The sequence below is a fragment of the Myotis daubentonii genome, chromosome 18 (assembly GCF_963259705.1).
Source record: "Myotis daubentonii chromosome 18, mMyoDau2.1, whole genome shotgun sequence".
Classification (NCBI taxonomy): Eukaryota; Metazoa; Chordata; class Mammalia; order Chiroptera; family Vespertilionidae; genus Myotis; species Myotis daubentonii.
The window spans coordinates 7,003,110-7,139,505 of NC_081857.1; the positions used below are offsets into that span (position 1 = coordinate 7,003,110).

General features: G+C 52.0%; 5 protein-coding genes across 11 annotated transcripts; all 5 read right to left on the reverse strand.

The window, feature by feature from the left end:
- Positions 1-229: 229 nt before the first annotated feature.
- Positions 230-9,875, reverse strand: VSIG8 (V-set and immunoglobulin domain containing 8). 2 transcript variants are annotated; one of them, XM_059675504.1, is made up of 7 exons: positions 8,903-9,871; positions 4,765-4,940; positions 3,934-4,135; positions 3,592-3,813; positions 2,496-2,621; positions 2,059-2,251; positions 234-1,245 (listed from the first exon to the last, which is right to left on the reverse strand). In XM_059675504.1, exons 1-7 carry the CDS (start codon positions 8,949-8,951, stop codon positions 978-980), a joined length of 1,236 nt encoding a protein of 411 aa, XP_059531487.1. In that variant the 5' UTR covers positions 8,952-9,871; the 3' UTR covers positions 234-977. The 2 variants fall into 2 exon arrangements, with proteins under 2 accessions (XP_059531488.1, XP_059531487.1); XM_059675505.1 differs by lacking the exon at positions 2,496-2,621 and having other exon boundaries at positions 230-1,245; positions 8,903-9,875.
- A 9,101-nt stretch (positions 9,876-18,976) lies between these two features.
- On the reverse strand, positions 18,977-41,278 carry CFAP45 (cilia and flagella associated protein 45). Its single transcript, XM_059675503.1, has 11 exons — positions 38,777-41,278; positions 36,728-36,864; positions 34,731-34,875; positions 34,217-34,387; positions 32,951-33,129; positions 30,763-30,892; positions 26,588-26,734; positions 24,129-24,242; positions 23,035-23,228; positions 20,226-20,450; positions 18,977-19,891 (listed from the first exon to the last, which is right to left on the reverse strand). The coding sequence occupies exons 1-11, from the start codon at positions 39,005-39,007 to the stop codon at positions 19,813-19,815; spliced, it is 1,752 nt and encodes a 583-aa protein (XP_059531486.1). The 5' UTR covers positions 39,008-41,278; the 3' UTR covers positions 18,977-19,812.
- Positions 41,279-58,962: 17,684 nt separating this feature from the next.
- TAGLN2 (transgelin 2) lies at positions 58,963-67,363 on the reverse strand. Its single transcript, XM_059674227.1, has 5 exons — positions 67,224-67,363; positions 61,448-61,655; positions 60,836-61,010; positions 59,988-60,090; positions 58,963-59,722 (listed from the first exon to the last, which is right to left on the reverse strand). Exons 2-5 carry the CDS (start codon positions 61,625-61,627, stop codon positions 59,581-59,583), a joined length of 600 nt encoding a protein of 199 aa, XP_059530210.1. The 5' UTR covers positions 61,628-61,655; positions 67,224-67,363; the 3' UTR covers positions 58,963-59,580.
- Positions 67,364-69,865: 2,502 nt separating this feature from the next.
- On the reverse strand, positions 69,866-88,764 carry IGSF9 (immunoglobulin superfamily member 9). 6 transcript variants are annotated; one of them, XM_059675265.1, is made up of 21 exons: positions 88,269-88,763; positions 85,779-86,094; positions 85,453-85,641; positions 80,497-80,649; positions 79,670-79,824; positions 79,376-79,493; positions 77,671-77,812; positions 77,425-77,570; positions 77,191-77,333; positions 75,316-75,456; positions 74,627-74,743; positions 74,270-74,420; positions 73,943-74,066; positions 73,592-73,767; positions 73,090-73,340; positions 72,809-72,893; positions 72,533-72,715; positions 72,008-72,050; positions 70,808-71,668; positions 70,494-70,621; positions 69,866-70,312 (listed from the first exon to the last, which is right to left on the reverse strand). In XM_059675265.1, exons 2-21 carry the CDS (start codon positions 85,858-85,860, stop codon positions 70,131-70,133), a joined length of 3,570 nt encoding a protein of 1,189 aa, XP_059531248.1. In that variant the 5' UTR covers positions 85,861-86,094; positions 88,269-88,763; the 3' UTR covers positions 69,866-70,130. The 6 variants fall into 6 exon arrangements, with proteins under 6 accessions (XP_059531248.1, XP_059531245.1, XP_059531249.1 ...); XM_059675262.1 differs by having other exon boundaries at positions 85,779-86,101; XM_059675266.1 differs by having other exon boundaries at positions 85,803-86,101; positions 88,269-88,762.
- A 5,227-nt stretch (positions 88,765-93,991) lies between these two features.
- SLAMF9 (SLAM family member 9) lies at positions 93,992-97,054 on the reverse strand. The gene is made up of 4 exons (XM_059673711.1): positions 96,798-97,054; positions 96,031-96,372; positions 95,039-95,311; positions 93,992-94,658 (listed from the first exon to the last, which is right to left on the reverse strand). Exons 1-4 carry the CDS (start codon positions 96,841-96,843, stop codon positions 94,345-94,347), a joined length of 975 nt encoding a protein of 324 aa, XP_059529694.1. The 5' UTR covers positions 96,844-97,054; the 3' UTR covers positions 93,992-94,344.
- Between the last annotated feature and the right edge of the window lie 39,342 nt (positions 97,055-136,396).

The following is a 136,396-nucleotide window of genomic DNA, read 5'->3' on the forward strand; positions in this document are numbered from 1 at the left end:
TATCAAAACCTGAATTATTACCTGTGTGGCCTTGATCTCTCTCAGAGGGTCAATGCCTAATCCCTCTGGGCTCAGTTTCCTCATCTGTGCAATGGGATAATGCACAACCTCGGGACTGAAGTAAGGATTCGATAAGACAAAACATCAGAAAACAACTGGCACTTATGAGTGCCCAGTAAATGTCAGTCCCCTTTCCCTTACGGGGTTTGGGGGGGTGGGGGGGTTAGGTTAGATGACCTCCAGGGTCTTTCTACCCAGAGTATGACTGGAACCCTTCCTAGTTGCTGGGAGGGAAGGCTACATCTGGGAGAGACGGGAAAGTCAGAATTGGCGCATGAGGGCAGGAGGAAGAATGATGCTGATAGAATGGTCTGGGAACATTCACAGAGGTCATCCCTGCAAGCTCCGCGTCCTCCCGCCCCGTCCTGACCTTCTAGAAAGAGAAAAGTGGGATTCTGGATTTCAATCCAGCCGCAGGGGTCTCAGTTCCCCATCTGCGCAGTGAGGAGGAAACGGTGCGGGGCGAAGCAGGACCACACACCGAAGCCAGCCTCCGCCAAGGCCCGGCCCAGCCCTCCGCGAACCACAGCCGCCCGTCGTCCTCGGGTCTTTATTGCGCTAACACTGCCGCTCAGAGCTCGGATCTCACACGGAACAATTCGGGCCAGAACCCACCCGCCCGGCCTGGGGACCTGGGCTTTGGCTGGGGACACCGACCTCTCCGGCACGCCCCCTCCTCCTCCCGGAGCCCCGGGGCCAGGGAAGTGAGAGCGTGGGGGAGCCTTTCCCCCCGCCCCGCCCCCCGCTTTGGGGAGCAGGCTCTGCCTCCCACTCATGTCCCGAGGAAAGTGCCTTCGGTCCGCAGCCTCCGGGCGGCCTGGGCAGGCGGGGTCCGCGCAGCCGGTGCGCGTCCCGAGCCGCGGGCGGGAAGCCGGGGGGCCCCCTCTTCGGCGGAGCGCAACGCAGCGGGCGGGCGCTCACACCACCAGGCCGTCCTTGCCCAGCCGCGACCCCCGGGCGCCGTCCTCGGACTCGGCGCAGGTGACCTTGACGTAGACCGGGGCGGGGCCCGCCTCGCAGGCGGCGGTGCGGGACGCCAGGGCCACGTCCTCGGGGCCGCCGCAGGGCGGGGACGCGCACTCGCGGCGCGGGGAGCAGCGGGCGGTCTGCGGCGGGTACCCCAGCAGGTGGGAGACGCGGCTGCCGCGCCCGCGGGCCTTGCACCCGGGCGCCACGGCGTCCTCTCTGTGGAGACAACAGGCGGGCGGTGAGCGGGCTCCGAAGCCACGCGGGCTGGCCTGGCGGGGCCCGGGCCGGCGCACCTGGGCCCCCGCGCCCCCTCCCGGCGCCTCCCGCGCCCCGTCCCGGCGCCTCCCGGCCCCTGGCTCGCTGGCCCTCCGCCTGCTCTCCCCGCTGCGGGTCCCAGCCGGTCCTCGCCTCCAGCAGGGCTTGTCCCCGGGTCGGGACAGCCCAGGGCAAGCGGCCCCTCTGGGCGTTCTCAGTCCCTTCCTGATGTTCCCCCCAACCACCGCCTGGAATAGGTGGGAACCGGGAACCGCGGAGACCCAGGAGATGCCGTTCTGGTCCTTTCTCCCTGACGCCCCCTGCCCTGCCCTCTCGCCCCCTCTTCTCACCTCCCGCCCACAACCTTCACCTTTCCCTCCGCCCCGTCAGGCACTGCAATCATGAGCACCGCAAGTCTTGTTCTATTTTTATTTCTAGTTTGTTTCAAATATAAGTTAGTAGCACTAGTCTTAAGAACTCTTTTTAAATACACACGACCAGAGTTCTCACCACTCAATAGAGGGCAAATGCGGAAAAACACAGGCCCTGCCCTCCAGGAGCTTACAGTCTAGGCCAGACAGAGGGGGCGCACGGAGGGCCCTGGGGGCGGGGGGCGGAGCTGAAGGCGGGCATGAGGCCAGTGGCTGGGCCTGCCGGGGTCCCAGCGCTCCATGCTCCATGGCAATGGCGGGCCAGGTGGAGTGGCGGGCGGGGTGAGGAAGGGCGGGGCGCCGTCCCGGTCCACAGCAGCATGCAGCATGCATCAGGTTTTACCTGATCTCATTAGACAGGTCTCCGCAGGCCCCTCCGCGGACCCTGCTGCCGTTGCCATAGCCGAAGGCCCCGCGGGACCCGCCAGCTCCCCCACAGCAGCAGCAGGTGAGCGCCCAGATGGCCAGCAGCAGGCACCCCAACAGGAGCAGAGAGCCCAGCACTGCGCCGACGATCACGCCTGCACGCCGGGAGTCTGTGGAGAGAAGGAGAGGCCTGTCAGGTTCTCCCAGGGCAGAGCTCCGTGGGAGAGGGGCTCAGGGCCCTGGGACACTCTGTGAGGAAGATGAGGGGGTGGGGGATGCCAGTTAACCACTTAGGTTTGCATATTTCTCCCAGGGCTTCCCACCTGCCCTAGGCAGAGACCTACACAGGATGCAATGGGCAAGCAGAGCCCGCTCAGGCTCCAGCCCAGGTTCCTCCAAGGCCAGGGCACCTACCTGAGACCTTCATCTCCACCACACACACACTGTAGCCCACGTGGTTGGCCACCGTGCACTGGTACAGCCCATTGTCCTCATAGGAGATGTCCTTCAACACCAGATCGCCGTTAAACACACCTGAAACTGAAGTTACCGCAGAGCTACAGTGAGGCGGAGGGGCCTGGTGTCTGAGAGCCTCGCCCCAGCCTGTGGGGTGGAAGGAGGGACAGTATGGGCACACACTCAGGTCCACTCCACACCCCAGGTGAGTTACCCTCCCCCTGCTGAAACAGAGAAGTTAGGAAGAACCCCTCCGCCCTGGCTGGTTTGGCTCAGTGGATGGAGCTTGCCGACAGAAGGGTCCAGGGTTGGATTCCACATGCCCAGGTTGTGGGCTTGATCCTCAGTAGGGGGCATGCAGGAGGCAGCCAATCAAAGATTCTCTTTATCATTACTGTTTCTATCCCTCTCTCCCTCTCTCTTCCTCTCTGAAATCAATAAAAATATATTTAAATTAAAAAAAGAACCCTTCCACTAGCAACAGGACCGAGACATCACTAATTCACTCTGTGGCCTTAGAGAAACATGCCCCTTCTCTGAGCCTCGGCCTCCTCCTTTGTGCGGGGAAGCTGGGGTTACAGCAGAGGAATTCTAAGGCTCCCTCCAGCTCTGATGGTCTTGGTTGGATTTGGGGTACTAGCCGGTTTCTCTGTGTGCCGGCAGCTTTGCACACTTCGCCCCATTTAATCCTCACAGGCCTCTGGAAGAAAGATGTTCTTACTCCCTTTTCAGACAGGATGAACCAAGGCACAGAGAGGTTAAGCCACTTGCCTGATTCTTGTAGTCAGCGGTCCAGCCAGCACTCAAGCCCAGCTCGGCTGTCTATCTCAGACTGTGCTCTTGCCAAATTAACCACGCCGCTTTGGACTGACCCTTCCCCACCCCTTTGCCTCCTCTTCTCTCAATAGCAACTTCTGAAACAGGCTCAGAGGAGGCGTCTCCCACAGGGGTTCTAGGTTGGACTTGGTGCCGCTGATGGCTCAGGGAGGCTCCAGCGGGTCCCAGCGTCCTGATCTTCCGCTCCTCCTGCCCACCTCTTCCCGGTCCCCCTCACCTTGATTGATGGAGCTGTGGAAGGACTCCTGATAGGACAGCTCAGACTGGAAACTGTGCTGCGAGTGATAGGATCCTGCCCGGTAGGGGTGGGTGTGCCCACTGATCTTGGCCCAGTTGTAGGAGAGAGGCGGGGTGCCCCCACTGGCAAAGCACTTCAGCACCACATCGTTGCCATAGGCCATGTGGCCCTCAGACCAGCACAGGGGCACGGCGGGCCGAGCTGCAGGAAAGCAGGCCGTTGTGAGACAGGTTCAGCCAAGAGGCACAGTTGGGCTGAGTGGCCATGCTGGCCTTGGCTCTGAAGTCCAGGGGAGGGGAGCCCGGAGGAGACCGGCCGTACCTTGGACGGTGACGATGACCTTCCGGGTAGCCATCGTGGTCTTCTTCACCCGGCACTCATAGGTGGCTGTGTCGGAGACCTGCAGGTTCATGAGGTTGATGGAGGCATCGTACTGGCTGGGGTCTGAGGCTGCAAAGCGGACCCTCTGCTGCAGGTGGGGGAGGTTGCCGTGGTTGATTCTCTTGTCCTGGTAACTAAGGAACTGAGAGGAAGAGAAGAAAACAGGGTGGTGAGACAGGCAGGGCCAAGGAGGGCCTGGTGGGCAAGTCACTCAGCTTTTCTGAGACTCACTTTTCTCAGCTGAAAAGTGGGAATGATGATGCCGGGTCCCCTGACCCCTTACAAAATGGGTGGGACCAAGTAAGAGCAAGTACTTTGGAACGCATAAGGGCGAGTTGGGAACTTCTTTTTTTGTTCTCACCTAAGGATATGTTTATTGATTTTAGAAAGAGAGGAAGGGAGAGAGAGAAACATTGATGTGAGAGAGAAATATTGATCCATTGCCTCCTGTACATGCCCCGACTGGGGATGGAACCCACAACCTAGGTATGTGCCCTGAGCAGAATCAAGTCCACAACCTTTTGGTATACAGGACGATGCACCAACCAACTGAGCCACCTGGCCAGGGCATGGGAACTTCTTGAAGGCAGGCACCACGCCTTTGGAGTGGTTGCAGAGCTCTCATCCCTGTTGCCCCATTCCACAAGAGGCCATGGGGGAAGTTCAAGGTCTTGGTTTGCTTATCTGGCCTCCTCTCCCCTCAGAGTGTTGGCTGCCCATCAGGTAGACCATGGAGTGTAGGGTAAGGGGAACCATGTGCCCAGAACTCACCACGTTCTCCCGATGTGAAGGTTCTGAATTGACCTGCATCCACTCGATGTCCAGCCCACTGGGGCCATAATCCTCAGGGTCCAGGATGTAGGGGCAGCCCAGTCTTACATTGTCACCTTCTGCCAGGTACAGGATCTCCTGGCCATCCCCGTTGATCCGCACAGCAGATAGCAGTGCTAGTAGAAGAGGAGAACGGGTCGGGTGAGGGGAACTGAACCAGAACTTGGGTGGTCGGCTTCAGCCTCTCCCTCCCCCATTTTATCAGCAGCAACCCAGGCTCAGTGGGGGTTCCACAGGAAGGAGGGGCTGCTCTGAATGTGTGTCTCTGTGTGTGCATGAAGCAGTATATGCAGGCCTGTGCACACGTGTGTATGCATCATATTCTATGATGTGTAGGACTGCATCTGAATCCTGTTTGTATATACAGTATATATAGCTGTTAGATATGCTTGTATGTATGCATGATTGTGTATGCATGTAAGAGTGTGTATACAAGTGTACATGTGTGCTTATGAGTATTTATAGCTGCTTATGTGTACTGTAAGGATACTCATGCCATGGCCAGGTAGGTTGTCTGCTTTTATATTTACACGAGTGACCAGTGCACAGATTCATGCACATTGAAAGGAAATTAATTAGAAGGTGGCTGGCAGGGCGGGACTGGGTGAGATGGGCTGGACACGCCCTGGAGCCAACCTCTCATGGTCCCTCCCCGGCCGGCTGCACTTGGGGGATACTGTGGCAGAGTGAGCGGGGTCCCTCTAGCAGGTGGGGTCCCTTGGCCTGCGAAGGGATCAGGCCGAAACTAGCTCTCTGACATCCCCTGAGGGGTCCCGGGTGCGAGAGGGCACCCTGCAGAGTTGCTGTCGTACAGGGTGTGGAACACAAACACAAGTGAGCAGTAACCAGATTCGGGGCCGACAGTGCCCCAGCAACAACATAACTCACGGCCGAAGGTGGAATCTCACAGCCCCATGAGGAATCGGGCTCTCTCCTCTCTGGTTTTAGGGTGTGTCACCCAAGAACCACCACTGCCAAGTCACTGCAGCTTGGCAGCTCCTGCATTAAGCATCTGCCCCCTGGTGGTCAGTGCGCATCATAACGACTGGTCAGACAGTTGGACACTTAGCATACTAGCCTTTTATATATATACATGAGTGTGTGTGTGTGTGTGTGTGTGTGTGTACAGTGTGCACATGGAGCACACAGAGCTGTAAAATGCTCTGATAGAGGAGCCTGGTCTGGTTAGAAGCTGCCTCCATCTGGGCCACATGAAGTGCTCCTACCTGGAGGCAGGAGGACTGGATAGTATCACCTCTTCCCAACCCAAGGAGAGGAAGACTGGAAATGTCCGTGAGTGTGTCTTGCGTGTGACGGTGCACGTCTGGGGCTGTGTGCCTGTGCATGACAGCAGGTGCCTGGTTGTGTCAGTGCTCTGAGTGATGGTGCGTGCATGACAGTGGGTGGCCATGACTGAGCTGAATTCGTGTGTGACAGTGAATAATGGTGTGTGCCTGGGATTGAGGCCACATGCATCTGTAGGACAGTGAGCCTGGTGTGATGACGTGTAGCAGCGTGGACTGTGTGTCCTGCCCTCTCATGATTGTGAGGCTCAGGTACAGCTGCCCCCATATGCTCACTCACTCGGGTTCCCTCCCACTGCTGCCAGCCTGCCCCACTGAATCCGCCTGGGTGGGAACCTGGGGTCTGGAAACCCAGCACTGAGCTCCTCCCCTTTTTATTTTGAAGCCCCAGGCAAGCGCTCGCCCCAACCAGCTGGACCCAGAGAGGAATAGAAGGGGGTGTGCCCGGGGCCCCAACCTCGGCAGGTAGGGTAAGTAGGCTCTGCCTCCCAATCTCCTGCGCCCCTTGCTCCCCAGGTCCCTGGGCCCAGCCTGGATCACCCCGCTTCATTCTTTGTTGAGAGGCAACAAGTCCTTTGGAGTCTCAGCCCCTAGCCTCAGCTACTCACTCTGCTCTGCCCTCCTCTGGCTCTCTCCTGAGACCCACCTCACAGCTAGAAAGCATCGCAGACACACAATTACACTGTCACAGCCAAACCCATAGACACACTCTGAAAGCCTTCTAAATGCAGGAACACACTTATGGGGTTCCACCTTCCTACACATGAATGCTATCAGATTCATACAGAGACACATCTGCACACCGACACAGGTCCAGATTAATCCAGAAGACACGCCCACTGCACATGGCATAGTCCACGTGTGCTCATTCAAGACCAAGCCTACCTGCAGAAGCTCACCCAGTTCTCAAGAGCCAGCACACACTCTTGCGACACCCAACAGCTCAGGCATCCCTGAACTTGCCCCTCAGAACCCTGGCTAGACCATCAGCCCCACTCTAACCCCGCTAGGCTCCAGGGGTACCCAGAGTGGCCAGGCTCCCGGCTGGGCCTCTAACGGGACCTGGTGATGCTTCCTCCAGCCCCAGAAGGAGAACGTCAGCTCATTTCTGAGATAAGGATCCAGATGCCATCTCCCAGGTCCTGGGGCGGCACCAGGCAAGCCAGGGATGAGCCAGAACTCCGCAGAGAGCAGAGCCGCCGCCCGCAGGGCTCCTGGAAGCTACCCACAAAGAGAGGACTCTTCCCTGCACCTGGGGGCCAGCCCACGGGAGGGTAAGTATTCAGGGAAGGGGCCTGGAAGGAGGGCCAAGCTGGAAGAGTGCCTGCGCCCCGCACTAGGCTCCGGCTCCGTGTCTTCCTTTGTCCCAGGCCAGGGAGCCTCACCCTAGCCGTTCAGTCTCCCTCAAAACTTCCTCAATCTCTTCCTAAGGGCTCCGACCTTTCTGCTCGCCTTTACTCTCCTGGGAAAGTTCTTCCTGGTGTCTCACCCTGGTTTCTCTTGCTGTGACACTGGAGGAGTAGGAGAGAAGAGAGAGGCAGGAGAGAGGAAAGAAAGCCAGAGAGGAAGAGAGCCCTGGGCAGGGAGATTCGGGGAGAGGGGAGGAAATCGAGGCGGGCTGCAAGGAAGAGGGCAGGGGTGGCTACTCGTCCCCAGGGGCTGCACACGTCACCTCAACAGTAGCGTTTATTCTCAACTTGAAATCCTTTGTGAATTTCCAAGCTGCTTCCAGAGCTCCTAACCCTCCCGCTGGAGGTGAGGAAGGAGAGGGGAGGGAGGGGAGGAAAGGAGGCCCCACAAGAGGATATCGGTGCATAAATACACGCAGCACACGCCCAGGACACGTGCCACCCACACGGAGATGCCCCAGGTCCCCACAGCACAGCCAGAGCCTCGCTCTCACCAAACGGAGGGAGTTGTAGACGCTCTGCCAGAAACTCATCACACACACACACACACACACACACACACACACACACACAGGCTGAAAATACTTCCCCCTTCATAAGCTCCTTCTCCCACACTCCCTCGCCCCCAGCCCAGACCCCGGGGTGGGTCTCCGAGCCATTTCCAGCAGCGCCCACACAGAGTGGTCCGTGCTGAGACTTGCCCCAAGCTGGGCAGGGACCCAGGACATCCAACCTGAGCCCCGTCCTCAACGGGAGCCCCAGTGGAGTTGCTGTCCCCACCCTCCTCCGGCCCCTCCTGGAGGGGAGCACTACCCTGGAACTCTCACAACACAAGGCCCGGAGTGGAGGCCTCCGGTCAGGGCTGGAGCTGGCAGTGCTGGGAGCAGCCACTCAGGCCACATTCGCTGAGGCTCTGCCCTCTGCAGGCAGCTCCCTGCCCTGGCTCTGGCCTGGGGCGGGGGCCCTCCTCCTGGATACACACACACACACACACACACACACACACACACACGGGTGAAAAGGCTCCTTCCCAGCTCCTCCTCAGCCCCCACCCAGCTTTGCTGCTCACCTGCCCATCCACCCCACTCCCAGTTTCCGGGGCCCCGTGCTCAGTCACAGCAGGTGCGTGCATGTGTGAGCCCCACCGTGAGGGGCCACCCGAGACCTCTGCCCCAAACTCCGGGCCTGCGGCTCTCCTGGGGAGAGGCCCCTGGGCAAGACCCAAACCTGGTGGCAGCAGGGCAAGGGTGGGCCACTTCCTGCCAGGGCATCCCAGAAACTGCCAGGCTCCTTCACAAGCCCTTCGGTGCCCCTTTCTCTGCCATCTAGCGTGCAGGCATCCCTGCCTGCTGCCCAGTCCCATACCTGGGCTCAGGCACATGAGCAGAAGGTGGAAGGCTCCTCGAACTCCCATGTCTTAAGGCTCCGTGTCTCCTCTGCCTGGGCTGCGTATCCCTGGGCCGGCGGCAGTGGGGCCGGTGGTAGTGCGTGTGTAGGGATGGGTGGAGGGAGGGGGGGGATGAGGGCCCAGACACTGCCCCGGGGTGGTAGGAAGGTGCACTGAGGGCCTGGCTGGGGAGCAGCCAGAGTTATTTCTATGAAGGGAGGGGGCCAGGTCCCCGCCTTGGGGAGGAGTCCCCAAAACCCTAATTATCGGGGTGACAGAGTGGCCTATCCAGGCATTACCCAGCCATCACCCAAGCTCTTCCCTATCCAGAGAGTGGGGCAGGGCTGCCAGTGGGACTTGTAATTAGGCACCTGTTAAACTTCCACTTCCTCCTGGCCCCGTCCTCAGTGGCAATAGTCACCCCCTTTTATGGCATCCGTGGAGCTCCCCTCACCACTCGGGTTTGTTACCTTCTTCCCCAGGGGACAATGGAAGAGGAAGGAGAAGCCAGGCTTGGGGAGGAGGGTGTCCGGGCTTGAAGGATTAGCACCGACCTCAGGGCACAGGGGTCTGACACACCTTCCAAATCCTGCCCCTTCCTATCCCTGATCCTCTGAAGGGGTCTGTGGGGAGGGGCACCAGGGTAGAGGACACTAGGGCTGGAGGGAAGGCCCAGGCAGGTGAAAGGGACCCAGGGATGTCCAGTCCACCTCCCACCTGAGGCCTCTAGCCCCTCCAAGAAAGTCAGCCCTACTGAGCTCAACGAGAGAGGGAAGAGGTGAGTTTGGGATCAGGGTCTTCCCCTGGCTGCCCCCTCTGTGCCCCCAAACAATACCTGAATGCCAGGTCATCCTCGAATGTAGGGGATCCCTAGGAGCTGGGGGTGTTATAGGGATCCAGCCCAAACTCCCACACAGAACTAAAGCCAGTTCGGTGAGGCCCGAGGGGAGAAGGGCCAGGGTGTGTGGAGGGAGCCCAGCAAGAGAACGGGTTAGTGGGGGGCGGGGGGGGGACGCTGGGGAGAACAGCACCAAGAGGGCCAGGGAAGGGGTGTGCCTGTGTGTATGCTCACCGGCATGTGCCACGTCTCTACTGAGGAGGGCTAAGCCCCGTGTGCACTTCTTTGGGGGACTGTTTGGTGTTCTTGCTTCTGTGCACAGGGAGGGAGACCAAGGACCCTCATAACCTGGCCTGCTCATCAGGCGACTGAGACAACAAGGTGGACAAGTTAGAGCTGGGTGGGAGGGTCCTGGTCGGCTGAGGAAGTGGAGGGGCAACCCTTGCTGGTTGGTCCAGGGGTCCCCCAGAACAGGCTTTGGGCCTCCCATGGGCATCAGGAGAGGTGGGTCAGGTCATGAGTGGCCCCATTCAACAGCCCACCCCCATCCCTGCCAGGGCACAAGAAGGAGGGGAGAAGAGTCATGGGGAGAGTGATGAGACAGGTGTACTGCCAGGGCCGACCCCTCCAGGAAAAATGAGACAGAACAATAAGGAAGCACAAGATCTCATATGTTGCTGTGCTCCAAACCCCTCCACCCACACCCCCAACAATAACAGGGTGCTCTGAGACCCACCAGATGTACACAATGAATATCCTCATTTCCTTATTTATTTTGAGGTTTATAGGATTGCCCTGCACACTCTGCAAAGCAGGGATCATTATCCCACTTTAAAAATGTGGAACAGAGGCCTGGAGACACATGAAGATTCAGCCCAGTTGATGCTGCTGGGGCCTGACCAGGTGGGGGACACCCAGGCATCACGATTCTCGATCCAGAGTGGTCCAAGAGGGGCTTGGTGGCCCCATGGGTTACTAGATTGACCCCTGGAGACAAAGCATGGAAGGTCAGTGATGGGGAGAGGGGAGAGCAGGTGGGGCCAGAAAGAGGGAGACTGAAAAGAAAGGAGTAAGGCTGTCATTCCATTAAACTCAAGTGCAGGTTTGGAGTTTAATTGGGTTCTGATTTCAGATAATGTTAGAGTTGGAATGAAGGTTGGATGAAGGTTGGGGTGAAGGTTGGGGTTAATTGGAATTATGAGGCTGAGGTCAGATTTGAGGTTGAGATGGTAATTAAGGTTGAGATTAGGGTTAGCATAACAGCCAGAGCGGAGGCTAGGGTTGATGGCTGGGATCCATGTTATGATACAGAACAGGGTTTTCGTTTCATTTACAGCTATGCTTGAAATGCAATCAAAGGGTGGGTGGAGACTGATGTAGAATTGGGATTACAGCTGGATTAGAATTGAGTTTTGAATTTGAATGAGAATAGACTGTGGTTAGGGTTAGAACATGGGTTAAAGTTATATGGGCAGGAAGATGCATTAGGTTTTATTTATAACACAGAAAGACCTCAGCCTCCACCTGCTAAAGCCAAGTTGGGCTAGAATTTTTATCCCTGTGCTCTGGGAGAATGCTGATGGCACGTGTTGATTGGGGACCAGAGATTTGGGGGAGAATTACAAATATACATGAGCCCATCTGATGGGTATGAAGCAACTTAATCCAATGATTTGTAACCTCTGAAGTCCTGCTCCGCAACCTCAGCTCACCACCTATAAAGCTCCCAGCAGTCATCTGGGGAGGGGATACAGGATGCCATTTTCAATGAGGGGGGCTCTCACGCCACATTGAACCAGCAGATGGGGTCTATCAGAAAAGTAGGTTTACTGGGGGGGGGGGGGTCCTGGTTTTGGAGTCTAAGGGACAGGAAGGAGTTGGGGAAGACTGAGGGCTGAGGTGCTCCTAGGAGAACAGGCACTTTTGAGGGTACCATGCAGGGGCCCCTCCAAGCCTCAAAGGGCAAGGCACATTTTTGCTCTCCTCTGACCCACTGAGGGCTAATTGCCACCTCCTTGCAATTTGGGGCCCATAAAAGAAGCTGCCAGCCTTCCTGCCTTGTGCCCTGAGCCCTGCTTGGCTGGGGGGGGGGGGGAGTGGTGAAGTGAGGGCACTGGGTATCAGTTTAATTTAGGTCTAGCCCCGTGGTTAGCAAACTGCGGCTCACGAGCCACATGCGGCTCTTTGGCCCCTTGAGTGCGGCTCTTCCTAAGCCTTAGGAGTACCCTAATTAAGTTAATAACAATGTACCTACCTATATCGTTTAAGTTTAAAAAATGTGGCTCTCAAAAGAAATTTCAATTGTTGTACTGTTGATATTTGGCTCTGTTGACTAATGAGTTTGCCGACCGCTGGTCTAGCCCATGGCCCCCTCCCTCTGGAACCATCCCACAGCCCAGGTTTGTCTCTGAGCTTCATCTTCAGTAGAGGAAGAGGGCCCGCTCCTGGGAGGACCCTACCCCAAGTCCTCTCTCTCCTTTTCCCCAACCTGTCTCCACCCAAACATCCTATTTCCCCACCACTTCCTTTTCAGGTCCCATAAAGGTCTGAACAGAATCTGGAGACTCCTGGGGGGTTCCCTGTGTGCCCCCAGGAGAGACAGTGATTACTAAGAAGCAGAGGAACACAGGTGGCACCCAATGACTCATCTAGGGTCCTGAGAGAAAGGCAGGAGGCAGAAGGCCAGGCTGTGACCTCGGGCCCAACACACAAATTTCCAAAAAGGGTCCCTTGCTTTTCCCTGAGAAATTTAGAGCTGTCCAGGGGAGAATGGCCCCTCTTTTTTGCATACCCCACGGTTTGGGTTGTATTTGCTTCTATTCTAAGACAGAAACAGAAACTCAAGGACAGAGACTTAGAAAGCAATGAACAGAGACAGAGAAGGAAAGAGGCCGGTACAGGACCCAGAGAAGCCAGAGACTGTTTCTGAAATGAGGCACGGCCTGACCGCAGAACAGCTGGGGGAAGGACAGGAGGAAGGCTTGGTCCACCTACTCTTCCTCCAAAGTGCCCTTCACAGCAACTTGGCACAAAACCCTGTAGGCCCCGCCCCCACCTGCCCAGACTGTCCCTCCAACTCCTCTCCCAGACCCCCTGAGCTCAGGCTCAAGTTCCCATCTCCTCTCCAGCCCTCCTCCCCTCCCTCTGCAATTTGACCCTTTTTTTTTTCTTTTCCACATATATTTTCATTGATTTCAGAGAGGAAGGGGGGGAGAGAGAGAGATAGAAACACCAATGATGAGAGAGAATCATTGATCAGCTGCCTCCTGCACGCCCTACGCTGAGTATTGAACCCACAACCCAGGCATGTACCTTTGACCAGAATCGAACCCAGGGCCCTTCAGTCCACTGGCCAACACTCTATCCACTGAACCAAACCAGGCAGGGTAATTTGACCCTTTCTAAAGTGCACACACACACACACACACACACACACACTCAGCAGGCTCCCTTGCACCTCTCCCGAGTCCTCATGTAGACCAGGCTCACCCCACAACCCCAAGGAGTGACAGCAGAGTCCTGGAATGGCCATGCAGAGAAGGCCGCTGAGGAAAGGTCTGGGGGCAGGAGTCAGGAGCGGTGCAGGATGGACAACATGCTAAGCCTCAGAGAGAGCAGACAAGGCACCTTGTGGACACAGTCACAGAGAAGCCAGGGAGCCGCTCCAGCTACTGCCCTTCCCCCCCCCCCCCCCCCCCCCCCCCCGCTCCCGGTGAAGGGCTGGGGCTGGAGAACTACCAGTTGAGGCCATGTTGGATGAGAAGAGTGGGGGCTTAGAGATGGTGTAGGTGGTGTGATGGGAGAATGTCAAGTTCAGTTGAAGACGGGTTAGAGCTAATTAGAAATAAAAGTCATGTGTGGGGTTCTGTTTCAGAATTTGGGTTAGGGTTAGGGTCTGAGGTCCAGATGAGGACCAATAGGCAAGAGTTTTGGACACATGTGACCTTGGGAGTCCCTGAGCCCCTACTCAGGCTTCCCAAGCCTCAGCAATTCCTGCTGGTCCACCCCAGAATGGGGGATGCCAGGAGGGAGCCTGCTGGATATACCCACGTCTCCCCCATCGAGTGATATCCTGGAGCTGGCCCAGACTCGTAAGAGCAAACAGTCTGAAATAAACTCTTTATTGCACTAAAAATAAAAATAAAACAGTGAATGGCACTGCAATGGGCCCCATTACTGAAAGGAGTGGCTGTCAGCACTGTGACAAAGGGTGGCTGATTAGGTGCTATGAGCTGAACTGTTATCAAGGGAATCGTGGAGGAAAGAAGAATTCGCTTGTGAGGAGTATGTGAATTCCTGATGACACACCTGAAGAAGAATTAAGAGACGCTAAAGATAAAAGATTTCCACCTCACCAGGATCAACCATATACTGCTGAACCTTTATCTGCTCAGCAAATGGGCTGGGCCTTGCCCTAGGCCCCGGGAGCAGCAATTAATGGAATGCAGCATCTGTCCTAGAGCATCCAGTCTGTTGAGGGAGACAGACAAGGGTGGGGGTGCCAACCCCTTGTCCCAACATGATAAGCTATGGTGACCACAGCGAGGCCCGGGCCTGGTGGGAAGGATGTCTGGTGCGTATCTGATGATGTGCGGGAGGACTGAGAGTGGAGAGAGGTGGCTGGAAGAGTACTTGGGTCCTTGGAAACTAAACTCGAACCCTACCAGAGACCACAGAGAAGAGAGTGTGTCAAGAGAGACAGCCCTTGATGGTTGTATTTGGACTGAGGAGGAAAGATCCTTGAGGACTGAATCCCTGGGGCCTTCTGCCCAGTCTACCAGAGACCTCACTGGGATCAGAGCCAGGTCTGAGAGAGAGAGAGAGAGAGAGAGAGAGAGAGAGAGAGAGAGAGAGAGACCTTGTTTGGATGGACTAATCCATATGCCCACTGGGACTCTGACCCCTGAATGTGTAGAAATAAAGTTTGCCTTTGATTCTCTAGTCTGGGTTCCCCCAATAGATATCCGCAGAGGGAAACTGTGCTTCCCTCAGTCCCCAGCAGCCCCAGGCCTGCCTTGCTTCCCCAGCAGGCGACAGAGCTAAGCTGGGTGTGTGCCTACTAAGCCTGTCCTGACCAGCCCTCCCTCCGCTCTCCATGTTTGTTTCCTGTTGCCTGGACACTGACTAGGAAAGGGGAAGGAGTGTGGGGAAGGTGGTGCCAGTGGGGGCAGGGCTCAGAGCACCACACATCGCCCAGGGCAGGAGAGCTACATGCCCAGCCAATGGATAAAGTGGAAGGTTCCTGGCTTTCCCTGTCTTCCTCCCTCTAACAACCCACTCACCCCCAGCCCCCGCAAAAAAAAAAAAAAAAAAGGATTCAGAAAAGCCATGTGTTTCCAGAACTTTGGACACAGGGTCAGGCTGTAGAGGAGCTGGGACAGGAGGTATCGGAAGGGGCATCATGTAAAAAAAATCCTGAACTTGTTTAGGGTGGTCCCGAAGCACTGGGGGTGCACAGGGAGACATACTGACTCAGTAGTAAGAACTTTCTGAGCACCGGAGCTGATCTGAGACGGTTTGGGTTGTTTTATGACTCTTAGGAAGTGCAAACAAGCTCTGACCGTTTGATTTAGAGATTACAAGGGCGATTCAAGCAGCAGTGGGTTCCTGAGGTCCTTTCCAGCCTTGAGATTCTATGTTCTGGTGCTCACACCCATTAGCCCAGGGACAGTTTTCCCCGGGCCTGTGGGAAAGCTCCTTAGCTCTGGGCAGTTCCTCCTCCCCCCACTCACTCCCACCCCCTTGACTTCTATTTCTAAGAGAAGGGGACTTCTAAAGAAGCCACCCAAAACCTCAACCTTATTCCTGTCCCAGCCAAGTCATCAAAGGGCATTGAGATAATGGTGACCCCTCTCCCAAGAGGACATGGAGAATGCAAGGAGGAATGCAGAGCCTGCACTGCCAGAACATCCCAGCTGGGAGAGTGGGAGCTAAGAAAGAGGAAAGGTCTAAGCCAGCAGTTCTCAACCTGTGGGTCGCGACCCCTTTGGGGTTGAACGACCCTTTCTTTTTTTTATATATATATAATTCTTTCGAATGACCCTTTCACAGGGGTCGCCTAAGACCATCGGAAAACACATATATAATTACATATTCTTTTTGTGATTAATCACTATGCTTTAATTATGTTCAATTTGTAACAATGAAATTGGGGGTCACCACAACATGAGGAACTGTATTAAAGGGTCGCGGCATTAGGAAGGTTGAGAACCACTGGTCTAAGCTATTGAAAGCCAGTCAAATCAAGAACAATTTAGCCTTTTCTGGGACTCGAGAGTTCTGTGATGTTGGGAATGACCTTCTTCCAGGTAACGTTGGTGTGATTTGCCAGTATAGATCTCAGAGTATGGAAGGGAGAGAGAATGGGGGGCAGGTCACCTTGACAGCAGCCTAGGCTAAGGGCGAGACCTCTGGTCTGGATGAACCCTCCCCTCCCCCAGGCTCCTGCTCTGGAGAAGGACCCATCGGGATGGATGTGAGTGAGGAACTCGATGGGCTCCACTCTCAGACTTCTTGTCTGAGACTCCAGCGTCTTCCCTCCACTGTCACCTAAATGGAGGCCACGCTTCCTCACCCCAAAAGCCCTGTCTGGCTTTGAACTCTCTGAGCCCCTTTCATCCTGGTCCAATCAAAGTGCTTTTACTGAGACCAATGAATGCCCGGGCCCAAGTCACAGATGTGGATGCTGAGGCTCTCAGAGGTGCTGGAGGACATCCCAGCCCCCTCCTGAGTCAGGGACAGCCTGGCTGGGCCACCAGGGCAGACTGCTGAGTCATGACCAACTGGAGCTGCTGCTTCGGCAGGTGCCAAGGCTCTGAGACAGCCTCCAAGTCACAGCAGAGCATGACACACGCAACAGGCACACGCGGGCAGGTGGGACATGCAGTCCAGCCAGGAGCTGGAGGACCTGTGATCAGGCGGTCATTGCATGAAGACCTGATTCCGTGCTGCATGGCGGGGCCCAGTCACTGGATTTTCCAGGCCATACCATCCCAGGCTGACATTGCAGGGACAGGAATTGTCAGGAGGGGAGGCAGAAGAAAGGGAGCAGAGAAGCCATCAGGGATCCATACAATAAAGTCAGTAGTGTAGACACTTTATTTTCCCTGCAAGCTTCTCACACCTTTATATCAACCAAGGGAACGCACCCAACAGCGCTTCCTACTCATCCGTAGATTTCCCCAGCACCGCTCTTCCCTTTTCAATTTCCCAGACACCCCTGAGCTGATTCAGTGGCTTGGAGGGGCACGCAGAGCTCATTTAGTCCCCTGAGAATTAGGACTAATTTCCAACCTCCAGCAATGAGACTGAGGCTAGTTGTTCCTGAGCTGGCAGGTCCACCGTCTTCAACAAATTCCAATTTTCTCTCTTCTTGGTCTCAGGGTCTCACCCCTCCACTCTGCGAGTTGGGCTCACACAGTCCCCTGTTGGCTCTGCCAACAGTACCACGCCTGACCCCACCAGCCCCCAGTTAACAGCAGGGATCTTTGCCCTGTAATTATTCTCACTGCCATTCGTGAGTGAGGGTAGTGGAGAGTTTATAAAAGATGCCCCGATGTGGCCAGCTGGCCTCAGATGCCAGCTGCTGGCCCAGCTGTCGGGAATGTCCTACTTTTAGGAACAAGGTTCTGATAAGTCGGGCCAGTCCTGAAGCCCAAGGAAGCCTGTGCAGAGCTTCTCAGGAATCCAGAGGGAAGAAACTGAACCTCTCTGCCACACCACGAGTCAATTCCAAGAATTCCTTGACGGGGAAAAACCCTGAGGGCTGGACTCTGAGCTTCTCTCCCAAACCAGTTCACCTGCTCCGAGGTGACTACACGCCTCCATCTGAAGCCAGACCTTGATTCATGTAACCCCTGCCGCGTCCAAGCCATGTTTGAGACAGGCTCACTATCAGCCCTTGGGATCTGCCAGGCCCTGCAGACCTGCATTTTCACCAGCAGCAGCAGTTCCGGTGAAATGCTAGCCTTGCTTTCAACCTATGAACTTGGCTCTTTTTCTTTTTTTCTCCATGGGCTCAGAAGTTAGCAGTGCGCATGCACCCTCTTTTCTCCTTGCCCTGGACTCCAAGGAGCCCCTCCCTCCCAGCCCTGAGATGGATGGCTTATGTGAGGAGCTGAGCAAACTCCAGGCACCCAAGGCCATGTCTGGCTTTCCTGTCCAGAGGGTCCCCTGAAATGGGTAGAAGCTCACTCCTTGGTCTCTGCGGGTACTAATCGGTGATGCTCAGAGAAAGCGGAGGCAAGTAAGCCAGACACGGGAGGGCCACAATCTGCAGTGGCACAGCCAGGTCCTCTCTCCCACCCGAGGCTGGGTACCACACTTTCCAAGGCCCCTGGGGAGGAAGATAGCAGCTTCCTTAGGGAGGGGGCATGCACTTAGGGGTGCTGAGCAGGGAAGGTGAAAGGCCTCTTCCCCAAGCAGCCGGTGGGGCTGCCCCCTTGCTGGACAAGGCGACAGTCTCCGGGCGCTGGGGGACGCTGCAGCCTCAGAGGAAGAGGAAGCACAGGAAGCAGCTTGCCAGCTCTCCCTGGGCCCCATGAAAAGAGGACTCTTGCCCGAGGCCCTTGTAACCTGGCATTGTAAACACAACTGCCTTCTGCCAGCCACTGTCTCCGCCTCCTCTAGTGCAGGCCCCACAGAGGGAGACAAGACTGGGCTCTGGGTTTGAGACATGAAACACAAGGGCAGAGGGGAGGGGCGCCATTCGGGATGGGAGCTGGGTGGAAGCACTTTCCCCCAGGCATGCACAAATGGGGCAAGGTGCCACGCCCAGAAGCTAGCACCTCAGCCCCGTGGGAGCCAGATAATCAGGGTCTTCCCCAAAAGCTGGGGCTATTCTAAAGGTACAAGAAATCTGCTGGGAGCAGCTGGGCGGGGGAGGGGGGGGAGGGGGGAGGGACACAAATCAAGAACAGACAGGAACAATGAGAAGTTTCTGTGAGGGTGGAGCTAGGTCTGCTGAGCTCACTGAGTGCCTGGACCATCCCTAGCACATCCTTGGGACTCGGGAAGTGTGGAATGAGTGAATGAATGGATAGAGCAGTGGTCGGCAAACCACATGCAGCTCTTTGGCCCCTTGAGTGTGGCTCTTCCACAAAACACCACGTGCGGGCGCGCACGTACAGTGCGATTGAAACTTCGTGGCCCATGCGCAGAAGTTACTAGCAGTGTACCTATCTATATAGTTTAAGTTTAAACAATTTGGCTCTCAAAAGAAATTTCAATCGTTGTCCTGTTGATATTTGGCCCTGTTGACTGATGAGTTTGCCGACCACTGGGATAGAGTATGAGCACAGGCAGCAGTGGCTTCAGGGAGCGCCACTCGTCAGAGTGACTGAGGTGGACTGAGGATTGCCCAGCCACTTAAGTGATGGGGCAGCTGTGTTTGGGTGAGGGGACTGGGCCACAGGGTGAGCAGGGACCCTGGGTGTGCCCTGCTGAGGGACGGCAGTGTCTGTTGAAAGGCTGTGGCGTGGCAGGGCAGGGCAGGGCTGAGACAGGTGGGTGAGTCCGGGTTCAGACACCACCCGCTTCACAGATGTGGTCTGAGTCATAGGCGTGAGCCCAGAAGAGCTCTGTTTCGAATGGCCGAGCGCTTCCTCCCCATCCACCCAGCCCGGCCAGCCCCTCCCTGAGCGCATCTCCAGCTCCTGGCCTCACCCCTGGAATGCCCGGGGCCGGGCCTGCACTGGAGGCAGAGGCTAGACTGCGCTGAAAGCTGACATGATGGCAGCATCCCAGAGGCTCACCAAAAGGCCAGGAGACGCCAGAACCGAGGGACCGCCGGGCTGAGCAGGACAGTGTGGAGAGCATCCCTGCATCTGGCCCCTGAGCATGGCCAGGCACACCTGGGTCTCCTGGAACCTATTTTGCTGCACGCGCAGTCCCCGGGAGCAGCCACATGCCCACAGAGGACACGGAGCTGCTGCTTAGAGTAGAATAGATTTAATCTGTAACTACTAAACGTCTAGGTTAGCGGCAGTCACGGACACCCAGGGCCTGGGCGGAACCTCCCCCTGGAGGCATCCAGAGTAGCTGGGGGCACCCTCAGCTCACAGAGGTGGCGGGCAGGATGTTGGCTTTGCGTTCAGCTTCGATGCAGTACTTCTCAGGGAGGCCGGTGGCCCTGCGGGGGACACGGGGAGGGTGTAAGGGGAGGGGCGCCAGAGAGCAGGCAGCGGGGAGCGGGTGCGCTTTGGGTGGGGTAACAGACCTGGGACCCTGCACACACCCCCAACCCCACTCCCAGGATTCATCCCCCAAACGTGTTCCTGTCAAAGCCCCAGCATCCTGCCCAGTAGGCCCCAGGGAGCCGGGAGGACCCGGGCCCCCATATTCTGCTGCAGCCCCGTGCAGACGGCTACACCCCTGGGCGCCTCTGTCGTGCCCTGCGGTCCCGGAATCCCAGCTGCCGGCCCTTCCGCCGCCCCCGGGCCCGGAAGAGGAGCGGGGAAGGGTACCTCAGCTCTTCGATCTTCTTCTTCTTGACGTCACGGATGCGCTCGCTGCGCCGCTGGGCCTCCTCCTGGAGGCGCCTGCCCTCCTCGAAGGTGGCGATGCGGTCCTGCACCAGCTTCTGCTGGTTCTCGCGCACCTGGCGCCGCAGCTCCTGGGCGTGCTGCATGCGCTCCGCCGCCCTCTTCTCCTCCACCAGCCTCTCCTTCTCAATCTGCTCCCTCTGAGCCCTGGTGGGGACATGGGGTGGGGCATGGGCTGGCGCTGGGCTGGGCTGCCCCCCATTAGGGGGCGCCTCCTGGGCCGGGGCCTCCAGGGGATGTGCTCCAGCCCTCTCCTGGGGTCACTCACACCCCAACAAAGGTACCAAAAGCACCACTTCACTTATTCACTTCCCTCTAGCCATCTCCTAGGAGCCGTGCTTTGGAAATAGGAAATGGTGGCTATGGCAGAGATGCTCCTAGCGCTTGAAGACACCCACCATGGTGGTCACCTGGCCCTGGAGACACTAGATCTAGATACCAACCTGGGACAACGGGTAAAATGGAAGTTTCCAAAGGGTTGGTCTAGCCTTAAAAACTGGCTACTAAAGCCCAGCCAGTGTGGCTGGAGCGTTGACCTATGAACTAGAAGGTCACAGTTCAATTCCCAGTCAGGGTCAGGGCACATGTCCAGGTTGCAGGCTCTACCCCCATGAGGGGGCGTGCAGGAGGCAACTGATCAATGATTCTCTCTCATCATTGATGTTTCTATCTCCCTTTCCCTTCCTCTCTGAAATCAATAAAAAATATATTTAAAAAAAAAAAACTGACTACTATGTATGCTTCAGAAGAACAACGCAAAGAACAAACAAATGGGTCAGTGACAGAAGCAGAACTTTCATTTCTTTCCATTAGTGCCCGCTAAAGGCAACACAGCTATCCAAGGGCACAGCGGCTGGGGAGGGCACACCGCTGAGAGGAGACTGGAGCCCAGGGGCAGAATCTCTGGGGCCAGTAAGGATGCTGCCTTCTTTACCAGGTACCCAGAGACTGTGGCACAACACTAAGGGCAGGGAGGCTGCAGAGCCGAAGAGATCGCAGCCAGTAGGGACAGGCTGGGGGACCACAGTCCAATAAACGACCAGGAGCCTGGCTCTGCCAAGGACGGAGATTCCTATGGACCTGCTCTGTCTCTGGCCAGGGCTCTGAGCCTGGTCCAGCAGCAACTGACAGGCTGTACCAAGAGCAAGAACCCAGCCCTGGCTGGTGTGGCTCAGTGGATAGAGCGTCGGCCTGTGGACTGAAGGGTCCCAAGTTCAATTCCAGTAAAAGTCACATGTCCACCAATGGACATAAGGCACTGGGGGGTAGGGGAGGCCAGGGGATTGTCAAGGGCCGGGGGAAAAAGGAGACGTGTAATACTCTTTGTAATACTTTAAGCAATAAATAATTTAAAAAATAAAAATAAAACCATACGACTAAGCAAAAAAAAAAAAAAACAAAGAGGCACATGCTCGGGTTGTGAGCTCAATCCCCAGTAGGGGGCGTACAGGAGGCAGCTGATCAATGATTCCCTCTCATCATTGATGTTTCTATCTCTCTATCCCTCTCCCTTCCTCTCTGAAATCAATAAAAACATATATTTAAAAACAAAAAAAAACAAAACAAAACAAAAAACAGGACCTAGAGCGTGAAGACCAAGAAAGTCGGGCTGTGCCACTCGCTCTCTACTCATCTGAGCATAATTTCAGTAATTGGTATCGTTACCGCCCCAATTAAAGTCTTGTTTGCTTTGTTTCCTTTGGAAATGTTCTGATCTTATCATCTCACGATCTCATAGAGCAAAAATGGAGTCATTCCCAGTTAGACCAGAAGGGTTAGAGCCGGAGAACCCCAGGGGCCAGGTCCAGGGGCAGATCTGCCTGATAGAAACCAGAGCAGCTAGGACCGCTGACCGCTTTGAGGCAGGGATCCTGAGAGATGTGACTGCTTAGCTTTCATTTGTGTGTCACAGTTATCGCTGGTCCATCAGAGAAAACAAAGAAAGGATAGAGAGCGGGGGAGGCGGGAGACATGGATAAGTACAGGTGAGGCCCGTCTCACCGCGTCTCTCCCATCCTTCCTCCGCGCATGGGCAGAAACAGTGTTTTATTCGTCCCTGACATTTCCCATAGCGCCCAGCACAGAGCCTTGAATGCATGTGCTTAGTACATATCTGTCAACTGAAGGGCAAAGACCTCCCTTCAAGCCCTGCTCCAACGACTCACAACCGTTAGTGTTTGAAGTTTTCTTCATCTCTCCTCACCTCCCTGCTGCAATTTCATCCCTAACTGGCAGGGGGACATGGAGGGGGGTGGGGATGGCAGAAGGGACAAGATTCATACCTTTCCTTACACCTTCAACACTCCCAGATAAATAATCCCAATAATCCCCAATTCCTTCAACACTTCCAGGTTTCCAATTCTCTAACCGTAAAATTCTTGGCTCGCCCGGCCGGCGTGGCTCAGTGGTTGAGCCTCGGCCTATGAACCAGGAGGTCACAGTTTGATTCCCAGTCTGGATTGAGGGCTCAACCCCTGGTAGGGGGTTTGCAGGAAGCAGCCAATCAATGATCCTCTCTCGTCATTGATGTTTCTCTCCCTCTCCTTTCCTTTTTGAAATCAATTTTAAAATATTTAAATAAAATAAAATTCTTGGCTCAAGTGTCTGAAATATTTCAATCATCCATCTGGTTAGAATGACCCCACCCACCCGGGCAAGGTGGATGTGTATCTGTCTGTGGGCATCCCTGCCACAGTGCAAGGAAAGAGAGCGAACTTTGCACCCCTCCTACCGAAGGATCCTGTCGAATTCATCCCGGTCCCGTTGCACCTGAACTGCCAGAGTGTGCTCCTTGAACGCCACCTGCTCCATCCGAGTTTTCCGCAGTTTGGCCTCGGTTTCCATCTTCTTCTGCGCATTTTCCTTTTCCTTTCTGCGCCACTCTCTGTCTGCAACCTCCTGGTTGCGCTTTGCCCGCAAGGTATCCTGGGAAAGGAGAGGGCGAGGATACCAGTGAGGGTGCAAAACAATCTCCCAGGGACCAGGTGCCTGGGGAAGGCACGCCTTCACAGACTCCGACACAGCCTGAGAAGTTTTTGAAATTGATCCATGATTCTCAGTGGATGAAACGGCAGCAGGGAGATGAAGACTGACACTAACACAGCTGCTTTGAGAAGCTGCGTGAATTTCTCTAGTAGCAAGGTTATTCTAGGGAAAGAATAAATGCAATCCTGTCATAGAACTTTCAGGGCAGCCGGCCGGTGTGGCTCAGTGGTTGAGCCTCAACCCATGGACTGGAAGGTCATGGTTTTGATTCCTGGTCAGGGCACATGCCCAGGTTGCAGGCTCCATCCTCAGTAGGGGGCATGCAGGAGGCAGCTGATCAATGATTCTCATCATTGATGTTTCCATCTCTCTCTCTCTCCCTCCCTCCCTCTCTCTGAAATCAGTAAAAATATATTTAAAAGTAAAAGAACTTTCAGGTCAGAAGGTACCCTGAGGGATCATCTTGTCCTTCCACCTCACTCATCCCAATGCTTTTCCTGGACCTCAGACACCTCCAGGTAGTCCTGCAACTGTTTCTAATTTTAAAAACTGCTAATAATGGAGATGTTACGGTTTCCTCTGGGAACACATTTCAATGATTAGTTAAGCTTGGAATTTCTTTATAAAGCAGTCAAAAACTTTCTCTTGGACCTTACGCCCACAATGCGTGCTCAGGCCTTGCTGCCTTAGACACTAGGAGCAGGCCGGCCCTTCTCTTTTAGATGACAGGGGTCTCAATAATTTCTTCTAAATCTCCACCCTCCAGGCCATCTGATAGGCCGCCACAGGAAGAGTTAAGGGAATGGAAGAGTTGGGAGCAAGTAGAAACTAAACAGGTACCTGTTCTGCCAGGTAATCCTGGACCTTTTCTTGCATGACCCTCATGCGGGCGATCTCCTTCTCTTTCTCCCTCCTGATTCTCTCCTGCTCAGCCTCAAACTCTGCTTCTCGAGCCTGCCAACAAGAAAGGCTTTGTAGGGTACCTCCCATTGCCCCAGCCTTGCAGAAAGAAACGGAGCCCCCGCACCAGTCTGTCCAGTATCTCCCCTATCGCCTGACTCCTCCCTGTACAGCGAAATGACTAGCAATGCAAGGACATGAAACCAATTAGCAAATTTGTAAAACACTTTCTCCTGTGTTAGCCCAGAGGGTCCTCGCATCTCATGAGATCGATATTGTAGATGGAGAAACTGATGTTCATAGAGATTAAGGGTCCTGCCCAAGACTGTATACGGCTAGTCAGCAACCAAACAGGCTTTGAATGCATGTTTCCCAAGCACAGCCTTCATGCTCCTTCCAACTTCACAGCTTCCAAGTTACAAGGCCACTGGGCCAAGTTTCTAAAAGTAACAACTGTGGCTCCCTGCCTGTCTTGTAAAGTTTAGGGGGTGGAGGTTATCTCATTAGTCCCTGGGCAAACGGCCAACATGCTTTGGGCAGTCCCACAGTGGTTAGCAGATACCTAAGGACTGAACCATCACAATTCGCTCCCTTTGCTACTCCTCTGAAAGAACAGATATATCCCCAAAAGCTTACTAAATCCAGTTTCCCAACCACCATTCCAGGGCAGTCATAGACTAATGGCTCAGGTTGGGTGGAAATGTGATCTTCCCATAAAGAACTTCCCTTAGCTCTCATTCTGTCTACCCAGACTTCTGTGCAGCACAATGAGTGCCTGCTTGCAAGCTGTGCACACTGGCCGTAGTATGCCAAGCTGGTCTCTCTGTTCCCCCTTTGCTCTAGATGGCAGGGCAGGGAACTCTAGAGGCTTTCATAGCCAATTAGCTCTAACAAGGCAGCACTGGCTGCAAGAACAGAGACCACTGAGGTCAGGAAAGGGCTTGTGATTCACTTGGACACTGACAGTGGGCTGTGCATATGCCCGGTGTCTGATCCCTTTGTCAGTCATCATCCTCTTGCAGCTCCCCCCGTCTATGTTCTCTCCATGTATGAAGGCCAGGCACGTTCCACTCCTGCCCAGAACTCGATGGTGATCTCTCATTGCTCCATGCTCCTAGCTCTGCTCAAGGCCCCAGGCATCCCCAACAACTGCTCTCAGCTCCCTGTCACTCATCACCTCATTTCTTATCATGGCCACCACAGATGCTCTGCTGCAGCCAACAGATCTGTTCACCAACTCCGACTCCACCTTCAAGGAAGTAGCCGCTGAGTTCTATTGGTCTAGGTGTGTTCAGCCTAGTCTCACACTGGACACACATTGAAGCATTCAGGACATTTTGAATTAATCAGTGACTAGGTTCATGAGGAGGTTGTAATGATTAAATGAGACAACCCTTGTGAAGTACTTGGCACAGAGCCTGAGCACAGACTGAGCTCTCAACAAATGGCAGTTGTGTGATCGCTATGATGCAGGAACCACCGATGCCCCTCACCGCGCATCCTCACTCTGTTCCCTGCATCCCACAAGAAAGCCAAAGCTAACAGGCCTCGTGAAGCTTCCTTTCTGTGCTTTTCATTTGGAGTATGTAGGTATATCACCTATGCCTTTTCAAATTCTAACCACCTCCGCCCCTTGTCCGTCATTCCAGCTCACTACTACAGAGAAGTGTGCTGTGCCCTCTGTCATCTGGAACCTCAAAACCAGAGACAGGACCAACACGCTTAGAGTTGAATACATTTTCTGCCACCTTGAGTCCTTCCCTTTCTTTTCACACAAATTCGTGTTCGCTCCATTAAAATGGTGCTTAACAGCTTCCTTTTGCCCACCATTCCTCACAGAGCCAATCATCCCACTACCCCATTTTGCCCTAGAATGAGCCTGCACATTCCTAACTTTCATCTCCCAGTAACCATTGCAGGGGTTGCCTTCTGTTCTATGGGTTCCACAGTGAGGGATGGGGAAGACTCTATTTTCTAGTCCAGCACCCAATACAGGATGCCCAATATAGGAGTTTTCACAAGAAATTTATGGAATGCTGACTCATGATTAATGGGAATATAAGTATCCAGATCATGAGGAATCCACCGGAAACTTTAATTTCACCAATAGTTTTAATTTTCTTTCCTGCCTGCACCTGACCCTCATCCCAACTTCTAATCAATGATAATAACACCCTAATTTAGGTGGTTTTTTTCCAGGCTATTCTCCATTAATGAACAAGTGTGCTGGACGGTATGAAGAGAAAAAGAAGCCAAGCCCTTGAACTTAGGACTTAACTTTTAGAAGAAGACAGGGCTGCCTTACATTCGAGTTCCCTCAGTTCTCAGGCCTGCCTCTCCCCATGACAGACCTTCCATTCCTGGCCACAAGTCCTAAGTGTCAGAAAACAGGCCCCTACCATCTTCTTCTTGGTGAACTCCATCACCATCTGGTCTGCCAGCTTCTCCTGAGCCTGCAGCTCTGCTTTCTGTCTCTGGCTCTCATCGTTGATGCGCTTAATCTCAGCTTGCAACTTCAGTTTCTCCTGGTGCCTTCGTTCCATGTCCTGCCAGCAAAAGGAAGAGAGCCTCAGAGTAGAAGGGACACAACCTAAAGATACTGGCATATAAGGATAAAGTGACACACATAGATGCAGAGACACAAATGCTTCCATAGCTATTCTTTGTTAAAGCTGATATATATATATCAGAGAGGAAGGGAGAGGTAGAAACATCAATGATGAGAGAGAATTATTGATTGGCTGCCTTCTGCATACTTGGGATCGAGCCTGCAACCCGGGCATGTGCCCATGTGCCCTTGACCAGAATCAAACCCAGGACCCTTCAGTCCACAGGCCGACGCTCTATTCACTGAGCCAAACTGGCTAGGGCAACGCTGTTCTTTCAAGGGTTGTCAATGACCTCTTCCAGGCAAATGGCCTCTTTACAGTCTTCATCCAACTTGACTTTGTGGCAGCCCCTCACACTGTTGATCTATTTATACTCTCAGGAAGTGGAGGATTTTAAAATTCTAATCAGTGTCTTGCACATGTCATGCCAAACCCCATCCTTATGGCTTTGCTCATGATGTGTTTCTCCTGTCTTCAATTTCCTTCTACTTAAACCCAAACTTTTGGTCATCATTAATAGTGACGAATTCAATAATAAGTATTGCCCTAATTGGAAACTTCCTATTCATTGAGCACGTAGCCTATTTCTAGCACTGAAACACATCCCAAACCCCTGAAAGTTAAGCCTTGTTATCTCTCTCGTGCAAATGAAGATGAGGCCCGGAGTTAAAGTAATTTGCCCAGAGCCAAATAGCTACTAAACTGCAGAGCCAGAATTTTGAAACCTGAGCTGTCTACGTTAAAGTTCCAACCTTCTCTGGAAATCTTGCTTGATTGCCCCAAGCTTCAATTCTCTCTTCCTTGCTTAATGTCTGCACACCTGCTGGGATTGAATAGCATACCCCTGGTAGGTCCCATGCATTTCCTGTGCGTTCATCTGTCACAGCTAGAGAACAGGAGCCATGTGTCACACTTCCTCTCTTTGTCAACAACATGTAGCCCAATTGAGAGAGAAACAGAAAATACTCAACAAACTATTGCTAAATGCGATAACTATTGATAAAGAAAAACAAAAACAACGTAGACACAGAAACACAGTGAGTGATAGAGATCAGAGAACCAGGTGACACTGAGGGACAAGATGCCCTCTGAGGAAGGAGCCTCTGCCTTTCCCAGCGCCAAGCCTTTGGGAGCTCCTGATCACCAGGCCACTTCTGAGCCCAGCACATCTTCAGGCCCCAGTGCGGAGGGTCACTGGAATTTTGTGCAGCTGCCTCCATACACCCTCTATCAGACTCCTTGCTTCAAACTCTTCTACCCACTGACTCACACTATGTCCCACACTGTTTCCAGCTCCCTCCGTTCCTTCAAAGGCGAAACCCCTCCCGGGTCTTCCAGCACCTCCACCACCCAGCTTCTACCCTGACTCATCCAAGCAACTCTACCAGCTCCCCACAGCCTGACTCACGGCCCAGTTCAGGGTTCCTCCTTCCAGGAAGCCTTCTGAGCCAGCTTAGCCCAGCACATCCACCTCTAACCAGGTCCATGTGGGGCCTGAGTCATGGCTACCCCCACTCTCACCGTACCCACCTCCTCGCACACTCCACGTTTCCCCTTTTGCCACCCTAACTCTTACACTCCTTTGTCCCCTCCTCCCTTTCCTCCTTTCCTCTCTACCTTCTCCTGCACCACCACCACCCACCCCCCCGCCCCAGTTTTAGGCCTCCAGTGTCATTGGTACCCCAGACATTATTTAATCCCATTGACTCTCAAAGCTAAAAAAGCTGCCGACCTCTGATTTAAGACATACAATCATATGTGTATTGATTTATTTCTTTGCCTATTTATTTACTTTTTAATTTGTTGTCTTTGTTGGTTCATTTCATTTCTAAGAAACCAAAGGACCTTCCCTGTTTCTCATCTTTGAAGCCATTCCAAAGCAACCCCAGGGGAACTCCCCTCACTCTTCTCCATCCTGTTGGCAAGGTGGGAAATCTACCCTTGTACCATCCCAAGATGCTACAGCAAGTCTAAGCTGGAGAGGCACAGGCTTCTGCTTAAAATTGCCTAACAATACTTCCTGCAGACCCAGTGAGTGCCTATTAGAAGGGCAGCAAGGCCCCACTGGCTTGGCTCAGTGGTTGAGTGTCCTATGAACCAGTATGTCATGGTTTGATTCCTGGTCAGGCCATATGCCCAGGTTGCAGGCTTGATCCCCAGGGTGGGACATGCAGGAGGCAGCTGATCAATGATCATTGATGTTTCTATTTCTCTCTCCCTCTCTCTTCCACTCTGAAATCAATAAAAATATAATTTTTTTAAAAAGAAGGACAGCAAAATGACAATGATACAATATCAGTGCAATGGTGTTGACTCAATGACACCAGGAACTTTCTCAGTGAGCCCACCATTCCCACTCACCACAATCTAATTGGACTTCCCAGCCTTCATTTCTCACCCCTTTCCCTACATTATTTACCCCTTGCCTCTCCTTCCTGCACCTATTCCTCTCTCTCTCCTGAGCCAGGAATGTGATCAGGTCTCTCTGTCTTCATGGGCCTGTTGACCCCCTTCTCAAGTAGTTCACAAGGCTACATGGCCCCTCATCATCCTGACCTATCCAGGTGATCTTTCTCCCACATTGCAGATGCTCTAAGAAGCCTTCATGATTATAAGGCCATTCGTAAGACCCTCCAGGGGCCTCTGTCACTCATCACCATCAAAGGCACCACCAAATGACAACTCAATCGTCCATGAATATGAGGGAGGAGGAACGAAATAAAAGCATATGTGTCCCACAAGGTAAGTAGAACCAGGAGGAAACAATCAGACAAATCAGAATGTGAGACATTCTTCAAGTCAATCAGCTTGAATGCCTCAAAATATTAGTGTTATAAAAATACGTGAATGAAGAAAGGGAGGAAGGAAGGAAGGAAGGAAGGAAGGAAGGAAGGAAGGAAGGAAGGAAGGAAGGAAGGAAGGAAGGAAGGGAAGTCTTCTAGATCAAAACACACTAGAGGGACTTAAGTGAGTGATTCTGGTTTGGAAAAAAAAGACAACGGAAATATATTTTTGGAACAGTTGGTGGAAATTGAATGTGAATTAAATATTAAATGATATAGGATTATTGGATTTGAATTTTTTGGTGGGGGAAGTGCTAATAGTACCGTTGACATGTAAGAGAATGCTTTATTCTTCAGAGATGCAGACTGAAGCATTTAGTAGTTAAGTGTCAAGCTATCTGCAACTTACTTTTAAATAGTTTAACAGTAACAGAATATGCATATACATCTAAAAGAGACAAGCAACTAAGGCATATTAGCAATCATTAAATCTGTGAAGTATTATGCGTGCAGTACAATTCTTTCCATTTGTGTGTATAAAATTTTTCAAAAGTGAAAAAATGAGGGGAAAAATAATAAATGCTCCAAATGCTTGCCATGTCCCTGCTGTGCTTCTGTATATTGCAGCAGACCAGATAAGGCAAATAAAAGAGTATTTTTTTAGTCTACTTAGTTTGGTCAGGTATGTCATCATTTCCTACGCAACAAGTAAGCCTACTAATTGTATTTAGGCTAACAGGGAAAAAGGTTTGGCTCATCAACACAATTAATGACACTGGGATGCTATGTTCTTTGAATGAGGTAACAGCAGGAAGCCTGGAACTAAGACACTGCTACATTCATCGACAAAGTGTATAATATCCCTAGGTAATTGAGGGGAGACCATAATGCATCCATCTGTTTATCTGTGTGAAGCAAGCAGCCATATATTTACTTTATGAGTCCACTCGCATGGACATGCCAGTCTTGGACCCCAGGTTCCTGGGAGGCAGGGACAGTCTCTATCCAAATCTTTGCTCATCCTCCGCATGGCGCCATGGCCAAATACATGTTCAATGTGGCAATAAAAAGTTGATGGTGATGTTGATGTTGTGAAATGAGCATGTGCCTGGAATCCCCAAATCTTGGAGGGCTCTGAGGCTGGTGCTGGCGGAACCTGGCACATCTGCCCAGCCCTATTACCCTGAGGTCCTCCTCTTGGAGCTGCTCCATGTATTCCAGCATCTGCTCCTTCTCCTGCTCCTGCTGCTCCGCAAACAGCGATCGCTCCTCCTGCTTCTTTTGCATCTGTTGCATAATGTGCCGTTTTCCTCTGGAGGAAACAGAGCCACAATGTCTTAGAAATCAAGGGTCTGTTCCTCTAGGCTCCAAACTTCACCCAAGTGACTCCCAGAATGAGAGGCATGGCAGGAAGAATTTGAGATGTGCTTGAGCCATCACTATGGCTCCTGAGCCCAGACCAAAGTCCTCCCCAGTGTCTCAAGGGGTCAGTCCTCTCTCTTCCGAGCTCCTGATTCTGGGGCTCATACTTCTTGGTATTCCCTTTCTTCATTTGTTTCAAAGAGTGCACCCCACATAATGAACCATCTCCCTCTCAGCGTGTAAAGAGCTTCTGAAATCCTACCACCTCTTAAGCCTTCCCAGAGTAATCACAGGGAGCTAGCTTTGCATGCTAGCTCCACAGAGCTTCAAGAGTTGAACATCGACATGGGTCATCTATCTGTCTATCCTATATAATAAAAGCGTAGTATGCAAATTGAAAAAAAAAAGTTGAACATCGACCTATGAACCAGGAGGTCATGGTTCGATTCCCAGTCAGGACACATGCCCGGGTTATGGGCTCAATCTCCAGTGTGGGGTGTGAAAGAGCCGATCAATGGTTCTCTCTCATCATTGATATTTCTATCTCTCTCTCTCTCCCTTCTTCTCTGAAATATATATATATATATATATATATATATATATATATATATATATATATATATATATATATATATATATATTTTAAAGCCTATGACTTCCCCTTCCTCCAGTTCCCCTGCTATCACCCTTGGTCTTGTCATCCCACCTTATTTCCTATGCCTAGTTTGCTAACTCTCTTTCTTATAACCTATCTTACATTTTGAGATTGTCAAATGCTAGTGAACAGGGTTGAGTCTGACAAACCAGATTCTACAATCAATGTGGCATGGCTCCCTATGTGTTATTGGGATGTCAATAGACTTGGAAGCACCCAGACCTTGTGCTATACAAGTAAAGACTGGGAGAATGAGAGATGACACTAATTAGAATAAGAATCCAGGAGAAAGAGTACAAAAGTCACTTCCAGGTAGAGCACTTGATGGCTTCATGACTCCAAATGAAATAAACAGGAGTAATGAGTAAGAGTTGCATGAAAGCAGGTTTAAACTCAGTACAAGGACCAGCTCAAATCATTAGAGCTGCCTAATGAGGCAGAGATATTTCCTTGATTGGAGTTATTTATGCAGAAGATGAAGAGCCATTTAGCCATTAAATAAACTTTTATTGGAAGCCTACTATAGTCTACCAGGTGCCTACTAGAAGTCTAGAGATGAATGGTGCAAGAGAACAGAATACAGATGGGGAAAGAGAACTGCCATTCAGTGTAGTACAAGCACTATTTATGGAAGTGATTTTTGTAGTATATGGTTGGTGTACTAAATCTAGGACACTATGATTTTATAATTTACCTGTCCTGGGTCTTATCCTTTTCTATAAAATGAAGAAAACTAAATTCATTTATTCAAACATGTGTAAAGAACCTACTACAGGCCAGACACTCTGCTAGGCCCAGGAGCTACAGAAATAAATGAGGCAGGGACCCTGTCCTCCATGAGCATGCAGTGTAGTGAGGGTCAGAGACAACAATGCAAGAAATGGTGTGCTAGATATCAACACAGTGTGATGGGACACAGAGGACAGAGCCACTGAGCCTCCTGGGGAGTGAGGGAGGTGTCTCAGGGGAGGTGACAGCAAACTACATACTAAGGGAAGAGACAGTGTTTTCCAGGGAAAAGTAAAGAGAAGGGTATTCAAAGCAGTGGGAGCAGCAAAAGTCATGAACTTGTGACAAGACCTGGCATGGTGGTGGACAGGGGAAACATAAGAGTAGATGGCAGGAAATGGTGGCCAATGAGGCTGGATGGGGGCCAGATGGTGAAGCACCGGTTATGATCTTGGAAACAAGCTTTAGGACGTTCTGTGGTTCCATAATCACTTTATAAAGGTTTTGAGATAATAATAGATGATGACAATGGCCGTTTCTCATCTCTTCCCTCTGTGGAAGTCTCCCTGGACCTAAAGATTCAAGAAAATGGCAGAAAGAAAGATGCCAAAACCACCTCTTTACCGGATTCTTTCCTCTCTCCTCTTCTTGGAAAGATCCTCCTGCCTTTGAAGGGATTTCTGCCGTTCCGTCTCCATCATCTGATCCAACCGCTTCTCCTCTGCATCCAGTTCTTTCTGAATCAGCCTTTTCTCCAGGATCTGGGCATCCCGGATGGCATGGCACTTGGCATTAAGGATGATCTGCGGAGTAGAAGTGAGATTGTGGTACTAGGTCTGGGGGTAAGGTTAGGGAGGGATGCACCATGGGGGTGTGGAAGTTGGAGGGAAGAGAAATGGGAGTGGAATGTTATCTATGTGCTAGAAATGCACATGGCTGCTCACAAGCCCAGAAAAGCAAGAGCATTCTTATATTTGACCTTCCCTTTAATATTATTCAAACATAATACCCACTGGGCTCCTGCTAAATGCTTCTTTCAGGAAACTGACTCTTAATGTTGGGGGCCATGGATCACACTTTTGTGAAAGCTATGGGGCCCCCAGGTAGACACACAAAATCTCCATGAAACTTCAGAGCTACATGGTCCCCCTTAGGGACCCATGAACCGCAGTTAAGACCCTTGCTCCACTCCTCGGGGAAACTAAAACACTCATGCAGAGTCCAAGTCACCAAATTGTTAAGCTGGAAGACCCCAACGTGATACAGAAGGGGATTTAAACCCAGGACCATCAATAAGAACCATAAAGTAAAAGCTTTGGAAAATAAAAGGAGGTATAGGTAGAGAGACAGGGTGTAGATGAAGGGGTTGAGGGGGTCAGCATTGTTCATTTGGTTGGGAAGAGTGAACCACATGCCAATGTGGAATTCAGATGAGCCTCTGGTCTTCATGCTCTCGGCTAAAGTGCCTCAAAAAGAACTCAATTGCCTGGACCACCCTCTGTGGCCAGCATTGCACTAGCAGGATAAAAATAAAAGCAAACTCCTCCCATGTACTCATCAATCCGCGGTATGCAAAGCCTGTCCCATATATGAGTTCATTTAATCCTTCCAATAGTTCTGCCCAGTAGTTTTACCACCCTCACTTTACAAAAGAAGCAAGCAAGATTCAGGAGGGGCAAGACACGTGCTGAAGGTCACACCACTAGCTCAAGGCGAAGCCAGAGCTCTCTTCGATCACAGCAACCATGTGACAGATACAGCTCTCCCCCGCACCTTCCTTCCCCAAACCCCCAGCAACCCCTCACCTCTCCCCCTCCTTGCCCCACCTCCAGCTGAAGCCAATGCTGTCCAGTGTGTGGATAAGAGGAGGGGAAAATGCAGAGCCCCGACCTTGCTCATGTCCCTGAGCTCCTCCTCCTGCTCTATCCGCAGCTTGTTGGCTCTCTGCAGAAGGTTCTGGGCCCTCTCCTTGGCCTCCTCCTCTAGGTCATAGAGCTTCTTGTTCTTCATCCAAATCATTCCCTTCTGTTTCATGACCTTCTTGCGTGTGGTGACTGCATCCTACAGAAGACCGTCTGCGTCAGTGCGGGATGGTTCCCTGTGCTGTGTCCTGGGCACTAGACTGGCTACCACGAGTGACCCAATATTATGCTCGCTCCACCCCACCACGCTATCAGAACCCAGAAGTTTCTCAGCCTGGTTTTATCCTCACCCCTCCCCATCCCCCCCCCTCCACCCCCGTTGCTCCCACAACTGATCTTCATTCGATAGCATATCTCCATCCATGCCTTGTTCCAGGGTCCCCTAACAAGAGCTCCCCATCTCAAGGGAAGCTGGCCCCTCCCCAGGACATCTCTCTTCTGCCCCCCCCATCCGTAGGGACCAGGGCTCGAGGGGTAGCTACCAAGGCGGCTTCCTTCTCCTTCTTGAAGGCCTGCGCCCTGCCCTCGAGTTCTTCTTTGGTCAGCACTTGGGATGCCCATTTAATCCGCTCAAACTCTTCGGGACTCATGATAAGGGACTCCCCGGAGGGATCCTCTGTGGGAATGCTGACACAAGGAATGAGCAAAGTTAGGGAGGGCGGTGAGGGCAGGCTCTGCTCCCTTCCTCCCTCATCACTGCCATCCCTCCCTCTGGCACACACATGGCCAGCAGGAGGAGAGACTGCCAATTGCACTGCGGATCCCCTGGCGAAAAACATCCCAGGAGACGGTGACGTAGCATCCTAGGCTATAGGGACATTTTAAGAACTTTTTCTAAAAGGCCCAGCTTATGTGCTGCCATCTCTGTGTAGCCATTCATGGCCTTCCCCCCAATGTACACATATGCAGACCGCCCTCCTCCCCACCAACAGACCACCTGCTGCTCCGAGCCCACCATGATCTGCCTTCACTGCCCTGTCGCAGCCGCGGGGCAGGGCCTGTTTCCTTGCTGGATTACAAACTCCGTCAAGGACACAGTCTGTGCCTTAACCACATGGGCAGCCTAGTCGCCAGCCCAGCGTTGGGAACAGAGTGAGAACTCAAAACAAAGCTGCTGAATTCAACTTTAAAAATAGATTATTCCTCAAGGATGACATAAAAAGGGCAAGGGGACGCCAGACAGGTTGAAATGAATCCCAGTGAGAAAGCTAAACACCCTGTCCATTCAGCCCAGAGAGAAGCTTTGAACCCTAAATATTAATTAAAATGTCTGATCAACACAGTTGGAGACAGGTCTATAGACCTCTCCTTTCCAGCCGCCCAACCATTCAACAAACCAATAGGTAATTATAATGATTACAAACAAATGACATACATTAAAGATGGGGGTGGGGGAGGGAGGGGGTGGGAATAAAGCCGCTTCTGGGTGAGGCCCTTTAACAGGCACCAGGCAAGGAGATGCGCGGCTGGGGCAGGAAGTGAAACCTCACCTAATAAAACTAATGTCGGGGGAGGTCCAGGAGGTGGAGCTAATGAGTGAGTGGATTCGGGGCTCAGCCAAGATCTCCTGGTTCATTGAGTGGCGGGCCCAACACAGTCCGGAACCCGAAATGACCAGGAATAACCTGAATCCGAGGCGGCATCTCCTGGGCTTTCAGCAGCCCTGACCGGGAACCGGCAACTTCATCTCCGATGTGTTTTCAGAACTAGACCCCTCCAGAAAAAGGCCATTTGTGGCGGGGTCAACGGGCTGCTGGCCACGTCTGGCCGTGTGATGCCAGGCTGACCAGACATTGCTCCTGGAACTGTGTCCCAGCCTGTGACACAGGCAGCATTTTCTAGAAATTCGAGCTTCTAGCCGATGGGGCCAGAGCAGAAAGAATGGTTTCAGAGAACCCCTGAGCAACACACTGGCACGTGTGGCATTGCTGAGTGAGACCTAAGCCCCGCAGGAGGGGCCAGGCCCGGGGGCAGCTCGGGCCGGGAAGCTGTGCTGACCTAATCCCAAAAGAACCCAAGAGCCTGTGGGAATTTCCTCTTTTGGCCTCAGAGCCTGGGAAGATGCCAAGGGCCTAATTAGGCATCTGGTCAGTTTCCCTTTGCTTCGGATTCCTGATGCGCCAAAAGGAAGTGATTCATCTGGACCATTCCCTCTACCAAGTGCCCTCATGGGGGCCCAGCGAGGACCCACTAAGCCTCTCCCCGCCACCAGCCCCTTAGTTCCACAGCAGGGAGAAGAGAGGGCAGAGAAAGAAGCTGGGAATCCAGGGTAAAGGGAATAACAGATACAAGAGGGGGGAAGCTAAGAGGTCAAGACGAAGAAGAAAAGAAGGAGAACCATGAAACACACAGGGGCAATGACCACGAATGAAGTGGAGACTTGACCATGAAACCAGGTGGGTTCCCCATTTCCCGACGCAGGTCCTCAGCCCCCGTGCAGCTGGGACGAGGGGGCAGGGCCTGGGCCCTGGATACTCACATGAGTTCTCGGATCAGGTCCCGGGTGATGTGCTGGATGGTCTTGGGCTTGTGCTCCAAGGCCAGAGCAGAGAAAGTTTTCTCAATGGCATGCTTATCTCGGAGCAGCACGATGGGGCTGTCGCTCTGGGCCGCGGGCTGTGGGTGCAGAAGGACAGCTTAGAAGCTAGTCACCTCACTTCCTGCTGGTCAGTCCTGAACTTCAAGTGTGGCCCTCCCCTCTCCTGGGGCTTCCACCCTATCCAGTGGCAGGGGAGGCTGGCTGGGGCCCCGGCTGCAGGCCCACGAGAGCAGCCAGGGCACCGAGGAAGTAGGTGGTGCTCTGCACTTGAACATGGCCAGATGTGCTCGGTGCTGACCGGCTCTTCTGAGAACAAGGCCTCTATAACTTGTGCAGATACTCCTGGACGGATAGGAAGTGGGGGTTGCTAGGGTGTGTCCATACCCAACCTAAAACCATCAGGAATAAAAACTCCAGATTCTCATCTTTCCATGGTTTATAAAAGAAGAAATAATCCTCTCACTGTGGACCCAAAGCAATACAATTTGTTACAGACTCATTCAATCTATGATATTCATATTTTTAAATCCTTTCTAATGACTAGTTTGCTTTGATCCCCAAAGAAAGCTATATGGGAGGGGGGGGGAGTTAGAAATGGCTAAATGGCCTGGTGGAGACCTGCCCTTAAATCTAACATGAGAAAGTCAGAGAGTTAGAATTCAGCACGAATACAAATTAGATGTGTATGATTTTTTTCAAAATTTTCTTGACGGTGAAGGAGTTAATAAGAAAATGAAATTGCTTATTTCAGGAAGTGTTTGAACACCGGAGAAACGGTCATTCATCATTAACGCTGTGACTGTGGCCCCGAGTGGAGGCAGGGGGACCCTCCGTGGAGGTCCTTCCTGGCCCGAGGACCTCACACGGCACAGAGGTCCCTCCCGACGGGTGCTGCCACCTGGTGCCCATCTCTGCTTCCGAGTGGGCATGTCAGTCATGCCACAGGCCCCTTCTGCCCCCTGCTGCTGGTAGAGAGACTTCCTGGACTCTCACCCAGCAAGAGGGCCCAAGAAGCAGTGCCAGGACAGGCGTATTTCTGGCTGCCCCTTCTGCTGGGCAGCAGCACTACTCAGCGAACTCAGCCATTTCCAAATCTGTCTTTGCTGTGACTGGAAGAGTCCCCATGCGCCCCAAACAAACAAACAAAAAACATGTAAATAAAATGGCATTCCTTGATTCTCTTCAGGGAAACTGCTACAGAATGGGGGTTCTCTAAATGCAGAAAGATGCCTGTCCTGATCCGTCTGAAAAGTCCCTTCACGGTGAAGCTGGTGAGAAGCAAGGATAGATGTCACCTCTCCTCTCCCCAGCCCTCCCGCTGCCAGAGGTAGTCACACCAGTATTCCGTCTTCTACCCCTCTTTTCTCTCTCTCTCACTGCCCTTCTCGCCGTGCCTCGTACTCTTTCTAGACTTGCCTCTCTTCCTTCTCGCCTACTGAGCTCCATGTGTACCAAATTATTCCAAGTAACATCCAGCTCTCCTTAGACTGAAGGAGTTGTCAACCTCTTAGCCAGGACAACATTTGCAAATAAAGACCTGCCTGTGTCCCAAAGCTGAGAAATTGTTTTCGTTGAGCACCTGCGAAAGGAGGAGGACTTTGTGTTTCGTTCTGATGCTGTTCTTGGATGGAGGGGGGAATGTGTCGCTCTGTGTCTTAGTCCAGTGGCCCTACCATGTTTTCCTCAAGGATGTTCACTGAGCAACTACCCAGCTTTCTGCAGCTGAGCGTCCCCTCCAGGATTACAACAGATTTTCAATGCTGTGCAGGCATGAGAACAGAATGGGTAGGGGAAGCCAGGTGTAATGTTTATGTGGGCCCCACTACCTGTCAGAGCTCCCCTGCTGGCTCTCAGAACCCCCCTCTGTCTTCATCTGAGAGGTACGAGGGAGAGGGATGACCTGCACGGTGCTAGCTTTGTCCTGAGTAACACGAGTCCAGGTTACCGCCTGCAGATGGCAGCTACCTGGAGGGGCTGGGTTAGGGTTACCTTGTTACCTCCGAAGAGGCTCTCGTCTACCTCGCAGCTCACAGCTTTGGTCCGATAACGAGACCGGTTCCTGGACCTGTTGGAAGTGGTGGAAGAGGAGCTCGTGACGCCAGTTGTGCTTAAAGGCTGCAGGGAGAGGTAAAAAGTTTCCGCCATCAGTACTGAGTACCATCTGGACCCTTGGCAAGGTAAGCGCTTCATCAGCCCATGCCAAGGTAGGTAGAGGTGCATGTGGAAAAGCCACAGGGGGAAAGTCCCTGGATAGACCCTGAAATGTTGGGGACACCCCCAAAGAAGAGAGGGTTCTCTGAGTAGAGACCAAGCTCAGTGAGAAGGGCATTTCTGCATTCTCTGAGCTGAAGGCCAAGTCGTCCTGCCGCATGGAAGAAAGAGGGGAGGAAAGGAGGGTGGCAGGAGGGTGACCTCGTTGTTGTCCCAGTTCCCATTTCCCACAGGGACACTCCCTGGTGAGGCCCCTTTGGCTTGTCTCCCCAGAAATGTATAGTGTCCGCTTCACCTCCAGTAGTCTCGGCATGAGCTCCAAGCTCCCCACTCTGCTACCTGAACTCTCCCAATCGCCACAATCTCCCAATGGGGACCAGAGGGCATCAAGGATCAAAAACCACCTTGCCCGCCACTTGGCACACGGTTGGTGCCTAATAAACTTCAGTCGATGAGTGATGCTACCCTCAGACAAAGCCATGCATAACGTCCACCACCTGGCGTTCACTCCCAGGACCCCTTCCATGTGTGTTCGTCCATGTTAACCACCCCGTGTCTTCCTATGTTTGGGACGCTCCCATCAACAAGGCGTGGGAGACAAGGCTCATCTCTGACTAGCAAAGCTGAAGACACCAGATATTTGCCCTCCGAGCCTGGGCAAAGCCCCTCTGATCACCAAAGCCTGACAAGGGTTAGGGAACTAGTGATGTAAAAGGAGAACAGGGAAAACATTTGTGGCAAAAGAGGAAGTTGCAGCCATACCCAGTGTCTGGGGCAATGCTGACGAGGACACCGGCAGCAGCACCCCGCAGCCAGAGCTGCCAGCGTCGGGGTACAACCCAGCATCAGGGTCCCCGCCAGACCAGCGCTGGGTTGTGATGTTGGCCTCTGTTCTGGCTGCAACTTCTCCTTTTATTCCCATTTTCCAAGCCTGGTTTCCCAGCCTTGGTGTAAAGTCCATGAGCTTCCCCAAATCCTTAAATTAGAGCTTTGGCTCTGCTGCTTCTAACCAGGAGCCCTGACTAATACCAACTCGTTCCCAGAGTTCATCCAGCTTCAGCTCAGGCCCCAGAAAAGTCTCTCCAAAAAGGTGGCTTCTGTGAGGACGGAGGGACCGCTCCAGGCTTAACCCAAACCTGATTCAAGTCTCACTTTGGAGGAGCCCACATCTCCCCCAGGTTTCTAAGCTGGGATGTCTCCGGGGAGGGGGCTACACACACTGTGTCTCCCAAGCCTGGGAATCAGCAGCTGTCAAGGGGGCAGGGTGGACAGGGAAACGGACTGTGCATTCCAGGGCTCCAAACCCTGGACGGTGTGTTTTGAAAGCTCTCTCTCACCCGCCATGACCAACCAGACACCCCAGCACTAGCCGCCCGTATCAGGTTTCCACACCATGTGGGCCATAACTCTCCAGCCGGCTCTGTTCCGTGCGAGCAGCACTGCTGTATGTCCTGCCCGGCACTGCCCGGCCCTGCTAGCAACAGGCTTTAGGAGGGACCGGCCCTGGGAAGACACAGTCAGCCCTCATAGAGCCGAGCAGAAAAGCTGGGTTTATTGAAAGGCAAATACCGCAGCCCGAAGAGGCTCATAACAGACTCGAGGTGAGTCGAGAGCAACTACTCCCCTTTCCAAGGAAAACAGAGTCAGGGGAAATGAACAGACACTGCAATAGGTGGGACTGAGGCTAAGCAATGGGAATAACTGGAAAAGGTAGAGGAGACTGGATCGTGAGGAATGGTGTGAGTTCTGTACATAATCAAGGAAGAGGATGTGGTCCTGACACACAGTAGGAGCTCAATATGCATTTAATGGAGAATGAATGAATGAATGAATGAATGAATGAATGAATGAAACCAAGCAAGATGGCCTCTCCAGGGCTGAGGCCAGATGGAGATGGAAGCCTTTCTGGAATAGGCCCGCCTGACTCCGGGTCACTCGGCCTCTCCACACTTCCCACATCGCCTATGGCCTGCACTGTGGAAAGGAAGGTCTGTGAAAAGGTTAGAGGTCAGATGGGAAGTATCATGATTGTTTTGTGTTGGTTTTCCTGTTGTTGGTTTTTTGTTTGTATTTTCAAGAATTCCTGCCCTGGACGGTTTGGCTCAGTGGTTACAGTGTTGACCTGCGAAATGAAGGTATGTGCCCTTGATCGATTCCCGATCGAGGGCACGTACCTCTGTTGCAGGTTCAATTCCCAGGCCTGGTCAGGGCGCAAGTGGCAGGCAACCAATTGATATGTCTCTGACACATTGATATTCCCTGTTTCTCTCTCTCTCTCTCTCTCTCCCCCCCCCCCCGCCCCCCACTCCTCAGCCCCTTCCACTCTCTCAAAAAATCAATGGGAAAAATATCCTCACTCCTGGGTAAGGATTTAAAAAAGAAAGAACTCCTGCAGGCTCTCCCTGTGCTCAGATGGGTCCTCGGGACTGATGCTCCATCGCCTCCTTCCTACACCCGTGGTACCCAGGTCATGAGGAAGTCACACAAGAGATCCTCCACTGCCTGAGCCTAGAAGTCAAAACAGAAGGAGGAAAACAAATGACCACGGAGAAGTAGCCGCTGAGCAGAGCCGAGGGAAGCGCTGAGCTCCAGGGCTGGGTGGCTGAGGAAACCTCACTTGGGAAATGCTGACGGTGAAGCCGCAAGCCGCACATTAGGGTCAGAATCACCAGTTTTGCCAAGAGTAGCAAGAAGGATTGGAGAGGTCACTGTGTAAAAATGCTAGAAAAAAAGGACCAAGCAGAAATGGAAAGTTAGACCCCTCTGGGCCAGACGCAGGGGCCAAAGGGTGCTTTCAGGTGGGGAAGGGCCGGTTTTATTTCTCTCATGACCAGTAAGCACCCCCACGAAGCTGAGCAGTGCCTGTCCAGGCCCTGGGGGAGGCAGGTCTTGAAGAAAAGGAAGAGAGACAGATAAAAACTGGTAGTAATAGCTGAGGAGGCAAGGGGGGTTGGGGAAGATGAGGCCTGGGGACAGATAAAGATGCCAGACCCGCTTTAAAATGTTCATCTTGGTGACTTAGCTCCCACCCAGCAGAACAAAAAGTGGGCCACTGCTGGGAACTCCGGGGGAGACTCTGATGCGTAATATTTGTCAGTCAACTGCATGGTGATTTTGACTTAGTCATTAGTATAGGATGATCTACACAACCTACTGTTTTAAAGAAAGCAAATTATAAAAAACATGCATGTAACCCTATAAAAATATTTGTATGAGGGTATGCACCCAGAATGTGCTACTTAAAGAATATTCGTGAAAAAGGTTTAATTTCAGGTGCACATTATCATCTTAAGATGTTTCTTGTATTGAATAATTTTCTGCAGTGAATAGATAACTCTTTTTATGATCAGGAAAAAAAACTATTTTTATTTAAAAACAGAAACACAGCAATGGGCCCGATGCCCCAACTCTGAACACAGGTGAATCTAGCCCTTTAAAAACTGTAGCATTGCCCTAACCAGTTTGGCTCAGTGGATAGAGTGTCGGCCTGCGGATTCAAGGGTCCCAGGTTTGATTCCGGTCAAGGGCATGTACCTTGGCTGCAGGCACATCCCCAGTAGGGGGTGTGCAGGAGGCAGCTGATCAATGTTTCTCTCTCATTGATGTTTCTCTCTCATCAATGTTTCTAACTATCCCTCTCCCTTCTTCTCTGTAAAATCAATAAAAATATATTGGGGGAAAAAATCTAAACTCTGGGAAACCATTTAGAAACATTTAAAAAAATAAAATAAAATAAAAATAAAAACTGCAGCATTTTATGTCCCCGGATGTTCCACTCAATTCCAGCAACGCAGAGCTGGGACGGGGCTGAAACAGGTCAGCGTGGAGTTTGCCCGACAGAACTGTAACGCCTGTCAGCAGAACAGAGATGAAGTCATGTTCTTTCCTGGCTGTCCCCTCCACCCAGGATCTGGTTCCTCTTTTGCATTAGGTTCGCTGCAGGCCAGCACATTCAGGCTTCAAGCTCTGGGCCCGATTCTACTTATTTTTTCTGTAGGTTTTGGTTACTGAGAGGAAGGGGATGCCCAGGCAGCAGGCACCTTGCCTTTTACTAAGCGAGTCACTCAGCTCATCTCTATCCTCAAATGGAGCCAGATTGGCCACCTGTGAGATGACATCTGAAGGTGACATCCTAGTCACTACTGAGGCCCGTCCCTCCTCCTACAGGATGTTGTTTTCCTTGGTTTTGTAAAAGTCTTGAAGATCTGCCCAGTAGTGAGCCTCCTCCACCATCGCTACCTTTCCCCATCGCCCCAAACACTCTCAAAACCAGTGGGAAGCACCACACACACACACACACACACACATTTACACACATACACACGCACCCTCGCTCACACACACCTGGCCTACCAGAAGAGCAGGGGTCCCTACCTTGGGCCATTGCTTCTCAAAGGTGCCTTTATGCCCAGTCCTGTCCAAGGGATTTCAGAAGGGCTCCGTCAGCAGGCCAAACCTCTGCCCTGAGTGGCCCTTGGGTGGGGAGTCCCTGATCTGGGTGCACAGAAGCCTGCAAGTCTAGCCCAGGCGCAACTTACTGATTAATTTGGCTTGGAAATACTATAAAATTTTTAAAACAGGAGAAAAAAAGAGCTAACATTCACTGTATGCCCTTATATGCCAGGCATGGTGCTAGGCTCTCACAGACAGACATGCACCCCACACCACTGTGCCTGGAAGGCACTGACAGCTGAGAGTGACAGGCATAAGGAAGCTAAGGGAACCCTGCAGGGAGGCCTCAGAAGTGGGAACCTTTGCTGAAGACGTGTTTATTTTATAACAAAGCTCTTCCGAAATCTCTACACCTGAGCCACTGAGCCCCAGAAAAGCAGCGTCACCTCTGGGCATGAGTATGTCCACCAGTTCACCCAAGGAGCCACCTTTCCCACCCGGTATGTCCCCAGAAATTCTAGGGTTATCTCCAATACCCCAAGGCTGCATGCAGCCCCTGTTCTCAGCCCTTCTTCCTTCTCCCTCGGGGACCTGCACACTCCTCACTGGAGCCCAGGCATCCCCTGCTAGGTCCTCCCAGGCCTGCTGCCCTGCTCAGCCCTCATGACCCTGGCAGTCCTTCTACCCTAGGAAACCCCGGGCTGGCCAGACCTGTCCCCATCGCTCTCCGGCGCCTTTCAGACCTGGTACCTTCCTCATGCGTTCATTCTTTTGCAGATGTTTGTTGAGTATATACTGAGGGACCCAAGCCCCAGTAACAGAAGAGAAAGCTGAGCATATTAGGTGACATATGTGTTGTCACTCTGCTAGTTCGTGGCAGAACAGGTCTATGGAACCTGTCATCCGGCCTCCTCACCAGTGGTTTTTCCCCATCACATCTCTCAGTCTCCAGCCCAGCGGAGGCGAAGACTGAGGCAGCCCTTTCTCCCCAACTCCCAGGCTCAGCAGCAGGACGCCTTATCGATCCTTATGGACCCCGCCCTCGGAGGAAGAAGTTACTCAGGAATTCCCTAGTTTCTTCTAGAGGTGTCTACCCCGCTCCAGGGCCTTCCTGATACCCCGACCGTGACCCAACTTCTGTGCTCCCCCAGTTCTCCGCTTCTCCGGCTCAGAAATCCAACCCAATTCCGCACACATGACGTGCGACCCGAGGTCTCCTCCACCACGGGGCCCTCACCATCTCAGCCGCGCCTCTGCCGCCTCCGCCGCCGCTGGCACTGCCAAGAAGGCGCCGGGTGTTGACGCGTTGCCATAGCAACCAAGAGCCCGCGTTCCTGGTCCAGGCCCCGCCCCTGCTCCCGGCTCCCGCGGGCGGGGGCGACGCGCTGGTGGCCCCAGAAACCCGAAGCCTCTCTCAGTCTAAGGACTCTAACCAGTCGGGCCGGCGCTGGAGCTGGAGCCTGGCTCTGAAAGGCTGGCCCGCCCTGGCGCGCGTCCCGCTCCTCGCTTTGGCCTTGGCTGAATTCTTGAGGCAGGACCCGAACCCTCAAGGGAATAGCATGGGCCCTCAGGGTCCAACTGCCAGCAGCCCCTCCAAGAGGCAGGCCCAGGGTCACGGTTTTCCCCAGACACCCCACTAAGTTTACCCTGGTTACCATGGTTGCCCCAGTGAGGTGCCAAGCCAAACCCTGATGAGAGTTTAGTCTGCAAGAAGCAAGCAGGATAAGAAGGAACCAATTTCCCAGCAGGAGAATCTGGGTAGGCCAAAGCCAGGAGGATGGTATGTCACTACAGAGCAGCTCCTTATAATGTGGGCTCGGCCCTGGCCGGTTTGGCTCAGTGGATAGAGCTTCTGCCGGTAGACTGAAGGGTCCCGGTTCAATTCTGGTCGAGAATTGCAGTCTCAGTTGCAGTCTTGACCCCCTGCCCGGGGCGCATGCAGGAGACAACCAATCCCTTCCACTCCCTCTAAAAATCAAATGGAAAAAATATATATATCCTCAGGTGAGGATTAACAACAACAAAATGTGGACCTCAGACCTCCAGCTCAGCACCACCTGGGAGAGCTTATTAATAAACTATCATCAGTGATGGCGAACCTTCTGAGCTCGGCGTGTCAGCATTTTGAAAAACCCTAACTTAACTCTGGTGCCGTGTCGCATATAGAAATGTTTTGATATTTGCAACCATAGTAAAACAAAGACTTATATTTTGATATTTATTTTATATATTTAAATGCCATTTAACAAAGAAAAATCAACCAAAAAAAAAATGAGTTCGCGTGTCACCTCTGACACGCGTGTCATGGGTTCGCCATCACTGGACTATCTGAATCGAAATCTGAGGAACGGGCTTTGGGGAGTCTGCCCTTTAACATTTCCCAGTTTGTATAGACTCTTCTGGAGTGGTTTTTGGGAGTTTTATGAGTTTACCAATTTGGATGAGCCCCTATGCCTCCCAACCTGCAGGGACAAAATGGAACTGACCCCCACAGCCTGCTGGCCACAACCCTCAGCAAAGTGTTCCTACCGGAGCCAGGACATTTTTCCCTCCCGTGCTGATTGGCTTGAACTCTTAGGCCAAAAAGGAGTGGTGACCGGGATTCTGTGAGCTGCTTCCTCACTCTGATGAGGAAGCAAACCTCACAGCTGACCTTTCTGAAGCGTACTTCAACTTGACTTTTCAAAGCCAATCACTGCATCCTTATCATTAGCTGCAGAGCCAGCGGCATTGAGGGCCCTTCACCAGCCCCAGGGGAATGGAGGAAGGGAGATGGGGTCACCTTCAGCTGCTTTTTTTTTTTAATTTTTTTTAATATATTTTATTGATTTTTTACAGAGAGGAAGGGAGAGAGATAGAGAGTTAGAAACATCGATGAGAGAGAAACATCGATCAGCTGCCTCCTGCACATCTCCTACTGGGGATATGCCCGCAACCCAGGTACATGCCCTTGACCGGAATCGAACCTGGGACCTTTCAGTCCGCAGACCGACGCTCTATCCACTGAGCCAAACCGGTTTTGGCTTCAGCTGCTTTTTAAAGGACTTACTCCAACAGGCTTTACATTCCTTCCCTAGACTTCTCAGCCTTATCTCGTTGGGGAACCTTCAAAGGGACAAGATAGAGGGGGTTGGAGAACAGCAAGTGTTGGAGGAGGGATCAGAGGGAGGGGGAGGCAAAAGTAGCTACTACACAGGGCAGAACCGAAAAGAGGGAGCACAGCCCTCAGGGCTTGGGGGTGAGGGAAGGGCTTTTCTGTTCCTGGCACCCTTCCCTTCCCAGCCTTGGCAGCATCACCCCCTCTTCTCTGCAGCCCAGAGAGGCAGGAAGAGGAAATAACCAGCCCACCGCGGACTGGATGCTTCCCTGAGTTTTCCACCCAGTCTTTTCACAGCCACATCTCTATGGGGTAGTTATTATCCCCACCGCCAAAAAGGTAAACTGAGGCCGAGGGAGATAGCTGTCTAAACTAAAAGCTGGTGTTCTTTTCTCAACCCAGGCTGCGTCTCTGAAGGAGAGGTGTTGAGGCAGGAAGGAGGGGATGACAAAGTGCAGTGTAAGGAAATCACCTACCAGGACTTTGTCTGAATTTATTTAAAGCTGTGCATGCTTAAGCTTAGGCCTCTCGTGTGCGTGCACCCCTTGCAAAGCTAATATGAGGGCTCTTAGCCATGTGTCTCCTTGGCCATGTATTTTTGTGAATTTGAAAAGGTAAGTTGGGGGGTGCATTTATTTTGGATTCAGTGAAACATGTTTGTGTGGTTCTCCATCATTCACATGTGTCGCTACATCACTGCCCGCTGTCCTGGGGTAGGAATGGCTGCCTGGGACACTCCTTCTCCTGCTGCACTTCACCTGATGTCAGGACACAAAAGTGCTGGCCACATTCTCCATGGGAACATGTGCTCCAGCGCTCAACACCAAAAGTACTTGCAGAGTGAAGGAAAAACAAGATTGAAATAAGCAAAACCAGAAGCCAGTTTGTAAAAAAAAAAAACACACACAAAAACTCTAGCCCTCCATTGTGCCAAATCAGAAGTGGGGATTCTGTTCTAATAATGCTGGGTCATAACCGAAGTTCTCTCTGGCCAGGAAGAAGACCTGTAAATATATAAGTATAAACATATTACACCTCTCAGCAGAGAAAACAATGTCTTTGAGGACCTAAACTTGTTGACTAGTTCTGTTTTTCCAAAAGCATTCCTTTCATAGGTAGAGTATTTTAAACACTTGAGTATTTTAAACACTTAGAATATTTTTAAAACTTGAATTTTTCTATATATAATGAGATGATCTTTCCACTTAAAAACTATCCCAGCTTTGTGTATTAGTTTTTGCTGCTGTAACAAATCACACACATGTAGTAGCTTAAAACAACACAGATTTATTATCTTACGGTTCTGGAGTTGGACACAGGTCTCACTGGGGTAAAGTGAGGTGTCAGTAGGTTTGCATTCCTTCCAGAGGCTCGAGAGTCAATCCTTTCACAGTCTAAAGCAGTGGTTCTCAGCCTTCCTAATGCCTCGACCCTTTCATACAGTTCCTCATGTTGTGGTGACCCCCAACCATAAAATTATTTTCGTTGCTACTTCATAACTGTAATTTTGCTACTGTTATGAATCATAATGTAAATATCTGATATGCAGGATGTATTTTCATTGTGACAAATTGAACATAATTAAAGCATAGTGATTAATCACAAAAACAATATGTAATTATATATGTGTTTTCCAATGGTCTTAGGCGACCCCTGTGAAAGGGTCGTTCAACCCCCCAAGGGGTCGCGACCCACAGGTTGAGAACCGCTGGTCTAAAGGCCTCGTATATCCTTGACTCATGATCCCCTTCCTCCATAATACTCCATCATATATACACACACTGAGTAGCAGATTATTATGACCACCTGACGTTTGTAGGCAAAGTAGCTATAATTTCGAGCTGAAGTGGCTAGAGGGCCAGATCATAATGAATAGGGAAGCAGGTTGTTTACCATGACAGTAGAAATGGTTTTTTTCTGAAGATATGGGTAAACAACGCGATTTGACAGCCTTTGAACATGGGACTTATGTAACACTGAGTGGACAGATTATTATGACCACCTGACGTTTTAGGCAAATTAGCCGTATACTGCATCATATGGGATACGGAAGCCGAAGGCCTGTTCGAACACCTTTGCTGTCTGCAGTTACCAAGATAAAACGTCTCCAATTCGCACAGGAACACAAGGATTGGACAGTCGAACATTGGAAAAAAGTCATGTGGTCCGATGAATCACATTTCCAGTTGCATCATGCAGATGGCAGAGTGAGAATTTGGCGGAAACAGCATGAAAGCATGAACCCCACATGCATGCGTACAACTTTCAAGCTGGTGGGGGCAGTGTTATGGTTTGGGGCATGTTTTCCTGGCATGATTTGGGCCCTTTAATTCGTGTGGAACAATGTCTGAATAGCACAACATACCTAAGTACCGTTGCTGATCAAGTTCATCCTATCATGTTGATGGCGTATCCCAATGGAGACGGCTTCTTCCAACAAGACAATGCGCCATGCCACGGTGCTTATATTGTGCAAGAGTGGTTTCAAGAACATGAGGGAGACTTTACCTTGCTTAGGTGGCCCCCAAAATCACCAGATCTCAATCCAATTGAGCATTTGTGGGACGAAGTTAAAAGAGCCATCGGGCAGCTGGTTCCACAACCATCAAATCTCACAGAACTGGACAGTGCTATTCATCAGGCATGGTGTCCGATTCCTCGCATCACCTTTCAACATCTCATGGAGTCAATGCCAAGAAGAATCGCCGCAGTATTGTAGGCAAAAGGTGGCCCAACGAAGTACTGATGGGGTGGTCATGATAATCTGGCCACTCAGTGTAAGTCCCCAGGATATAATGTACAGATGGTGACTCTAGTCAACAATACTGGGATGTCATCTGAAAATTGCCGAGAGTAACCATGTATGGTACCAGACGTTAACTAGACTTATTGTGGTGATTACTTTGCGATATACATAAAAATATCAAATAATTATGCTGTACACCTGAAACTAATATGATATTGTTCATTATAATCTCAATTTAAAAAACAATGGATTTATTCCTGGCTGCTGTGGCTCTATTGGTTGAGCATCACCCTGGGCACCTTTCACCAGTTAAATTTCCAGTCAGGGCACATACCCAGGTTGAGGGTTCGATCCCCAGTCAGGCACGTGCAGGAGGTAGCAATAGATGTTTCTCTCTCACATTGATGTGTTTTTTTCCTCTCTCCCTCTCCCTTCCTCTCTTTCTCTAAAATCAATTTTTAAAAATTATGGATTTAGTAAACAAGTAATAAAAAATAAACCATGAAATCAGTAGAAATTATTTTTAAATTGAGAAGCACATTGTAAAAAAAATTTTCAGATTCTATCAAAAGAGGCAAGAGGAATATACAAATTTTAAGTATAATAAACAAGCACGTGGATTGTTTGACAACCCAATTAACAAGGAGAAGAAAATAATATGAACACATAGGGAAAATATTAAATTTCTCCATTTGACATAAAAATTCGACATTGATGAATATTGCATAAAACTCATATTATTACACAAAAGTGAGGAAAATCTGGTTAATGAGTGTCACCAATTCAAAGAACATTTAAGACTAATTACTGAACAATGCCTTGAAATCCTACAACTCATATAAGAAAGAAATTTAGCACAGATGTTCCCAATTTGGCATCATAAAAACTGATATGATTTTACCAACCACAAACTATAAAATGCAACATTCAAATGCATCATCATAATAAAGGTATTGATCCATCCGCACCAGAGGAAAGACTGAATTATCATTCTGTTCTTTCTAAATAAAGTAATATTTTAAAGCCATTGTCACTTGAAGAGACAAAGAATAAACAGCCAAAAAAGGTAAGGGTGAACTATTGGAGAGCAAATTCATACAACTCTATCTCTTCTAGATATTATGTCTATCGTATTTTCCAGGTTTTTAAAATTTTATAATTCGTTGTGATTTAGTACTCTAAATAAATGTTTTCTCCTGTCATCAATTTAATATCAAGGATTTTGTATTGTTTTTCTTAAATGGGGCTTCCAAAATTGGATAAATAAGTAAAAAAGCAGCCTGTCCCTTCTCAGCAAATCTTGGTTCAAAATTGTGAGGATGGGAGGGTGCCCATTCCTCCCCTCACTGCCTCTCCCACCTTCTCCCCTGAGCCCTTCCCTTCTTCCTCTCATTTCTACCTGCTGGCATCTTTGGGGTCTTCCTTCTATACCAGTGGTTCTCAACCTTGGCTGCACATTAGAATCACCTGGGAATCTTTTTAAAATCCTGATTTCTGGGCCCCATCCTCCGGAAAGTCTGTTTCTTTGTTACTAATGTTGTGGCCTCAACCCATAACAAAGAAACAGAATTTCTGGAGGATGAGGCCCAGAAATCAGGATTTTAAAAAGATTCCCAGGTGATTCTAATGTGCAGCCAAGGTTGAGAACCACTGTTCTATACCATCCCCGATCTCTCACTTCACTCCCATCTGCTCGGGCTCACTGCCCCACAGGTGAGAGCAATGGAGGAGGTTTAAGAAGCTGAAGGTGCCTGAGGAATAACAGGTATCTAGATTATCAGCCCAATCCTAACCCCACCTCTGGCTGCGTGACTCTTCCTACTGGGTTGCCACTCCCAGAGACGCCTCAGAATGAACCATGGATTGCTGGTTAGGGGCCAGGAGCCTGGAGCCAGGAGCTCCGCGCCAGGAGAGGAGCTGGGAGCAGAGCCCAGCAGCCCTGGGTTGGCCGGGGTCCGGCGCTCCTCCTCACCCCACTGGGCCTGGGAGCCTTCCTGGGGGCTGGTCAGGCGGGCCCCACTCTGCTGGCCGCCTGACGTGCTCCACACTCTGGCTGAGGCGGGAGGGGTTGGAATTTTGACTCTTTGATGAATAAGCACATTTAGACGGGATGAGTCTGGGAGACAAGACCCAGAGGAGCCATTTGGTTAAAATGAAAAGGCTGGACTCACTTGAGCATGTCTCCTGTGTGAGAAGAAAGACTGACTCCTGACTCTCCTCTCCCTCCCTCCCTCCCCTATTCCCTCCCTCCCTCCCTCCTTCCATCCTTCCCTCCCTCCCTCTTTCCCTCCCTCCCTCCCTCCTTCCCTCCTTGAATGCATTTAGGAACCTGCCCTTCTGAACACAGGAATCAGAGATGCTGAGAGTGTAGTGGGATGCGGGTAGGAGGGCCACATATGTGGAATGAACAGAAATGATGGGGCTGCCACACCGCTGCGAAAGAGTTTGTGTTAAGTGTATGTGATTTTTTGTTGGTGATGATCTATTTTGCTCATGTTTTTTCGGAACTCCATGCTACACACATCCTGGGAATTCTTCAGGACAGGGGCCCAACTCCTTCCTCTGGGCCTGCCTCCTTTGCCCTGTGCAGCTTCTGCTCCTATTTTAGGGGTACCAATGGCCTGTGACGAGAATTCTGGGATGCCCGCTCAGTTCTCAGAAAAGCACCGATTCCCAGTGGTCGGCAAACTCATCAGTCAACAGAGCCAAATATCAACAGTACAACGATTGAAATTTCTTTTGACAGCCACATTTTTTAAACTGAAACTATATAGGTAGGTACATTGTTATTAACTTAATTAGGGTACTCGTAAGGCTTAGGAAGAGCCACACTCAAAGGGCCAAAGAGCCGCATGGGGCTCGCGAGCCGCAGTTTGCCGGCCACGGTTCTAGGCTGTTCATAGCCAGTGATTCCGTCTAGGACAGCCTACAAGCTCCCCCATGGGTGGCCTGCCTGGGCAACACAGTGAGGCAGGAAAGCAGGGGCTGATCCTGGAGCCAGACCAGCAGGGTTTGGGCCCTGGCTCCGCCGCGTACCGCTGAGAGACCTTGGGCAACCTGCCCGCCCACTTGGGCCTGTTTCCTTATCTGGGAGATGGGGTGAGAGCCCGAAAGAGAGGCTCTGTGAAGAGAAGACCGGGCTCAACAGTCAACTGACACGGTGCCTGCTGCTTTTCTTCCCTTTTCCTTCCTCCAGAGCAGAGGACATTGGGTGGGTGGTGGGCGTGGGGAAATGGCTTTGTCCTCAGTGCAGTCTAAACACAACAGGAATCAGACTGTAAATATTCAGTTGCAAGGGCGCGGGGAAGGTTACTTTTCTCCCCTCTTCTTCCTGGCACACTTGAACTCTCAAACACCACCTTCATGTCCTTCTAAACTAAAGGAGGGCTTACCACACAAACATTTACATGCATAAATTATTTCACTGGAAGTATTTGCTGCCGTCCCTCTTTCTTCAAACCCTCTCTCATCCTTACAGCCTGAGAGACCAGGCACGGGGCAGAAGCAGGGAGAGAGTATGAGGAACGAAGAAATTCAGGACCAAGGAGAAAGATTGTGGGCACCAGGGAGACAGGAGGGGTGTGGGGAAGGGCTATGGGGGTGGGAGCAGAAGTGGGGACTACTGGAGGATGCCTGCAGCTGGAGACCCTGGATCCAGAGTGAAGAGGAAGGAAGGAGGAGAGGACACCGGCCAGAAGAGCAATATCGCCTGATAGAGGTGCCCTCCACCCAACGAATGAGGAACTGAATCTCCAGAGAAGTGACAGAGAGAGCCCCATTGCTGGTCACGTACATCGCCACCCTCCACCCCTCCCCCAACCTGGCCACATTCCCACTGGATAGATATCCCCCGGGGCCAAGGAAAAAGACATTAAGGAATCTACGGCCTCCCCCTGCTCCCTTCAAAACCTCATCCCCACCCTCCGGCCCATCCCAGGTCCTCGGGCCAGCATTGCAGTGCCTGGACTCACCTCCACTTGGCTGACACCAGCTTCCCACCTACGCGCGAGAGCAGCATGGGCCCTGGACTGGGTGTCAGATGCTGAGATAAGGCCAAGGAGAGGAAAACCGCCAACGCCAGGAAGTTACACGTTCCCCTGGCAACCCAGCTACAGTCACCAAACAGTGCAAGGTCAGGGGTAGGACAACTCCCATTCAGGGCCTCAGGCCAGGGCCCTCCGTTTTCATGTTGGAGAAACTTCTCTCCAGTCTCCTAAGACAGTGCCTGGGAAATATGGGGGACAGGGTTTAAAATGCCATGTAAGGCACCACCCCCAGGCCTCCACTGAAGACTCTCAGCCTAGGACCACCGGAATCTGCATGTCTCACCAGCACCCCAGGCGACTCCAGTGCAGTCTGAGGACATCACTTAGAGAGCAGCATACATCTCATGAAGCTGGGACTCCTTGCGGCAGGGCTGGGGGAAGATACAGGACAGAAGGGGGCAGCCCCAGCACCCTGTGTCTACTGAGGTCTACAGCCAGCCTCATGCCCAGGGGTGCTTGACTTTGGGTCTTTTCAGTTTCCAGTTGAGTAACCAGGAGTCCAGACACCTGGGTCCCAGTATACACAGAACCAATTCCAAACCACAAACGTCGATGGAGCTCCTTCTGAGCCAAGCACTACTGTTTGAGCCATATGAAGAGACACAGGTATGCTTTCTTTTTTAAAAAATACTTTTATTGATCTCAGAAAGGGAGAAGGAGAGAGAAACATCAATGATGAGAGAGAATCATTGATTGGCTGCCTCCTGCACGCCCCCTATGTGCTCTGACCTGGAATCGAACGGTGACTTTCTGGTTCATAGGTCAAAGCTCAACCACTGAGCCACACTGGCCAGGCAAGGTATGCTTTCTACTCTCAAGAATCCTGGGACCTGCACATCACTTACAATCTCTAGGTTTCGGTTTCTTCCTTCTCTCCAAAGAGTATACAAATACTGACACCTCCCCAAGAGGTGATGAGGCCCCCTGGAATTATTCCTATGGACGTGCCCTGAAAGAAACACTCTCAGAATTTGTCCTGGTGGTTGTGGTGGCTTTTATTGCTGGAGGTAGAAGTTGGGTTGTCAGGGGGCTCCAAAAGGTCAGGGAGCCTTGAGGACAGAAACCCTAAATTGCAGGATCCAGGGGCTGGGCCTTGGGCTCCCTTCATTCGTTCCTTTCCGAAGCGGCCAGATCTTCAATTGCCTTAAAGGGGCGGCTCCTGCAAAACTGTGAACTTCCTGCACCTCTTCCCAGGCTTGACCTCTCCCTTCCTCACTGTGGCCCGGCCTCCACCCACAGAAAAACTACAGTTCATGCTGGCTGCAGACCAAACCCTTCCCCAAGGCCAGCCCCCTCACAGGGGAGCCCTCTGATAGGAAGAACAATTAGCTTGGACTTATTTTGTCGTAAGTTTAAATCCCAGGTCAGCCTCTACCTGGGTTCTACAAGTTACTTTTGCTCCCTTAGCCTCAGTTTTCTCGTCTGTAAAATGGGAGAGGATAATACCGGTGTGGCAAAAGTAGGTTTACAGTTATGCATACTCGAAACACAGTTTACTTATTAATTATTGCATTATTTTCCATATAGACAACTGTAAACCTACTCTTGCCCCCACTTTAGCCCCACTCTGTAATTTGTGGTGAACTCAAGCCCCTTCTCCTGGATTTCCCGTCCCAGCAACAGACAACACAATTTGCTTAGTTGCTGAAACCAGTAGCCTGTCTTTCTAGACCCTTCTCCCCCATCTTCATGCTCCACAGCCAAGCCGAGAGCACTACACAATTTTGAAATCCATCCCCTGGCCCTCCCCTTAACCCAGGCCACTCCCACTCCAGCCTGGCTGCTGCAGTAACCCCCTCGAGCCTGCATGCCTCATCGTCCTCCTCACCGCTAGACTGTTCTCTACCCTGCAGCCTGAGGAAACGTTCTAAATAGAGCACAGCTCTTATCTCTTCATCCCCCTTCATTTTAATCCTCCCGTGGCTCCCCATGCCCGAATGAAGTGTCCAAAATTATTCAGTTGACTTTGAGGTTCCTTGGATGATCCGGCCCTGCTCCCCTTTTCCATTACATTCCTCAGCACCTTACACCTGTAAACACAGACATTCTGCAGCCCAGTGCTGCCCAAGCTCACCCCCAGCCCGTGCACATGCGCACAGCAGCCTGGGGCACTCTCCTCACCACCACTGGCCTCTCCTTCATTTTGGCTTCTAATTGTCCTTAAATCCTCAGCTCAGACATCGGCCTCCTCCAGAAACCTTCCAGCCATCGCTCCTGTGTGAAGTTCTCAGTACCTGACTCTCGTCACACCACATATCACATTATATGACAACTGGCTCTTTGCTTTTCCAGCTCCTCCCAGGAGGCAGAGACTGTATGTGTCTTGTTTACTGCTCTCTCCCCCAGCACCCAGCCGAGGTCTTGCCCTGAATAGGTGCTCAAGAAATATTTTTTTGAAACAATGAAGGAAGAAATATAGCTAAAGCTCCTAGCACATTGACTAGCACAAAAGTGGTAATGCATAGCGTCAGCACGTCATGGTCCATTCCCACACTGAGCACATCTCTCCGATGGAAACACAATTCAAAGGTCAGGTCCTGCCAGCAGGGGGTGAAATGGTGTGACAGCCCTGGTGTGGAGATGTTTGTATGACCCTCCCTTCCCCCTGCCCAGTGATGTTGATTGATCTGTCCCTACCCAACCCCTGGCCCTCACCCGGACTCAGGCCTCTGTGCCCACCCCCACCGCAGGCAGGGAAGGAATGTCCCCTCGCCCTCTCCTGACACTTGGTCTCTAACCACAGCCAGTGACCGCTCCTGGTTCTGGAGGAGTCCCTCTAACCTGCAGCACCATTGCCCAGGGCAGGTTGGGAAAAGGACCCCTGAGAGGTGCCCTCAACTTGCCATCCCACCACCAGCAGCCTCCCCTCTGGAGATGGCCCAGGACTGGAAGGTGGGGGGGGGGGGGGGCTGGTCCTTAGAGCCCCATTTGCATTCCTCCAGAGATGCCTATCACTGGCCTTCTGGGTTATCAGAACTGCTATCTGCCTTTCATCCCCACAGGGCTGGGCAATTTGCGCAAAAAGATCATATAAGAATCTTCACACACCCCCTAAGGCCTGACAGAGTAGAACCCCAAAAACGGTTGAATGGATGAATACGTGAATTAAGAAATGGGTGTGTGCGAGCATTCCCAGGCAGAACTTTCCATTTTCCACCTTAAAAAGATGGGATTTGTCCTCTTATTAAAGCTCCTCCTCCTGACCCTTAAGAGATTCCAGAGGCTAGTAACCTTCAGAGTCAAGAGGATAATTTTTCTTTGTCTAATCTCCTTTCAATAGAGGTAACTTCAGTGCATTTTCTTTTCAGCGACCTCCCTCCGTAGCCACTGGGACTGAAATGTATTTCTTTGTGAGGAGACAATTACTAATTTACCCTTTAGCCTTCTCGGCAACAGATTTGATCCCCGGGCCTTTATTGTTCCCGCCCTGGGGCCCAGCCCTTTCCCTGTTCCACCGCTCCTCCGGCTGTTTGCCAAGCTCTCAAAGGCCTCCTGGGCTGTAGAGGTGGCTGTGGAGGTAGGAATGGGACATACTGTTCTCCCCGGAGCCACGTGCAAACACACAGATGCTTACACACCCACCCCAGGACACACACCTCCCTGCACCCACAATCCCCAGTCCTCGGTGAACACATGCTCACAGGCAGCTCCCATTCACCGCCCTAGACTCTTCTCCTCACCTGAGCCCTAGTCCCGGGGATTCTCACACCTGGACACAGGCTCACAGGTGCAGGAACAAACCGCACAGACCTGCCGTGAGCCAAACTGGGTGGAGCTGCCGAAGCCCTCCCTCGTCCTCCCCCTCCAACTCTCCTTTCGCTTGGCCACAAAGGGCCAGGCCCACTTTCTCTCCACCTCCACAGTGATTTTCCACTTCCAGGCTGAAGGCAAGGAGTCAATGAGCCAAAGTCGGCTCCTCTCTTCCTCCCGCCCTCCTCCCACCGACTCCAAATCCTCAATGCACCTTGCATGTGCCCAGAGCAACACCCCACTCTCCATCCCCTTCCCAGCCTCCCCTCCTCTGGCTGAAGGGAGCACTGGCTTCTGGGTTCTTACCTTTTGGAAATGAACATGGGGCAGCACTGGAAGCTGACAGACAGGAGGGCTGCTGGGACCCTATCCTGGCAGAGCAGTGTGTCACCAGCCCAGGGGACTCAGGCACAGAGCAGTGTGATACTCACTCATTCAACACCTTTTGTCACCCCCATCCCTCGAAGCCCCTCTTCTTGCTGAGCCTAGAACGGCACAGATTTGGCCAGGTTGACCGGGCTCAGATCCCTGTCCCCCCACTTTAGGTGTCCTTGGGCAAATGTCTTGCCCTAAGACCCAGTGTGCTCATCTGGAAACAAGGAGGAAATACAGTAACATCCACCTCCTATTGTCAGAATCCACTGGTAGAAGACTGGTTCTCTCTTGCCTCTGTACCATGCTGTGTCTCATGAACTTGTGAGGCAGGTGGCCAATAATTCAGCTATAACTGAGTCAGGGAAGGGTGCAAATAGGTTGCTTTTTTAGTATCAATATCCGTGAATCCACTGCTTTTTCTGTAATGACATCACTCTCCTTCAGTGGCATTTCACAAAACCTTCCCTGAATGGGGGAGATACAGGGGGTGGAGGGAGGGCCAACCCCTGGGAACCTGCGCCTATCTTATCTTTGCCGTGGCCCAAGGAGAAGATGTTTGCAGTCAGCAAGCAAATCCCATCTTCCTGCTGGTGTCAGATCAGGCTGGCACTGGGCTGGCCACTTCTGCACAGCCCTGGCAAGGGCTTGGCACATAGTAGGTGCTTCTTGGCAGAGGGAGCCACAGTGGGGGAGGGGAATGGTGGGAGAAAGGCACAATGCGGAGAGGGGGGGCTTCCCCTCCTAAGGAAACAGATCCGTGGAAGTAGAAAGGGGGGAAGAGACAATGCAGACCAGGCCCCTGAGCTGCCTGATTGGGGTGGCACCTGATGTGGGAGGCTGGCCCAGGGTCTCTCAACACAGGGTCTGACGGGAAGGCCATGGAGTAGAAACACCAGGGGTTAGAAACTCGGGGTGGAACATTCATGCCCGGGGGTGGGCTAGGAGCTCAGAACAGCCTGACCCCAAACCTTACCATCTTGGTCCACGGCTCCGAGTCTAGAAGGGAAGCTTGCTGCCAGTCTCGCCCAGCATGCAGCTCACAAGTTCATGGGATCAACAAGGCTTCCTCCTTCCAGCTACCACCACCAACTCCCAGCTCATTCCCCAGCTCACCAGCTCTTCACCATGGAAACCCTGCCTGGGGCCTCAAGCTAGTCTGGCCACCTGGCCCCAGGCCTACAAGAGTGGCCTCCCCCTTAGACTTGCCAGTACCCAGGACTGTACCAGCCACCAGCCCCACCCTCCTGCAGTGCCTGAGAAGTTGCTGGCTGGCAGGACTGCCCAATTCCTTGGGTAGGTCAAGGCCCCGCTCTGTGGACACTGCCCACATACCCTGCACGATGGCTCCCAGCCCAAGAGGAGATGAGAGGGCCTGTCCCTTCTCAACCCCAACCTCCCCACCTAAACCAAAAGGAAAAGATGGAGGATATCAAAGATGAGGGTGAGGACTGCAACCTTTCACTCAAAACCTCCCCATATTCTTCAGTCTTGCACTTCCCCCCACAGTCCCTCTCCCACAGTGGGCTCAGAGGCCCCAGACACAGCCAGCCAGAGTCCATCCAAAAAAAGGGAGATTCTTTATTCAAAATCAGCACTCAGATTCTTCAAGCCCCAGCCCAGAGGGGGCAGCCCTCCCTCCCCTCTCCCCTCACCCCACCCCTGAGCCAAAGCGAGGGGAATGGAAAATGAGAAGCCAAGAGGGCCTCTGCCAGGGCAGGCTGCCTCCAGTGTGTGGTGAGCCCAGTCCAGCTGCGGCAGGGTGGCAGCTGCCACCGACCCCTCCCTATAAATTAAGTCTCTGCAGCCACAGCTGTGGGGAGGCGTATTTGTGGAAGGAAGGCCCAAAGGCAGCGTTGCTGACCCCAGCCATGGAATGGATTGAGAGATCGGGGGGGAGAGGTATGAAGGAGGAGGAAGACGCCCTAAATTTTGGTCCCGGGGGAAAAGAGGAGGCCAGCTGGTCCAGTTTCTGTGTGTTTGGAGAAGGGAATGTATTAGTAAGCACAGGGGGAGAGGCCGCCATTGGGCACCCCCAGAGGAGATGCGCCAGGCCAGGCCCTCCCCCTGGCAGAGAGGAGCCTGAGGGCTCCAGGGGCTCTTGGGAATGTCACTGCTAAAATATATATTTATATATATTAACCATCCAAGGAGGGGCAGGAGCGGGGCGGGGAGCGTATCAGAGGATCTGGCGTGGCATCCCATAGCCGGTCATGCCCGCCTGGGAGGCCCCGCGGTTGGTGCCCATCTGTAACCCAATCACGTTCTTGCCCTCTTGCAGCTGGTTGTCTGAGAAGTTCCGGGGGTTCTCCTTGGACTTCCTGGGTGGAGAGGGAGGGCTGGTTAGGAGGAGGTTGAGGCTGCCCCCGTCATGTCCTCCCTGGCCAGAGCACAGGCTTTGCCAGCTCTGCCCTTGAGCCTTGAGCTCTCTGAAGCCACCTCCTCACTCTCCAGTGGGAGTCCCGGGCCGGAGGATGAAGTAAATGAAGGTGAAAGTACTTTGTACATGGCCAGCTGCTAGAATGGGACAGGGATGGGCAGGGTGACCACGCCTGCCCAGGCCTGGGCAGCCCCAGCCATACTCACTTAGGAAACCAGTTGGGATCCCCAGAGAAAAGGCCATCATCCCGGGCTACTGCCAGCCCGCCCAGGTTCATCAGCGTCCGCTGCACGCAGGCCATGTTCTTTCCTGGGAAGGAGAAGGGGGTGTTGGCCTTAGCAGAGCTGGGGTCCTGGATGCCAGGGTTCCACCTCCATCACTAAGTCAGCAGGCCCAGCTTCCAAATTCTTTTCCTCTTCACCGCACCTTTTCCCATCCCAGCCCCCAACACGGTCAGCTCCCCATAAGACGCACACACGTGCAAGGGCATACACGTGCAAGGACAGACACGTGTGAGCAGGCAGGGTGGCAGCTGCCACCGACCCCTCCCTATAAATTAAGTCTCTGCAGCCACAGCTGTGAGGAGGCATATTTGTGGAAGGAAGGCCCAAAGGCAGCATTGCTGACCCCAGCCGTGGAATGGATTGAGAGATCAGGGGAGGAGAGGTATGAAGGAGGAGGAAGACGCCCTAAATTTTGGTCCCGGGGGAAAAGAGGAGGCCAGCTGGTCCAGTTTCTGTGTGTTTGGAGAAGGGAATGTATTAGTAAGCACAGGGGGAGAGGCCGCCATTGGGCACCCCCATACATGTGTGAGCTCATACACATGCGAGGGCACACACGTGCGAGCACATACATGTGTGAGCTCATACACGTGCAAGCACACACATGCAAGTGCATACACGTGCTAGGGCACACACATGTGAGCTCACACACGCCTACTCCACCACACCCCTCTTTGTCCTCAGAGTGCCAGAAACCTGCCCCTTCCCCCTGGTCAAGATGGCCCAGCCCGGTCTCTGGTCCCCTGGGTGACAGCGCTGTGGCCCTGGCCCACCTTCCCAGAGGTCCACCGTCTGGAAGATGTCGGTGGTGTTGATGCCGTAGCGCTCGGCTGCTTGCAGGAACTGAGAGATCTGCTCCATCTGCTTGAAGGCCATGGTGGAGGCCTGGATCTTCTTCACTGGGGCCTGCCCCTCTGGGTACAGCCCGTTAATGAGCTCACACAGCACCTGGGGGAGGGCGGCAGGTGTGCAGAGGTGAGGTCACGCCCACTGAAGATCAGAACGCTCCACCCTCAGGCCAGAGACAGTCACCCACAGGTCTCTCTCCCTCTGAACACACCTGTCAGCCTCAGGCTCCTGCCAGGCCGGGCCTCTGAGGCCAGAGTGAAAACCTCGATGTTTTAATATCAACAGTTCTTTCCTTTGAGTACCTGGTGTCATCTAGGGCCTCCACGGCCAAGGCCCACTCACACACACACACACACACACACACACACACACACCCCTTCACTCAGTGGGAGGGAGGGAAGCGTGCACCCTCTCCAGGCTCAGGAAGAAGTCGGGTCGGGTAAGCCCTCCTTCTTCAGGTGAAACAATCGCAGTCCCCAGACCCGGCCCTGCTCTCCCCCTCCCAGCACCTCCGGTCCAAGGGGCCCAGCTCTCACCGTGCCATCCTTGAGCCAGTTCTGGAAGTTCTCCCGCCCGGGCTGGGGCCGGCCCACGTCCTTGCGGCACTGGGTGGTGATCCACTGGATCAGGATCTGCTCCAGGTCTGCATCGTACTGTTTCTCAATCTTCTGCTGCACCTCGCGGCTCAGGCCGTAGGCGGGTCCCCTGTTGGCCATTCTGAAGGGTGGTGGTGGCTGTGGGGAGCTGGGAAGGGGACACACCCAAGCCTTCGGTCAGCACTCTGCAGGCTGTGGGGGAGTGAGGGGGGCGGCTCTGCCTGCAAGGACACACATCATACCCTCATGGAGGCCCCCAGAGGTGAGAACAGCTGCCAAATGAGGGAACCCTCATCTTGAGCCCTGAACATGGGCTAGGACAGCACTGCTCAGAACCCTGGCCACACAGGACACCTTGGGTTCCCACCCCCGTGACGTGCAGTCTGTTTATCATTAAGGCTTCCACGAAGTTTCATTTAAATGGCTCCATTATTGCCCTGGCCGGCTTGGCTAAGTGGATAGGGCGTCAGCCTGCAGACTGAAGGGTCGCGGGTTTGATTCCGGTCAAGGGCACATGCCTGGGTTGCGAGCTCGATCCCCAGTAGGGGACATGCAGGAGGCAGCCAATCAATGATTCTCTCTCATTATTGATGTTTCTCTCTCTCTCCCTCTCCCTTCCTCTCTGAAATCAATAAAAATATATTTAAAAAAATAAAAATAAATGAATGGCTCCACTACTAAAATGAAATGTAAAGCCCACTGGGATAGATAAGGGATAAATAAGGTCAAGATAGGGAGGTTAGCCCCTGGTTTGGGGTGGTGACTTTTAACAAAGGCAAACTGGCCCTGACTGGTTTGGCTCAGTGGATAGAGCGTCGGCCTTAGGACTGAAGGGTCCCAGGTTCGATTCCTGGTCAAGGGCATGTACCTTGGTTGCGGGCACATCCCCAGTAGGGAGTGTGCAGGAGGCAGCTGAATCAATGTTTCTCTCTCATCGATGTTTCTAACTCTCTATCCCTCTCCTTCTCCCTTCCTCTCTGTAAAAAATCAATAAAAATATATTTAAAAAACAAAAAACAAAGGCAAACTGATCATTCTAACCCCAACCCTGCTTTTTCAGCCCTGGGAAGGAGAAGGATTTGGGGAAGGAGGAAGAATAGAGAGTGGCTTGGGAAGCCTGAGCACCCACTCTGTGCTAGAAACTGTAGCAGATAGAAGTCGCTTCTCCTGAAGTTGCCCACGGTACCACCGAGAGACACAGTGAACACATATGAAAGGGCAAGGGCTGTACACGACAAATACCAGACTATACAGTCAGACCCCATCTTGTAGGAATTCAGAAAAGTGTCTGGGCAGGAGCTTGGAGGGCTTCCTGGAAGAGGCAGGTCTGAGTACACCCTTCACAGATTCCAGGAGGCAAAAGGAACTCCCCACGAGAAGCCAGGCAATGAAAACAAATTTGAGCCCTGGCCCGTTGCTCAGTGGTTAGAGCAGCAGACCTCGGACCAAAGGATCTCAGGTTCGATTCCCAGCCAGGTCAAGGACACATACCTTGGTTGCAGGTTCCCCAGCCCCCATCAGGGTGTGGGCAAGAGGCAACCAATGGATGTGTCTCTCTCGCATTGACGTTTCTCTCTCCCCCTCCTCCCTCCCTTCCACTGTCTCTAGAAACTAATGAAAAAATTCTCCTCGGGTGAGGATTAAAAAAAAAATTCTACGAGGCAAAATAATGGTGCCCCCACAGATGTCTATGTCCTAACTGCCACAACCTGCGAACGTTGCCTCACATGGTAAAAATCGATTTTGCAGGTGTGACTGAGTTAAGAATCTTGAGATAAGGAGAGGGCCCTGCACCATCCAGGTGAGCTCCGTGCACTCGAAACAAGGGTCCTCATGAGCAAAAGAGGGCGGTAGCTGAGCCAGAGTGCGGACAGTGAGAAGGAAGCAGAGGTGGGACTGTGGCAAGGCCAGGAGCCAAACAATGCAGGTGACCTCGAAAGGGTGGAGAGGTAAAGCAATGGGCTCTCCCCTAGACCCCCCATGAGGAATGCGGCCCTGCCCACACCTGATGTCAGCCAGTGAGGCCTTGGGTGGGACCGTTAGAACTGTACCAGAGTAAATGGATGTTGCTTGAAGTCACGAAGTTTGTAGTAATTTGTTACATCAGGGAACGAGTACAGGAGCCTGGATGGTATTTTTAGAGAAAACAGGGAAAGTGGGAGGAATGGAGAGCTACGCAGGAACTTCGTCTGAGGTTGGGAAGAACTGGGTGGTTTCCTGATCCGTGGCCTGAGTTGGCAGCACCTTGCTCTGTGTGGGCAGTGTGTTCCCATCCACCTCCTCACTGCCCGGGCCCCACACCCAGGGGCCCGGCGGCAATGCCACCGATGCCAGGACCCCGTCCCCTCCCTGGGTGGGCAACTTGCTGAGTGAAACAGAGCTAGCTGTCTGGGTGCTCAGAAGAGGGGGTCCCCAGGACAGGCACCTGTGCTCCAGGAGAGGAGAAGGGCCACTCCTCCTGCCCACATCTGGCTCCAGGCCAGGGCAGATTTCAGGGATGAAGTCATCTGGCGCCCTCTCTCCCATGCACCCCACGTTGAACAATCCGTGAACAATCCGCCACCCCCTCAGTGGGCCTGAAGGCTCGGCCTCGGGACACGCCATCCGGCCGCAGGGGCCGCAGCTGCCCCAGCCCTCTCGCACCTCTCAGCCCCATGGGCCTGTCTCAGGCCAGTCCCCTCCCCCACTCCCACATGGCTGCTCCTTATCCAGCTGCACATTTCCGGCAGAGATCCTCCCCATAAATCAGTTATTTTTAAACCTCATTCAGAGCAACCCACCCCACCCCACTTCCCCCGGCCTGAACGCCGGGCCAGATGAATGTCAGTCTGGGCTTGACCCCACACAACCAGCCACACTCACGCACTCAGCCGGGGGAGGGCAGGCAGTCGAGTGGCCGAGGCCTGTAGAGAGGAGACTAGATTTCCCGCAGGCCAGACCCAACTGCTCAGCCACCACTCAGTGGAGACCTGTGACCCCTGTCACACAGGGGCACGGCTGGACGCCTGGAAGGAAGGGAGGGGGCTGGAGGCTACTGTCCTTTCCCAGCCCAATGTCCATCCAGACCTCTCTTCTGGGGGCAGCTTCACTATTACCACTTGGGTCACTCAAGGCTGTGTGTCTCCATGGGCCCACGTGGCCTCGAGCCCAGGGGTCACAGTGGCCCAGAGAGAAAAAGCACAGAAGAATGATCAACCCACACTCCAGAGTTAGGAGAAGAGAGCCGGCCCAGAGCCTGAGCCTTCCAGTGGCCCCCACAGGCAGACAGACAGCCTTGCAGACCCACTTCTGGACACGGGGTGGACTGAGGGCCCCTCCCCCACCCCGGCGCCTGGACACAGCTGGCAGGGTCACAGCCTCCAGCTGCCGTGTCCAGGCTCCACTCCGGGCCACTGCCCTAGAGCCCTGAGGTGCCAGTCACAGGGCAGAGCTCCAGGAAGGGGCAGACCCAGCCGGGCCAGCCCGTGACAGCTGGTTCTCCTTCCCACCCCACACCAGCAGGCGAGGGCTGATGGGCTGTGGCTGCTGGGGCAGGAGTGGCCCACCCTAGTGACACCCACAGGACCTACTGCTGCCCTCCCTCAAAGGAAGGGAAGGCAGTCAGTTGCCTGCTGGGCTGGGGAGAAGCTGTGGGGGAGATGACCAAGCGCCCAAGCACAGGACCCAATGGAAAGACAGCAGCTGAACGACTTGGGGGGGGGGGGTGGCTGTGAGAAACCTAAACTGGAGATCTGCTTATATCTGTGGGAACAGCCCTGCACCCCCACAGAGAAGGGCACGCTGGTTGGGAAAGGAGCAGAGGCCACAGGCCCTCAGCCCTGCCCAGACCCTGGGCTGGAAGCTTACCTCACCTCCCAGGCCATTGCCAAGGAAAAGGCGGATGCGGCGTGGGGGTGGGGAGACGCAGGGTTCCTGGAGGTTTCACTGGAGACAAAGGGACTCTCCATTCATTGTGCAGATAACCCCGGGGAACTTCCCAGCTCAGAACTGGGACAAAGAGGATTCTAAAGGGCAGAGTGGGAGTCCCAGTCCCCAAAGCCAAGTGCCACACGGGACAGGCAGAAGCAAGGACGGTGGGGAACCCAGGACTGGGGTAAGCCCCTCACCAAGAGCCGGCGAGCAGAAGCGAAAACAAGCCATACAAACAGGAAGCCGCAAGGCCGGCGGGAGGAGGGGTGAGGTGGGGATGTTGCCATAGCTTCTGTGTACCAAACAGGCACGGGTCAGGGTGGGGGCACTCAGCACGGGGGAGTGGTGACAGGCTCCGAGCGGGCAGAGGTGGGTCCTTGGGAAAGGGGCCGCCTCCCAGCAGTTCTGGGGAGCAGCAGGTGCAAGACGCGCCTGCAGGAGGCCGCGTGGAGGTGCAGAGCGCACCTGGAGGACAAGGAAGTTCTGCGTTTGGGGCAGAGAAGTAACTCAAGAAAATGGTTCCGGAGAAGCCGACGTGCCACCTGGGAAGAGAGCTGGACTCTGAGCTAAAGCCCCACACCTGACACTCCTGGGGGCAGGAGGGAGGGGAGAAGGGATCAGGGGCCAATCCCCGGGGCAGCCAGGCAGTGGGAATGAAGAGGGGCTGCAGTCTGACTACTTCTCGGTTCCGGAGCGCGAGGGCCCTGCCGGTCCCGCCCCACCGTGGGCTCCCCTGCAGTTTTAGGTCATCCGCGAGGGCCAGGGGGAGGAAGGGGAGGGGGCTGAGCCAGGCGGGGCCCTCCGTCTGGTGCCCTGGGGTCAGAGGGAGAACTAGGGAGCCCCCGAGTCCCCTCCTGCACGGCCTCCGCCGCGGCTCGCCCTCACCTCCCCCCGCTGCCTCCTGGAAGCCCCCCGATATCAAGTCCCCCCAGGACTCCCCCGGCCGGGGCGCCAGGGGCCTGCAGGGCGGGAAGGCTGCCGGCCGCTTCCGGCCCTCGGGTCCGGCCCCCTCCTGGCCACACCCTGGGCCGTAGCGACCGCGGTGAGTCACGCCGCCGGCGCTGGGGTGACGCAGCGGTCTGGGCAGCCCGCCGCCGCCTGCCCGCAGCCGCCGCCCGCTTTCTAAGCAGCGGGGTGAGGGCCTCGGCTCACGTTGGGGCGGGAAGCGGCCACCCCCTCCCGCCACCGCCTCGCGCTGGCCGGGCACCGGGCGGGCGCGGTCAGGGCTGCAACCCCCCAGTGCCTGCGCTAGGGGGCTCCCCCGAAGGAGATGCGGCTGCAATCCCGCCGGGACCCGGGGGGCAGAGGCCATCGTGGGGCCGCCGGAGCGCAAGCCCGTGACCCCGAGGCCCCAGGAGGCACAGACAGGCCGTCCCGGGGCGCAGAGAGCGGGCAGCGCCGCACGTGCCCGGGAACCAGGAAGTGCGGGGAAGTGCGGGGCGCCGAGCTGCCCAGGGACCCCGGGCGCGCCGTCGCTGGGCCGACTAGCCAACCCAGACGCCCCCCTTCCGCACCCGAGGGGACCCGAGCTGCAGCTGCGCGCGGGGTGCAGACCCCGAGCCCCTGCTCGGGGCCGATGCCCGTCTGTGCACCGCAACAGGCCTGACCTCATGGCCCAGCAATGCCGCCAGGGCTGGGGCAGACCCTGACGGCGCGGGGCGACGCGGCCATCGGACCTGGCCTCCCAGCCTCTGCTCGGTCCCCAACCTCAGTGCAGCTGGTCGCCGACGGAGTTTCTCGCTTCCCAGAGAGAGCCCCCCCCCCCCACCCCGGCCAGACACACACGCCATTAAAAAACCCTCCTTACCGTCGGGCGGGCAGGAGAGCGCGCACTGCGGACGGGGCTGCAGGGCGAATGGATCGTAGCGGCTGGGCTGGGGGTTTTCAGCGGCTCCCGCCTCGGACGGGGCGGACCGGGGGCGGGGCAAGGACTGGGAGGGTTTAAAGGCGCCGTAGCCGGAGCCTTGACCGAGGTTAGAAGGGAAGGGCTGTGGATGGGACCTTGGTTACAGGATCTGGGGGTCAGGGCCTCCTAGGGCAGCGGCAGTGGCCTTCACCCAGGACCACCTCTACCCCAACCCTAGAGCCAGGAGAGGCGTGCCCCAGTGGGGACTTTCAAGACTTCGGCCAGTTTATGTGGGGAAAATCCTCTTGGTTTGAAAAGGGTGGTTAGGTCCTGACCTAACCGGTTTGGCTCAGTGGACAGAGCGTCAGCCTGCGGACTGAAGGGTCCCCGGTTCGATCCCAGTCAAGGGCACATGTCCGGGTTGTGGGCTCGATTCCCTTGGGGGCATGCAGGAGGCTGCCGATCAGTGATTCTCTCTCATCATTGATGTTTCTACCTCTCTCTTCCTCTCTGAAATCAATAAAGAATAAAAAGGGTGGTTAGGGCCTGGCTGGCATGGCTCAGTGGTTGAGCATCAACCCATGAACCAGGAAGTCACGGTTGGATTCCCAATCAGGGCACATGCCCAGGTTGCAGGCTCGATCCCCAGTGTGGGATGTGCAGGAGGCAGCTGATCAATGATTCTCTCTCATCATTGATGTTTCTATCTCTCTAGCCCTCTCCCTTCTTCTCTGATATAAACACATAGGTATTAAAAAGGGTGGTTAGGTAAACAGAGGCACAGGAAAACGCACCTCCCCCCTAGCTGACTAGGGTGTGACAGGACTGGGGCTGGCAGGCCAGGACAGCACCCGCACCTACTTCAAGCCGAGGCAGGAAAACTCAATGAGGTCATTGCTTGTGGTGCCCAACACGTGTGATCAATCAGCGCTGGGACCCAGGGTTCAGACCTGACTGCTCCCCCTCCACCGCCTCCCCAGTGGAGGAGGCGATCAGTGCTCCTGGGAGTGGAGGAGAGCAGTTTGGGGGCTAAAGGCGTGCTCCCCCCTTTCAGGCAGAATCCCCGCTTATATCCGCGTGTGGTAGAAGCCAGTTTCACCTGGTTTTCAAGGACACCCACCATTGTCCTTCCACCTTTCTGTTCTCTCTTGCCCAGTCCTACTCAGTCCTACATTCCAGGGCCTTGGGCCATTCCCTAGAAGCCAGTCAACGTGCCTTCACTCAGGCCGTCCCCTCTGCCTGGGGTGCTTTTCGGCCCTTGACTCATCCTCACCTGCTCTCCCCGCCCCCCTGTTCATTTCAGCTCCCTGGTCTAATAGTACTACCTCCCCACCTAGAGAATGTACGGCTTGGAGAGCAGTGCCTACACGTCAGAGTGCTCGGCTGTTCGCTATCTTTGTTCCCACTCGGAAAGCTCCGAGGATCCCCCACCTGAAGCGTTGGTCCCAGCACAGGCTGTAAGCGTTCCCTGCTGACTCCTTCCTTTGTGCTACCACAATAACAAAGGCATTGCCTTCTCACGGAACTGATCGCATCATGCTGCAGCTATTTCTCCTGTCTGCCGACTGGAAAGAACCCCCAAGGGCAGGGCTCGACTTAGTGAACTCTGTATTTTCTCAGCATCTAGCTTGGTGGCTGGTCTTTGGTCCCTGACTGTTGGGGTCCAGCCCCAGCAGGTCCAGGGGTTCCCATAGGTGTGGACGGAGTCGGCGAAGAAGGACTGACACGGAGGCAGCGTTCAGTTGATCAGCATGGTTGGGTTCTTTCTTTATTGTTCTATTACATCTGTATTTATACCATTTGATCCTATAAGCATGCCTCTATAATCACATCATGGTATGTTTTGGGTAACTTTCTACAGTTCCTTGTTTATCTGACCTTTGCCAAAAATCCTGTCTCTATCTAGTTCTGTTGATTTTAATCTTGTCTAGGTTAATCTCTGTGTTCCATTACAAGGGCTATTCCAAGGTCACTGCTCTACTGATAGGCTACAAAGAAGTGACTGAAGGAGTTTATCCTACCCAGTAAAGGTTATGTCCTCCCAGCCTCGCTGCTTGCCTTCCCTGGGACTGCCCTGTGTCAGAGGGTCTCCAGGGGGATAGGCTTTGGTGCTTTCCCTGGTAGGCAGACCCCTGGGGATGTGGGCCCAACAAGTCCCAAATTTATTGCCAACAGTCTTAGTCCAAGTTCTTCATAAGTAGTACATGGTATTTCTGTAACACTAGGGGGATTTACTGATTTATTCACTTCCTTAGTCCTGTTAACCCCTAACCTGGGGAAACAACCTTTCTCAGGGGGGTGGTCCTGGTTAAAACACATAGCGCTAAGAGGGGGAGCAAACATATGTCATATACGCCAGGTCCCTTGAAACATAAACTATGCAGATGTTTCTTCCCTGCAGCGACTGTGTCAAGCAGCAAGGGTGGACCGGCTCTAGGCACCTGACTTCAGTAGGCGCTCAATACATGCTTTTTGAGTGTATGTTGAATGCTCCTCCATTCATTTAGGAAGAATGCCCGCCTTTCACGGGTTCGAGATCCCTCCCCCACCTCCCTCTCAGATTCAAAGTCAGACAACATAGAAACATTTTCCAGACTTTTATTCACCTGTATAAAACCTCACCCACACCACAAACACCGCGCGCGCGCGCACACACACACACACACACACACCCTCCAGCAGAACTAGGACCCCGCCCTAGTGCCCAGGCTCAGCACATCCATCCCACACCACGCCCACCCCAGCCCACCATCAGGGTCTGTGCCTGGGCCTCCAAGGGGCAGGGGCAGTTGCCCAGGCGGAGCTAGGTCTGGTTGGGGCCTCCTTCACAGGGTCCCTGTGCCTTCACGCTGCCTCACATGAGGGTGTTCACAGCAGAGTGGCCTGTTCAGGATGGGGGACCGGCTGTCGATAGGCGGGGAGCCAGGTCCTAGCGGCATCTCGGCGGCGGCGGAAGGCCAGGAATTCCTCCCGCAGGGCAGCGCAGCGGGCCTCGGGGCCAAAAGCCGGGGCGGCGCTCAGGGGGCAGCCCACCTCTGGAGTCTTGGCACCTGCCAGCGGAGGGCAGAACAAGGAGAGGAAAGAGTCTTGAGGTTCACTGGCACCATGAAGCTCCCCAGGGCTGGCAGGTCACATGACCCCAGGGGGAAACCCGGAACAGGTTGGGTCCTAAGGCTGTGGGTGGTGGGACAGCAAGGCCAGGAGAGCCTGCCTTTCTGGAGGCTCACACACCTAGCTCTGGCTCAGCGTCAGGTCCGGGTCGAGGGCCAGCCAAGCCCAGGTACAGGGTCTCCAGCAATTCCACGTCCCCAGGGAATTCTGAGTCCCATTCATAGTTCTCATCCACAGATGTGTCCCTCCTGTAAAAAGAGACAAAGGTGGGGGGTGGGTGGGTGGGGGATGGAGGGTGGCCAGAAAAGCCTGAACCTGAACTTCCCGAATTCAGGCCACAGTGGGAGCGGAGCAGAGAAGGCAGGAGGTGTCAGGATAGGGCTGGGGAGACGGTCCGAGATGACGGGGCAGGGATGGGCAGGGACTGCCCTCACCTCTTGCTGACTGTCACCACATGCTCCCTCCGGGGCCACCTCTCCGGGCCACTGGCCCAGCTGCTGGTGTCTCCTGGAGCCGGGCTGAGGTAGCTGCCTCCGGCGGAGGGGGCCGTGGAGGGGGGCCGCAAGAAAGAGGCGCTGCCCCGCCCGCTGCTCTGGCTGGTGAGGCTGCCCCGAGGGGCGGCAGGGAGAAGGCCCGACAGCAGCCGTTCCCTCAGTGTCCAGTCGGCCAGCGCTGTGTACGGGCCCTCCGGGGCAGCCCCAGCCCTGCCCACAGCCCCGGGAAGCACTGCCCGTGGGGAGGCGGGAGGGGAGTCCAGGGGCTGAAGGAGAGAGGAGGGCGGGCAGGGCCGGATGTCCCTGTAATCTGGGGGTGGGGCAGAAGCAGGCTCCTCCACAGGGGGCCAGTCACCGTCCACATTCATCTCCCTGAAGAAGGGCAGGCTCAGGTACTGGAGCAGGGGTCCGGTTCCTGGCAGGGGACTGGGCGGGGCGGCGGGAGAGGGCCCCACAGGGCTGATGTCTGTAATGCAGAGGGGCTGGGGCAGCCCTGTGGGGCTGCTGCTGCTGCAGTCATAGGACCTGGCCTGGTGCCGGGCTGGGGTCCGAGGTTCAGCCTGCTCAGGGCCTGACCTTTCTTGGGGGGTGCCCACGTTGGGTCCCAACACAAAGCGCCCATCTGGTCCCCGGCAAATGGGCTCCAGGGGCAAGGGCCCCTGGCTCGGTGGAGGGTCTGGAGGGGAGCTGGGGGTTCTAGCAGGCTCCCCGCAGAGTAGGCTCTGGCGCAGGCTGGGGGCTGGGGAACCCCGGAGCTTCAGCTTGGCCACGCTGTCAGGACTGCCCGAGCCTGGAGCAGAGCTGGGGAAGGACAGGTCAGAGCCTGTGGTAAGGGCCAGTCCCCGTCCCAGGAACCACGGTTGGGCCTGGAGGGGTTTGGTACACAGCAGAGCAGAGCTAGGAAAGCAAGTGAGCAAGGACCCACATGGAGGTGGAGGGAGGCTCAGGCAACCCTGGGCCACCCCCAGGCTGGGCTCTGCATCCCATCCTCACCTCCCTCCCATTTCTGCTCCGCCTCTCACAACTCCTACCCCGGGTACCGGAAAGGAGCAGAGGATAGGGGCACACTGGGGGGGGGGGGGGGGGCGGGGGGGAGGAGAAGGGGGGGGCAGAAGGAGGCCCAGAGGAGGAAGGACTTACACTGGAGATGACAACTGGGGTGGAGAGAAGAGAAGAGGTGGATCTGTAAGGGCAGGAGAACCAGAGGTGACACAGGCAAACCAGGGCTCTCCAGGGCCCAGGCACAGACCTCACCCCATCCGGCTGGGAACAGCGTAGGCCAGGCTGGGTGCAGGAAGGGTGCTGGGTGCGGGCTTTCCTCCAAGTAAGAGGCGCTGACTGAGGGGGGCTGGCCCGACCTTGGAGGGGGGTGCTGAGGGGGGCTGGCCCGACCTTGGAGGGGGGTGTTGAGGGGGGCTGTCCCTACCTTGGAGGGGAGTGCTGAGGGGGGGCTGGCCCTACCTTGGAGGGGGGTGCTGAGGGGGGCTGGCCCTACCTTGGAGGGGGGTGCTGAGGGGGGCTGGCCCTACCTTGGAGGGGGGTGCTGAGGGGGGCTGGCCCGACCTTGGAGAGGGGTGCTGAGGGGGGCTGGCCCTACCTTGGAGGGGGGTGCTGAGGGGGGCTGGCCCGACCTTGGAGGGGGTGCTGAGGGGGGGCTGGCCCTACCTTGGCGGAGGCGCTTGCAGTGGTGGCGGCGGCGGGCAGCCCTGTGGCGGCTGGTGAGGCAGGCAGCCAGGATGCTCACAAGGATGGCCACCCCCAGGAAGCAGAGCCCCCCCAGCACGCCAGCCAGCACGGGCTGTGGCAGGAGGCCTGGCAGCTGGGTGCGGGAAGGGTAGACCTCCAGGCCTGCGCAAGGAGCCATGAGGGAGGGCCAGTGTCCAGACTGAGTGGGCTCAGAGCCCCCGGGCCCCGGCCCCAGCCCTCCCTCCAGGTTCTCACCAGAGGTGGAGACGTTGGCCGAGTTGCTGGGACGGCTGACATAGCCACCGGCCAAGGCCACAAGGCGAAACTCGTAGAGAACATCCTGGGGTGGGGAGTTCAAGGAGGTCAGGGCCCGGCCGGACCTCCCACACCAGCCCCATTGGAGAAGACAGAGCCGTGGGAGGGGAGGGGGAGGTAGGAAGCCGGGAAGATGGTCCAATCTGGGTTTGGGGACTGGAGCTGGGGCCTGGAGAACCGCAGAACCCCCGCCCCCCTCCGTGCCTGCTTCCCACACTAACCTTGATGAGGCCAGGCACCAGCAGCTGCACTTCCGCGCCCGCCACGGCCCCGTCCAGCACCTCCCAGCTCTGGGAGCCTTGGCGGCCCTCCAGGATGTAGCCATCCAGCCTCTGAGGGACCATTTCCGGGGGATCCCAGCGTAGTAGTACCCCCCGGGGCGTCCTCACTGCCACCAGACCTCGGGGTGGGGACAGAGGACGCGGCATCTCTGTGACAGGACGTGTGGGGGCAGCTGGTGTGGTAGGAAGTCCTGAATGGGACAGATAGGCCGGGCAGAAATAGAATCTCCAGTGCTTCCCCGCTTCCCCGGCCTCCCACGGCCTCCCCAGCCATTCTCCCAGCGCCCCTAAGACAAGCCTGGATCATGCCCCACAAATTCCTCTGGTCCCCAAGCTGCCAGCACCTTCGCATCCTCCCCCCCAGGCCCCGCCCCCATATCCAGCTTCTCCTGCCAGCCCCTCCCTATCCTCATCCACTGCTTTGGGGTGAGAGGTCTCTCACCTTCAGGGACAGACAGGACAATCTCGCTGAAGGGCCCACTGCCCAGCTTGTTCTGAGCCAGGACACTGAACTGGTACTGGGTGTGCGGCTTCAGCCCTGGCACAAGGAGGTGAGCCGCCCCCACGGGCACCGCCAGGGACAGCCAGTCGTGGTGGGCTCGGTCGGAACGCTTGGCCCTAGAACATGAGGAAATGGGGCGCCTCATCAACCAGGGTCCCCTAGGATTCTCTGGAAGTCAAGCAGTGGAGTTGGGGCGGGGCTGGGGCAGATGGGGGGAGGTGGGGGAGGGGAAAGAAGAGGGCCAGAGAGAACCAGGGTGGGGAAGAGAGGAGTGGCCTGCAGGGCACTCACAATGGGGTGTACCAGACGCTGAATCTCTGCAGATAGCCACCATCGAAGCCAGGCTCCCAGGAGACATTGGCACCCTTGGGCAAGGGCACCACGGACACATTGGTGACAACGTGGGGGCTGGTGCCTGGGTAGAGGGGTGGGGGAAGGATTATGGTCGGGGCCCTGAAGGGATGTGAAGGACTAAGAGGAACCCAGAGCCTCTGCCCTCCACCCATCACCCAGGGGTTCCCCACCCACCATCCTATCTGAGCCTTCAAGACCGGTTGGTTCCCTGTCTCCTGCCCCACACGTTTTCTGGCAGCCCCAGCCGGCTATGCGGCCACTGACCCAGCACATAGACGTTGGTGGAGGTGGTCACGCGGGCGACAGCGTTGCTGGCGGTGCACTCCCAGCGCCCATGGGCCTCCTTGGTCAGCGGTCGCAGGATGAGGCTACTGTTGCTGTCCACCTGGGCCTGGCCCTGCAGCCCCCGGCCCACCTACAGAACCACTGGTCAGCCCTGAGGACACACGCAGCCACCCCTCACCACGGGCGCCCCTATCTCTGCGGGCGGCTCCAGCTTCCTCCCCACCCTGCGTCTGAGAGCCCTTCCCTTCCCACATCCTCCTTCCCACACGATGGCCAGGGGCAGGGAGAGCAGGGGTGCGCCGGGCAGAGGACAGGCACGCAGCTCCGGAGCCTTACCTTGGCCCAAGAGACGGTAGGAGGAGGGTCTCCTCGCGCAGAGCAGGGGATGAGCAGGTCCCGCCCTACTTCTTGGAAATACTCTTCTTTGGGCCGCTCTAGAAAAGCTGGGGGGGCCTGCAAGCCAGAGCTGGCATTGGGAAGGGCCTCTCTCACACGGTGTCCCCGTTCTGGGGCTCCACTGCACCTCAGGCTCATCTCTCACTCTCTCTCTAACTGTGTCTCTGTTCTCCTGGTGGGACAGGGAAGACTGGGGCGCTGGGAGGCCTCTCGGAGGTGTACAGGTCAAGGTCAGTTGGGGGGGGGGGCGTGGAACGAGTATCTGACTGTGGATGTCCTGTGTGACTGATGGCCCATCTCCCTCGCACCACCTCTGCAAAAAGACCCTGGGATGGCATCTGACCGCTGCTGTGGCCACACAAGAAAGCCCACCCCCAACACACACACACACACACACACACACACACACACACACACACCACACACACCTCTCTACCAGCCAGGAGTCCACACCACACACACACACACACACACACACCCCACACATACACCATACACACACACACACACACACACCACACACACACACACACACACACACACACACACACCTCTACCAGCCAGGTGTCCCACACAGGGGGCATCTCCAGCCACCTGCCCCACCGCTGCTGGCTAACCCTGGGCCTCACCTTGAGCAGCACTCGGGTCACCGGGGAGGGCCCTGCCGTGCCAAGGCTGTTGTAAGGGGTGCAGGCGTATTCTCCCAGAGCATCCTCATTCCCCAGGGCAATGACCAGCGAGCCTTCTGGGCCCTGGGACCAGCCGGGGAACTGGAGGGAAGAGGAGATGACAACGAGGAAAACAAAGTCAGCAGAGGCAAAACCGAGATGGAGAGAGGCCACACCAGCTCGACCTCCAGGCCTGACCTCTCCGCACCCCAGTCCTCTCTCTCCCTTTCCCAGAGTGGGGCCACCCCCACGGGCAGTGAAGGCCTGCACTGCACAACTCCAGGGAATACAGTGTGGGTGGCGCCCCCTGCAGGTGAGCTGTGTGGGCGCTCCCAGCTGCTGGGACCTCATCTATTTGTCTTCCCAGCGCTCCATGACTAAATTCAGCATCTTCCATCCCAAATCAGATCCTTTTCCTGGCTTCCCTATTTCTGTGAAAGGCCCCACTGTTCTTGCTAACCTCTAACTCCTCATTCTCCCTTACTCCCCCGTCTACATACTCACCAGGTCTGTCCTCCTGGGACGGCCTCTTGTCTAGACGTGAGGCCCATCCATCTTCATGTCGTCCTCTCTAACTCAAGCTGCACAGCTCCCACCTGGACCACTTCAACAACCCCTGAACCCCTCTCCCTGCCCACTCTCTCCCCCTCCATTCCATCCAACAAATGCAACTCCTGCTACCCCACCCTCGCCCAAGCAACTTCACTGCCTCCAACTACCTTTAGACTTTTTTCCCCCCAACATTCAACAAAAACGTATTGAGTACTATTATGGCTGTAACCCTGGGGACTCTAGGATTAAAAGATGCAGTACTAACCCACAAGGAATTTATAGTCTTTGCCGACAAACAAAAGATCCCAATCTGCTTGGAATGAGGTCATATTACCCTGCATCCAGAGTTCTTCCTTTTGGCACCAGCCTGCCTTCCCAGCCTCCTGTGCACACGCACATCCACATGGGCTCCCCCCACGCTGGGTGGCTCTTTGTGTCAGAGATGCACTCTGGTGTTTTTGGCCTTTGGGCCCTGGTTTCTGCATGGCATGTCTGTCCACCCTTCAAGGCCCACCACAAAAGTCCCAGCCGGTAGCTGATCTATCCTCGACCAGTGCCTAACAGGAAGGTACTTCCTCCATCCCTGGCCTTCCAGCACAGTGTCCCTGTGGCTGTCCCTCAGCTTCTAGGCTGTGCCTTCCTTAAGCACGGCCGTCTCTCTGCTCAGCTCCCCACGCAGCACCCTGCACAGTACCTGGCAGCACGTGTATGTTCTAGTCCAGTGATGGCGAACCTATGACACGCGTGTCAGAGGTGACACGCAAACTCATTTTTTTGGTTGATTTTTCTTTGTTAAATGGCATTTAAATATATAAAATAAATATCAAAAATATAAATCTTTGTTTTACTATGGTTGCAAATATCAAAAAATTTCTATATGTGACACAGCACCAGAGTTAAGTTAGGGTTTTTCAAAATGCTGACACGCTGAGCTCAAAAGGTTCACCATCACTGTCTAGTCCAGGGGTGGGCAAACTTTTTGACTCGAGGGCCACAATGGGTTCTTAAACTGGACCGGAGGGCCGGAACAAAAGCATGGATGGAGTGTTTGTGTGAACTAATATAAATTCAAAGTAAACATCATTACATAAAAGGGTACGGTCTTTTTTTTTTTTTTTTAGTTTTATTCATTTCAAACGGGCCGGATCTGGCCCGCGCCATAGTTTGCCCATGGCTGGTCTAGTCAGTGAATTAAATTAGACTGAACTAACTCCGCCCCAGCTGTCCTGACTGGAAAAACAAGCCGAGGCCTCCCTCCCCTGCCCCAAGCCTGTAAGCCTGTACCTTGTCCAGCTGCAGGGCCTGCCCATCCTTGGTCCAGCTGACGAAGAGCAGCGGGGGATTGGCACGAACTGGGCACCGGATCACCCCTGGCATGCCGATGGGCAGGGGTGTCTCAGGAGGCATCGCTGTCACCTGGGCTGGGTCTGGGGGGAAACAGTGGCAAATGATGCCGGGGGCGCTGGGCCTGGCCCAGGGGAGGGAGCAGGCTGTGAGGGGGGCAGGGGCCAGGCTTACAGAGCACAGTGAGGCGGGCTGAGGCTGAAGGCGGGGGCGGCAGGCCGTTGCTGGGCACACAGGTGTAGCGGCCCGCATCATCAGGCTGGGCAGCCTGCAGCCACAGGCTCCCATCCACCAGGATCCGCACGCGCGACTGCAGGCGGCTGCAATGGGGCATGTGTGGGGAGGAGTCTAGGCCCGGCTCAGCCAAGAGGCTCCCCAAAACCTGCGCCCCCGTCCCTGCCCCATCCCTCAGAGCCCCACCTAATGTGGAAGACGTTGACGCTGTCCTGGAACCAGCTGTAGGTGAGGTTAGCAGGGTACGCCTCGGCCCGGCAGGCCAAGGAGATATCCTGGGAGGCATTGACCGTGCTGTTCTTGGGGGGTGCTGCGATGACTGGGGGTCCTGTGGGGAGCACAGGGGAGGGAGGGGCCTCAGCCCACAGTCTTCCCAGACACCTGAGTTCACTTTTACTGCTCTTCCTGGAGCTGCCCTCTAGAACACTCCTTCACCCAGCTCCTCCTGCCTGAAACCGTGTGTGTGTGTGTGTGTGTGTGTGTGTGTGTGTGTGTGTGTGTTGGGGAGGGGGACCAGGTTTAACTCTCCACTCATTCACCCTCTAGACCAGTGATGGCGAACCTTTTGAGCTCGGCGTGTCAGCATTTTGAAAAACCCTAACTTAACTCTGGTGCCGTGTCGCATATAGAAATTTTTTGATATTTGCAACCATAGTAAAACAAAGATTTACATTTTTGATATTTATTTTATATATTTAAATGCCATTTAACAGAAAAATCAACCAAAAAAATGAGTTCGCGTGTCATAGGTTTGCCATCACTGCTCTAGACCCCTCGTCTGCCACACCATAAATCATCTCTGTGTCTCCTCCCCTAATCCAGGTACGGAGTACCTGACCCCCAGATGCCCCAGGGATCCTGGGCCCAGGCTCCTCACCTCTCCCCCTCTGATGGCCATCCATGCACCGAAAGGCCATTTATTTATTCTTTGGCCACAGAACACATCTACTCAAGACCCCAGAGCAGCTGCTGTCTCCTACCGTGTGCAGCTCACACGTCCTGACTCCGCCCTCCCGATCCCAGCCCTCCCCGCCTGGCCAGCCCTCTCTTCACACGTCAGCGCCTATGGACGCTCTGTTAGGTACGTGCGGGCAGCGCTGCGCCTCGTGCCAGGTCACTCCTGTCCCAGGCCGTTGCTTTCTGAACCCCCATCCCGGGTGCGCTTCCTGAGAGCCTGGCCAAGCCACAGAGCACCGTTGCTCTGCTCGATCCCCTCTCCGCTCCCAGGGGCTCTGCCAAGCACTGCTCACTGCCTTTCACCCTCAGAAGAGCCCGTGTGGTCGGAAGACGTGAAGAAACGAAGGCTCAGAGGCAGAGAGGCTGTGAGCGGCTTCCCAAGGTCAGCAGGGAAGGTGAGATTCAGTCAGGCTTCCCAACACCAAAGACTTCACCCTCAGCCATTCCCGACACGGCCTTTCAGGGGCTCGATGGAGGCAGGGTCCAGGCCTTCTGCTGCTCAGCTTTCATTCTAAAGGGGAAGATCCTGGCCAGGAATTCCTAGGTGCTGATCACTAATTAAATTCTTGTCACCGCCCTAGAATTTGTGGTGGTAGATACGAACCTCTTTATATAGATGGGGAGACCGGGGGCCACGGGGGCCACAGGGCTCATGAGCGAACACCAGCACCCGTGCCCTCGCCTCTACACTGCAGCACTTTGCACTAAACGTCTATTTGTCTGCTTACCGATCCTTTTAAAACCTAAGATGCCGATTTTAGAAGAACAGCCTGTGTTGGGAGCTCGCTCACTCTCCATGGGTCCCTGTCCTCATCCTCCGGCATAAGTCTCCTCCAAATTCCAGACGTGCACACACCCCCCCCCCACCACCACCACCACCACAATCAGGCCTCTCCATCCGTGTCCCAGCTCCGGCCCTCCCCACAGACGGCACCTAGCACAAGCAGCTGCGTGGCGTGGGTGGTGCTGCCCTCGGAATTGGAGGCCTGGCAGGTGTAGATCCCGGCGCTGCCTCGCTCCACCCGCCGGATCCACAGCGTCCCGTTCTGCACCTAGGGTAGGAGTGGAGGGGGAAGGCCCCCTCCCGCCGGCCTCAGACCCTGCATTTCCCAGGTTGGCCAGCAGAGGGAGGCAGCACCCCAGGCTCCTCTGGCTTTGGCCAGCTCTGTCCCAGGGCCCGTCCCCACACCCCCACCTGCCCCTCACACCAGCCAGCAACAGGATTCACCTGCATCGGGCCCTGGCCCTGGCTGAGGTCCTGTCCTCGGAGCTTCCAAGTCACATGAGGCTGGGGGCTACCATGGGCCACACAACGCAAGGTCAAGGGCTCCAGTTCCTTAACTTCCAGCACCTGAGGAGGTGTCTCCAGGAATTGAGGGGGTGCTGCAAAGAGAGAGGCATCAGGGGCTGCCAGAGGAGCTCCCGGCCTGCAGGCAGGGAGACAGATCCGGGCTGCTGCTCTTGGGGCTGAATGAGGATTGCACCAGCCCAGCCCGAAACTGGTTTGCAGAGTTGGCAATGGGGTCTGAGCACAGGCAGGGTGCTCACAGCCAGGTGCCCCCTAAAAGAGCACTGTTCTGGGCATCAGGAGGCCAGGGTTCTAGACTCCACTCTGCCCCTAATCAGTGGCATGACCCTGAGCCCCTGTCTACTCATCTATACAATGAAAATAATTATGACCTCCTTCCTTCTCAGGGATGAGAAAGAATTCATGTGGTATTGGGTTCAAAGCTATTTTTGAAAAATATGCTGTATATATATGTGATCTGTGTTTCACTCAGGGCCCAAGAGCCCCCACCCCCTTACCCATTACTCTCTCCTGGCCAGGGAGGCAGGAGCAGGGAAGAGAGGGGAAGAGAAAGTTCCTAACAGAGAGCCTAGACTGGATTTCGAAGACCGGAAAGTGCAGGAGTGGGCGTGGGAGGGACAGAATACAAACAATGAGAGCAAATAAGGGTGTCAGCAAGGGTGGGGCTGAGAATCTGCCACTCCTCCCCCTACACACCCTCCCCCTCACCAGCCAGGGGCCCCATCACCCTGCCCCCAGCTTCATACAATTGACTGTGAGGTGCACCCAGGAGCCGTTAGCGGAATCGTCTTCGGGGCTGTGCCTGTCCAGGAAGAGCACGCGACATTCGTACCAGCCCTGGTCTTCCACCCGGAGCCCCTCGATCTGGAGAGATGCCCCCTTCTGCAGGCGGACTCGCCCTGGAGGAGGAGCCCTGAATCAGGGTGCTGCAGGGACCCAAGGGAGCCCCAAACCCTAGTCACACTGGTCATTCTCAGAGGTCAACACTGGGCCCAGTCTCTCCCAGTTACCCTGATGGAGTGGGGTCTGGAGAGGCACAGAGGGTACTGAGGGCAGGTCCCTCATCAGCCCCTCTCCTTGCTCCTGCGTCAGCAGTGGGGACCGGTCTCGACAAAGGGAACCCAGAACTAAAGAGGCGGACAGCTTCCAGGACAGTTGGGGGAGCGGGTGGAAGACCCAGCACTGAGTATCCTTGGATTCTTCCAGGATCTGCCCCTCCCATGAGTCCTCCTCCAGCCACAGGACTCTGTCCCCGGAAGCTCAGCAGTGCCTGGGGCCTAAGCAGAGACCCAGACCTGCTCTCCCAAAGGCCCTAATCCCTCAGGGCTATTATCAGCGGCCTAAGCGCCTTTGGGTGGCCAGAGTCCAGCCCAGCCAGGCAGCAAGATCAGCAGCCTCCTCCCCCCACCCCCTCACCCCTCGGGGCACCCAGGCCCCAGCTGACTGACACAGAGCTCCCCAAGGCCACACAGCCCAGCACAGGCAGGCACTGCATCCCCACCTCACTCAGCGTCTACAACACCCCACCGGGGACGGAGGGTGGCCCCAAATCCCTCAGCAGCTCCCGACAGCCCTGCATCCCAGACAGCTGCCGGGCAGCGCAATGCAGAAAGAATGGCAGCTCTGCTATATACCCTAATCGAGGGGTCCTCAAACTACGGCCCGCGGGCCACATGCAAATACAAATATTGTATTTGTTCCCGTTTTGTTTTTTTACTTCAAAATAAGATATGTGCAGTGTGCATAGGAATTTGTTCATAGTTTTTTTTAAAACTATAGTCCAGCCCTCCAACGGTCTGAGGGACAGTGAACTGGCCCCCGGTTTAAAAAGTTTGAGGACCCCTGCCCTAACCTCTCTCAACTTCAGTGTCCCCATCTGTAAAAGGAGAGAGAACTCCGGGTGGAGGGGAGGGGAGAGACCATGTAGGGAAGGCAGGCAGCATGGCATCCGGCATCAGCCTGTGCTCACATAAAGGCTGGTGAGCAAATAAATGAGCTCAAGCTTTGAAATCAGCAACCTGCATTCAATCCGGGCCCCGGCCCACACCTCATAACACATCCTCTCCCTTCCCTTACCCTGTAACGGTGAACAGCACCACCGTGCACCAAGCCCCCCTCCCAGAAACCCAGCATCACCTATTCCTCTTGCCGTGACCGCTCCAGTAAATCTTTCATATTCTACCTACACCGCTGTTCTTTCTCTACCTCCTTCACCTTAGTTTAGTCCTGGGTATCTCTCACCTGCATGACCGACAGCCTATGAGAGGTCTCCCTCCTCCGGCTGAGCCCTCTGCATTCATCCGCTGCCCACCCCACCTGGACCTTCCATGTGGTTAAAAGACACAAGTCCCTTAGCATTATGCCCACTCCCACCAGACTGTGCCCCTTCCAAATTAGCCCTTCCTAATACTAGGAATCCTACAGCTGTCTGTGCACTCACCCACCCCATCTGCTCCCACTCTAACCTCTCTCCCCTAGAGAGGTGACCTTTCTGAACTATAGTCTGGCCCCGTGGTGCCCCCACTGCCATCTGGGAAGAGAATGACTAAGTGGAGGCCGGTGTTGTGATTGTGCGGGGGGGGGGGGGGGGGGGACTTCTTCCCCCCAGGAATGAAGTCCAGGGGTGTGGATTCTCTAGGAAGGGTGGGCCTCTTTAAAGGGCTTGGTGTTTACATCTCCACCTAGGAGATAAGCCAAGGACCTGCAGGTAAATATTTAACATAATCACACCTTCCCACCCACCATAACATTCCTCAGTAACCCTAATCTACCTGGCCCTGCACCCCACAGACCGCAGGCTGCCACCTCCTCTAACTGCCATGTGATAAACTTTTCATTGTGGTCTTCATCTCGACAAAGAAGGCAGAAGAGGAAGGGAAACTGAATGTTGAATACGGGCTGTGTGATAGGAGGCCCTGTCACCGTATTTCATCCTCCCCAAAATTCCATTACAGAGGAAGGAACTGATAGTTTCTTTCCCAAATCACATGACTAGTGAGTGCCAAAGCCAGGCCTTCTTTCTCAGCCGGTCATGCTTTCACCGCACACGGGTGTCCGGAGCATGCAATGCTCCAGGCACCAGCACGGAGCACTCCCAGTGCTCACTCCGGTGTTCGTAGCCAGTAACAGTTCCTCGTGTGCTGACCAGAACATCCGTGAAGACACTGCATGTCCCAACTTTCCCGTGCGATGTGGACCGCTAGACCCATTACAGAACAGGAAGATGGCCAGGGCGGGCAGTCCTGAGTCCACCTGAGTCCTCGGTCCACCTCCTGGAGGCCACCCCCCACCCATGGGGCCAGAGCCTGAAGGACTTGAGACCTCCCTGCAGGCAGGGATGTATAAAGGAAGCAGGAGATGCATCGCCGCTCTCACAAGCTCCCAGCAGGCAGGGAACCCACACTCACATTCACGTACACACAGTTCCAAACAACGGTGCTAACTGAGCCCAGATATTCCAAGAGACTACGAAGCGAGAGGAGTACGGAAGGTCTCCAGGAAGCTGTGACCATGCAGAGGGTTTTGGAGGACAAAAGGCAGTAAGGGGAGATGACTGGAGGGATCTAAAGCAGAATAAGATAACTGATTTGTATCAAACAAGTCAGGACAGGGAAAAAACTCATGTCCCTTCTGTTGTTTGGTGCACCTTCAAACTACCAAGAAATACAACAGAAAAGTCAAAAACCAAAAGCAGGTCCCATGGAATAGAAGGACTGGCCTAAGACCCACCCCAGGAAAGGTGAAGTCGATAAGGCACGCCTCTGTCCTCTCATGCCAGCCACGTTCACACCACGCAAGCGCTCCATGCCAGCACTTCACACTGTGTCGGACTTAATCCTAGTAGTTAGCACTAGCTGGCTTTATAGGGTCTTTTACTACCTACAACCTAGTCTATTTTCCCAGTCTCCTCCGCTAGATTGATTCTGGATCCTCCATGACTGGAAGCTTTCCTTTCAGTCCAGGCCCTAAAGCTCCCGTCTCTCTCATGGTTCCTCCCACATTCGAGGCACCAGCCCCACACAGTCCCAGGCCATGGCCCCTTCACTTGCCCAGAGGGTTTATGACAGGGCAGAAGAGTCATTAGCAACCTCTACCTCCCATTGCCTAGCAACGGCAGTTCAGAGTCCCCTACACAAAGGATGAGAGGCCCCTTCCACACTGGGAGGCAGGAAAGAGTTAATGGGCACAGGGACCATCCCCCAACCTCCACCCTGGGACCAGACTCAGGACTAGCCCTGGCCCAACCAGGAGCTCCAGCCTGGGGCCGGGCGGACACAAAGGGCAGGGGTAGGAAGAAAGCCCCAGAGGTGACGGCCCTGACAGATAGAAATCCCACAGATATCCCAGTTGCTGGTCAGACCTCAAAACAGGATGGGGTTGGGGAGGGGGTAAGGTAGTGGGTGAGTGAGGGGCGGGGAGCAGAGGGAAGAAGAGTTGCACATCTGCCTGGTGGAGTCTCAGGAAAAGCCCTTCTCCCTCTTTTCCTCCCTCTGCCTTAGTCAGGCATCCTCTGCATCTGCCAGCCTCAGCCAGGCAGCCCACACCCGTCCCAGCCTGGGGCGGGGGGGGGGGGGGGGGGGCAGAGGCGGGGGGGGGGGGGCACTGCCGCCCTCTCTCCACTCGTCCTAACCAGAGCCCGCTTTCATCAGTTCCCAGGGGGCTTGTGGAGACACACATGCTCCCACTAGGCTGTTTGCCGACAGCTGCCCCCAGTTTGAAAATAAACGCTTCCCTTGGGCAGCACCTGCCTGAGCGGCCGCCCCTTTGTCAGCCAGCCCCTCGGGGAGAGCTCAGCCAATCCTATGGCTTCTCCGGGATTCAAATTAAAACGGGGAAGGGGGAGCCCCCTCCAGCCAGCAAGGACCTCCCAGGTGGCCTTTCCTGGGCTTTCTCCTTAGTTCACAGGGGACCCCACCTTGGGCCTCCCACACACTGCCCTCTGAGACCCGCACTACACCGTTCGGATTAAGGCGCCAGCCAGGATTAGGAGCGAGCTGAGCCTTCTGAGGGGCCCAGGGAGGCCTACACCCTCCTTTAGAGTCCATACAGGAGCCCCTTGGAGCAGCAACCCAGCCCCAGGCCCTTCCATTCGCCGATCTTTTGGGAGCCTGGCCCTCCCCAGCTCACCTCTGTGCACAGCTGAGCTCCCACTGGACAAGCAGACAGGCTGCAGACCCACCCACCTGCTGCCCTATCAGTCCAGGCCCTGTGGGCCCAGGAGCCCCAAACTAGCATTCGAGGCAGTGGAGGAGGGAGAGGGCAGGGGACTGAGCTGATAGCAGGGCCAGGGACCAGGACAGGGCCACGTGGGGAGACCAGGGAAGATCAGGATGGAGTCTGGGAAGCTTTGTGATGAGATCTAGAAGAGCGGTTAGAGAATTAAGTTGGATACTTGAAACAGGGCTATAGGATCTCCCTGGGAACAGACCACATGGAGTTCTAAACGGCGTGTGCATGTATGTGCGTGCGTACGTGTGTGTGTGCGTGTGTGTTCGAATGCGTGCACACATGTGTAAATGCAGCTTGGAGCACATGCTTATTAAGCAGAATCGAAGCAGTGGAGCTCAGGTAAGGTCAGGGTAGGGACAGAGCAGGTAAGGAGACACCCCCTGTTCCTCCGGCCCCCCCCATTCCCCCCCCACCTGCCGCCCGGCTCAGCCCTTCTCTGTTGGCGATCCCTCTGACCTGTGGCCAAGTCTTACCCACGTAATCAGGGTCCACGCGGGGAGAGTAGAGGCCGAACTGGATGAAGATGGGAAGCAGGAACCCAAAGCGCAGCCACTCAATGACGTGCAGCGGGGGCTGGCCAGCTGCGGGCAGCAAGTCACAGCCCAGCACGGCGCTCTCCCCAGCCCGGCCCACCACCGACACCACCTCAGGCTTCCCTTGACCTGCATGGCGGGCGGCACGAGACACAGCAGGGCCCAGGTCAGGGCTGAGAGGGGGCTCCCTAGGACTTTGAGTAGTTGAGGGAACCCTCACATGCTCACAGAGAACCCCTGGGGAGCACCCCCACCCCGAAGCTCACAGGGAGTTCTGGAGTCCAGCTCACCGTCAGCCCTCTGGCTGATGATCAGGCTGAGGATGGCCAGACTGAGGCACCAAACCATAGCCCGGCTGCCTGCTCACCCGGCCCCGCCCTGTCCACAGGGGCCCGGGTGGAGGGGCCTGGGATGTCCACCGCCCAGCGAGCCCGGTCAATCCTTCTGATCGGGTAACAGGCTTCGGCTCCCACTCTGCTGGACAGTGAGGACGTGGCTCGCGAAACACCTGAAGAAGCTGTTCCCTGGAGCACGGCCAGATCGAAATGCCAACTGCAAGGCGATATCCAGAGGTGGCCAGTGCTGGAAACTGGGAGGATTCCCACGGTTAGAGAAAAGCCGGGAGGGGAGCAAAGGATGGGAAAGGAGATAAGTGGGAGGGAGGGACACAGGAGACCAGAGAGCTTGACACCTGCCCCTGGTGAGGAGGACGTGAGACAGAGCACGGGAGGGTAAGGGCGTGCGGGCAGAGGGAGACCAGGCAGGTCGGGACATGCGAGGGGGCGCAACTAAGAAGACGCCGAGGAATTCTTGGGAAACCCGGGTTACTAAGGTTCTCGAAAAACTAAAGCAGGAGGAAACTGGGGGTTCCTATCCACTCAGAAAAATGTTTTCAGGGGAGTACGGAGAATGAACCCTCACAGGCCAGCCGCCTCTTCCTGCCCTCCCCTTAGTTCTGATGTGAACAAAAAGGTGGCAGATAGGGGAGTGGTATTGTCTCCACTCCCCTAGTGACAAATGAGGAACTTGAGACTCAGAGAGCCTCGCTCAGGGGCACAGAGCCAGTCAGGGGCAAAGCATGGATAAGAACCCCCAGAAAGTGGCCCCCAGGGGACCCCACACAATTTCTTGTCCTGTTTCCCCAGCCTCAGGAAACCTGGAAGCTGGGGACCAGTCCCTCCTTCTCCAGTCAGCCTCCCAACACCGCCTCAGCAGTGAGTGAGTCAGGCACTTGGGAAAAGGGGACTGCCTCTCCCCCAGGCTGGTATGGGGGGCCCGGGCAGCACCCTCCAGGTCTAGGCAGGTCCCTGGGCTGGCATCTGGCCTCACTTCCTCTTCATGATGCTGCCAGCCAGCCTCCCTCCACCAGACACCCTGACCCAAGTGCCTCACCCCAATTCCTGCCACTCACTCCCCTCCACTATCCACCCCCAGAGTTTGCAGGCTCTCCCTTCCCTACCCCTAGGGGCATGCTCCATGAAAAGCCAAAAAACGCCATGAGTCCATAGAGCGAGGCCTGGGGACGGGTGGGGTGCTGCCTGCCTTGGGCCTGGCAAGTCCAGTGGACTCTGGTCTAGGCCTCCACCCCACTCTTGGCTTCATGGTTTCCCGCTGGCTATAAACACCCCCCGTCTCTCAGCCTGACCCGCCTCTACCTAATGGCCCGTGTGTCCTGCACCTCATGGGAAGCATCCCCTTGCTCCCCGCTGCTTCTAGCCAGCTCTCCCATACTTCCCCAACAATGTTCTTCCAAGTGTGTAAGAACCCTCAATTACCTCCTGGCTCAGTGTTCTGGGGACCTTAGTAACCCAGGTTTCTCCAGAATCCCTCTGCTTTTCCTAAAATTGTATCAACTCCTTGGACCCCAGCATGTCCTCACCTGTCTGGTCTCCTGCACCCAGCACTCCATTCTCCCAGGATCCCCATTCCAGTCATCTCTACTTCTCACAGCACACACCCCCACCACCACCACCACACACACACACACACACACACACACACACACACATGCCCATTTTTGGAACCTGATCTCCAACTGCATCAGGTCCTCTGCACTTCCAGGAACTCCCTTCCAGTCTCTTCCAGAATCCTCACCCACGTACACACCCACGGGGGCTTCTCCCACCTGCTCCCCCTGGAATTTTTCTCCCTAGAATTTCCCTTCCAATACACTTCTTTAAATTTTTTATTGATTTTTTTTAAGAGATAGAGAAAGGGAGAAAAAGAGAAAGGGGGAGGTAAGGAGGAGAGAAAGAAAGGAGAGAGAGAGAGAAACATGGACTTGTTCCACTTATTTATGCATTCATTGGTTGATTCTTATGTGCCCAGACCCGGGATCAGATGTGCAAGCTTGGTGTATCCCCACCATGCTCTGCCCACCTGAGCGCCCAGCAGGGGCCACTATACACTTCTGATGCCTCACCCCCAATTTCCTCAGTCCTCGCCTTCTCTGGACCCCTGGAACTCCTTGCTTTTGGGACCCATCAGAGCCAGCCCCCTACACACCACACACACACACACACACACACACACACACACACGCACACGCATTGCCTCCAGAACTCCTCCAGTGCCCAGGGAACCCACCCACCAAGAATCCCACTTCGCTCCCCAACACTCCCCTAGTTCTGCGCCCCCAGAAAATTCCACTTCTCTCCAAAAGACTCCCGCTCTCTCCTGTCCCTCCAACTCCCGCACCTTCCTCTGTCCCCCGAGATGCCCCCATCCCAGCCCCTCGAGCACGCCCACGCCCTCACCTGCTCCTCGCGCTCCGCTCCACTCCACCCGCGACACAATAGGGGGCGGACCCGCCTCCCGCCTCCGAGGCCCCGAGAGCCTCCCGTTGCCCTGGAGACCGCCAATCCCCGCCCGCGGCGGCCGATGGAGACAGCGGAGGGCGAGGAGGTGGGCGCGACCCCGGGCGGCCTGGGACTTGTAGTTTCGCGGGAGCTGGGCGCGCACGTGGGCAGGTCGCCCCCTGGCGGAGAGCGGTGCGGCCGGGCGGAGAGGCCGGAGGGCGGCGGGTCGGGGCCGGGCTCCGGGCTCCGGGAGTCGCGGGAGCTGCCCTTGGCTGGCTCCGCGCGCCCTCCTTCCGGGGTGCGCTCCCCCGGACCCCTCCCTCCGCTACCCGGCAGCCGGAGTTGAAATCTGAGCCCGGGGCTGGAGCACCCGGCGAGGAGCAGGACTCCCTCCCGCCTCCCAGGGGATCCACCTAGCTCCCGGCTCCTCTGATCTCCTCCCTCATCCCATCCCACCTCCGCCCATTCTCCTCTGGCCCAACTGGAAATACCTGTCCGCACCTGGCGAGCTCCCAGGTCCCGCCCAGCACTGCCCGCCGCGGAGGGAAGGCGGCGCCCCGCTAGGTTGCCAAGTCCACTCCGCCCAGCGCCCCGCGCCAACCACCCAGAGAAACAGGCCCAGAAGGGAGAAAAGAGAGACACGCTGGCCCGGGAGATCCGGAAGAGAGGGGATGGAATGTGACCTTTTGCTGAGCCCCGCAGGTGCCAGACTCGGGGCTCCGAGTTATAAACAGTTTATAACTGTTCTGTAAGCCGCACGGAGGCCCTGTGAGGTAGGTTTGGTCCCCGTGACTAGTGGGACAGCCAGGACTCAGTGAGCAGGGGAAGTGACTTGCCCAAGCTCCCCACCGAGGACACGGCAGAGCCAGAGCCGGATCCAGACCCTGCCCTGACTTCATCGGCCCACCGTGGGACGTGTCAACCTCAGGCACGAAGATACCCTGCCTGTGCCTCTGAGCCGCTACTCCACAGCTCTGTGCCGCCTTACATGTGGATGCGGCCTGGCCGTGCCTTCCCCACCAGGTGTAAGCAGTCCTGTCTCCCTTCCGGAAGTCTTTCCTGAAAGCAGAATGCTGATCAACGCCCCCCGCCCCCCCCCCTCCACCCCCCCACATACACACCCCAGTCTGATCTCCTGGGGCTCAAACTTAGTGCAATGGGCATTGATTCATGGAATCGTGGCCTCAGCGTCAGGAGAGACCCCACGATGGGTCTAAACATTCTGCTGACCTGTGTCCCTGCCTCCTCCTCCGGTGAGCAGCCAGCCCCATCTGACCCCATCAAGGGCCAGGAAGCTCACCACCCACGACCAATCCACCTGTAGGGACTCTCACTGCTGGAAAATTCTCCCAGGGGTAAACATCTGGGTGCCTGACATGGAAATGTGGAGGCCCCCCCCCCCAGGATGAGGGGAGACAGGAGTTCTCTCCCACCATCCTCCGCAAATGCTCCCCAGTGGCAGCTTTCGGCAATACTTAACAGTGTAACAGGTCGAGCTGACAGTGATAAGACTGTGATGAAAGCGTGTTAGCGGACACAGGAAAGCAAGGCCAGGCAGCGTGCCCAGGAAAAATGGTGAAGCGTCTCTTGGCCCCTCACCAGCCAGCGGGACAGAGCTGCCTCCCCGCAGAGCAATGGGCTCCACCTCTGGTCCAAAGGTTGCATTTCTGCTGTCCCCAGCGTTTTTTTTGAGGATAAGCTGATCGCACTTGAGCACTAAAGTCACTTTTTTTGTAAACTTGGGATTTACATGATTTTCCATTTTTAAAAGTGTATGATCTGGTCATTTTCCCTGGAAGCTAATTTTTTGTCTAATTGTAATTATTTTGCTGTGATTCTGGTGTATCTTGATGGCTTTTGGGTAAGAAAGGGAGCCTAGCCCTGTACTTGTTCCCTCACCCCCCCACCCCCCTAGGCCAAAATAAATGGGGGTGAGGGGAGGGACTAGTTCCCGAGGCTCACAACTGAAGATTTTCCTCAGGTTGATCCCAACCAATAATCATTACTCTCTGGGAAAGTTTATCTAGCCAACTAGGATTCTGCCTAACCAAAGTACAGTGGGGACTTGACTTACGAGTTTAATTCGGTCCGAGACTGAGCTCGTTACTCTATCCACTCAATGCAAAAAATCGGCCGAGAGACAGCTGGTATCTCAAAAAACTCGTTAGTTGGGACACTTGTAAGTCAAGGCCCCACTGTAACTTATTTTCAGCTTATTGACAAAAGATCCATAAAGGTTGTCAAGTCCAGGGATTTGGTTGACCACGTGCCCATGAGCACTGGTCCTGATTTAAAAAAAAAAAGTGTGATTTCTCCCAGATTATCATGTAACTGTTGGTGTGCTGTCTCCTGTCCGGATGAGACTCTGGCCCCGTGAGCGTGTGGAGCCTGTCTTGTTCATCCTTGAATTCCCCCACAGCCCTTAGTCTCTCAGAGGGGCCCTGCCCACCCCTCTAGACTCATTTGTCTCCTACCCCTTTATCAGGAGCAGTGCGTGGCCTTGCAGCCCCTGGAATTCCCTGTGCTTTTTCACATAGTGTCTTCTCCGTTATCTGCTGTCTGGCTACAAAGTCCTCTTTCTCCCTTCCCAGGACTCTCCCTGCTAATCACTGGTCAAATTCTGTTTACCTCTTCCCTCAGGGCCACCCCATGCCTGACTCCTCCCACCATGCCCTCGCCTTCACCCACAGCCCTTGTCACCTTCGCTGTGATTATATCGCTGTGATTATATCATTACACACCCCACAAAGTCCCTTGAGGGCAGACAGTGTCATTTCCTCCCCGGTGCTAGCCCAGTGCCTGACAGTAGGTGCTTAAATGTTTGCTTTCACCTGCTTTCAAAGAGTGAGCAAACTTCGCCGTCCGCAAAGTGCTATCGGGTGATCACTGTCCTGGCTTCCAGCAGAGGAAGAGGCCTGGCCTCTCTGAGCCTATATTCGGCTCACTTGAGGGTCTCAGCCCTCTTCTTCCAGGCACGCTTTTCTCTGTGTGATCAGAGACTGCGTGGGAGAAGAAGGGACTTGGCCAAATTCCGGGGAGAGCCCTGGCCCAGCCGTACAGGCACCATTCACTCCTCTATTTACTTTCTGTGTCTGGGATGCAAGAGCAAGGAGCTGCCCCTGTGTGTGCAGATAGAAACCAGTCCTCAGGAAGGTATTGAGGAACTGAAGAGCGTGGGGGCTGTAGGCGTGGCCCTAGAACTCAGGCCTCGTTGAAAGTGGGGCTGCGTAGGCCTGGGGAGAGGCGTGGAAAATAGCCTCAGGTCGGGGACTGCCTTCCAGCAGAACCAGGGTTGGGGCCCCCAGAGAGAAGAGTGAATCTGTTGCCAGACGTAGGAGCTCGTAGGAGCTCTTGGAGGACTGGTTTCCCACCCTTGCCACCACCTTCCCCAGCCCCCTGGGGCTCCCTGTCCTGCACATGAACCCTAGGTAGGAAGCCCCTCCTGACCTCCTAGCCCCGCTGCTTTCCTGTCCAGGAGGCCTGGCTCTTAGCTTCCGCCCATGCTGCCCAGAGCCACCCTCCTAGGTTCCTGGCGCCTGGCCCACACGTCCGGTTTTCCCCAAAGCAGTGTCCTTGGTCTCCACCATTCCCAGGCATTCCAAAGCCCCTCACAGCCTAGGAGCCCTTGTCTTAGAAGGCACTTCGGAGGTCAGCATCTTCGTCCTCACTGAGGGAGAGGGAAGGTGAGGTCCAAACAAGTGTCAGGTGTGGCTTCTGCCACATGGCTTTTCCCAGCTCCTCGGACTCCTAAACTCCCCAGGGGCACAGCTCCTCCTGCCTCTGTGGGAGCCACGGTGCTCTCTTAGCCGTAGCTCCGTAAATGCGCCATCAGCTGTACCAAGGCCTGCCTCTCCTTCCAAGTGTGTGTTCTTTGTGGAAGGAACCGTACCCCAATGGGTGTTTCCTGAACAAAGTGTCTTAAGCTAGAGGCGAATGGCAGGGCAGAGCCCACATCTCCTGAGATCTCCCCCAGTGCTCTCCCCACTGGGCTCTACGCCCCCTTTCATTCACTCATACCGACACGTGTCCTGTCACTTGGGTGACTTCCTAGGCTCTCCCCAATTCCCCTACCCATGGCAGCTTCACAAGGTGTGATTTTGGGAGGATGACCAAGGCTTGGCAGTGGCTAATCAGACCTGGATGAGGAATCCGGGCTAGTCAGTGGGCTCAGGAAAGAACAGGACCACAAATTGAAGGGCCTTTGCCCAAGAGGAGTGGTGTGTAACAGGTAGGCATTAACCCAGGACAAGAATCCAGAGAGGTTTGCACATGGAAATCTATAGAGAAAGGACAGTAAGATGAATCACAAATAAAGGTTAAGGGTGCAGACCGCAGCTATTGATCCAGCAGTTATCCCTATGGGGTAGGCACCAGAGGGTCAGAGCAGCTGGCATCAGGGAGATGGCTGGAAGGTTCCAGGCTCGCTCAGACCCAGAGAGGAGCAGCACTGAGGGGGATTAAGGGAGGGGAGGGTTCCTGTCTCCCTGAGAACCCAGCCTCTAGACTGGGGTGGGGTGCATGGGAAGAGTTAAGTGCACTTGCAGCCAGGGTGGAAGGGGGGCTGTGAGAGCAGATCTTAGCAGGAACACTACTCACAGGGTTCTCAGTGCCGGCAATGCGCCCATTCAAGAGTCAGATTAAGTAAATTAGAAGAAATCTCTCACTTCTCTCACTTAAAATGTAAACACTCTGTATATTAATGGGGAAGGTGATAGGTGGTGGTGAATAATACACCACCACCACATTGTGAAGTCTCACTTCTATCCCCGAAGGCAGGCATGAGAACACGTGGGCTGGAAAGGGGGCACCTGGAATGGGAGAAAGCCAGAATTTGAGGGGAAACCTGGAGTGGAAGGGAAGGGGGCTAGAGGGAGCACCTGGAGAGGAAGGGAAGGGGGCTGGAGGGAGCACCTGGAGAGGAAGGGAAGGGATTTGGAGGGAGCACCTGGAGAGGAAGGGAAGGGATTTGGAGGGAGCACCTAGAGTTGAAGGGAAGGGGGCTGGAGGGAGCACCTGGAGTTGAAGGGAAGGGAGTTGGAGGGAGCACCTAGAGTTGAAGGGAATGGGGCTGGAGGGAGCACCTGGAGTTGAAGGGAAGGGGGCTGGAGGGAGCACCTGGAGTTGAAGGGAAGGGAGTTGGAGGGAGCACCTGGAGTTGAAGAGAAGGGGGCTGGAGGGAGCACCTGGAGAGGAAGGGAAGGGATTTGGAGGGAGCACCTAGAGTTGAAGGGAAGGGGGCTGGAGGGAGCACCTAGAGTTGAAGGGAAGGGGGCTGGAGGGAGCACCTGGAGTTGAAGAGAAGGGGGCTGGAGGGAGCACCTGGAGAGGAAGGGAAGGGATTTGGAGGGAGCACCTGGAGAGGAAGGGAAGGGATTTGGAGGGAGCACCTAGAGTTGAAGGGAAGGGGGCTGGAGGGAGCACCTAGAGTTGAAGGGAAGGGGGCTGGAGGGAGCACCTGGAGTTGAAGAGAAGGGGGCTGGAGGGAGCACCTGGAGTAAAAGGGAAGGGGGCTGCAGGGAGCACCTGGAGTTGAATGGAAGGGGGCTGCAGGGAGCACCTGGAAAGGAAGGGAAGGGGGCTGCAGGGAGCACCTGGAGAGGAAGGGAAGGGGGCTGCAGGGAGCACCTGGAGAGGAAGGGAAGAGACGCAGGCTTACCAAAGTCATCCAGTGAGGGACCAAACAAGCTTCTCCAGAATGGCAGTCATCTGATTCAACTTTATTGCCAATCATCCCTGGGAGGGTAAGGCCCTTTGTACATCCACCCTCAGCCCTTTGACAAGTATAGCCTTTGGAGAAGGAGGATTTCCTGGAGCTGGGAAGAAACAGTGGTCAGGATCGGGGTCCCCAAGGGGCTATCAGGCCAGGCAAGGGCCAGGCTCCTCTCTCTCTCTCTCTCTCTCTCTCTCTCTCTCTCTCTCTCTCTCCTCTCTCTCTCTCTCTCTCTCTCTTCAACTTTATTTTTTAATATACTTTTATTGATTTCAGAGAGGAAGAGAAAGGGAGAGAGATAGAAACATCAATGATGAAAGGGAATCATAGACCTCCTGCACGCCCCCGACTGGGGATGGAGCCCGCAACCCGGGCCCGTGTCCTGACCGGGAATCCAACTGTGACCTCCTGATTCATAGGTCGACGTTCAACCACTAAGCCAGCTGGGCCAGGCTTGTCCGTCTTTCTCAGTCTCAATCTGTTTCTCCTGATTTTTTTCAACCTTGGTATCTTGCATCCTTTCTGGCCTCGAGCGAGCCACAGCCCCGTGGCCAGAGTTACCAAGAGCAGGAGGAGGAGCAGTGCCTTGACCAGGAGGCAGAAGGAAGCGGAGGCCTTCTCTGAAGGGTACCTAAGATCTGGAACAGAAGAAGGGAGGAGGCAGGGGGAGAGGGGGGCTTACCAAAGGGAAAGGTGAGTTGCAGACACCCACCCCAAATCCCACAGAGGGGTCAAGTTCAGTCAGCTGATGTGCCTTTGCAAGTGTCTCTTGAAATACTTATTCTATTCACAGAAGCTCAAGAACTGAGATCTGGGGAGCAATCTCAAGCTGAGCAAGAGTCTAGAAGAGACCTTGGAAGTTGGGTGTTCTAGGGAAAGAGGGGAGCCCCCCACCCAATCCAGGGGTCAAGTCCCTCTGGGAGAGGATTAGGTTCTAGATTCCATGTATTCTCTTGGGAAGAACTGACGAATGAAGGTGAGGGCCTCAAGGCCCTGCAGTAGCTCAGGGTCCTGGTACCTGCACAGAAGGGCCCAGCAGGGATGAGATAGGAACTCATGCTGCTGACGGGGTTGCTAGCCCTGCAGGTGTAGAAGAGGGCATGGTCCCCGGGCCTCCAGGATGTGCTGAGGACAGAGCCTTCATGTGCTGTGTCAACACCATCCTCCCGGGATATCCAGCTGTAGGTCACGTCCAGGCCGGCCTGCTCTACAGAGCATGTCAGGGACATATTACAGAGACCGTCCCCAGAGATCTCAAAGTTCACAGTGATGGAAGGCTCCGACAGCCGTCCTGGATGAAGGAGGAACACAAAAGCCTGCTAGGTCATCAGGGCTTGGGTCTGTTTTCCTAAGTTCCTCTAACAAAACTCAGCCACCGTACAACCCAGGGTCCCCAGGCAGCTGCGGAGGCCCGCAGGGCTGCCTGTGGCATCTTCCACTTCCCCTTTATACCTTGCCTCTCTCTCACGTTGGCACCCACCTTCCTCCAAACCCCACTCTGCCTCCTCGAGCCCAGAACATATTGTTACCCTCTCAGGAACATTTATAGCTTAATCAATGTCTTAACAAGATTCAAGGTAGAATATCAGTCAATGTCATGGGCACTAAGAAGGAACTTGCATTCAAGTAGCGAGGAGTCACTGATTAGTAGCCCTCAAATCACTCAGAAGGATAAAAAAAAAGGCTCAAGACTGGAGGTGCATTCACACACACCCCCGCCCAGTGTGAAATCTCACCGGGACAGAAGGTCTCCTAGAAATCTCCCCACAAAGCCCAAGTGCTCTGTCAGGCCCCTCCACAGCAACAGTCTCCATGCCCCAGTGCTTCGTTGCTCCAGGTCACTTCACCCGCGGCAGCAAGGCAGCCCAGATGCTGGGGTACACTAGGGACAGTCTGCCTTCCAGTCCCAACCCTCAAGTCATAACCCCAAGCCCGAGACCCCGCCTCCTCTGCATGGGAAGCCCAGGAAAGCCAGCGAAGGCAGGTGTGCGGTTCCCAAACTAAACTCACGGTAGATGCGCAGGTTGTACTGCTGCAGGCTGGCGATCTGGGACGTCCTCAGGTTGACCTGAGCTTGGTAAGGCCCTGAGTCCTCCCAGCTCAGATTGCCGATGTGCAGAGAGTAGCTGGGACTTGGGAAGCTCACCCGGCCCTCGTAGCGAGGGTCGGTCACCGTGACGTTAGCTAAATGTCCCTCCTTCGTTGGCACCACAATAGCCAACGTTACGTGGGAGGACCAGATGACTTTCTCAACCTCTTCGTCAGGTGGTATTTCCAGGGGGAGGCTGATGGACTCCTGCAGGACTGCGACCACTTCCTCGGGATCCACACCGTCTCCAGAATCTCCTTTGGCTGCAGAGAAAGGAACGAAAGGGGTGCAAACACCAGCTGGCGTCTCTGGGCTGCTGAGACTGGCAGCAGGGCTGTGCTCTCACTCTCAGTCGAGCAAGTGCTATGGCCCTGGACTTGTCCTTCAGCTGCCTCTTCTGGCTTTAGCTTTCTGCTCAACTTGACTTGAGTACCTACCAGGGGTCAGCTTCCATCTGTGCCCTTACTCTCCAAATTTGACCTCCTCTGTTTGCCATCGGGGGCTACTCTCCCTTCCACATCTCCAGGCCTCCTCTTCTCTTGGCCCTGCCCTGAAGCCACCCCCTATTCCTCTTCCCTCCAGAAGAGCTGAAGGCTTTGGCCCCAAAGAAAGTGACTTGCTGGCCCCAGGCTCAGCCGACGAAAGAGGGTGAAGGGCACACTCCTGTCCCCTCTGCAGTCGCTCTCACCTTCCTGGAGCAGTGAGAGCAGGAGCAGCCACGGAAGGGCCCCCATGTCCGCAGCCTGGTGCCCGGGAGCTGTGACTTGGCCAGTGCCCAAGGCTGTGAAGAAAGCAAGCTGTCTGCAAGTGACTAAAGACAGTGACTATTTGATAGTCCCGAGGAGAGGGAAATAATTTTCACCCTAGCTCCAGCCCCTAACTTCCTCCTTCCTCCTTCCTCACAAAGCCCCTCCCCCTCCTTCTTGGGAAGATGTCTCTCTCTGAGCCTCATTGGAAAGATGGTTTGCCCGTTGATTCATGTCCTGTCTATCAACTCAGCTCAGATCCCACTTCCTAAGTGAAGCCTTCCTAGACTCCCCACCCACTGTGTTTCCAGACCCCCCCCCCGCCGCCCCCCGCCCCCCTCACCTCCCCCAACCACCAGACATACCACCTCTCCCAAACTCTTAGAAAACTTTCTATCCAGCCTTGGCAGCTCCTATGTAGCTGTGATCATTTGATCTTATAAACAGACCCCATCTTTTTCTGGCTCCCATGCTAGACACATGTAGCTCAACTGATATTTTTGGAACAGATGAATGAATGAATGAATGAATGAATGAATGAAGTCTTTCTATTTCAAGTTAGTTACATTCCCAATTGAGCAATTATTCAGAGGAAGAAAACTTGGCCCTCTTTTAAAAAGCAATCTGGCCCTGACAGGTTTGACTCAGTGGATAGGGTGTCGGCCTTAGGACTGAAAGGTCCCAGGTTCAATTCTGGCCAAGGGCATGTACCTTGGTTGCGGGCACATCCCCAGTAGGAGGTGTGCAAGAGGCAGCTGATCAACGTTTCTCTCTCATCGATGTTTCTAACTCTCTATCCCTCTCTCTTCCTCTCTGTAAAAAATCAATAAAATATATTTAATTTTAAAAAAAAGCAATCTGTACCCGATTGCTGATCCAATTGTTAATGTTACAGAAAGACTTTAAATCATTCTGTGAGGATATAATGTGGATCAAATCAGATTGAGGGGGAGTGTAAGAAATAAAAAATATCTCTGATGGTCAGAGCTGTCCAGGACGCACGGGGTGACCTTGGGAGGTAGTTTTGGCCCCTGGTGTTCAAACTAAGACCAGACATTCACTTGCTGGGACATTCGGCAACATCTCTGGCATTAGATGGTGTATAGATGTCGATGTGAACAAAACTAACTTCATCTTTGTACCCCAGAGTTTTCATGCTGTAATGTTTGACCAACCTTACTTTCCTTCGCAAGCATATCAAAGATTTCTAGTTGATGATGATCTGTATTCCTTAAAATGTAGCCATATTTTCTCCTAAAGTAGAGGCCAAGTTACCTGCTGAACCTGAAAGTTTAAGTGTGTGTTGTCTCAAAAGCAAGTGTTTCAGAAGGATGGACAAAGTTGGCAACAGTTGAGGTGACAGATCCCAGAGTGGTTCCTACACACACACACTCTTCCCTCAGCTTCTCTCTTAACCATGACTTGTCTGCTCTTCTTTCCTGAAATCAACCTCCTGGGCTGCATGTCCCCTCCCTCCTTCATGCTAATTGTTCTCAAAATGCAGGTTTTGTGCTGTCTGCATCAGAATCACCCGGAGCACCCTGACGATGCTAATTCTGTGGCCCCACTCCAGACCCAGGGAAGCGGGACAGGGGTACCAGGGGCAGAGGCCTGCAGGTCCACCTGCTTAGGAAGGTCCTGCCGTGGTCGGCAAACCGCGGCTCGCGAGCCACATGCGGCTCTTTGGCCCCTTGAGTGTGGCTCTTCCACAAAATACCACGTGCGGGCGCGCACGTACAGTGCGATTGAAACTTCGTGGCCCATGCACAGAAGTCGGTATTTTGTGGAAGAGCCACACTCAAGGGGCCAAAGAGCCGCATGTGGCTGGCGAGCCGCGCTTTGCCGACCACTGTGGGGGTTCACTGTGTTTGAGAATGCCACACTGCCGGCTCCTCCTTTCTGCTGAAGCAGAGAGGAAGTTCCCCAGCCGGTCACGCCTTTGTCTCTGTGCACAAAGGGTTTCTTTCCCCCTGAGTAGAGCTGTGAGACAGCTGCCTCCTGAGCTGGGCTTCCTAGAACCGAGAGGGGCTTTGAGTGTTTCCTCCTGGGAGTCCACCAGGACTGGGAGGCAGTGGTGAGGGGGGCGGGGGGCAGGGGGGGGGGGAAGCAGGTGTGAGGCCAGGAGCTTCAACCTGAGATATCAGCTCTTATCCCTTGTTAGATGCAGGTGCTGAAAACAGGGTGCTGTTGCTCAAAGAAAATAGAAGTTTATAACCTACTGATCTTGTCCAACCCCTTATTTTACAAATTAAAAACACGACAGCCCTAGCCGGTTTGGCTTAGTGGATAGAGTGTCAGCCTGAGAACTGAAGGGTCCCGGGTTCAATTCCGGTCAAGGGCACATGCTTGGATTTCGGGCTTGAGCCCTAATGGGGGTCGTGCAGGAGGCAGCCAGTCAATGATTCTCTCTCATCATTGATGTTTCTCTCTCTCTCTCCCTCTCCCTTCCTCTCTGAAATCAATAAAAATATATTTTTTTAAAAAAACACAAGAAGCAAAACCCAGAGGTCCAGGTGGTATAAGGGCTTTTCCAAGGCCACAGTTTAATGGCAAAGCTGAGGCCCAAACCCATGTGTCCTGGTGTCTTGCTGGCAGGACTTTATTTGATTAAACTTATCTGGAAGGTAACAATATATCTGCTGATGTCCCGGCACATAGAAAACTCTCAGTAAATATTATGATTATCGTTAATGTTGTTATTAATTTGATTTGCATGCATTTGTTCTTTTTCATTTGTATTTGAGACTGTGGGGCGTGCAGAAGGCAGCCAATCAATGATTCTCTCTCATCATTGATGTTTCTATTTCTCTCCCTCTTTCTTCCTCTCTGAAATCAATAAAAATATATTTAAAAATAAAAAATATAAATTGCTAACATCCAGTGGAAGCTAGATGAAAGTTATACAGAAACTGTCAAAAAAATTTTTAATTAAAAAATAAACTAGAACCCAGCCGTGGCTCAGTGGTTCAACGTCGACCTATGTATGACCCAGGAGGTCACAGTTCAATTCCCGGTCAGGGCACATGCCTGGGTTGCAGACTCGATCCCCAGTAGGGGGCGTGCAGGAGGCAGCCGATCCATGATTCTCTCTCATCATTGATGTTTCTCTCTCTCTCTCTCTCTCTCTCTCTCTCTCTCTCTCTCTCTCTCTCTCTCTCCCTCTCCCTTCCTCTCTAAAAACAATTTTTAAAAATATTTAAAAATAAATAAAACAAAATATTCTCACCAGGGAATGCCCCCTTTCCGTCAAGTTCCCCAAAGAGCTTACCACTTATAAAGACTCTGTGACTCCCATGATATCACTCTGCTCTCTGGGTCAAGTCCTTCTTCCTAGAGGCCAGAGAGGCTGTCTGGAGTCCTGACCTCAGAGCACTGAAGGTGGCTTGGAGTGTAGACCATCGGATTGCGGGCCAGGGTCTCCTGGGCCTGAGAGGTCCCCCCTCTCTGAGAGGAGAGCAGCCTGGTAACAGAACACCAACAATGGCCATATTTTCTCCCAACCTATGAAAATGGCTAAAAGATGGGGAAGGCCTTGGGGATCCCCCTGGCCTGCTAGAGGAGGAACTAGAGGCACCGAAGGAGAGATTGAGGATCTCAGAGCTGCTGCATTGGGAGGGGCTAAATGAGGGGCCAGGGGTATCGCTCTTTCACAAGCTCACCTGATGAGGTGTTACCCAAAGGCTCTGCAGTCCAGCCCTTGCTTTAGAACAGTGATTTCTGAACTTGAGAGAATATCCACACAGACCTTTCCTCAAAGGAAATATTACAAGAAACCCAATTTGTGAAATAGACACAAATGGACTTTTCTGCTGGAAGCTGGAGGAATCCAGGGACATGTGGGGAGGAACTGGACTGTCTGGCATCGGGACAGGAACTTGGGGGCGGCTTTCTCCCAGACAGGGGTGCTCCCAGGGGTCATTGTTCCTAAGCTGGGACCGCCCCCTTTGCAGAGCTGACTGGCAGCCATATCTGAGTTTCCATCTGCATGGCCCACACTGTTTGCCCCTGAGTTTAAGCCCCAAGGCAGCTTCTTGGAGCCCTAGGGTTCTGTGGAGCTCCTCTGTTGCGGACAAAAGGCAAAGAAACAAGGCAGCAGGAGCAGGTGGCACTCCAGGACTTCACCCCCATTTCCAATAGGCTGGGGGGAGTTTCTTCTATCTACATACTGGGCTTATAAAAAGATTTCCTGTGGGGAAAACCTCCCTTTGAAAAAAAACAACCATCCTCCTCTCTACTCAGAATCCTTTAAAATCGTGTTTATTACTCACGTTGTAGCCTTAAAACACAAGAGAATGCTAGATGCTCTGATAAGTAACCAGGGCTTGCTCTGGCAGAGGTCCTCAAAGTGGGGTGTGGGGAGTTTGCCCCCATTGAGAATCATTAGCCTGTTGATGTAAGAAGTGTCTAAAACCTGTAAGAATTTTTATGAGTTTATTTGAGCCAAACTGAGCACAATTGTCAGGAAACAAAATCTCAACAGATTGAGAAAATGCTCTAGAAAATGGCAGTTTTGCACTTTATGTCGTACATTACAATAAAAACAGGAGGCATAAGTGGGTTACATGAAATCCATTGGTGATAGATTAGGGAGGCGGGAGAAAGCAAAGTGTGTGGGGGGGAACCTCTGCGATTGGATAAAAAGTAAAATGATAGACATATACATCTTTTACATATGTGAGTACAGGACAGTTAATAGTTGACAACAATCTATATATATAAAAGCCTAAGCGACCGAATGACTGGTCGACGGGTCACTATGATGCGCACTGACCACCAGGGGGCAGACGCTCAACGCAGGTCAGGCACGAGCCTCTCCAGATTGGGACTGACGGGGCGCGAGCCCGTGGCAGGTGCAGCAGGGCTAGGATGAGCAGGAGCTGCAGGCAGGAGCAGCAGGCTGCATTGGACTGCCAGTTTTGGCCCAATCCCCGCAGGCCACACCGAGGGACTCCACGGTGCACGAATCTGTGCACCGGGCTTCTAGTGCATGATAAAATGATAACAATGCAACGAGGGTATTTTTGGTCTCTGTTCTGGTGTGGGTTTTGTGCCCTGAGGGGTCCGGAAAAAAGGAAGTTACCTTGACATTCCAAAGGCCTGTTATCCTCGCTGCAAAAAGACAATAGACGGGCTGAATTAAGGTAAAGGTTGACTTTTGTCAAGGAAGATTCTAGCTGGAACACGACTACCCGCCATAAACTGCTTTAGTTTAAAAGTTTTAATTTCAGACCATCTTATGTGGTTACTTTAGGTCTCTGAGTTTGTAAGGCACCACACAGGCCTTCCCTGAGCTTGTCAGCTTTAGTTTGTGGCCCCTTTTCTTCCACACAAAGTAGGAATATTCAACGGGACTCCAGAAAAGATGTACCTAAGGATACAGTTTTCTAGCATCACACAGTGTCCTCTTGAGAAAATTGGTCTCTCAGGGGTTGTTTCCCTGAGCAGTCCTGTGGTTGTGTTACCAGAGAGCCACCCAAGTCGGAGGGGCTCTCTCCTCCTTAGCTCGTGTCATGCCCATGAGAAAGAATTCAGATGAGTGACAGAAAAGTGTTGAAGCAAAGTAAGCGAATTTATTAAGAAAGCAAAGCAAGCAAATTTATTAAGAATACACTTGGGGGAAAGCAGGAGAACCAAGATGGCAGCATAGGTAAATGCCAGTACTCTCCGCCTCCCACAGCCACATCAAAATTACAATTAAAATACAGAACAACCATCATTCAGAACCACCTGAAATCTGGGTGAATGGACATCCTACAGCTAGAGAAGTAAATAAGAAAGTACATGGAGGCTGGTAGGAGGGGCAGAGGTGTGGAACTGGCTGGTCCGACACTAACATGTGGAGTGTTATTTTTTTTTAAATATATTTTTATTGATTTCAGAGAAGAAGGGAGAGGGAGAGAGAGGTAGAAACATCAATGAGAGAGAATCATTGATTGGCTGCCTCCTGCATACCCCCCACTGGAATCAAGTCCACAACCTGGGCATGTGCCCCTGACCAGAATCGAACCAGGGACCCTTCAGTCCGCAGGCCAATGCTCTGTCCACTGAGCCAAACCAGCTAGAGCTGGAGTGTTTTTCATCAGGAGGGATGTCTCCAAGGCCTACCATAAGAAACAGTTGTCTATCCTTTAACATTTCCCCTCAAGTGATACTATCCAAATACTCTGGGAGCTTGAGGGTCAATGGCCAGTCTTCTGTTTCTACTTCCCGCTGATTGAGGACATGGAGCTGGTTCTGGATGGCTTCACTGTCCCCTTTCTGAGCAGGTGGGGGTTAGGGCTCTGTATAGAATTTTTCAGCAGCCAGGTCTAGGCCCTCGGCAAACCGCAGCTCGTGAGCCACATGCGGCTCTTTGGCCCCTTGAGTGTGGCGGTATGTTGTGGAAGGCCCACACTTAAGGGGCCAAAGAGCCGCATGTGGCTCACGAGCCGCGGTTTGCCGACCACGGGTCTAGGGGGTTGAGCGGTATGTTCGAATATCCTTGTTGGAAGACCATTTGTAAGCAAACTGTCTCTAGCCTGGAAGTTATAACATGGACAAGGGCACTAATAATATAGGGTCCAGAACAAAGTAGGAGAAGCAGGGAAGCCAGGGAGCCTAGAAAGGGTAGCAGCCAAGAGCTCCATGACCAGTCGCTGGACCAGGAAGTCCACCCTCAGGACAACCTACTTTCTTTCTTTTCTTTTTTTTTAAATCCATTTTTAAATATATTTATTGACTTCAGAAAAGAAGGGAGAGGGAGAGAGAGCTAGAAACATCAATGATGAAAGAGAATCATTGATTGTCTGCCTCCTGCACACCCCCCCACTGGGGATCGAGCCCACAACCTTGGCATGTGTCCTTGACCGGAATCGAACCCGGGACCCTTCAGTCCGCAGGCTGACGCTCTATCCACTAAGCCAAACCAGCCAGGGCTAACCTCCTTTCAATTCTGTATTACCATACACTTTTCCCCCCAATTTAATTAGAATTCTTAATTCTTAGAAACCTTAATTTTTAGTGACAACTAAAGGCAGTGTATTTCATAACTTTCAGAAATAGGCTTTTTCATTGGCAAATACACTCACATTTCTTTCAGAGGCATAACAGAGATAACATGAATCATTCCTTTAGTATGTTTAAAAGTGAGCTGTTTCCTTCTCTAGATTCCTTGACCATTTTCAGGAGGCTGGAGAAGAATGTGGGGACGGGGGAGAGGGGGGTGGATTTGGGAAATATCTGGCTTGTGCAATCCGGTGGTTTCCGTTTTAAAGCACCATTTCCCCCCTCGCATGGAGGTGGGGCAGTCGGCCTGCTGCCCCCGGAGCCTGAGCGGGGTTTGGGGGTGGCATTCATTTCCCAGCTGTTCCCAGGACTGAAGCCACTCCTGGGCCTTCAGAAGGAGGACTTAGGAGGATTTAAAAAGACTCGTTTTTACAAACTTTCCTTCAATTCCCTTAGCCTTGTTTTTATAAAGACCGTATATCCTCTCTCAGCCAGGAAATTTAGGGTCTGTATTCCCTGTTTGCTCCCTAATTCTTCAGTCGGAGAACAGATTAATAGGTCATCCACATATTGGATGACCCGTCCACCCCCATTCAGTGATAGGTCTCTTAAATCCTCTGCCAGGGCCTGAGCAAATAAGTGTGGCCTATCTCTGAACCCTTGGGGGAAAACTCTCCGTGTAAGATGCTGTTTATGTCCCGGGGTGTCTGTCCACTCAAAGGCAAACAGAATTGGCGATTTGGGCCTAATGGGATACGAAAGAGAGCATCTTTCAAGCCTAATCCTGAGGACCATTGAGTTTGAGAGGGAATGTTTCCCAAAATTGTCTATGGATTTGGCACTATGGGATGTATAGGAATTACAGCCTCATTGATAGCTCGCTCACAAATCTTGGACCAACCTATATGTTCTATCTTTTTTCCTAACAGGTAGGACAGGGGTGTTGCAGGGGGAATTCAAAGGAACCAGCAGCCTCTGAGCAAAGAAAATTGTAATAACTCTTTGTAGGCCTGTCCCGCTTGGGGATTTATAGGATATTGCCGTTTATTTGGAAATTTGTTAGGATCCTTCAGCCTGCTCATGGCCAGCTTTGTCCTATGGGCTTGGCCTGAAGTTCCCATGGCCCAGACCTGGTGGTTAAGTTCCTGATCTCCGTCTAAATTTATTTCAACTGCTCCTCTTTTTACAAGTAAGGTCATCATTGGAATGAGACTCTCAGTATCTGTTGAAAACAATCACTAAGGTGTGTGTGTGGTTTTTTTTAAATATATTTTATTGATTTTTTACAGAGAGGAAGGGAGAGGGATAGAGAGTTAGAAACATCCATGAGAGAGAAACATTGATCAACTGCCTCCTGCACACTCCCTACTGGGCATGTGCCCACAACCAAGGTACATGGCCTTGACAGGAATTGAACTTGGGACCCTTGAGTCTGCAGGCCAATGCTCTATCCACAGAGCCAAACCAGTTAGGGCAATCAGTAAGGCTTTAACTCTGCTTAAAATATCTCCTCCTAACAATGGAGTGGGACATTCTGTCATAACTAGGAATTGGTGCACAAAAGTAGTCACTGAGTCAGCAGAGAGCATCTCTGACGTTGGAGAGGTCCTAGTCCAGGGGTGGGCAAACTTTTTGACTTGAGGGCCACAATGGGTTCTTAAACTGGACCGGAGGGCCGGAACAAAAGCATGGATGGAGTGTTTGTGTGAACTAATATAAATTCAAAGTAAACATCATTACATAAAAGGGTACGGTCTTTTTTTTTTTTAGTTTTATTCATTTCAAACGGGCCGGATCCGGCCCGCGGGCCGTAGTTTGCCCACGGCTGTCCCAGTCCCTCTCTGGAGTGCTTTCACTTGATGAAGTGAGAGGCGCATTAAGGAAGCCCACAAGGCCAGAAACTGAGAATAGCCTCTAGGGCTGGAGAACTGGTGCAGGTGACATTAAGAAAAAACTGGGGCCTTCAGTCCTACGCCCACACACAAAAAAATGGATTCTGCTAACAACCTGAATGAGCTCAGAGCAGATTTCCCCCCAGTTGAGTCTCCAGATGAAAATGCAGCCCAGCTGACACCTGGACAACAGTCTTGGGAGACCCTGAGCAGAGCAGTCTGCTGAGTCATGCAGAACTCGGGACCCATGGAAGCTGGGCTGAGCTGCTAACTGTGAGGCAAATTGCTGTGCAGCAATAGGAACCTCATCCAACGTCTGCAGACTTTGCAGGAGGCAAATTAAACATGGTGTTAAAGTCAGCCATGACATTCCTTTAGGAGAGCTGGCGCTCACAGCTAGGTTTTTCCTTCTGCGTTGGAATTTATGATACTAGTTGAAGTAGGTGACTTTCATTTAGAGAACGTGTGGTTCAAAATGCACGTGTTTTTAAACATTCGGCTCACACTCCGCACACCAAGATGCTCATACAAGAAAACTGAGATTTATAAAGAAAGGAGCAGATCTGTGTCTCCCTCCAGCCCTCATTCTGGAGTGTGTATTCATTAAATAGAAAAGCAGGTGGCAATTCCCTTGCTATTGAAACTGCTCTCTTGAATTTATTTATTTAGTTAAACAAGTATATAACGTAATTCTACTTTATTTAAGTGTTTGTGTTTGCATTTTTTTTAAGTTAATAAGACCTGTGATCAATTTTGAAAGTTTTTTAAATATAATTTAAGACACCTAGTTTAGCCAAGACTATATTGATCCTGCCAATAACCCATTAATGAGAGAACTGAAACTCTCTCTCAGGAGGGAGCTGCAGCAGAACAGAACAGGAGTATTTCCTTTGGTCTCTGAGTAAGATGACAACACAGGTCTGGGCGCAGATCCTTCAGCTTCATGCCGTCCAGGAGTGATGACCCCTAAAAAGTGAAAAACAGTATGTCTGTCACCAAAATGACCTGTAACTTGGAACTAGGCAAAAGGAATTTCTAAGTATTCTTTCAGAGAAGGCTAGGCTTGATTTCTATTGATTATGTTATTTTACAATACTTAAGAAATTAACTTCTAGCTTTTTGTTCAATAAAAATGTGAGTAATTTATTGTCACATAGAACATAACCTCAAATGATACCGTTTTTTGGCCTGTAACACTTTAATCTGTTTTGTATCTAACCCAGCAATCTGAATCTAACATATCTTTATTAAATATTACATGGTGTCCCAAAAAATGTAGATACACTTTAACAACTGATAGCTCAATTTTGAAAATGAAATGTATTTTAATAAACACTGACTTTATAATTATTCAAAGTGTGTCTACACATTTTCTGGGACACCCTATAGAAATTCAATTTCTCAAATGTCCTTGAACCAGCTTTAACATTTCACTGGTTCCCACATTAATTCTTGAGTTAGTTGAATAAAATTATTTATTTATTTATTTATTTATTTATTTATTTATTTATTACACCTCACCTGAGGATATTTTTCCATTGATTTTTAGGGAGAGTAGAAGGGAGGGGGAGAAAGAGAGAGAGAGAGAGAGAAATGTCGATGTGAGAGAGACACATCAATTGATTGCCTCCTGCACGCACCCTGAGGAACGTTCCCTTGACCGGAATCAAACCTGGAACTCTTCAGTCCACGGGCCGTCGCCTATCCACTGAGCCAAACTGGCTAGGGCAACAGGGTTCATTTTGGTATTTGTGTGAGAGTTAGGCTTTTATCTTTCTTTTTCAATTATACTTGGATCAGTGTCCAAAAAAAAGAGTGCCAACCACATGCCAGACATTAACGCATTCATACTAGATCAGAGGTTCTCAACCCGTAGGTCGCGACCCCTTTGGCGGTCGAACGACCCTTTCACAGGGGTCGCCTAAGGCCATCCTGCATATCAGATATTTACATTACAGTTCATAACAGTAGCAACATTACAGTTATGAAGTAGCCACGAAAATAATTTTATGGTTGGGTCACAACATGAGGAACTGTATTTAAAGGGCCAGAACGTTGAGAACCACCGCACGAGATGAAGTTCAGATAGGACCAGATGGAAGAAGGAATAGGGAATGACTCCCACCTCTCCTCCTTGAAGAAGCATGGGCCTTTCATCTTCCCCAAGCTCTGCGATCAGAGAGGAGAACATCTTGAGATTTGCAAGGCAAAGGTTGGAGACGAGGCCAGGCCCTGGGACAGTCCCCGGTCACGGGTCCTTCCGGGCATGAGCAGCCACTGCACACAAAGCCGCAGCGGCAGCCATGCAGAGCCTTGTTCCAAAGCAACATGAGTCATGTCTCATTTCCGTGTGGCACCACCATCAGCAGGCTGGGCAGAGACGGGTCGGTCCAATCCCTACAGTGCAAATAGCCGATATTTAGAAAATGTTAACAAACACCTACACTAAGAGTAGATTTCTATCTTTGCCAAGAGTGAGGGTTTTTCTCTCTCACACCAACCACTTCTTTGATTTTCTGACACCAACTGGATGCCCTATCATTCAATTCATTTCTGACACTAAGTACATGAAATTAGCATCAGACTCCACAGTTTCAGGATCAGTCCCATATGACTGACCTCTCGACAGATGCCAGCCTTAAGGATGGGGTCCCCAGGTTGCTCCCACTTCTATCCATCTTGGCTACAAAGTCAGGGGTTCCCACACCCTTGCCCTTCAACCAGGTTCCATAATTTGCTAGAACAATTCACAGAACTCAGTAAAAATTCTATATGTAGTGTTACCACTTATTATCGTTAAATTAATTAAACAAGGAGGTCATTAACTCAATCTCCAGTCCCTCTCAGTTCCCAGGAGGTTGCGGGGAGGAGGGGCAAAGGTGCAGGGCGGAGCGAAAAGTTCCAAGTTTCTAATCCTGCCTTAATCTTTCTGGCTCCAGCCCCAATCTTGAAGCTATCTAAGGGCCAGCCAAGAGACACCTCATTAGCAAAATCTCAGATGTGGTGGAAAGGGCTAGTTATGATTAACAAAAGATCCTCCTATCATCCTATCACTCTAGGACAGTGATGGCGAACCTATAACACGCGTGTCAGAGGTGACACACGAACTCATTTCTTTGGTTGATTTTTCTTGGTTAAATGGCATTTAAATATATAAAATAAATATCAAAAATATAAATCTTTGTTTTACTATGGTTGCAAAGATAAAAAATTTCTATATGTGACACGGCACCAGAGTTAAGTTAGGGTTTTTCAAAATGCTGACACGCCGAGCTCAAAGGTTCGCCATCACTGCTCCAGGAGCTCTGTGCCAGGGACCAGGGATGAAGATCAAATATTTTTTCTTATTATACCACACCGAGGGATCCAGACAAATTCACCAGAAAGTCAAGCACTTGACTTGTGACCTGATATATCTAAACAAGTTATAGTCTCCTTTTAAGTGACAAAGATTTTTGTATTTCATCCAACTATATATTGCCCACAAGAGGCAAACCTAAAACAAAGTGTTAAGCTCAGATGTTTAAAAATAAAAATATGGAAAAAATATCTTAAGCAAAGGAGAACTAAAGTCCTAAACTATGAAACAACGTAAAGAATCTATATATAGCCCACCCGGGTGTAGCTCAGCAGTTTAGCATCTACCCAGGAACCAAGATGTCACCGGTTCGATTCCCGGTCAGGGCATATGCCTGGTAGCGGGCTCATTCCCCAGTAGGGGGTGTGCAGGAGGCAGCCGATCAATGATTCTCTCTCATCATTGATGTTTCTATCTCTCTCTCCCTCTCCCTTCCTCTCTGAAATCAATAAAAATACATTTTTTAAAAAATTAAAAAAGAATCTATATATATAAAAGCCTAAGCGACTGTTATGACTGAACGACCGGAACAACTGGTGGTCAGTGCACCCCCACAGTGGGAGCGCTGCTCAGCTAGAAGCCGGGCTCGAGGCCGGCTAGGGCAGCTGCAGGGCGCGAGCCTCTCCCGCCTCTGTGACGGTGCTACTTGAGTGGTGGCAGCAGGTGTCTTTGGCACTGCTACTTCCCTCTGGGGGATGTCGGGCTGCCGGTTTCAGCCCCATCCCCACAGGTGGCCTGTGGGGATCAGGCCGAAACTGGCAGTCTGACCCCCCACCCCCCCGGAAGGAGTTCTGGATTGCAAGAGGGCGCAGGCAAGGCTGAGGGACCCCACCCATGCATGAATCCGTGCACCAGGCCTCTAGTAATTAATAAGAACCAAGATCTGCAATGAAGTTGTGTTTGTCATAAACGTTTAGTTTCCAAGCAAGGGGAAGTGGCCAAAACACAATTGCTGTGGAGACATGGTCAGTTCCTAACTGATCAAGTAAGCCAGGGGTCGTCAAAGTTTTTAAACAGGGGTCCAGTTCACTGTCCCTCAGACCATTGGAGGGCCAGACTATAGTTTTTAAAAAAAACTATGAACAAATTCCTATGCACACTGCACATATCTTATTTTAAAGTAAAAAAACAAAACAGGAACAAATACAATATTTGTATTTGCATGTGGCCCGCGGGCCGTAGTTTGAGGACCCCTGTTCTAGTCAGTGAATTAAATTAGGCTGAACTAACTCCTCCCCAGCTGTCCTGACTGGAAAAAATAAGCTGAGTCCTCCCTCCCCTGCCCCAAGCCTGTACCTTGTCCAGCTGCAGGGTGAATCTTAAACAAAGACGGCATCAGAATTACTGATTTTTTTCTTTGGTCAGGGAAACTTGAATGAGGCAAAGGTGATGATTCAACTTGGAGGGTGTTTTTGAATGAGATTAACATTTAAATTGGTGAACTTTGAGGACCCCTGAAGTAAGCAAACAAATCATGTAGAACCTCTGACAAAAGTCATGGCTGGGAACATTATCAAATCTGAAAACAATAGAAAAGAACACTATCTTTTTAAGTGCCTATGGAACAGTTTTTAAAGTTGATTACACAGGAGACCACCAAAAACCCTAACTAAACTCCAAACCCAGAAATTACACACGACTACATCCTATACCACAATATGATAAAACTAGAAATTGGAAAAATATGTAAACAGAAAACCTCTCAACTATTGGTACGAACACATTCTTCAAAATAACCCGTGGATCAAAGCGGAAACCAAAACTGCAATTTACAGAACCCGGGGGAGATAATGATGGTGGCGGCCCGGGGAGCAGCACGCAGCGGAGACACCGCCCGGCGATCAGAGCAGCTTCGGAGTGTTCATGGAAACAGTAATTAGCATTAGTTGAGTGCTTGCTCTGTGGCAGACACTGTGCTAAGCACTTTTACAAGCAGTTCCTCAGAACCAATCTGAAATGCTTTTATTAGCAAAGACGGAAGTAAAAATGTATAAAGAACACAATTCAAGAAGTTAAAAAGAGGAACATTAAATGAAAGCTTAAAATCAGAGCACATAATTAATAAGGCTCAAAAGTGAGCCCGAGCCGGTTTGACTCAGGGGATAGAGCGTTGGCCTGCGGACTCAAGGGTCCTGCCTTCCATTCTGGTCAAGGGCACATGCCCGGGTTGCAGGCTCGATCCCCAGTAGGGGGCGTGCAGGAGGCAGCCGGTCAATGATTCTCATCTTTTTTTTCTCTCTCTGATCATTGATGTCTCCATCTCTTTCTCCCTCTCTCTTCCTCTCTGAATCAATTAAAATATATTTGATAAATAAATAAATAAATAATAAAAGATGGGATTCATTAGAAACCTAGAAAAGAGCAGAACTGAAAAATGAGCCACAGAGGTTGTATGTGGCAGAAGCTATTGCCCTGTCCCTTCACCACTTTGGTATCTTCCAAAAACATTCCAGTGTCAGAGCTACATCCCTTTGCACGATGCATTGCTTGTTCTGATACTGTGGTATATGCCTTTCTGCTTGTGCCCAAGGCAGGCTAGGAAGCACCAGGGAATGAACACCCTGACACCCCCACCCAGCCCACCTCCTCACATAGTACCGGCCAGGGGCTGTGTAACACCACTCCACACGCCCTCGGGGGAGGGGGGACCCCTCGGAGACCTGCTTTCCTCCCCAGAGCCCTCAGGACCCCTTCCAGGCCCTCTGTGGTGTCTGGCTGAACAACTCATCCTCCATTGGCTGCCCGTTGTCCCGAGTCACCGCCCTGCTCCCCCGCTGTGTCCTCCGGCGCCACCCGAACAAACTCCTTGAACGCCAATCTTTGTCTCGGGGGAAGATCCAAACTCTCTATCTCTCTCCCTTCCTCTCTGTAAAAAATCAATAAAATACATATAAAAAAATTTTTTAAAAAATTCATCTTCCAAATACGGTAGGGATATAGGTCCTTAACAAGACAAAAAATATATATTTTAAACCAACACCAAGTTGTTAATGCTAACAAAAAAATAGATTCTCCAATATTAATAGTAGATGAAAGAGATTTCAAGTGAAAAATCTGACTAAAATATGTCCAAAAAGTGAAAATTAAAAATAACTTGACTTATATAAATTTTAAAATCTTGAATAAAGTATTAGCCAATTAAATGCAGTAATGGTTTAAAAGAATAATGCACTGTGATCAAGTAGGTTTATTTTTATAAAAATATAAGGGAGGCCGAAACCGGTTTGGCTCAGTGGATAGAGCGTCAGCCTGCAGACTGAAGGGTCCCAGGTTCGATTCTGGTCAAGGGCATGTACCTGGGTTGCGGGCACATCCCCAGTGGGAGATGTGCAGGAGGCAGCTGATCGATGTTTCTCTCCCATCGATGTTTCTAACTCTCTATATCTCTCCCTTCCTCTCTGTAAAAGATCAATAAAATATAAAAAAAAATATAAGGAAGGAGCAAAGTTAGAATATCTATTAATATGTTATTATCCTTAAAGAGAAAAAATAAAAGATTAACTCAATGGACATTAAAAACATCATTTTCTGATATTAAAAAATAAAAACCTAAATAAACTGAAGATGAAAATAATAGTTATTTAATAAATGAAGGAATATAATTTCAAACCAAAAGGCAATATTGTATTTAAAGGAAAAACTTTAGAGACATTCCCATTAAAGTAAGGAGTAAGATAACAATGGTTGCTGTTGCCACTACTATATAACCTTATTGCACTAGTTTCAATTCTGCAATAAGACAGAAGACTTAAAAATGGCTCTCGGAAAGGAGGAAGTGCCCTCCCGCTGGTGTGGCTCAGTTGGTTCCGTGTGTCCCATGCACCAAGAGCTCACTGGTTCAATTCCAGCCAGGACACATGCCCAGGCTGATGGATGTTTCTATCTCTTCCTCTCCCTTCCACTCTCTCTAAAATCAATAAAAACATATATATTTTTTAAATGGTTACAATAGTAAATTTTAAAAGAAAAGAGGAAGTCTTAATTTCATTCAGGTAATTGCCTACGGGCAAAACCAAGAAAATTGTGGAAATAAACTAAGGCCACTCAAATGAAAGCAGGCTGTTTATTCAGAGCTTGCTGTATAGCAGGAGAATCAAGGCAGGCAGGCGAGTGGGGAAGCTTTATCAAAGGGAAGGGAGTGTGTGTGTGTGTGTGTGCATGTGTGTATCCTCAACCCCGACATATATATGTTTTTCATTGATTTTCAGAGAGAGTGGAAGGGGTGGGGGAGAAGCATCATCTATTGGTTGCCTCTTGGTCATGGGGGAGGGGATCGAAACTGCAACCCAGAACCTGCAACCCAGGGACTTGCCCTTGACCTGGAGTCCAATCCGAGACCCTTTGGTGCCAGGCTGACAATCTAACTAACCACTGGCCCACACCAGCCAGGGCCAAAGGAAAGGCTTTACGTATGCTTTGATAGGAGGCTCTGGGCATGGTGAAGCTGGAGTATGATTGGGTTGGGGGGCATATTGGGCTTTCTCTGGTTGGTCCTGAGTTGGAGTCAGGGGCAAATGTCTGGGGAGCCGGCCATCACTGACCAAGTCCTGACTTTTCTGGGCTGATTGCTGCCGAAGTGCGGGTTTCATTTCCCAGGCTGGTTGCACGAAGGTTTGGGGTCAGAATGCTGTGGTCATATATGGTCTAGCCATGGTCTGTTTGTATATTTAGCTATTAATATCACCGCGCCCCCCCCCCCAAAAAAAAAGTGAAAAACTGTAACCAAATAAGATACTACCAGAGTATCTTGAAGTCATTTAAGAGCCTGGATTACCAGGACCCTTAGGTTCAAAATGTGGATGAAGCCTGCCCTGGATCCACACCGTGTTTCCTGGATTTATTCCACCGGTTGCCTCTCAGCAGTATTTAATCAAATGTGTAGACATTTGGCCAGATTCATGGCCCATGAATTTTAATCAGAGATAAAATTTTATAAAATCTATCAATCTTGATGTTTAGTTTTTCAAAAATATTTATGTCAGCCATTTGTCTACATAACGTACATAAAGAAGAGTCTACTGTTAGGCTGAGCTGAAATATGTGGACGATGTACGTACTCTGGTGGGAGGGCGTAGTGGGTTGAAGAGCGTCCTCCCACCAAACTCATGTCAACCCGAAATCTCAGAAGGTGTTCTTATTTGAAAATAGGGTCTTTACAGATGTAATTAGTTAAATTCTCAATTTATTGTGAATTTAGGAGAGAATAAGGGTGAGATGAAAGTGTGGTTACACAGCGGAGAAACCACACTAAGAATCCCGCAGGGGGTTCTCACTGGAGTGGCCTCCATCATTAAACAGGGGGAGGGGGCTGGGAAGAGGATGGAGGTGGAAGGAGACAGTTTAATCAGTGTGAATATCGAGTCAAAAGCATTTAGCCCCAAACAATATGATATTCCCTTGAAGGAGAGACTAGAGTGCAGCCGCACACCCTTTGCAGCCCTGTCTGGCTGGGGGAGAAGGGTTGAGGCCCCAGGAGTCGGGGTTGATGGGTGATAGAAATTCACAGACTCCCCAGTCAGGTGACAACACGAGTAGACATAGAGCAGGCTTGTAGCAAATACATACCCCTGGACTACAAGGCTTTAATGGGCAGCCCATCTTGGGGACTCCCTCCCCTTGCGGGGAGTCTAAATCTGCTTATACTACATTTTCCACACTTTTGCTTAAAAAAAAAAAAAAAAGAGCCCTGACCGGTTTGGCTCAGTGGATAGAGCGTCAGCCTGCGAACTGAAGGGTCCAGGGTTCGATTCCAGTCAAGGGCATGTGCCTTGGTTGGAGGCACATTCCCAGTAGGGAGTGTGCAGGAGGCAGCTGATCGATGTTTCCAACTCTTTATCCCTCTCCCTTCCTCTCTGTAGGAAAATCAATAAAATATATTTTTTTAAAAAAAGAAAAAAGAAAGAAATTCACAGACTCCCATTACAGAGAAGAAGAAAGTCAAGAACAGAAAAGAGTCTCTAAGGCACGTCATGATGGGAGAGGTATGTGGATATTGTAACAGCCTAAACAACACACTGATCAGCAGCGCCTGAGTCCACCTAGAAATTATTAGCATGGGGTATACGAACTTGAAATACTAACCCCACGGTGCCTGAATCCGACCCATTTATCTCACCACCTGCCTTGTCTTGTCTTGGAAAAAAGATGGTGAGTAACTCAGGGTCAGATGCTGTTTTTATATTCAATACATTCTGCTTGGAAAACATTCAATTCATAAATGATGATAATGTAAAACCTCGCCTCCTTCATTGAGGGCAGAAGCCAGCGGCCACAGGCCCAGGCAGTTTGGACACCCAACATTGTGGATAACTCGCTCAGCCTGGAAGAGTGTAGGCCAGGTTAATCAATTCAGTGAAGATAGTTGATTAAGACGATTCCAATCAATTTTCATTTCATTCCAATTGATGATGTCTATTATTCCCTTTGTGGATCATGAATAGGTGGGGGTGTGGGTGTGCATTTTTTCATTCTAGGCAGATTTTTTCCTATCATCTATGCAGGACAATTGCAAAATAATGCCTGTGGCCCTGGCTGGTTTGGCTCAGTGGGATAGAGCGTCGGCCTGGGGACTGAAGGGTCCTGGGTTCAATTCCGGTCAGGGCCACATGCCTGGGTTGAGGGCTCTATCCCCAGTGGTGATGGGGGGGAGGGAGGAAGGGGGTGTGCAGGAGGCAGCCAATCAATGATTTTTCTCATCGTTGATGTTTCTATCTCTCTCCCCCTCTCCCTTCCTCTCTGAAATCAATAAAAATATATTTTAAAAAAATAATGCCTGTCTTCAGGGAACACAGAATAATTTAATTAATAGCTAAAGAAAAATGTAATCTAAGAGGTTAAAGAACCTGCTAGGAAAAAATATTTGCTAAAAAAATGAAAAGAAAGTATAATAGCATTCGTAACAATATCACTTTGTTCTAATTATAGGCTTTGATAGCGTAACTCTACTTTCAGAGCATGTTCCTGTCATGGTTTGTGTCTTCGTCAGGTCTGTGTGAGACAGGAGGTGGGGCCTACACTGCATTCATCCCGTCCTGGCTTTGAATGTGGAGTCACTGCCTTCCTGTGGGGACAGTGCTGCTACAGACAGGCCCACATCCCAGTGAGTCTCCACTCCTCCTGGGAAACATGCAGGACGTTGCATAGAGTGAGTTGCATGGGTCCCTTTTAGAGTCCCTGATTGTAGATTTTTTTCTGGCTCTGGGGCTCCCTGGGACTAGGGTGAAGGGAATGAGGCATCCCCTTGGGTATAGATTTAAGGGGGTGCCAAAAACCCAGTAAGCAAGATAAATAATATTTTTTTAAAATATATTTTATTGATTTTTTACAGAGAGGAAGGGAGAGGGATAGAGAGTTAGAAACATCGATGAGAGAGAAACATCGATCAGCTGCTTCCCGCACATCTCCCACTGGGGATGTGCCCGCAACCAAGGTACATGCCCTTGACTGGAATCGAACCTGGGACCCTTGAGTCCACAGGCCAACGCTCTATCCACTGAGCCAAACCGGTTAGGGCGATAAATAATATTTTAAAGCAATAATTTTAAGTCGAGATGCAAAAAAAATATTATTGTGTATATAATCGTGTGAATCTTAAACAAAGACGGCATCAGAATTACTGATTTTTTTCTTTGGTCAGGGAAACTTGAATGAGGCAAAGGTGATAATTCAACTTGGAGGGTGTTTTTGAATGAGATTAACATTTAAATCGGTGAACTTGGGGAAAAGCAGATTGTCCTCCATAATGTTGTGATACTCATACAATCAGATGAAGGCCTGAATAGAACAAAAAGACTGGCCTTCCAAGCAAGAGGGAATTCTTCGGGAACTCTCTGCAGACTTCATCCTACCTTGGCTCTGGGTCTTCAGACTGCAACTGTAACATCGGCTGTCCTGATCTCTCCTCTAGCCTTCCAGCCTGCAATGTGTATTTGGATTTGCCAGACTCCATAATCATGGGAACCAATTCTTTATAGTAAGTCTTTCCATATCTCTAATTGTATCTACAACTACAGCTATATCTACATTAAGATTCTGACAACAATTCCAATGTGGTTTTTCCACACCACCAAGCAATTAACTCAGTTCTGACATTATTTACCTGGAGAGAGCATTGGACTCCACAGGATTCTACAAGACTGCCCTCCACCCCCACCTTCAGCTGCCAATTGTCAAGTCCAGGTTGTCAGTTGTGCTTCTGACCAACCAGCCATAGATCAAAGGTTCCCACAACCCACTCCCTGGGTTTGATTAATTTGCTAGAGTGGTTCACAGAACCCAGAGAAACATTTTACAGTTTATTATAAACGGATTTAACTCAGGAACCACCAGGTAAAAGAGATGCATAGGACAAGGCATAGGGCAAGGGTCAGGCGCTTCCAAGTCCTCTCCAAGAACAACACTCCCCCCATGCACCACGTTCTCACTTTATTTTTTTAAATATATTTTTATTGATTTCAGAGAGGAATGGAGAGGGAGAGAGAGAGAGAAACATCAATGATGAGAGGGAATCATTGATTGGCTGCCTCCTGCATGCCCCCTACTGGGAGGGGGGGAGGCGGTGGATCAAGCACGCAACCCTAGCGTATGCCCTTGACCAGAATCGAACCCAGGACCCTTCAGTCCGCAGGCCAATGCTCTATCCATTGGGCCAAACCAGCTAGGGCACGTTCTCACATCATACATATATATTTATATACTTGTAGGCATCTCCTTTTTATGTTACAGCCATCAAATATTTCCCTAATACTAGATCCTAATTACATCTTCTTAACATTTAAAAACACATTATTTCTGAATATATCTGTGAGGGTGTTTCTGAACATTTTCATCCGGAGACTGAGTACAGAGCGCCCTCACAACTGCCGGTGGGCATCATCCAATCCGTTAAGGGCCCGAGTAGAACAAAAAGGTAGAGGAAGGCCAAATCTGTCCTCTTTGCTTGAGCGGGGACATCATCTTCTCCGGTCCTTGGACATCGGTGCTGAGGCCTCAGACTGAAACCTACACCGTCAGCCCTCCCCGCCACCCTCACATTTCCCAGGCCTTTGGACTTGAACTGGGGCTTAGTACCGATGGCTCCCCTGGTTCTCAGACCTTCAGACTCAGAGAGCGAATTACACTTTCCTGCTTCTCCAGCTTGTAGATAGCAGACTTCTCCGCTACCATAATTGTGTGAGCCAATTCCTACTTTATTTACATATATATCAACTCCTACCAGTCTGCTTCTCTGGAGAACCTTGACTAACACAGGTTTAACTGCTTTGGAGAGGAGACAAGGTGTCAAATGAAGGAAAAGGCCTCAGGTCAAGGCAGCCAGGAAGTAATTTAATTTACTGTAATACAATTTAAATGGCTTTTTGCATCCTTGTTGGCAAGCCTGAACTTCTCTATATTAAACCAAGAATCTTCCCAACTGGTCCTGGCTGAGAAACCATCAAAACTGGTCCTGGCTGAGATGCTAGACAGGGGCCCAAGAGGCTGCAAGGGGAAGGCTGGGTCCTCCCAGACACCACGTTCGTGGGCCTGGGAGCCAAACCCAGAGAGCAGGGGTTTCTCAGCCTCTGGGGCAGCTCTTGGTCCAGGTGGCCTAAGGGCCAAAGGAGTCAGAGTCTTCTGGGGTCCTTGTTGAAAACTCTGTCAAAAAATCCTGGGCATGGCATTTGGAAATCATTACTTTAAAAGCACCCCAGGCCTAGCCAGTGTAGCTCAGCTGGTTGAGGCGTCATCCCGTACACCAAAAGGGGGTGGGTTTGACCGCTGGTTGGGGTATGTGTGGGAAGCAACCAATCAATGCTTCTCATTTTCATTGATGTTTCTCTCTATCTCTCCCTTCCTCTCTCTAAAATCAATTTTTAAAAAAAGAATAAAAAGCACCTCTGACAGTTTAATGAGCACTGCAGTTTGAGAGGCCCTTGGTCAGTGTCTGAGCAGTTGTTGGGCACTGACTAGCACCACTGCCATCCGTAACTTTGACCTCCTCATATCCTCTTGCCCCTGACAGACTGATTTTCATATAACACCAGTGAGGGCGGGGGGAAAGAGACCGAGAGGTGGGCAAGAGAAGACAAGGGAAAGGTCTTGCAAACTGTGGGAGAGAGACCCCCCAGGGAGACCATGCAGTGTGGACCATCTCTGCAGGATGCCCCAGAGCCACAGAGGCATAGAAGGATCTGGAACCTCCAGGCCTCTGGCCTCCTACTCGCCATGGGTTTGGAGGATGTGCCCCAGAGTGGTCCTGGAAGCCTACAAGTGCATCAGGGCTGGTGGCGCCCCACACCCTCAGCATTTATGGTTCTGAGATGCTCTGAGTCACTCTGGTTGGGGACCTCAGTTGGGGACCCCAGTTGCCTTCTGTACCAAAGGGCCTGCTTTTCTTGGTTACACAGCAGCAACCTCTGGGGTGTGGCAGAGCTAAGCTACATGACATTCAGAGCTTGCTGAAGGACCACATAACATTGGGAGATCCCTGGTCAAACCAGCATCCCTGGAGGGAAGTGACTCATTTGCTCTCACCCAGACAAGCTCTATTTCCCTAAAGTGAGGTCCTTTTATAGACAATTGAGCTAGCAGCCTCCTTATCCCTTTCATTGGCTGGTGTTGAGACGTGGGGAGAGTTTCATCCCCCCTCCAAGGGTATCTCTGCTTCATCCGCTATTTTGTTCTCCTCTCTCTCTCAAAGGTGTCTGAGTTGGGGAAACACTGGGGTCAACCCCCTTTCCTCCTTCAGCCCTAAGTTTCCTTAATGCCATTGCTACCTTTCTATTCCCCCAGCATTTCAGCCTCTCTTAGACTTCTGGGGCCTCTGTTCCACCCCCACCTGCTGGCCACAACCATAACTAACAGTGGTGTCACTCTGGAGCAAGATCTAGTCCAGCCTACCGTCCTCCTAGGGCAGCCGTGGGCAAACTACGGCCCGCGGGCCGAATTCGGCCCGTTTGAAATGAATAAAACTAAAAAAAAAAAAAAAAAAAGACCGTACCCTTTTATGTAATGACTAGGGGCCCGGTGCACGAAATTCGTGCACTGGGTGTGTGGGGGGGGGGGGGAGTGTCTCTCGGCCCAGCCTGCCCCCTCTCACATACTGGGAGCCCTCAGGTGTTGACCCCCATTACCCTCCAATCACAGGATTGGCCCCTTGCCCAGGCCTGACGCCTCTGGCCTAGGCCTCCGGCCTGGGCAGCGGGGACCTGCAGTGGCAGCGGGGGGCGCCGCGATCGTGCAGGCTCCGCCCCTGCCCCTGCAGGACGCCTCTGGCTGAGGCATCCAGCCCGGGCAGCGGGGACCCACAGCTGCAGCGGCCCCGCGATCGTGGGCTTCGCTTTAGGCCCAGGCAAGGGACCCCTAGCTCCTGGGACTGCCAGCTTCGACCGTGCCCAGCTCCCATCGCTGGCTCCACCCCTACTTCCTGCTATCACTGGCCAGGGCGGAAAAGGCACCTGATTCTCCGATCATGGCTGGGGGGCAGGGCAAAAGCGGCCCTAGGGCCGCCTTTGCCCTGCCCCCCAGCTCTTAGCTCCCCCCTGGGTTTCCGATCACTGTCAGTGGCAGGGGGCTTCTTCCTGCTTTCCCTTTCGCCTCCCTGCATTGTGCCTACATATGCAAATTAACCACCATCTTGTTGGCAGTTAACTGCCAATCTTAGTTGGCAGTTAACTGCCAATCTTAGTTGGCAGTTAATTTGCATATAGCCCTGATTAGCCAATGAAAAGGGTATCGTCGTAAGCCAATTACCATTTTTCTCTTTTATTAGTGTAGATGTTTACTTTGAATTTAAATTACTTCACACAAACACTCCATCCATGCTTTTGTTCCGGCCGGCCCTCCGGTCCAGTTTAAGAACCCATTGTGGCCCTCGAGTCAAAAAGTTTGCCCACCCCTGTCCTAGGGGCTGGAGGAGCTGGAGGGGGTAGGGGACCGTTAGGAAGCTCCTCCTAGTTTTCACTCCTCACCCTGAGGCCTAGAGCTCAACTCGTGGGGACCCCAGACACTGCACAGACTGCCAGCCCCAGATGGCTGAGAAGCAGAAGGGGGAGCTTCTTGTCTGCTATCTTTTTCTTTAAAATATACTAGAGGCTTGGTGCACAAAATTCGTGCACAGGTAGGATCCTTAGGCCTGGCCGGTGATCAGGATGGATCAGGTTCCCCACCTCCCTGCCTGCCTCCTCCTTTCCTTGCTTCCTCAGTGACCCATCACCGCTGGTCGCCTACCACAGTCCATGTTGCCCCCTGGTGGTCAGCACACATTATAGCGAGTGATCGAACTCCCATTCTCCCAGTTGAATTCCTGGGGGGACACTTTGCATATTAGTCTTTTATATATATATAGATATTTTATTGATTGTTACAGAAAGGAAGGGAGAGGGATAGAGAGTTAGAAATATCAATGAGAGAGAAACATCGATCAGCTGCCTCCTGCACATCCCCTATTGGGGATCGAGCCCACAACCAAGGTACATGCCCTTGACTGGAATTGAACCCGGAGCCCTTCTTCAGTCCGCAGGCGGATGCTCTATCCACTGAGCCAAACCCCTTAGGGCTTGTCTGCTATCTTATCTCCTTATCATTCCTACTTGTCTTCTAACAGGCTTCCTTGCCTCCAGCTCCCATCTCCTCCCTTCTCTAGGCCTCAAGCTCTGTATAATTCAAATCTGATTGCGTTGCTCCCTTGAGGAAGTCTTGTATTTTATTATTCTTTAAAATTGATTTTTGAAAGAGAGAAAGTCAGAGAGGGAGGGAGAAACATTAATCGGTTGCCTCCCACATGCGCCCTTACTGGGGATCAAACCTGCAACCTGGGTATGTGCCCTGACCAGGAATCGAGCCCACCACCTTTTGGCTTATGGGGCGACTCTCCAACCAACTGAGCCACCCTGAGGAAATATTGCAATAACTTCCTCATCCATTAGTCAGGGGAGCTGGCTCGTGGGCACAACCTGAAGCCCTGCCTCTTTCTTACTTATGTCTCTCCATTCCCCATCTGGTCATATAAGCTCCCACTTCATCAAACACGGGCAGCCCCTGAACTCTGTTCATGGCCTCACATGTCTTCCCTGCCTCCTCCCTTAGAGAGGCCCACCCCCTCTGCCCTGCACATACCTGGCCCAGTGCGGCCATCCCCGGCACACCTCTAGCCCAGCACTTGTCACTGGGCACCAGTGGCACTTCTTTGCATTATGTCTCCCCTGCATATTTGCGCTCCCGGAAGGCAGGACCCATGTATGATTCATCTGTGTCCCCAGGCCTGGCTCCATGAAAGCTGAAGCCATCATTGAACCTAGAAATTAACGTGGGAGTGGCACCTCCCCCTGCTTCCCAGCAGAGTTAGCCTAGTGAAGGCCCACCCCTCAAACCAAAACCCTTACCTAATCCAGACCCTGACAGGATGGAGGGAGCCCTTTAGCCCCGCCCCAGGAGTCCAGGTGTTTTCCAGGATGGGAGCCACCACTGGAGGCCGCCCTGTGCCCCCTGGTGGTCAGAATCTCCACTGCATTCCCTGCCCGGCAAACCGGCCCCCCCCCCCTTTCCCCCTCCCCCATCCTCCCACCCCAGTGGAAAAAAGCCCTCGAAGGCCCCAAGACACGGACCTGCAGCCCAGAGGGTACAGCCAGCCACACCTACGAGGCCAGGCAATAGAATCCTGGGGGTGGAGTAGGGGGGGAGGGGGGCGCCGGAGGGGGCGGGGGTCAGACCACAGTGGTACTGTCCAGAGGGAGAGAGAAGCCACAGGCTGGACGAGAATCCTCGCCTCAGGCCTACCAGGTATCGCCTCTGAGCCAGACAGCAAGGCCTGCTAGTCACCAGGCTGTGGTCTCCTGTTCACCAGGCTGGTGTCCAGGTGGAGACACCCGCTTGGGCATCTCAGAGCTTCTCCAGCGGTCACCTAGGTCACCTGCAAGGCGGGAGCGGTGGGCTCAGGCTACTCGTTTGCCCGAGCTCAGTCCCCGAGGCTGGTGAGGAGGTCCAGCCACACCCTGTGTTACCGTCCAGTCCTGCGAAGGTGTACAGACCGCAGCACGTCTTAGAGGCCGTGGCAAGGGCAGTAAAATGGCCTTTTATGAAGATGTGGGAGGCAGGCGAGAGGCTAGGAGCTCAAGGCTGTGAGGTCAGAGCGGTGTCGGGGTCAGCAGCCCCAGTGCAGGTCCCCTCCCTCCAGCTTTCTCCCTCCGGTCCCGCTCCTTGCGGTAAACGTAGGACCCCGGGACTGGACGTATAACTCAGGGTTAGGTGATCACTTTCATGGGTCCTAGGCACGGCCTCTGTGGGCCCGTTTCGCCATGGAAAAGGATGTTTAACTGTATTGTTAGTATACGGATCAATGTAATCTATTAATTACTAGGCTCATCTGAATCATTCATTCAAAAGGAATTGAGACATTTTCATGCGCCCCCAAGTGTCATGGCCCCCAGACACTGGCCACCCTGATCCCCGTCATGGTGGCCAGTGACTGCACCCCGCGCCCCACAGGGATGGGAACCAGGGCGCGACCGCCTGCGCCCTCTGTCGGCAGCGGCAGCGGCAGAGCACCCAGTGACCATGATTTTAAGGGCCCAGTGACCATGATTCTAATGGCCTGACCCTGACTACCGCGGGCAGCCGTGAAAGGAGCCAGACCCTCATGAGTCTAATAAAACCAGCCCTTGCGCTGTTGGTTCCAGGGTCCAGAGGCTTCTCTGACTCTGGATAACAAACAATGGGATCCTATCATAAAACTGCGTTTCCTTAAAAAAATAACTATTTGGAAACCTTGGGAATTTGGGGAAACAGAAGTTAAATGCTAGCGTACAGGCGGATTGTCATTAAAAGGTAAAACTTGCCCTAGCCGACTTGGCTCAGCGGATAGAGCGTCAGCCTGCGGACTGAGGGGTCCTGGGTTCCATTCTGGCCAAGGGCACATGCCCGAGTTGCGGGCTTGATCCCCGGTGTGGGGCATGCAGGAGGCAGCCGATCAGTGATTCTCTCTCATCATTGATGTTTCCATCTCTCACTCCTTCTCCCTTTCTCTCTGAAATCAATAAAGAAATATATTTTTTAAAAAAATAAAAAATAAAAGGGAAAACTTAATTTACTTTACAAATGAGGAGAGACCCACAACACTGAATCATTCTTGCTGTTGATAATTATCAGGGCAGCCAATCTCACAAGGTCACAGATCCATAAATCCCCATTTCAATAATGCAGCTGACACAGCGGTTGTAAACGTTCCCAACCAAAATATCTGCCTACTCAATGAATCAATTAAAGCATTAAATCTGTGGCTGAAAGTTATGAAATCATCTATACTTATTTATTAAACGATGTTTACACCGCGTTAAAGAAAATCATTACCTAAGCATGTCATGTGTTGAAAGTTTACAAACTTGTTCTGGATTACTTTGGTAAACAAAACAAATAAAGATAAAATTTACATTTAAAAATAAACAAGTTATTTGGCATGCTAAATCATTAGGTGAAGGATTGTTTCGCATTTCATCAGTTTCATAAATTCAAATGGTGGCATATCAAGTTTTCCCAAGCGGGGAGGGACACACCTGGAAAAGATTAGCGCGAACATGTCTTGTTTTACATAAATAATTGCATTGTGTTATGAAATTGTGAAACTTAATCAGAGAACCAAATCACTCAGCCTCTTAAGTCCCAGTTCCCACATCTTTGAGATGGCAGCTTGGATATTCGGTAGTTTTCCAACAATTTTAGCTACAAAAAAACACACCACATTTTTCTCCACTGGAATATAGCTAACAATGACAGTTACTCTTTGTATTTTCACATATCTTCTCATTTTACCCTCACAGCATCACCTGATCAGTGTCATTATGTTGCAATGGAAGAAACCGAGTCTAGAAGAGGTTAAGTAATGTACTCAGAATCACACAGCTAACCAGAGCCAGATTCAAACCCACTTCCGTCTCACTTCAAATCTCGGGCACTTTAACCACTTAAAGCCCGCTCTATGAAGCCAAGAAGGGGCTTTGCTGACTGAAATGAAGGTTGGTCTCCCCAAAGCCTCACTCACACTACTTCTCATCCTGGAAATTCAGTTTAAGAACCACCCCCCCCCCTTTTTTTTTCTATATAAATGAATTTCAACTAAGAGTTTTGCCATTATATCTGGTCAAATAACTTTTTTAAAAAATTTCATCATGATTAAAACACAGTTTTTTAAATTCTCATAGTTCTTTTGCCCACCCTACCAGCCTCCCACCCATCATAGACCCAAGGATTCCCAGGAGTCTGCAGACCCAGAATTTAAAAATTCAAGTGCAGTTCAGGCGGAGACCATGCACAATAACATGGCATATAGTGACATCTAATGGTAAAGTGTGATATTTTATTCAACTTCCTTTTATAGAAAATAAAAGAAGCTGGCTGAGGTTAATTCTACTAATCTTCCCGGGGAAATCAAAATAGGAGAAATTCCTGTTATACAGAGAGAGCAGAGAGGAGGCCTTAAAATTTCCCAGTACAGTTAAAGGCCCAAGTTCTGGTCCTGCCTTTGCCATCATTAGCTGTACAGACTTGGTTACATCACTTGGTGTCCTAGCCCCAGAAGCTTCATCTTGAATCACACAGGATCATGCCATTTCAGGGGCCTTGTCATTGTGCCCCCAAAGCACTAAGGGCACCCTTGGGGTCTTGTTACAGAGGCAGGAGAGTGAGGCTCCTCTCCTACCCTCTACTCTATGCACTTCTCTCTTTATCTCTTCATATACTAACTAGAGGCCCGGTGCACGAAATTAGTGCACTTGGGGTCCCTCAGCCCAGCCTGTGCCCTCTTGCAGTCCAGGAGCCCTCGGGGATGTCCAACTGATGGCTAAGCCAACAGTCAGACATCCTTAGCGCTGCCTCAGAGGCAGGAGAGGCTCCTGCCACCACCACTGCGCTCGCCAGCTGTGAGCCCGGCTCAGGGCTTCTGGCTGAGCAGCACTCCCCCTGTGGGAGCGCACCGACCACCAGGGGCAACTCCTGCATTGAGCATCTGCCCCCTGGTGGTCAGTGCACATCATAGCGACTGGTCGTTCCACTGTTTGGTCAATTTGCATATTAGCCTTTTATTTTATAGGATTTTAAAATATTGTTTTCAAAAATAATTCCACAGCTTGTTTTTAAAGTTTCTAAAATTTTTATTCCTTCCATAAAGACCTGGCCAACCCACGTCAGCATTTACGGTGCCTATGTTTGAAGGTCCTGCACTAACTCTTCTTTTTTTATTCCCATCCCCACTCCTCCTCTTTGGCAACCGTCCACTTGTCCTCTGTAACTATGAATCTGCTTCCGTTTTGTTTTGTTTGTTCATTTGTTTTGTTTTGTTTAGGTTCCACATATAAGTGAAATCATATACTATTTGTCTTTCTCTTTAACTTAACATAATGCCCTCTAGGTCCATCTATGTCATCACAAACAGCAAGGTTTCACTCTTCATTATAGCTGAGGAATATTCCGTTGTATATATGTACCACAGCTTCTTTTTCCACTCACCTATTGCTAGGCACTTGGGTTACTTTCATATCTTGGCTACTGTAAGTAATGCTGCAATGAACATAGGAGTGAATATCTATTTTCAAATTAGTGTTTTTGTTTTCTTCAGATAAATTTCCAGAAGAGGGATTACTGGGCCATATATATGGTAGCTTTATTTTTTAATTTTTTGAGGAACCTCCATATTGTCACCCATAGTGGCTGCACCAATTTACAATCCCACCAGCAGCACACAAGCTACCTCAATAAATCAACAAATAACAAGTGCTGGAGAGAAAGTGGGGGCGGAGGGGAGGGAGCCCTCGTACACTGTACTAACTCTTTATGAGCTACAAAACAGAACTCCCAATCCTTCTACAGAACTTACAAGGTGGTTGTGGAATAAAACAAACTGCCTTAACTAAGCATTTTTGTCAAATCAATTGTGATATTTTTCCATGTGATTATACCTGTGATTTTATAATACAATTCAATGGGAGAGAGAATTCTTTTTATAGTCAGTCTTGCTGGAAGGTATCTTCGCTATGCACCCAGTGTGTCAGGAGTCTCTTGGGAAGACCCTGTGATGGAGTTGAGATCCACTGTCATCTCTCCTTCCCACGGGAAGTGGGTCAGATGAAGAGACTTCGTGAGTATTATCTATTGTTCTCAAGCAAAGTATACAAGGCTCTGTGTGCCCCAACCCAAAAAACAGGCTATAGAGTTGCAACAAGGGAAGACATGTAAGATATATTCAATTTCCCATTAAAAATTCATCTTCACTTAGAAATGGAGTTTTTTTAAATCTTTAAACACTTCTATTAAAGAATAGGGAGAAATTTACTCCTCGGTGATTCAAATAAGGTAATAATGTGATGAATAATTAGTATTGATTAAGTACTGACTCTGGCCCAGAAACTGTTCTAATCCTCGCAACATCCCTAGAAAGTACATTCTGCTTTGATCACCATTGTACAGGGGAGGAAACTGAGTCACAGAGTTAATAAATAACTAAGAAAGTCATGATTGGTTGACACCATTGATTCAGACTTGCTGCCATTGAGAAAGTTACAAAGGCAGTCAGACTAGCTCCACCCCCACCCCGGCCGGTGGTTACTATGTTGAGGGCATCCCCTGCACCCAGCATGGCTCCAGAATTATTTGGACATTGGAAGAATTCCACCTTCCGCACAGGGCCAGAAGCAACATGGGCAGAATATTGCTTAGCGTATGTTCGGTAAGCGAAAGGAAATTTAAAAAGAGAGTGTCAAGTCTTTGGGGCCTGTTTCTGTCGCTTAGCATGCTGTACAAACCTACATTTGATAAGATTACACTCATCTAATCTAATCCTCCTTTAGACTAGATAAAGGAGAATTATCTAATCCTTCTCACATTGGGCTCACTTGGATGGTGTCAAAGGCAAAGATGAAAGTCTCAAAACTCCAATAGACATTAAGGAATCAAAGAATTATTTTTACTATCCCCTTCCTCTCTCCAAGAAATACTTGATTGTAATATGTGTCATTTCCAGATCTTGGCTGGAGATATTTTCTTTTCAAATATCTGGGAACTCTAAGACCACCTTTTCTCTCCTCCCCTAGCACCATCCTCACAGGGCCACAGCCTCGCCCCATGAGATAACTCCCAAAAGGAAACGTTCTCACCATTCAATTATCTTCCCAATGGCAGGATAAATAAGCTGGAGACTCCCAATCATTCACTGACGTCTTACACCAGCAGAATGGACGGGTCTGCTCTGATGTACGGTATGCAGCAAGCAAAGAACAAAGAGCCCCTTCTCGCAGGAATGCCCTACGTACTGTGTGTTCCTTATCTTCTCTGGGAAAGTGCCTCTAAGGACAATAAACAAAGTCACAGTTCAGGACTCCCATTCATTTTCCGGGAGACGGCGGGAAATCTTAGTGATTAGTATTCGGGGGACTTCAGGCCCATGGGGGAATTTAGCTAGAGATCTCCTAAAGGGGGAGACCTCTCTGATTTGTTAGGCCCTTAAGACAATAAAAATATCTATGTGATCACAAGAGAGCCCCATCCTTCAAACACGGACTAAAAAGGCTTAAGTGACATTGAACAGGAAGGATTCAAGGATCAGTGAGAAGGACTCCCCTTAACAGCAAAAGAAAACACAGAGGCACAGGATTTCTGGAGAAGAAGACTGTTAAGGGCATCTTCCAACATCCCATCTCCCGTATTTCTCCCTTCCACAGTACCCTGTGCAGCTGCCCTTTCTCCTGTCCAGAAGCTGAGAAGAAAAGACTATCTAATTCAGCGGTTCTCAACCTGTGGGTCGCGACCCCTTTGGTGGAGGTCGAACGACCCTTTCACAGGGGTCGCCTAAATACATTCTGCATATCAGATATTTACATTACGATTCATAACAGTAGCAAAGTTTCAGTTATGAAGTAGCAACGAAAATAATTTTATGGTTGGGGGTCACCACAACATGAGGAACTGTATTAAAGGGTCACGGCCTTAGGAAGGTTGAGAGCCACTGATCTAATTCAACACTAGAAATAAATGTGTATCGCCCAAGTGGCTACAAATTCCAGGTGGCCTTAAGGTGGTTTCTCTTGTAACCTGCTGAATGGGCTACGATTTTCTCAGGGTCTGGATTGGAAAACAGACGACGTCTAGCCATCGCTGCCCTTGAGCCAGTGCTGAGAGACCTCCTACTGCACCAGAGGCCCACTTTTCAATCTGAGAGTCTTGGGCAGTGTTTCCAGGCCAAAATGACAATCTGAGCCCATTACATTTAATTCTCTCCCTTCCCCTCTCTCCAAAAATCAGTTTAAAAAAAAAAAAATACCTACATTCGCCCTGGCTGGATGAATCAGTTGGTTGAAGCATCATCCCATACATGAAAAAGTTGCAAGTTTGATTCCCAGTCAAGGTACATACCTAGGTTGCAGGCATCATTGATCCCTGATCAATGCCTATGGGAGGCAAACGATGGATGTTTCTCCCTCATATGGATGTTTCTCTCTTTCTCTCTGATGAAAAAAAACCTAAATGAATACATTCATACTGCAACGTCTCTCTCTCCCTCTCTCCTCTCTCTCTCTCTCTCTCTCCTCTCTCTCTCTCTCATAAAAAAAAAAACCTAAATCAAAACATTCATACTGTGAAATTTTTGGCAGTCATTAAAATCTGAGAAAGTCTTGAAAAACATTTACTATTATTGAAAGATAACAATACATTGCTGAGGGTTTTATCATTTATTTTTAATTTATTTTAAATTAAAACTTAACACTAAGTTTAATTTTAAATTGGTGTGACTCCAAACTACACAGTATATATAGAGAACAGAGAGAATACACACCCAAGTAGTTATTTCTGGATTGTGGAGCTATGATCATTGTGTCCTAAATTTCCATTTTTACCACTTTGTTTTTCTATAATGAACATATTATTTGGATATCAGGAAGGAAAATTTCATTTTTAATTAAAGATAAAGAAAGCTAGAGTCCTCAGGAAGACTCATTACTGCAATTATTTAGCGGTATTAGAAAGATCTAAATGTAGTTTCTATGGTTTCGTTTGCTCTGAATGTGTGCATATGTATTAATATATACACTGTATATAAATACGTAGGCTTGCCTTCCTACTTGTGTTTTGCCTGGACTGCTTTTAAAATAGAGTCGTATGCTAAACGATGGTAAAGAGAGTCACCCCAGAATTATACAAAATGCCAGAAGAGAGCTTTGGCAGGCTTTAACTTAACACTCTGCAAAATTAAAATTTTATTGCAAACAAGCCACAAAGTAGATTTTCTGCATGCGGTTATTAGTTACCTACAAGTACCTGGTTTATCTATAGCAATTTAGTACAGTTAATGAGCTTTATACAAATATTTACAGGCCCAGAGAGAGGTTTATTGGCAAACTTGGCCTTCCTTCTCGGCTCAGTTAACAGTGAATTCCTGCCAGTCCCTACAACACACAGAAAGAGAAGCTAGAGAGATTCTGCCAATGGTTTAGGCAAGGAAAATGTGGAGCTGTAAAGGGTATGACATTTACTAGCTGAATCTGAGAACGTATTCATAAACAGGAATGTAATGTAAACTAAGTGGTACTTATAGAAGCTACAAATTAAGAGCCCATGCTTGCCCTAGCTGGCTTGGCTCAGTGGATTGAGCTGCGGACTGAAGGGTCCCAGGTTCGATTCCAGCCAAGGGCACATGCCTGGGTTATGAGGTCAATCCCCAGTAGGGGGCGGGCAGGAGGCAGCTGATCAATGATTCTCATCATTGATGTTTCTATCTCTCTATCCCTCTCCAAAATCAATAAAAATAGTTTTTAAAAAACAGCCCATGCTTTAGAAACAAAAAGGCGTTTCTCTGACCTACCTGACCACTCCTTTTTTCCTTTGACCATTGCTACCCAGCAAGACTTCCTACTGTGAGATCACCCAGGATTCAATCTACCCTCCCCCTAAGCGACCTCACCCTGCCCCTTGCTTTAAGTAGCATCTGCAAATAAGGTGGCTGACTCCCAACGTATATGTGTCTGCCCCTGGGACTTCCCACTAAGACATCTGACATCTCAAGCCTGACAGGTCTATTCTAAGCTGTCCTCCTCCCTATACCTCCCTCTCCTCCTGTCTTCATGGCTCAATAGGGGCATTATTATTATCTTCCTAGCTGCCCATGCCCAAAGCCTAGGATTCATTTTGGATTTCCTTTTTCATCTCCCCAACGTCAAATCCTCAGCAAGTCCTGCCAATTCTCTCTCCACAACACAAAAATACATGCCAAATCCACCCCCTTCTCACCCCTTCCCACCCTCTCTCACCACATGATCCAAGCCACCGTCGTCTCTCACCTGGATTATTGCAATAACCTCCTACTTCTCTTTCTAGAACCCATTCCCCACTGCGTTGCCAGTGATTTTTTAAATGTAATGTGTATGTGTTTACAGCCCTCTAGTGGCTCTCCAGTGAACATAGGAAAACGCCCTGCACTTCTCACCCTGTATTCTGTACGGACGCCCTTCCTCTGCTCCTGCTCCTGGCAGAGGGTTCTAAAGCCACAGGGGCCTTCTTCCTATTTCCGGGACCCCAAGCTCAGCCTGCAGAGGCTACTGCACTTTGTTTCCGCTGCCTGGCAGGTCCCCCACCCCGCTCCCACTCTACCCACATCAATTCGTTTCAAATCAGTAAAGAAGGAAGAGTGTGCACTGAGGGCACACGGTGTGTAACTGGCAACCAGAAGACGTGGGTACTCGAGCCCCCCTCTTTGCAAGGTATTACACTCACTCCCAACCTGTAACGAGCATGACTGCTGTCAGCAGCAACGGAGGAGGCGCCTTGGCTCGTGGTGTCCTCTTCTCTGGGACTGGTCCCAGCAATTCATTTCTCTCTGGGAATGTTAGAGCCTAGACATTGAATCTGCAGACGAGGTCGCTGGAGCTGGTCCCCGGCTGTGCAAGTCCCCAAACCGCCCAATTTCTGCTTTCCCAGACCTCCTCGTGCAGCGCTTCCTCTGGAGTTCATGAACTACCTAATGTGCTCTAGTCCAGTGATGGCGAACCTATGACACGCGTGTCAGAGGGGACACGCGAACTCATTTTTTTGGTTGATTTTTCTTTGTTAAATGGCATTTAAATATATAAAATAAATATCTAAATATAAATCTTTGTTTTACTATGGTTGCAAAGATTAAAAAAAAATGTCTATATGTGACACGGCGCCAGAGTTAAGTTAGGGTTTTTCAAAATGCTGACACGCCGAGCTCAAAAGGTTCGCCATCACTGCAGTCTAGGCAGTCCTTTACCTAACGTTGGTTTCTGTAGCTTACAACCGAAATGATCTTTGACTAAAACAATGAAAGAGTCCATCTTCATTTCCTAGTCTGCTTCCCACCACTCAGCCTCGCAGAATCGTTCTTTTACTGGGAACTATTGGCATCTGTGGAATCCAAAACCAGCGAATTGTACACAGAAATTTCATATTCATCCTCTCTACAGACACACACACACACACACACACACACACACGCACACACACACACACGCACGCGCACACACACATACACACACACACACTCCTCCATTCTCTCCAGACCTCTCATCATTCTTTGTAACTTTTCTCCAGCATCCACAAGGCTAGATTCTATTCAGCCTTGGAGTCTGCTCACAGCTCATCTCTCCGCTGCATGCTCATACATGTGCATGGAGGGGTCTCACATCAATAAACCTACCTCTGAAAGGGAAAACTCTGTCTCCTAGGAGAAATCACTTCCCTCGCCTCGCCTGGGTCATCGTGTTTCTATTTCATTGTTCTCATGAACTATGTTGCAATCTGCAGGGCAGTGGGCTTCACTTTTTGCAGGCCAGGGACCCCTTTGATAAAGGTTACAGACATTTACACACACACCCAAAAAAATCATACATGTCCACACATACACATACACATACACATACACAATTTCGCATGCAGCAAAAGTTCTTGGGTTTCTGAGTAAGAATCACTTCGCTAGGAATAGTACTTCCGTGACAACCCTCTACTACTATACACACCGCCATTAATCCCCACCCTTCTCTGACTCCTCCACTGCCAAGGACACTACGATAAACCTGGTGCCTCCCTCTGAGTTTATTGTGCTTAGAGAGAAAAAAGAAAGCAAAGTTTCTCTTACAATTACAGTTACACTTATGAGTCATTAAAAGCTTCCCCATTAGAATACTTCCCCAAGGACAAACATTTTACATTTTCCTAGATCATAGTTTATGTCACACAAGTTACATTTTAAACGCGTTCCTTTATGGGAAGGCATTCTTGGGCCCTGACTGAGATTAGGAAACAGCCAGATCTTATCAGCAGCACACTTACCAAGAATTTCTGCCCTGGCCAGTGTGGCTCAGTTGGTTGGGCATCATCCAGTGCACCAAAAGGTTGCTGGTTTGATTCCGGGTCACGGCACATGCCCGGTTTGCAGGCTTGATCCCCACTTTCTTTCTTTTGTTTTTTTATTGATTTTTTACAGAGAGGAAGGGAGAGGGATAGAGAGTTAGAAACATCGATGAGAGAGAAACATCGATCAGCTGCCTCCTGCACACTCCCCACTGGGGATGTGCCCGCAACCCAGGTACATGCCCCTGACCTGAATCGAACCCGGGACCCTTCATTCCGCAGGCCGATGCTCTATCCACTGAGCCAAACCAGTCACGGCTCAATGTTTCTCTTTCTCCCTCTCCCTTCCTCTCTCTTTAAAAAAATCAATAAAAATGTGTTGTTGTTTTTCTAAAGAATGACTTAAGTGGGTTATTTCCTGGGAAGATTATCACAATGATTCATCTCATGCATTATTTATGGTCCATTTAAGAAGGTGACATGGTTGGCCTGATACTCGGTTTCTAGAGCTGTCGTCAGTTTGAAACCTGCGGATTCTTATATGCTAACTGTACCGCCTAAGAGAAAGAAGTCTAAAAACATTGGAGCCTTCTGGGTTGTCTTCTCCAAGCCAAATGAGAGTCAGCTGAGGAAAAGAAAACATGGAGAGGAAAGATGGGGGATGGGGGGAGAAAGGCAGGGTGGATGCAGTAGAGAAAGAACCATAAGATCGGAGGCAGGTCAGAGATTGGAGAGGAAAGGGTTTGTGTGTTTTCCCCCTCCCAATGCCAGTGGCTCATGACTGGCCTCAAGCCCCTAACACTTCTCTTCAGCCCAGTCAGCTTCCTGGTGGATGCTTTTATTTTGTTTGATTATATGCTTTTCAATAGAGTCAGCATGGTCTAGAGCACGGTTTCTCAACCTTGATACTATTGACATTGGGGTCAAATAATTCTTTTTTAAAAATATGTTTTTATTGCTTTCAGAAAGGAAGGGAGAGGGAGAGAGAGAAACATCAGTCATGAGAAAGAATCATTGATTAGCTGCTTCCTGCACACCCGGGGATCGAGCCTGCAACCTGGGCAAGTGCCCTTGACCAGAATCGAACCTGGGACCTTTCAGTCGGCAGGCAGACGCCCTATCCACTGAGCAAAACCAGCTAGGGCTGGTTGTAGGGGTTTTCCTGTGTATTGTGGGATGTTTAGCAGCTTTCCTGGCTTCTACTCACTAGATGCCATAACATCTCCCAGTGGTGACAACCAAAAATGTCCCCCAAAGTGGGGAGCAAAATTGCCCCTGACTGAGAATAGAGGAAAGGTTCATAGACAAATGTAGGTCCAACCCCAGCTCCATCCCCTAGAAGCCTACCTATGACCTGGGAAAAACACTATGCATCTTAGCCTGTTTTCTTGTCAGCAAATACTTATCTCACAAAGTTGTTTTGAGAATGAAGTGAAATGAAATGTGTGAAAAGGTTCCAAGTAGGTGCTCAGTACACCTTTGTTCCCTCCCCGTTCCAGCTTCATTTACTTAACAAATATTTACTGAGTACTTATGTTGTATTCTAAGGGTATAAACACAAAACAATTCTTGTCCTCCAAGAGCTAAGACACCTTGAAAGAGATGAATAAACAACTATAATAGACAACGTGCATTGATAAAGATTATTTACCAGTCATACACAATTATGGCTCTATTTTCCTTTATGTTTCTAATAGATAATCTCTCTCCATAATCTCACCCTGCATGCCTCCTGATAGAGGAAAGAGCCAGTGAGCAGAGTCGTGAGAAATGAGTGGCAGTTCATCAGAAAAACAAAGCATAGTAGGCAGAGAACAGAAGGAGCAAAGTCTTAACAGTGTGGTAATGTCAGGAAACTGTTAGCCAGAGGGCTACAGTGAGGCTGAGAAGGAGAAATCAGTGCAAGGAGGAGGAGAGTAAGGAATTTGGATTTTTCTTACACGTCACGAGCCTTCTAGGACAATTTTATCAGATCTGCTTTGGAAACACTCTGGCGGCAGAGGGGAGGATGCATGAGAGGTGAACTGAAGGGCAGCAGAGATGGGAAGCAAGGCGACCAGTCAGAAGCCATCCCTTCCAGATGAGAGATAATGAGGGCCCGCGCTATAGACTCGGCAATGACGATGGCAAGATGCCAGTAGACTCCAGGGACATTCACAGGTAGAACTGACAGGGTTCAGTGATTGATTAGATGGGGAGGAGGATAGCAAGCGAAGAAGAAATAAAAAGTGATTAGAAGATTCTTAGAAAATTGGGTGGGTATCAATAGCAGTCAGAAATGGCAGGCACCCCGAAACTGCTCTTCTTTTTCACAGCTGCTACATTAACTGTGCAGAGGAGCCCCCTAGCTCCAGCTTTCACATGACATATTCGTGTACAACTCAACAAACCTAGGAGAGTATGGGGCACACGCACAAGCTCAGTGACATTGGTTACACCTGTCTGTCTTTGCTTGGCTCTGGGAAAATTCCAGGAAAAGATCAATGAATAAGAAATAATTACTGTCCCTGGGGCACTCACAGTCTAGATGGGAAGACACACAAGTGGGAAATACAGTACAATGTGATCTGCACTATATAATGAGGTACTGAATCAGAGAATGTTTTGTGAAGGACATCTTTAAACTGAATAGGAGCTGTTCAGAAAGACATGGAGGTGAAAAGAATATTTCAGCCGAAGGAACAGCAGATGCAAAGGCAGGAAGACGTGATACAATTGACTGTAGGGTGGGCTGAGGTGGAAGGTGAAGCTAGACATGTCGAGCCAGGTCATAAAAGGTCTTGTGACCTAAGGATTAGCAAAAGTATAATTAATCACCAAGTGATTTTCAGCAAGGAAGTTTCAAAGAAAGCCCCCAAAACTTACTCAGTAGGAAAGAAAAACAGGTAAGATAACGAACATCTCAGTATCTGGTGAGGCATATGAATTTTTTTAAAGAATGTATTTGAACAAAACGTGATTCAAACTGAGCAAGTCAAACTGG

Bases quoted from the DNA above. Each gene is read 5' to 3' on its own strand.
- VSIG8 (XM_059675504.1), bottom strand. From the start codon at position 8,951: ATGGGAGTTCGAGGAGCCTTCCACCTTCTGCTCATGTGCCTGAGCCCA. The intron at 4,136-4,764 runs GTGAGTTCTGGG...TCTTCCTCTCAG, and splicing joins CTTCACATCGGGAGAACGTG to TTCCTTAGTTACCAGGACAA. The intron at 2,252-2,495 runs GTAGGTGCCCTG...TTCTCTCCACAG, and splicing joins GGTGGAGATGAAGGTCTCAG to ACTCCCGGCGTGCAGGCGTG.
- CFAP45 (XM_059675503.1), bottom strand. From the start codon at position 39,007: ATGCACCTCTACCTACCTTGGCATGGGCTGATGAAGCGCTTACCTTGC. The intron at 26,735-30,762 runs GTAATAGGGCTG...TTTTGCTGGCAG, and splicing joins TCCAAGAGGAGGACCTCAGG to GACATGGAACGAAGGCACCA. The intron at 23,229-24,128 runs GTACCTGTTTAG...CTCCTTTCCCAG, and splicing joins AGGATTACCTGGCAGAACAG to GATACCTTGCGGGCAAAGCG.
- TAGLN2 (XM_059674227.1), bottom strand. From the start codon at position 61,627: ATGGCCAACAGGGGACCCGCCTACGGCCTGAGCCGCGAGGTGCAGCAG. The intron at 60,091-60,835 runs GTGGGCCAGGGC...TCTCCTTCCCAG, and splicing joins GACGGTGGACCTCTGGGAAG to GAAAGAACATGGCCTGCGTG. The intron at 59,723-59,987 runs GTGAGTATGGCT...CTCTCCACCCAG, and splicing joins GATCCCAACTGGTTTCCTAA to GAAGTCCAAGGAGAACCCCC.
- IGSF9 (XM_059675265.1), bottom strand. From the start codon at position 85,860: ATGGTTTGGTGCCTCAGTCTGGCCATCCTCAGCCTGATCATCAGCCAG. The intron at 74,421-74,626 runs GTAAGGCTCCGG...GTGGTTCTGTAG, and splicing joins CTACCGTCTCTTGGGCCAAG to GTGGGCCGGGGGCTGCAGGG. The intron at 70,313-70,493 runs GTGTGTGAGCCT...CTCCGCTGGCAG, and splicing joins TGACGCTGAGCCAGAGCTAG to GTGCCAAGACTCCAGAGGTG.
- SLAMF9 (XM_059673711.1), bottom strand. From the start codon at position 96,843: ATGGGGGCCCTTCCGTGGCTGCTCCTGCTCTCACTGCTCCAGGAAG. The intron at 96,373-96,797 runs GTGAGAGCGACT...CTTTCTCTGCAG, and splicing joins GCTCTCACTGCTCCAGGAAG to CCAAAGGAGATTCTGGAGAC. The intron at 94,659-95,038 runs GTACCAGGACCC...CTTCTGTTCCAG, and splicing joins TGCTGGGCCCTTCTGTGCAG to ATCTTAGGTACCCTTCAGAG.